Genomic DNA, 144,179 nt, shown 5'->3' with positions numbered 1-144,179 from the left:
ATTCATACCAGACCCAAAGGGCCTGGTAATGGACCTGGGGGGGGGGGGATCCCATGCTCTCTTTTTTCAATTATCTGTATCTATATTGCCGAGACCCGAAAATTCATTATAGCCGCGATCAGTTTTAAGTGACAATTTTTCCTTTAGAAATGTAATTTTGCTGTGGTACTATTCTAAACATGGTAAAAATGCACCACTTCACAGGCATATTATAGACACCCCCCAGGTATCATATATAAAGGAATATTTCATTTTTATTGTTTCACTTTAAGCATTACAAAAATCATTGCTCCCAAAAAAAAAAGGCGTTCCCCGGGGGCAGGACCCAGGTCCCCAAACCATTTTTATGACAATACCTTGCATATAAGCCTTCAAAATGAGCACTTTTGATTATTCATGTCGGTGTCCCATAGACGGTGTTCATGTGTTCTGCCGAATTTTATTGCCTGTGCGCATATTCTGCTGCGAACTGAACAGGAGGGTGTTCGGCTCATCCCTAGTCTACGGTACTACTTCACATCTATGTGGAGTAAAGCTCTTCTTAGGGTATATACATGTGGAGGTGGATACATATCTTTACTCATTCGTATCACCAATCTCGGAATCATTCGAATCTGCTATTCTGACTATTTAATAACACTCTATCTCTTCCTTGGGGTCATCTTCATCAGTTATAACTGCCATTTTAGTAATCTTTGTATTTCACATTTAGCACACCTGAAAAAAACAAATAAACAAGCAATCCTATAACGATGATTCCTATGAGGACAAAAAAATATCTGTTGAATACATGAAAATTTACCATTTCTAAACAAAGTGTAATCTGGGTTTGTCATATTTCCTATCATAATGTCACATTGTATACCTCTTTTCCTTACTAAACATTAAAAGCTGTAATTAAAGCAAAAGTTGGTTCAACAAAATACTGACACAAGGGGGTGATACTTTTTCCAACTCAGTGATTGTGTTTTTGATTATTTTCTGAGTAAATACAGCTGGTTAAAACAAAAACTGTGTTTGTCTTCATTTCAGGCTGCAAAGCAACAGAGGGAATGATTCCACAAACTGTACATATGCTAATGATTTATCTTTAAATACCCTGGTGTGACACATGACTCAATGGACAGATTACTTTCAAATTATCCACTGAATGGTCAGAGATCGCTCTTTCTTCTTGGAGCCTAGTCTTCTATATATTTTAGGCTCTGATCAGTGCATAAGTATAACTACACTTGAGGCATCAGACGCAATGCTATATGTTATATTTCAATCAAATGCTCTAATTAAATATAACAGATCAAGGTTATGCTATGCACTTATAGTCATACACTGTAATCTGCATTTAAATCTGAAATTATTACAAGACACTACTTCAGTTTAGCATTAATTACGTTAAATGACATGCATTGTTTTAGAGGAGGTGCAATGCCCAAGAAAATTGTGCTGTAAATTGTGAAAAGCATTTCATGTTCTGAGTTGTCCTGGCAACCTTTGTGATTCTTCTTGAATGTACTGTGAGGTCAGGTTATTCAGTTTTTAACAGGGACAATAGATGGAGCAGGCAAGTGTGTACAAATGTATTCACCTATAAACTTCTATTTTAGGCACACTTTCTCCAGACAATGAACAGTCTCTTGCTTGTTTTTTTTTGTTAGGGGATTAAACTTGGATGGGGAAAAGGGACATGTGATGCCCAGATGATGAATACTTCTCAATAAAATCAATGTTGGTTGAGTCTAAATTTGACAGTCTCTTCCTCTGCACATCTCCTCCAGAACACTACTTGAGATCATTGCTTCACTTCACTGTTCAAATATATGTTCCTGTCACCGTTAGCACATGACTAGGCCTCACTCTGAATAAGTCCTAATGTTTTCCTAGTAGTCCTTTACAAGCAGGGATCTGCAGTCCCCTTTGTGGTAGCAACAGTTTTAGTTGAGAAGAATAGATGTGCTAACTGACACTTGGTGAACTACTGAGCCCAGGACATCCAATGCAAATCCTGCCAGCCCCCGTGGCTGCAATTCTTGACTGCATAACAACACCACAGGCTCTCCCTCCCGCTCCACATCCAATCCTGGCATGTCTCTCCAAGAGCTTCACACTGTGCTTCTCACTCACCGACCCTGGCATGGATCCCTCCTGAATGGCTTCCCTGTCCGTGTTCCCTGCTGTCTTCCTCCTGCTCCTGTTCCAGGATACCTCTCAATGACTGTGTAAAGAGAGGCTCCCTCTCAGCTCCTGAGCTCCAGGCCTGAGGTACACCCCCCCAGAAAGTGGGTCTCTCTAGAGACACCACAGCCTAACACGCCATCATCTCAGTTCTTCCACCCGGCGACTCCTCCCACAACAGGCTGTCCATGGGTATATATAGGAGGCCTGCCCCCTGCCAATCCTACTTGGGGATTGGTCAGGGCTCCCATATACACCCCATGTCACTCCAGCTCTCTGCCCTGCCTCTTTTTCAGAACCTTCTGAAAACCGGAGGAGGCACCCAAGAACTGAAGCAAATGTCAGTCATCTGCTGCTACACTAAACTACTCCCTTGCCCCTAGATCAAAACAAACAGGCCTAGCTCACAGCATAGGCCTGCCTAGATTTACCTGCGCTAAGGGTACAAAACATACCCACTACTCTAGCACCTATCTACCTAAGGTAGAGGGTGCTACAAATATGTGCAAAGTGCATGCCAGCATTTGTGTTCAGCCTCTGAGTCAATACTTTGTAGAACAACCTTTCACTGCAATTACAGCTGCAAGTCTTTTTGGGTAGGTCTCTACCAGATTTGCATATCTAGAGAGTGAATTTTTAGCCCAGATTTCCCTGTATTTGGCTCCATTTATCTTCCCATTAACTCTGACCAGCTTCCCTGTCCCTGTTGAAAAAAAGCATCCCCACAACATGATGCTGCCACCACCATGTTTCACAGTGAGGATCGTGTGTTCAGGGGCAACTGTCAGTGTATGTAAAGTTGGTGCCATTTACTTACTAAGTTTTACTTAATTTACTTAACTTACTAAGTTTTAAAAATGTATTACATTTTCTGTGATGCAAAGAATCGCGGCTGTGGCAAGTATACAGCTCCCTCCAGCTGTATTGTGGACTTTACATGGGTGATTGGGTGGTTTTCAAACTGTCTGTGTCTCCCATACGGAGATTAACTTTCAATCTCTTTTCTGGTGGACGTTGACAACTGCCCAGAAAGTGAAGGGAAATAGAGGAGAAAGCTCACTATGGGAACACTTGCTATGATGACAACTTTCCACTTTCTTTGGGGGAGATTTCCTCTCACTTTATGTTGCCTGTCTATCACAGTGAGTGATAGATTTCCCAAGGGGGAACACATATTTAGACAAAAGTCTAGACAGGTTCTACTTCTTCCTAACTCTTTCCAAAACTAGTGTAGCCTTCTTTTGGGAGAGGATTAAGAAAATGTACCCTCCCCGGCTAGAACTTTCGCTAAGTGAAAAAGTGGGTTTAAAAAAAAGTTGTCAGTGTCTCCACCCAGGACAGTGAACAGAGGGGATTCCTTTCCTGGGAAATTAACAAGTATTTGAATTAAAGTATATGGGAGCAGAGGCACTACTGCAACTAGAATAGAATATTAACCATAAGTATATAAATTCACAAATGTATGGAAATAATACAAGCTTTAAATAATTGCACACACAAGCATCTCAGTAGATTTGTGCTTATATACCTGTGTGTTTAAAGTTATCAGGCTGGTGCAAGAATTTTTGACACCCAATGCAAAACCTCATTTTGCCACGCCCTCATTGGCTCCACCCATGACTCCAACCCCTTTGCAATATGTGACCCACCTGACCATTACACATACACTGACCCACCTACCTGACAATTACACATACACTGACCCACCTACCTGACAATTACACATACACTGACCCACCTACCTGACACATACACTGACCCACCTACCTGACAATTGCACATACACTGATCCACCTACCTGACACACACACTGACCCACCTACCTGACACATACACTGACCCACCTGACCATTACACATACAATGACCCGCCTACCTGACACAATACACCAACCCACCTACCTGACACAATAAACTAACCTACCTACCTGACACATACACTGACCCACCTACCTGACACAATACACTGACCCACCTACCTGACACACACACTGACCCAGCTACCTGACACATACACTGACCCACCTGACCATTACACATACACTGACCCGCCTACCTGACACAATACACTAACCCACCTACCTGACACAATACACTAACCTACCTACCTGACACATACACTGACTCACCTACCTGACACAATACACTGACCCACCTACCTTACACAATACACTGACCCACCTACCTGACACAATACACTGACCCACCTACCTAACAATACACACACACTGACCCACCTAACTATTACACATACACTGACCCTGTGTACGTGTATGTATTGTTTATTGCAAAAATAATGAAAAATATACACTCACATATTAAACATTGCAAACAGCGTTAAAAACCCGTAACTGGAAGTGGCTACCGACTTGCATTTCACTGGCAGAAATTGCATCACCACCCGCGGTCAGCTGACATGTTTCGTCCCACCCATGAGGCTTTACCAAAGGATATCCTCAGGTAGTGTGTTATCTCAATATATAAGGTCTAACTCCTGCCGTCCACACCTGATCTGAATAGCCAATGACTGTGAATGATGTCATATCCTCTTCCTGTGTCTGGATTGTGGATGTGTAGCCAACTTCACCTCCACTGAATCCTCCATATTGGTACACCTAGAAAATAGAAAAGAGATCCCCATATGCTGATCCAGATACCGGAATGCCTGAGGAGAAACCCCTGTGCTGTTTATACTCATTCAGGAACCTCTCCCTGCGATAACTCTCCCTGACAAACAGGGTCTCTGTCCGTCATCTATCCACTCGCTCTAGGTGCATCTGAATGGCGCAGGCACCCTAATATATAGAGTCCCACACCAAGATGGCTGCCAGAGGCCACCAGAAGTTGGAGCATCCAATCAGACAGCTACAACCTCTGTGACAACTACAAAGTCTCTCAAGGAAATTTTCCTTTAGAGATTCCTCTCAATCAGTACAGCGGCACAGCTCCACCTACTGGATGGAGGGTAAACTGCAACTGCCTACACCCTTGTTGATTTCTAGTAAAAACAGTAGCCTCTGAACATAAATATCTGCACAAAGTAACAACACAGTGAAGCTAGGAACTATTAACAGCATAGAGCTTCCTGGAAAACAAAGCAAGCATACACAGGGTGCCGTGAAGAGGCCTTGCAGCTTATGCATGCGTTTGCAAATGTGTGCTAACTAAACCCCTGTTTTTAATGCAGACTGTTGGACAGGTTAATTCGGTCAGTTAGCAGACTGGTTGGTAAATTGAGCTATGGTATGTTCTGTCTTTGTTTTTCATGTGTCTGCCCTTCCATGTGCTCCTTGCTGTGAAGGCCAGTTATAGGTGGGGGCAGGGACCTTTTAGTTGTTAATAAAGCTGCCTGGGCCTGTCAAAGTCTATGGCAGCCTGAAATATGTGGCTGGATAGGGCTGACCATTGTTGTTAGGGAGCCAACAGCAAGAGAGGGTCTCTAGGACCCAGCATCTCTACCAGAACTTATGGCAGGAGAAGGAATTTAGGACCCAGCATCTCTGGCAAGAGAAGGACTTTAGGATCCAGCATCTCTACCAGCAGGTCACATGGGCCTATATAAGAAGTCTGCTAGTGTCTGCATTTTCTGGTTGATCTTTGGCTCCTCCAGTGTGTTATCTCCATGATATTCATTTTCCTGTGTCTCTTTTTGCCGATCCGGCTTGACCTTGACCTGTCTCCTGTTTGCTTCCTGTGTTCGACCTGGGCTATTCACCTGACCATGTCTGCTCTGATACCAACCGGGCTCACGACCTAGGCTTCCTTCTGACCATGCTCCAGTCGTAGCATTATCCGAATCCTGCAACACCTCACGGGCACCACCTGTCTTCTAATTGTACGCCAGTACACCAGCTATACTCTGGACCCTCCTGCATACAGTGCTTCTTTGGGTCTAACCTCTCCTGTTTTCACCCTTAGGGGGGTCTGGAACTTAGCTGCAAGGGAAGCCCTCTCTCTCCATTGGCCTCCAGCACTAGGTACGTGATAGTTGTACTAAGTGGTACTCAGATTTAGGGTCCTATATAATCAGGGATATATGCCCAAAACACAGGTATTCTGTATTCTGTGTTCTGTGCAAGTAGACTAATATATCCTTCTTAAAATAGGCCAGGTGCTTTATAGAGCAATAGTTATAATAAACATAAATTGCAAGAAGCTTGTTGCCTTGATAGTTGTACATGTGTATCTATAGTCTTTGCTAACAATCGCACCATTTCTCATAGAAAAGACGTCTGCAGGAAAAAAAAGATAGAAAAACATGTTTCTTTGCACAATAACACAGCCTCTAAACCAAGAAGACCTTTCCTTGAACCTGCTTGACAACACTTTGATGTCACCATTTCTTCATCATTACTGCAGAAATATGCTAGATGTCACCATAGGGATACATTGGTGCATTATTACTTTTTAAGCAGCAGAAATTCAAGGATTTATGTTTTTTTGCCATGACAACAGAGAAACAATCAGCTAGTCCTGCAAACAATATATGTAGCTTGTGTGATATTTATTATCTGCTGGGTATTTAATAGGAGCATCGATCACCGTTACTACAAGCAGAAAATGCAATATACAAAAGTCTACATTAATACGTTAAGTGCTAGCTGCACAGGACTTCTGATCTGTAATTACATGTTTACTGCTGCTCAGAATGAAGGTCAGTAAAGGTCTACAGTACTATTTGTTTGTTTAATTATCCCGTAAACAAACTTACAAAGCACAATTTTTAAGTCGTATTTTCAAAGAGTTGTAAAGTGCGGCACTAGCCCACAACTATGGAAATCATAGTTACCCACCATTTAGAGTGGTTTGGCATAGAAAGGCCTAATTTAGGATGGTGCTGTCCAAGGCTTATGAGAAGCTATGTAACCCAGGTGACCCAGGTTACAAAATTGATTTTACATGCAGACCCAATACTTTTCGATCTGAAGACTGATAATTGTACAATGTACAGTGCCTTGAAAAAGTATTCATACCAATTGAAATTTTCCACATTTTGTCATGTTGCAACCAAAAAACGTAAATGTATTTTATTGGGATTTTATGTGATAGACCAACACAAAGTGCCACATAATTCTGAAGTGGAAGGAAAACGATAAATGGTTTTCACATTTTTTTACAAATAAATATGTGAAAAGTGTGCCCTGCATTTGTATTCAGCCCCCCTGAGTCAATACTTTGTAGAATCAACTTTCACTGCAATTACAGCTGCAAGTCTTTTTGGGGATGTCTCTACCAGGTTTGCACATCTAGAAAGTGACATTTTTGCCCATTCTTCGTTGCAAAATAGCTCAAGATCTGTCAGATTGGATGGAGTGTCTGTGAGCAGCAATTTTCAAGTCTTGCCATAAATTCTCAATTTAATTTAGGTCTGGACTTTGAGTGGGCCATGCTAACACATGAATATGCTTTGATCTGAACCATTGCATTGTACCTCTGGCTGTATGTTTAGGGTATAAAAAGATGTAGCAGCGCCCCAAAGCTTAAACACACATGCGTGTGTGTGCGCATGTGTGTATATATACTGATGGTGTCAGTAGAGCAGTGGATGGTGTCATAAGGGCAGAGATTGGTGTCAGTAGGGCTGTGGACTGTGTCAGTAGATTTTTATTTTTATTTTATTTTATATACATTTTTACAATTGTATTTTTTTCAAAATATTTTACAATTATTTAGGAAGAAAAAGGAGAATTTTTTTTTATTTGGTGAAATATTAGGGTTCCAAACAGGGGGAATATGCACCACACAGGGTGATTAGGGTGTGCCCAGGCACACCTGGCACACCCTTTGCGCACACCTATGGCTCCATCTATCTTCCCATCAACTCTGACCAGATTACCTGTCCCTGCTGAAGAAAAGCATCCCCACAACATGATGCTGCCACCACCATGTTTCACGCTGCGAATGGTGTGTTCAGGGTAATGTGCAGTGTTATCTGATGGGGGCACAGACAGCAATAAAACTGAGAAGTTTCTAATCCCTCTCCACTCTATCCAAAAATAAAATAAATAAATATAAATGCCTTTAGCTATACTTTACTCTGGCAGGTTGGTCCGGCTGTGCAAAATCACATTAGTATACGTTCCCCTGGCTGGGAGGTGTCACCCAGTACAACAATCAGATTTTTTTTGATCGCTGTACTGGTATCATTAGTGACAAAAATCAATGTTAGGGTAAACAGTCTTAGGCCCAAATAGGTCTAGGGACCTCCCTACCCCCCCCCCCAATAAAGGTTTAACCCCTTGATTACCCCCGTCACCTGTGATCACAGTAAGTGTCATGGGCGATGCAGTTTAGCTAGTTTATTTTTTATAGCATCAGTGCACACGCCGTATTTTACCAAATAAAGGTTTAACCGCCTGATCACCAGGCGGTTGAACAATAGATCATTTAGTGACAACTTTGTGCAAAAAAAAAAAAAATGTAATTTTCCCGCAACTTGTGGCAAAATATAAAATATTCCATGGACTCAACATGCCTCTCATCAAATAGCTTGGGGTGTTTACTTTCCAAAATGGGGTAATTTGGGGGGTTTGTGCTATCTTGCCATTTTATGGCCTTCAAAACTATGATTGGTAGTGAGGGGTAAAATCAAAAATTTACACCCTTAGAAATCCTGAAGGCGGTGATTGGATTTTGGGGTCCTGTACGCGGCTAGGCTCCCAAAAAGTCTCACGCATGAGATACCCCCATATTGTATTTTGGGGTGTAATTTCACATATAACCATGCCAGGTGTGAGCAATATATCATTTAGTGACAACTTTGTGTAATTTTTTTTGTCATTTTTCAATCACTTGTGAGAAAAAAAAAAATATTCAATGGGCTCAACATCCTCTTAGCAATTTCCTTGGGGTGTCTACTTTCCAAAATGAGGTCATTTGGGGGGGGGGGGTTGCACTGCCCTGCCATTTTAGCACCTCAAGAAATGAGATAGGTAAAAGCTGCGTAAATTCCAGAAAATGTACCCTAGTTTGTAGACGCTATAACTTTCGTGCAAACCAATAAATAAACGCTTATTGACTTTTTTTTACCAAAAGCATGTGGCTAAATATATTTTGGCCTAAATGTATGACTAAAATTGAGTTTATTATTTTTTTATTTTTTTTTAAGAAGTAGAAAATATCATTTTTTTAAAAAATGTTGGTCTTTTTCCGTTTAGATCGCAAAAAATAAAAGTCGCAGAGGCGTTTAAAATACCATCAAAAGAAAGCTCTATTTGGGGGGAAAAAAGGACGCAAATTTCGTTTGGGTACAACATTGCATGACAGCGCAATTAACGGTTAAAGCAGCGCAGTGCCAAATTGTAAAAAGGCCTCCAGTGATTGAGCTGCCATATCCTCCAGGGCTGAAGTGGTTAAAGCTGAAGTTTAGGTATAAATATTATTGCATAGTTACAGTTGTGTTCATAAGTTTACATACCCTGGCAGAACTTATGCTTTCTTGGCCATTTTTCAGAGAATATGACACAAAAAACATTTCTTTCATTCATGGTTAGTGTTTGGCTGAAGCCATTTATTATCAAACAACTATGTTTACTTTTTTAAAATCATAATCACAACAGAAACTACCCAAATGACCCTGATCAAAAGTCTACATACCCTGGTGATTTTGGCCTTATAACATGCACACACGTTGACACAAAGGGGTTTCAATGGCTATTAAAGGTATCCATCCTCACCTGTGATCTGTTTTCTTGTAATTGGTATGTGTGTATAAAAGGTCAATGAGTTTCTGGACTCCTGACAGACCCTTGCATCTTCCATCCAGTGCTGCACCGATATTTCAGGATTCTCAGTCATGGGTAAAACAAAAGAATTGTCAAAGGATCTGCGGGAAAAGGTAGTTGAACTGTATAAAACAGGAAAGGGATATAAAAAGATATAGAAAGAATTGAGAATGCCAATCAACAGTGTTCAAATTCTAATCAAGAAGTAGAAAATGTGGGGTTCTGTTGAAACCAAACAACGGTCAGGTAGACCAACTAAAATGTCAGCCACAACTGCCAGGAAAATTTTTCGGGATGCAAAGAAAACCCCACAAATAACTTCAAGTGAAATACAGGAATCTCTGAAAATGTAGTGTAGCTGTTTCAAAGATGCAATAAGGAGGCACTTGAAGAATAATGGGCTGCATGGTCGAGTCGCCAGAAGAAAGCCATTAAGACAAAAATGCCACAAAGTATCCTGCTTACAATACACCAAGCACAGAGACAAGCCTCAAAGCTTCTGGCACATTTAGAGTGATTAGACCAAAATTTAGCTTTTTGTCTACAACCATAAAACGCTACATTTTGAGAGGAGTCTACAAGTCCTGTAATGAAAGGTACACCATTCCTACTGTGAAACACGGAGGTGGATCACTGATGTTTTGGGGATGTGCGAGCTACAAAGGCACAGGAAATGTGTTCAAAATTGATGGCAACATGAATTCAGTATGTTATCAGAAAAGAATGGAGGAACATTTGCATTCATTGGCCAGGAAGCTGTGCATGGGACGTACTTGGACATTCCAATATGACAATGATCCAAAACAAAAGGCCAAGTCGACCTGGGATTGGCTACAGCAGAATAAAGTGAAGGTTCTGGAGTGGTCATCTCAGTCTCCTGACCTCAATATCATTGAGCCACTCTGGGGAGATCTCAAATGTGCAGTTCATGCAAGACAGCCCAAGAATTTACAGGAACTGGAGGATTTTTGCAGAGAGGAATGGACAGCTTTACCATCTGAGAAAAAAAAGAGCCTTATCCACAAATACCACAAAAGACTTCAAGCTGCCATTGACGTTAAAAGGGGCAATACACGGTATTAAGAACTGCGGCATGTCAACTTTTGATCAGGGTGATTTGGGTAGTTCTGTTGTAATTGTAATTTAAAAAGCGTAGACACACTTGACTGATAATAAATGGCTTCAGACAAACACTAACCATGAGTGAAAGAGAGGTTTTTGTGTTATCATTCATGTTCTCTGAAAAATGGCCAAGAAATCATAAATTCTACCAGGGTGTGTAAACTTATGAGCACAACTGTACATTGGTCCAGCTTGGACCATTATAAGTATGCATATCTCACACCTAACCAATCCTTGCCAAGCTGCAAATCACTGTATAAGCTGCAAATCAGTGTTGTAGTTGCCACAGCTACAGTGATTGCAGCAGTCTTACCAATCCAGTGCTGGACGGCTGTAATTCTGTGCAAATAACTACTATATTTGTAATTGTGGAAGAAATTACCAGAAGAGTTTCACACAACTGTGTCTTCTGTTGCTGCAAAGGTAAGAAGGATTTTACCTTTACCAGGCTGTCCTACCCATCACCCGCCAAAAAAAAACAAAATATTGAGTGGAGTAAAGTTATTTAAAATCATACTGTATTATGGAAAACTTGGGGCACCCTTGGGCACTTTATGAATGGTTAATAAAACCTTCTTCTCTCTGTATACACAACACATGGACCTTCAGTACTGCCACAAGCAAGAGCCCCACAGACATAACCCTAACTTCAGTGCCTAGAAAAGATAAAACATGCGACGTGCCATGGCAAATGGTGGGTGTGACTAAGTTGTGCTGATTCCTGGGTGAGGCCTAAAGGTACATTAGGTTAAATATAGGCTAAGCCTACTCACAATTCACACATATGCCACAGACTTGGTACCCACAAAAATCTTTTAACTACTCTACTGCAAGTGAAAGTCTTAAAGATGCACATAAACCTAGAGGATCAGCTGTAAATAAGAAAACTGAATATGGACAAAGAGAAAACTCTTTGTGTGAGGGAAGACTTTCATAAAGTAGCCTGAAATTACTTTGCAACCAGAAACTGTTGAGGCAAGAAAGTCTGTGGTCAGCAATTTGTAATGTACAGTGGTAAGCACTTTGTTATGTACAACACAATGTATAAAGTACAGCAATCAGTAATACGTATCATAGTGTCCCTTATATTGGTGGTCAGCAGCAAGCAAAGAAGGCCATTGTCTACGAGCAAAGGAAAAAAATGACCAGCGTTAGTGGTCAGTGGGAGAAAAAAAATGGCTAGTATTGATAGTCAGGTGGAGCTAAATTGTCTATCAACAGGAAGAGGAAAAAATGCCCTGTGTTGGTGGTCAAGGGGAGACAAAATATAAATTTCAGTGTTCAGCTGGAGGGGAAAAAAAGCTAGTGACAGTCAGCCAAAGGAAAAAATGCTTGGCACTGGTGGTTAACAGATGGAAATAATTCCCTAAATTGGTGGTCAGTGATTGTGCCCCCCTTACATTAAAAGGCGGTGTCTGTGCTTTCTTACATGGGTGGTCCATGTATTGCTCCCTTACATTGGTAGTTAGTTTAGCACCCTCATACATTTGTGGTCAGTGTCGGTGCCCTCTCTATATTGACGGTAAGTGTTTGTGCCCCCATACATTGGGGATCAGTGTCTTTGCCCCTAAAATTGGCGGTCAGTGTCTGTGCTCTCTTACATTATTGGTCAGTATCCAGTGTCTGTGCTCCCCTACATTGTTGGTCAGTGTATGTGCCACTCTACATTGGTGGTCAGTGTCTGTGTCACTGTCCTTCACAGTGATCACAAGGTACAGAGCCACTCTGATTGATATTCTGGTAATACAATACAACCAGACGCTCGACCTTCCCTGCAGCAGCACAGAACACACACACCCTAATCCTCCAGTTGGACAATAAGGAAGCAGCACACTGATCAGGTTATCCCTCCACTTTCTCTTCCTGACAGCATCAGCACATATGCATGCAGCAGAGCCTGACTGGCTCATAGTCCTGAGCCACCCTTTTCCAATCTTTATGCTGCTGTGCAGGGGATAAAGCTGATATCAAGGCAAATATATGCCTGGAGTACTACATTAGGTTATCAATGTGGTATCCTTACATAGTTAGTGATGTTCAATAAAGACACTGGTCCGTCCAGTTTAACCTGAAAGAGATATGTTTTCCATATCCCTTTTTTTTTTAAGCGAACACACACACATCTAAACGCTTTGGAACTTATCCCCACTCTCTACTGACACCACCAGCTGTGGAAGGCAGTTCCTCAACCTTACTGCCCTAACAGTAAATAACCCCCTACACAGTTTAAGACTGAATTGCTTCTCTTTGAACTGCATTGTGTGGCCATGTGTCTTTTTTAGAGACCTATGATTAAAAAGTTTCTTCTCAATGCTAGAGTATCTAGTATATCACTATCGCATCCCTTCTTAAACGTCTCTTCTCCAGTGAGAATAAGTTTAATATTTGTAGCTGTTCCTCATAACTGAAGTCCTCCAGCCCCATGATTAGCTTTGTTGCCCTTCTCTGGACTCTGTCCAGTTCAAGGGCATCCTTCCTGAGAATTGATGGCCAGAACTGGACCACATGCTCAAGAGTTTTGTAAAGTGGTAGAATTATAGTTTTATCTTTTGAATAAATATCCATTTTGATGTATGCTTATGCTCCGTACACACGATAGGACTTTCTGCCAACAAAACCGTGGATATTTGTTCAAAGGATGTTGGCTCAAACTTGTCTTGTCTTGTCATACACATGGTCACACAAATGTTGGCCAACAATTACGAACGTGGGAACATGGTGACGTACAAGACGTTCGACGAGCCGAGAAAAAGGAAGTTGAAGGAAGTTCAATAGCCAGTGCAGGTCCTTCTGCGTGATTCCAAGCATGCGTGAAATTTGAGTACCTGCTAGCCAACATTTGTTGGTGGAGTGTCCGAAAACAAATATTCGATGGAGCATACACAAGGTCGGACTTTCAGTCAACAAGCTCCCATCCAACATTTGTTGTCAGAAAATCTGATCGTGTGTACGGGGCATAATAGTCCGATGGCCTTGCTTTCTGTAGATTTGGTATTGCATGCTATTTCTAAATCTGTGATCTACTAGGACCCCCAGATCCTTCTTTTACTTCCTCAATTCCCCCAGAAGTTAACCCCCCCCCAACTCGCATGCATACATTTTCCTACACTGAACCTCACCTGCCATATACAATAATAATCCTGTACGATTACATTAAGAGCTTTAAAATATTTAGTTTATTTTACTCACCTCACACACAGTAGATTACTGTGTATGCTATGTTTGTTCAGCACAGCATAATTACAGTTTATTTATCCATCTCTAATCTCCTTGGCACCTTCACAGAGTGATTCATCCATCTCCTGCTCCTTGACTCATTTCACTTAATAAAGTCTTCTCTCAGCCCTCACAAACACACTGTAAGGAACATGATAGTAGAAAACAACTAGTTCTAAATAAATGGTGGTAAATGGTAGCTCTCTTTTTCTCTTTATACTGGCTGTATGACATTTTCCTCTTTGTCATCTCTTTATGCTAAGTTGACAACTTTTCTTTATCTGAGTGGACATAGGAACCCTCTTTTTTTTAACACACTCTTCTGCTGCGACCAGACATTCCGGCAGACTAGGTCCGATGAGATCAGTCCGTCGGACAATCCGATCGTGTGTGGGCTAGTACGCCCGTTTTTTTTTTTTTTTTAAATCAGACGGACCTAAAAATAGAACATGTTTCAAATCTATCCGACGGACTAAAAATCGGGAAAAAACGTTGTCTGTATGCTAGTCCGACGGACCAAATACGACGCAAGGGCAGCTATTGGCTACTGGCTACTGAACTTCCTTGTTTAGTCCCGTTTGCGTCATCACGTTCAAAACGAACGGACTTTCGAACTGACTTAATCCGTTCGTATGTGGCCAAGTCCATTCAATCAGAAAGTCCGTCGGACCTCCACTGAAAGTCTGTCGGACCTCACACCGAAAGTCCGTCGAAGTCCGTCAAAGTCCGGTCGTGTGTACGCGGCATTAGTCTAGGTCAGTGATGGCGAACCTTGGTACCCCAGATGTATTGGAACTACATTTTCCATGATGCTCATGCACTCTGCAGTGTGGTTGAGCATCATGGGAAATGTAGTTCCAAAACATCTGGGGTGCCAAGGTTCGCCATCACTGGTCTAGGTTCACATCTATGCAGCTGCGCTTGATGCATTTTTCAGGCACATTTTGAGGTGCATTTTTTAAACCCTAGTCTTTTCTGCGTTTTTTTTCATGCATTTTAAGTTTTTTCTTTATTTAACCACTTCACGCAAATTACCGTACCTGTACGTCGGTACTTTGATGTTAAATATCTGGGTTATGGCAGCAGCTAGCTGCGATAACCCCAGTATTTTCAGGAATGGCGTGCGGTTCTCTTTAAGATAAATGTGGTCTCTGTGGGAGAATCGCCACAAGGTCACTTTTATCGGGGGGCGGGGTAGGAACCCCCTCTCCCACTATGCTTTGGTAGTCTCCGCTGCTTACCGGACCCGCTGGTAGCAGCGGAAGCTATCGCATCTGCTCCCCTCACTGCCTGGATGCTGTGTATGGGGAAGATGACCCCCACTCGGCTCCATAGTATTGGAGGGCAGAAGCAACGCCAAATATCACTTTTGCCCAATGCTCTTAAAAGGAGATTTTTTTTTTTAAATGACAGTTACATTTTTTTTTCTATTGCATTTTAGTGTAAATACGAGATCTGAGGTCTTTTTGACCCCAGATTTCACATTTAAGAGGTTCTGTCATGCTTTTATTTCAATTACAAGGGATGTTTACATTCCTTGTAATAGGTATAAAAGTGACCCACATTTATTTTTATTTTTAAAGGACAGTGTAAAAATAAAAGGTAAAATAAATAATAAAAATTTTTTTTAAAGCGTCCCGTCTTGCCAAGTGTGCATGCAGAGGCGAACACATATGTAAGTTGCGCCTGCATATGAAAACGGTGTTCAAACCCCACATGTGAGGTATCGCCACGATCGTTAGAGTGAGAGCAATAATTCTAGTACTAGACTAGAGGCTCAGTCCTTAAGTGGTTAAACACACTGTCAACACACTGTTTATATCTGGTTGCTAAGCAGGGGGCTGGGAATCCTTAACAACTGATGAGTCTTCAGCTGTCAGATTCCCCCCTGGCAGCTGAATGTAAAAAATAAAATAAATAGCTGGCAAGAAAAATAGTTAAAAAAATTGCCCCCCCCAGGTCCATACCAGACCCTTCGAGTCTAGTATCCAAGCATGCAGCCAGGCAGGTCAGGAAAGGGAGTGGATGAGCAAAAGCCCCTTCATAAACCACACCAGGCTGCATGTCCTCAACATGGGGTGGATGGGTGCTTTGGGGGCGGCTCTGCCCCCCCAAAGAACCTTTCCCCCATGTTGATGGGAACAAGGGTCTTATCCCGACAGCCCTGGCTGGTGGTTGTCGGGGTCTGTGGGCTTACTGGAATCTGCTGGAAGCCCCCCTTTAAGCCCTCCTTGTGATTGGATATCGGTACATCATACCCCTACCCATTCCCCGCAAAAAGCAGTGAAATGTGAAAAAAACAAGAGACAGTTTTTGACAAGTTTATTAATAAAAAAATAGCTCAGAGCTGTCACAAGGGGTGGGCTCTCCGGGTGATGTCATCGGATGGCCACGCCCCATAGCTATATAAGAGATACCAGACAGCGGGCGACAACACAACAGAAGAAAGACAACCACAGAAGACGAGCAGCTATTCTTTTTTTCTTAGTGGGTAACCTGTGGGGAGGAAGAAGAAAGCAGCGGGAGAAGATAGCACAAGAAAACAGCTCGGTGAGAAGACAACACCGGGAAGAGACAGCAGCAGGAGAAGGCAGCTCAGGGAGAAGATGGCGGCAGGAGAGGCGGCAGTTGGAGAAGATTGCTCAGAGAGAAGGTGGCTCGAGGAGAAGACGGCACCAGGAGAGATGGCCGCTGGAGAAGATGGCTCGGGGAGAAGACGGTTAGGGGAGAAGATGGCTCGGGGTGAAGACGGCACCAGGAGAGACACCGGCTGGAGAAGACGGCTCAGAGAGAAGACGGCACCAGGAGAGACGGCTCAGGGAGGACTTGTCAAAAACTGTCTTTTTTTCTTTTTTTTTTACATTTCACTGCTTTTTGGGATGAATGGGTAGGGATACCATGTACCGATACTCATTCACATGGGGGGCAGGATCTGGGGGCCCCCTTTTTAAAGGTGGGCTTCCAGATTCAAATAAGCCCCTCATCCGCAGACGCCGACAACCATGGCTAGGGTTGTTGGGAAGAGGTCCTTGTCCCCATCAACATGGGGCAAGGTGCTTTGGGGGGCAGAGCTCCCCCCCAAAGTACCCATTCCCCCATTTTGTGGGCATGCGGCCTGGTATAGTTCGGGGGGGCGCTCGCTCGTCCCCTCCCTTTCTTGACCTGCTGGGCTGCATTTTCGGATAAGAGTTTGGTATGGATTTTGGGGGGGCACGCAACTTTTTTTTTTTCAAATTTTGGAGTAGGGGGGTCCCCTCTGAATCCATACTGGACCCGAAGGGCCTGGTATAGACCTGGGGGGGAACCCCACACCGTTTTTGTTTTTGTGATTTACACAGCAGCCAGCTTCCCGGCCCCCTGCTTAGCAACCAGATATATACAGTTAAAATAAAAACCGCAAAACAAATTAAAAAATCACATCACAAACACACCACATGCATTTCTGGTACAATTCCATTGAAGTCTATTACACACAAAACACAGAAAAAAGTCCCCGACCCTTTCCAAAAACACACCGGCCGCAAAACGCATAGATGTGAACTTTTACAATAGGAAACCATGTTAAATGGACTGTAGTGGGTTTCTGCAAACTGCAAAACGCACAAAAAAATGCATAGGTGTGAACCTAGGGTTAACCCTGCTCCATAATTCTGATCTAGCTGTCCACTGTATTTTTATTACTCTAAATCTTCTTAGCTCTATATTCAAGCTCCTGAAGAAGCGCATCAACACACGTAACATGTTGAGCGACACTCCATCACGCCTCAACCACCTAAACATATGAAATAATCCTGGATATATATTAATATTTCACTCTCCAACAATTGTACATTTATATACTCGATCAATTTTCTGTATCATAGGTGGTATGAGAGTTTATGTGGTCAATCATTTATACGTTTTTTAATATGTGCTTATATACATTGCTTTTAACTTGATCCGATTAAAAATATATAACTTTTTTACATAAATCTATGCATGTGCCTAGAAAGTCCAAATCTTTATTCAACCAATTTCTACTTGTCCACTTTGTCAGCATTGTTAGATATGAATTGCAGATAATCAGTTCTCATCTGCAACATGTTCATGGTATTTATATTTAAAGGGGACATTTACTGCCCAGATAAACTTTAGCTCCCCCCCCCTACACACACTCAATATAAAATGCCATTTATGTTTGTCAAGCCCCCCCCCCCCCCCACTGTCATTCTTGCCTAGGCGAGAATGATGCATCCTTGCTCCCACAGCCTCCTGGAATATCCCTGTCACATGTCCCAGGAGGCTGCAGATGCAGCGACAAGTCATTCTCACCTAGACAAGAATGGCAGTGGGAATAGGGCCTGATGGAATTTTTTTTTATTTTATATTGGGGGGGGGGGGGGCAGTACAGGGAGAAAAAGTCAATCTGAGCAGTGAAGGCCCACTTTAAATCAAATGCCATAAATGTAGGAGCAGGGCTTCACAGTGGTCAGTATGTGTCATCAGGGTCAGCCTGAAGACTCCTGATGAAGTCAAAGAAAAAGTTGGCAGCGTGGAAGAGTGGATTGGCGGATCACAGCAGGACAATGCTGAAATGGCTGGGTAGGTGAGCATGTTTTCTGGTAAAAATGCAGCATAACAGGTAGTAGGGTATAGGAAAGAAAAAAAAGTTGAAGTTCTTTTTTAAAATAGAAGTTCACGTTTCCCCCCAAAAAATGCATATTTTTTTGCAGGTAAAAATATACATTTATAATTTTTTTATTAGGACCCTTGAAAGCATTGCACCAGAGATCAGCAGATCATGAGTGTAATGCCATGGTCCTGCAGACTGTCTGTGTAGCTGTATGCCACTACCTCTGAAATGGGCAGGCGGTTGCACTGTGACCAGAAAACTCAATCAACTACCTAGAGAGATCAACAAAGCCCTGATAGTTCATTGAGAACTACAAGACAACAGCTGCAAAGTCTTCTTTTCTTCCCAGTCATACATTTTTTTTCTTTAGATTGTGACAGGGAGCAGGGAGATAAGATCCCTTGCTTGCCCTCACAACTCGGGATCAGTGTGATGCGGGGACAGGTACATCTGTACCATGTTACACCCTGAATATGGGTGTAAAATGTTACAAAAGGTGAAAAGTCATTGTTAAAAAAGCAGCACAAGGAAGGTACTTACCTTCAATGTGATGTGTTCCTTGTGCTACTGGCTGCTATTAGTTGACATACAAAGTCCTCTGCCCCCCCCCCCCCCCCCCCACCCCACCCATACCACTATAGCTGTAATCTTCAGATGCTATGGCTGCGGAGGACAATAATATCGTCTGTACTTGTCGCCTGTGAGGCAGTCCTCAAGAGTGCCGACTATGCATGCCCTTACTCCATTCACAGAAGCTGTACTACCCTGTTTCCCCGAAAATAAGACCTAGCGTGATTGTCGGTGATGGCTGCAATATAAGCCCTACCCCCCAAATAAGCCCTAGTTAAAGTCCTTGCAGGTCTTATTTTCAGGGTAGGGCTTATATTGCAACAATCACTCTAGGTCTTATTTTCAGGGAAACAGGGTATATGGCCTACGCTTGTATATGAGCAGTGTGAACAGCAAGCTTTGACAAAACATTTGCAGAGCTTTCAGCAAGCTTAGTTGAAGCTTTTAAAGTACCATTCCGCTCCAGTATGTAAATATTGAACAAAGATCCTAATAGGAGTGCTAATTGCCACTTTAATCAAGCTGCTAGCAGGCTTTCAACAAGCTTCAAGAAGTGCTGAAGCCTGCTAGCAACTTGTTTAAAGAGTCAATCGGCACTCCAATTAGGATCTGTGTTCAAAGTGGAACTGAATGATACTTCAAAAGCTTCAACAAAGCTTGCTGAAAGCTCTGCAATAGCTTTGTTGATGTTTGCTGTTTACACTGCTTTTATACAAGCTGAAGACCATATGAAACAGGCCTATGATTGTTCCATGAAAAGAGATCTATAAAAAGCGGCGGCAGACCTTTTATTCATCTGCCCATGCACCATTCATAGAATGTTTGTTTATCCCCATGTTTCTTTTTGTAAATTTTATACAGCATTTCCTACATTTTTATTTTTTGAAAATTCTTAGAAACATAAAAGTTACAAACATAAAAAACATATTAAACATTCAGCACCACCATTCAACAGCACCAGTGAACATTGTAGCTCCCAGATAAATGAAAGCAGCAATCTTCTCAGAGCAAATGATGAAAAAAAGAATACTAATAATAATAATAATAAAAAAAAATGATATATATATATATATATATAATGTAAATACAACATAAGTACAGCAGCCAACACACGAAGCCTTACATTTAATTCCATTACACAATTCCTAAATACTGCTATTAAAGCATTAAAATGTGTATCTTTTTGCTCAAAGTGTATTTCTGCACATTCATAGTATGTGTTTAATTTCATGATTACAAAAAATAATTTTGCTGAATGGGAGGGGGACTAGAGAAAGTGGTGTTAAAAAGAAAAAAAAAATTGCCCCAGTTTTCAAATATTCTAGGCGCACCACTGTAATTACACGGCATTACACTGAATGATCCATTTTTCTTAATGGTCATTACTTGTAATAAAATCAAAAGGAAAAGCTAGTAACATATATTTCATATTATAGTTATTATTGTTATTGGTGATATTTATTACCATTAATAGTATGCTTTAACTTTTGTACTTTGATATTATACATGCTAAATGGGTCCACATAGATATCAAAACAATAATGCATAAGACTGGGTTCACACTAGAGCTGCACGATTAATCGTTAAAAAATCACAATCTCAATTCCCCCCCCCCCCCATCTCTCCTGCTGAGAGTAGGCGATTCTTTCATATAAACAAGTGGAGAGATTATCTGCTCACTCAACTGTCAAAAGAAAACATCTGGGGCAATCTGCCAAGTTTAGCACTTGAAACATTGTAACTAACCCTTACTTCTTAGATCAAAGGGATAGAACTTCTTGTGTAAGCAAATAATCTGGGCAGTCTGCCAAGCTTTCAACCAGTGTAAATGCAGGAAGTTTAACCACTTAAAGTCTAAATCTTTTTCTGACACTTCTTTCTTCAGTTAAAATCAATATTTTTTGCTAGAAAATTACTTGGAACCCCCAAACATTATATATATATATATATATATATATATATATATATATATATATATATATATATATATATATATATATATATAATGTATATATAATATATATATATAATTTTAGCAGAGACCCTAGGGAATAAAATGGCAATTGCTGCAATATTGCAATATTTCATGTCACACTGTATTTGCCCAGCGGTCTTTCAAATGCAATTTTTTGGGAAAAAATACACTTCAATAAATAAATTAAAAAAACGAAATAGTAAAGTTAGCACAATTTTTTTTGTTTTAATGTGAAAGATGATGTTACGCCGCGAGAATCGTGAGAGAATCGTGATCTATCTTCTAAGCAAAAAAATCCTGATTCTCATTTTAGCCAGAATCGTGCAGCTCTAGTTCACACTACAGCAGGCAGCAGCTCACAGCAGGGGTCTGGTGCGTCTCCATTCACCCTTTCAGGTCCGATTTCAGCCTGAATTTTGGGCTGAATTTGGACCTGAAACGAACCAAAAGACGCACAGGACTCCAGAGCCGCTGCGGAGATATGGGAACCAGCTCCATAGAGAGTCGGACACTATCTCCTGCTAGGCGAATTGGATGTGAGGAAATCTGCATCCAATTTGCATTACTGTGAACCCGGCCTAACTGATTTTGGTCGAAACAAATAATTGAAGCCAAGTTTTTCTTTCCTGGGCAAAATGACTATAATCAACTTTTGAGATAGTAGGAGTGCCATATAATGTTGCAAATTATATTGTAAATTATTTTATAAATTTGTGAGAAAGTGTTAATTTTATGACTTAATGGGTTATACAAGCTACTAGCATAATTTAGTGTCCATTTATAAAACCCAGCTGTACTGGTGATATAAATAAATGCTCATATACAGATTACACAGCAAATGTATGGAGAGTGTGTTTGGTAACAGTGACATCTCCTGGTTACAATGCATTATGACAACACAAACTTTCCAGAACAGGTCACCTTTTCTTGCTCAAGGAGAAAGTACTGAGATAAAAATAGCAGCCTGAAGAAACCATCACTTTTTATAGAAATGTATCCAACAGACAGACATTTGAGTTCACCCTGTGAATGTTTTTCTTTTGACTCATGATTAACAAGCAAGAACTTGTTTTTTTCCAGTAAAATGATCGGGTAGGAACTATAATACAGAAATCAGTATAACCTATGCTTAACCAGTTTAGTGTTTAACCCCCTGGCACCAACCGCCTCCCATCCCTTTAAGAGTTCTAAAAGCCGGGAGGCAGAGAGAGTGGGCATTTGGGTCATGTGACCGCTGTGATTGGCTGTCACATGACCGGAAAGCTCCTTATCACAAGTATGCATTGGAAGATTACCAATCCCCGCCGGCTACTGTGCTGGGAGCATGCAGGGAGTGCACTCTCAGCATGGTAAGTAGTGTAGCGCCCTCCTCCTGATGGGCAAGCGCTATTATTTTTTTCAAATTTAGTTGTCTGAAGCTGCAGTTTGGGCTCAGACTAATTCTCTCTAAAAGTTCTGGTTTCTGTACCAGTCCAGCCGAGTTGCACTGGTTCCCACTTGACCATAGGTGTCGCTGTCACCGCCAGTGGGTGTGGAAATGCAGCAGGCTGGATGCATTGAATACCACCTCTTGTTTGGAAATAGGTCAGTGGGAGTGGTTTCCCTGCTGTGCATTCTGGCAGAGGGTATTTAAGGTACCAACACCATTTTTCAGGGTTCTTTTCCAGGGTCCGCTATCCAGACCTCATGGCTCTCCTGGCCTGGGGTCTGTTTTCCATGATCCTGCACCTTGGGGCCGGCTGGCCCGAGGCTCTGCTACTGAGAGTGTAGGCCCAGACATGTTTTGGGGCCTACTGATACAGGGGTGGTCCTGTGCTGTCTCGCCTGCGGGGAGAAGCCAAGAAAACTGGAGGATCCAGGGGAGGACTTTTCCGGTGGAGGACTGAGCGTAAGGCTGGTGTCTCTGGAGGAGCGTGGAAACTCAGTTGGAGGACGCAACCTGGATCAATACCCATACAGTATCGCCGGGCCGGCTGAAAGAATATGATACTGTATGGTAGTTCTTCTAAAGCTCTCAAGATTTCTAAGTTCAATTGACAAGTCTGTGGCAGAGACTTTGTTGAGCATCTCATTGGCTGCTAGGTCAAGGGAGAGGGGCCTATTTGGTGATTGCTGGATCCAGTTTGTGGAGCTGTTTGTCCTCTGGATCTGACTAATACCTCTAACCTGCAATTACTAGGTGCCTTTATCCTATAACCCGCTATTGAAGGACTTTTTGTGTTATTCTTGAATAAATCTTAAAAAAAAGGGCTAAGTGTCGGATTCATCATCATTTGGGCTACTTTCCAACGGGACCCCTAAGACAGAGGCGAGCAGGTGAGGTAATGGTAAGCCCAAACAAAACCAGCAGCTCCTTCGGGGGTTAGTGCTACAGTAGTTTACACAGGACCGCATATGTGCAGCCATTCAGCATTAAGGCCCACCTGCCGAAAGGCAGCATATATGCGTGCTGTCGGTGCCAAGAGGTTAAAGAGATGCTGTTGCATTGCCCTTGCAGGGCATTGTGGTAATATACCTAAAAGGCATAGCTCACAACTGTCCCTGATTTTGAGGGACTGTCCCTGACTTGGAGCAATGTCCCTCTTTCCTCCTCATTTGTCCCTCATTTTGGTCTGATCTATATAGTTGTATATAAAATTAACTTTTTATCTTTCAAAAAGTGTTTCCCAGTGCTAACCCTTTCATCCAAATTCGAAATTGCTGCATTTTTCAATTTTAAAAGCCAATATAAAGGAATAGTAGTGGTATATAAAAAAAAAGCACTTGTGGATTGAATTAACCTTTTTTTTTGTTATTTCCCCTTTAAGGGTGTGTGACAGGGGGCGTGTCCTATGCCTACATACGTTTGCTAGTAGGTGTCCCTCATTCCCATCTCAAAATGTTGGAGAGGTATGACAAAGGGCATCTGCTGACCCCCATATATTTATATTGACTTGTACTCCAACACAGCTCCTTGTTCCCTCACAGCCAGCAAGAGTGCCTGTCACTTGTGAGTATAAGGGAGCATCTGAGTAGCTCCTCTGTGACAGTGCCAGGATCTAGCAGCCAATCTCATGGCCCAAGCACGCAAGTCACGTGACTTTGTAAGCGATGTCTTCACTTTACTGGGTCTCTAACACAAACAATTTCAGTATCATATGCGGCGGTGGGACAAGAAGCTAAGAGGGAGCGCAGGTAAGTTGAATGTATGGGGGTCAGCAGATGCCCTTTGCAAAGAAACTGTCACTTTTGCTTGTATGGGGAAGGTGAAGTGTCTCTTCAAAAGGAAACCCCTACTAATACAGGTGAGGAGACTACCACTTCCTTTCTGAAAAAGATTGCTGCCTGGCTGTCTCTGGCTTCAGTCACTGATCCAAATGAAGCATGCAACTATTAAAGTCAAAGTGAATCAGAATTTCTTACCTGGATATTTGTTTCAAGTCAGTGACCCAGAAAGCAATAAAATCAAAATAAATCAGCAAACATTTTTGGAAGAAAAGATTAGCAATAGCAGCTTTCAGATTTCTATCCTCACAGATTCACTTTATAAGAAGTTTCTGGATTATATTTACAGGCAGTGGAAGAGGGTCCCACACCCCTCCTGCTGACGTCTCTCCTGCGCGATTGGGGAGCCCAGTAAGGATGCAACAGCGACATTCGCTTCCTGGGACACAGCGAGAAGAATTGATGTTGTTCCTTCCACTGTATGATGTCAGAGACCGAAAGCAAAGAGGATTTTGTCACTTCTGGTCTTGTCTCATGTAAACAAGCCATTACTGGCTTGAACAAGCATCTGATCAAACCGATCTTGGTTGGAGGGCAGAGGAGGGATCTGGGGTCTAATTGAGGGCCTGTCACGGTTATCACAAGGGATGCTGTTTATCCCTTCTGACAGCAATAAACAAGATACAGTGTAGTTCTCTTTTTAATAAGATAATAATAAAAAAAAATTAAAGTGAACCCCCACCTCGTGCTCGTGTGCAAAACGAACACACATATAGGTTGTGTACGCGTATGTAAACAGTGTTTGCACCACACATTTGAGTTATCACTGAAAACATTATAATTATTATTATAGCAATAATTCTAGCACTAGACCTCCTTTGTAACTCTAAACTGGTAACATGTAAAAGCTTATAAAGCATTTGCCTATGAAGATTTTTAAGTACCATAGTGTGGTACCATTCCACAAGCATGCGTCAGGAATCAGCGTAATCAGAAGCTAAAGATCAGGATCAGGAACCAGAAGAAATGTCAGCCAGGCAAAGACAAACATGAACACAGCAGAAACACGCTGGATATGTTGACCAAGGCAAAGGCTAAACATTCTGATTACGCTTATTCCTGGCTCCCTGATTCTGGCTCATCTGATTACCCGTTTTGGCTTCCTAACCCTGGCTTCTGTTTTTGACTACATTTCTGGACCCTGATACATTGGATCTGTCCATAACTAACAGACACAGATAATCAGTGGATGTCCTTTTGAAGTGGAAATACAAAGATATATCTTGGATGCTTGATTATACCAGATTTATGGTGAGTTTGACCCCAAAGGGGAAAGTTTGCTACTCACGTAGTGACAAGCCTGGTGTTTGGTGCAGGATATGATGAACTCTTATCATCTTAAGAATATTTTTGTTTTACTCACCTGATACCACTTCAATGGACTGATTAAGTTATCTATGTGTAAAAATAACAAAATAATCTAGAATGGGTGACTGGGGACAAAGAGAAGGCTAATTTATTAAATACTTTCTTCAGTTCTGTGTACACAAAGGAGCATGGGGGAGCGCATGTCCATAATGGGGGTGGTAGTGACACACAATGGCTCAAAAGTGATATGGTCCAGAAATATTTGGACAGAATAAAGGTGAATAAAGCACCTGGCCCTGATGGCATCCACCCACAGATCCTAAAAGAATTGAGCTCTGTAATTTCAGAGCCATTGTATCTAATTTTTAGGGACTCATTAATGACGGGAATAGTCCCACTGGATTGGCGCAGGGCGAACGTGGTGCCTAGATTTAAAAAGGGATCAAAGTCTTTACCAAGTAACTATAGACCTGTTAGCTTAACTTCTATAGCTGGGAAGATACTGGAGCGTTTAATAAAAGACCACATGGACGAGTTCTTGCTGAACAAAAACACTTTAAGCAACAGACAACATGGATTCATGAAAGACAGAAGTTGTCAGACAAATCTGATTTCTTTTTATGAGGAGGTAAGTAAAACCTTGGACAGAGGGGTGGTGGTGGACGTGGTATACTTGGATTTTGCGAAAGCGTTTGATACAGTTCCGCACGCATGGCTCATGTGTAAGGTAAAGTCTACAGGTTTGGAAATATCTGTTTGTAAATGGATAGAGCATTGGCTAAAAGGCAGAATTCAGAGAGTAGTAGTTAATGATTCTTAATCTGAATGGTCTAAGGTTATCAGTGGTGTACCCCAAGGTTCAGTGTTGGGACCCTTACTTTTTAACATCTTTATAAATGATATTGGGTCTGGAATCAAAAGTAACATTTCTGTCTTTGCAGATGACACCAAGCTATGCAGTGGAATAAAGTCCTTACAGGATTTAATTTACAAGCCGACCTCAATGCTCTGTCTAATTGGGCGACTATGTGGCAGATGAGGTTTAATGTTGATAAGTGTAAAGTTATGCACGTGGTGACTAAGAATATGCATGCATCATACATGCTAGGGGGAGTACAACTGGGGGAATCCATAGTGGAGAAGGATCTAGGGGTTTTGGTAGATCATAAGCTCAATAACAATATGCAATGCCAAGCTGCTGTTTCCAAAGCGAGCAAAGCCCTTTCTTGTATTAAGAGAGGTATGGACTCCAGAGAGAGAGATATAATTTTGCCCCCTGTTCAAATCATTAGTAAGACCTCACCTGGAATATGCAGTTCAGTTTTGGGCTCCAGTTCTCAAAAAGGATATCAGGGAACTGGAGAAAGTGCAGAGAAGGGCAACCAAACTGATAAGAGGCATGGAGGAGCTCAGCTATGAGGAAAGATTAGAGGAACTAAATTTATTCACTCTTGAGAAGAGGAGAATAAGGGGGGATATGATCAACATGTTCAAATATATTAGGGGTCCATATAGTGAACTTGGTGTTGAGTTATTCTCTGTACGGTCAACCCAGAGGACACGGGGGCACTCTTTACGTCTAGAGGATAAGAGATTTCATCTTCAAGTATGGAAAGGTTTCTTCACAGTTAGAGCTGTGAAAATGTGGAATAGACTCCCGCCAGAGGTAGTTCTGGCCAGCTCAGTAGATTGCTTTAAGAAAGGCCTTGATACTTTCCTAAATGTACATAATATAACTGGGTACTAACATAGGTAAAGTTGATCCAGGGAAAATCCGATTGCCTCTTGGGGGATCAGGAAGGATTTTTTTCCCCTGCTGTAGCAAATTGGATCATGCTCTGCTGGGGTTTTTATTTTTATTTTTTTTGCCTTCTTCTGGATCAATTAGGGGCATAAAATTGGGTATTTGGATTGTACGATTATTTTTTATTTTATTTATTTGTTTTTAAGGTTGAACTGGATGGACTTGTGTCTTTTTTCAACCTGACTAGTGATGGCCGAACGGTTCGCCCGGCGGTCGTTTCGCGGCGAATTTCCGACTTTCGCCGTCCGCGGGTTCGAACGCCTTTTTCCGTCGTTCGCCCCGGCGGACTTACGTGTTTAATGTATACAAGAACTTTAACCTTTCGTGACACGTTTATCATGTGTTACAGGACAACCAATTGAGACATGACAGCTCATGGACACTTGGACATTCCCCCTAACCTATAAATACACCCGATCCGGTGGCCATTTTACATTCTTTCTTCTGTCACTGTAGGGAAAGGATCCTGTGTGGAGTAGGGACAGAGAAAACGCTAGCTATTTGGTACACAAAAGTTCTTTTCAGGACTGGTATAGGTGTTAGGTCAGCAGCCTGAGTTTCTTTTGTCAGTTTAGATAAAGGGACAGAGCGCTGTATGCTGCTATTTTAGGGACAGCTCAGCCAGATTAGTCTTTCTTCATCATCATCATCATCATCATCATTAGCTGTTACTATCAGGTCCACAAAAGAGCTGTTCCAGCTAATCGTTCCAGCCTACTCTTTTTTGCCAATTTGTATAGGGACAGGCAGGAAGCAGTGTTGTCAGGCAGTGAGGATAATTTTAAAGACTTGCTGTTACTATTAGTTCCACAAAGGTTCTTTTCAGGACTGGTATCAGTGGTACGGTAATAGGCTTGTACACGTATAATATTCTTTCTTCCAAATATAGAAAGAATATTATACTTGACTGCTGCCCTTCTGCTGCAGTCTGCTAATCATTCACAACTCACTTGTTCCACAAAGCTCTTTATCAGGACTGGTAACTTGGTCTGTCTAGGGTGCTACGGTACATAGGCTTGGGTGCGGTACAGTCTGCTGTTCTGTAAGGACCGCTATCGGTCCACAATACATAGGGTTGCCGTGCACTACTGCTGACCGCTGCCCTATACTGCAGCAGTCCTTCATTGGTATAGGGACTGACGTACAGTCTGCTAATCACTAACACACAACCTGCTTGGTCCACAAAAGTTCTTATAAGGACTGGTAACTTGGTATAGGGTGCTACGGTACATAGGCCTGAGTGCAGTACAGTCTGCTGTTCTGTAAGGACCGCTATCGGTCCACAATACATAGGGTTGCCGTGCACTACTGCTGACCGCTGCCCTATACTGCAGCAGTCCTTCAGCGGTATAGGGACTGACGCACAGTCTGCTAAACACTAACACACAACCTGCTTGGTCCACAAAAGTTCTTATAAGGACTGGTAACTTGGTATAGGGTGCTACGGTACATAGGCCTGAGTGCAGTACAGTCTGCTGTTCTGTAAGGACCGCTATCGGTCCACAATACATAGGGTTGACGTGCACTACTGCTGACCGCTGCCCTATACTGCAGCAGTCCTTCAGCGGTATAGGGACTGACGCACAGTCTGCTAAACACTAACACACAACCTGCTTGGTCCACAAAAGTTCTTATAAGGACTGGTAACTTGGTATAGGGTGCTACGGTACATAGGCCTGAGTGCAGTACAGTCTGCTGTTCTGTAAGGACCGCTATCGGTCCACAATACATAGGGTTGCCGTGCACTACTGCTGACCGCTGCCCTATACTGCAGCAGTCCTTCATTGGTATAGGGACTGACGTACAGTCTGCTAATCACTAACACACAACCTGCTTGGTCCACAAAAGTTCTTATAAGGACTGGTAACTTGGTATAGGGTGCTACGGTACATAGGCCTGAGTGCGTTACAGTCTGCTGTTCTGTAAGGACCGCTATCGGTCCACAATACATAGGGTTGCCGTGCACTACTGCTGACCGCTGCCCTATACTGCAGCAGTCCTTCATTGGTATAGGGACTGACGTACAGTCTGCTAATCACTAACACACAACCTGCTTGGTCCACAAAAGTTCTTATAAGGACTGGTAACTTGGTATAGGGTGCTACGGTACATAGGCCTGAGTGCGTTACAGTCTGCTGTTCTGTAAGGACCGCTATCGGTCCACAATACATAGGGTTGCCGTGCACTACTGCTGACCGCTGCCCTATACTGCAGCAGTCCTTCATTGGTATAGGGACTGACGTACAGTCTGCTAATCACTAACACACAACCTGCTTGGTCCACAAAAGTTCTTATAAGGACTGGTAACTTGGTATAGGGTGCTACGGTACATAGGCCTGAGTGCAGTACAGTCTGCTGTTCTGTAAGGACCGCTATCGGTCCACAATACATAGGGTTGCCGTGCACTACTGCTGACCGCTGCCCTATACTGCAGCAGTCCTTCAGCGGTATAGGGACTGACGCACAGTCTGCTAAACACTAACACACAACCTGCTTGGTCCACAAAAGTTCTTATAAGGACTGGTAACTTGGTATAGGGTGCTACGGTACATAGGCCTGAGTGCAGTACAGTCTGCTGTTCTGTAAGGACCGCTATCGGTCCACAATACATAGGGTTGACGTGCACTACTGCTGACCGCTGCCCTATACTGCAGCAGTCCTTCAGCGGTATAGGGACTGACGCACAGTCTGCTAAACACTAACACACAACCTGCTTGGTCCACAAAAGTTCTTATAAGGACTGGTAACTTGGTATAGGGTGCTACGGTACATAGGCCTGAGTGCAGTACAGTCTGCTGTTCTGTAAGGACCGCTATCGGTCCACAATACATAGGGTTGCCGTGCACTACTGCTGACCGCTGCCCTATACTGCAGCAGTCCTTCATTGGTATAGGGACTGACGTACAGTCTGCTAATCACTAACACACAACCTGCTTGGTCCACAAAAGTTCTTATAAGGACTGGTAACTTGGTATAGGGTGCTACGGTACATAGGCCTGAGTGCGTTACAGTCTGCTGTTCTGTAAGGACCGCTATCGGTCCACAATACATAGGGTTGCCGTGCACTACTGCTGACCGCTGCCCTATACTGCAGCAGTCCTTCATTGGTATAGGGACTGACGTACAGTCTGCTAATCACTAACACACAACCTGCTTGGTCCACAAAAGTTCTTATAAGGACTGGTAACTTGGTATAGGGTGCTACGGTACATAGGCCTGAGTGCGTTACAGTCTGCTGTTCTGTAAGGACCGCTATCGGTCCACAATACATAGGGTTGCCGTGCACTACTGCTGACCGCTGCCCTATACTGCAGCAGTCCTTCATTGGTATAGGGACTGACGTACAGTCTGCTAATCACTAACACACAACCTGCTTGGTCCACAAAAGTTCTTATAAGGACTGGTAACTTGGTATAGGGTGCTACGGTACATAGGCCTGAGTGCAGTACAGTCTGCTGTTCTGTAAGGACCGCTATCGGTCCACAATACATAGGGTTGCCGTGCACTACTGCTGACCGCTGCCCTATACTGCAGCAGTCCTTCAGCGGTATAGGGACTGACGCACAGTCTGCTAAACACTAACACACAACCTGCTTGGTCCACAAAAGTTCTTATAAGGACTGGTAACTTGGTATAGGGTGCTACGGTACATAGGCCTGAGTGCAGTACAGTCTGCTGTTCTGTAAGGACCGCTATCGGTCCACAATACATAGGGTTGCCGTGCACTACTGCTGACCGCTGCCCTATACTGCAGCAGTCCTTCAGCGGTATAGGGACTGACGCACAGTCTGCTAAACACTAACACACAACCTGCTTGGTCCACAAAAGTTCTTATAAGGACTGGTAACTTGGTATAGGGTGCTACGGTACATAGGCCTGAGTGCAGTACAGTCTGCTGTTCTGTAAGGACCGCTATCGGTCCACAATACATAGGGTTGCCGTGCACTACTGCTGACCGCTGCCCTATACTGCAGCAGTCCTTCATTGGTATAGGGACTGACGTACAGTCTGCTAATCACTAACACACAACCTGCTTGGTCCACAAAAGTTCTTATAAGGACTGGTAACTTGGTATAGGGTGCTACGGTACATAGGCCTGAGTGCAGTACAGTCTGCTGTTCTGTAAGGACCGCTATCGGTCCACAATACATAGGGTTGCCGTGCACTACTGCTGACCGCTGCCCTATACTGCAGCAGTCCTTCAGCGGTATAGGGACTGACGCACAGTCTGCTAAACACTAACACACAACCTGCTTGGTCCACAAAAGTTCTTATAAGGACTGGTAACTTGGTATAGGGTGCTACGGTACATAGGCCTGAGTGCAGTACAGTCTGCTGTTCTGTAAGGACCGCTATCGGTCCACAATACATAGGGTTGCCGTGCACTACTGCTGACCGCTGCCCTATACTGCAGCAGTCCTTCATTGGTATAGGGACTGACGTACAGTCTGCTAATCACTAACACACAACCTGCTTGGTCCACAAAAGTTCTTATAAGGACTGGTAACTTGGTATAGGGTGCTACGGTACATAGGCCTGAGTGCGTTACAGTCTGCTGTTCTGTAAGGACCGCTATCGGTCCACAATACATAGGGTTGCCGTGCACTACTGCTGACCGCTGCCCTATACTGCAGCAGTCCTTCATTGGTATAGGGACTGACGTACAGTCTGCTAATCACTAACACACAACCTGCTTGGTCCACAAAAGTTTTTATAAGGACTGGTAACTTGGTATAGGGTGCTACGGTACATAGGCCTGAGTGCAGTACAGTCTGCTGTTCTGTAAGGACCGCTATCGGTCCACAATACATAGGGTTGCCGTGCACTACTGCTGACCGCTGCCCTATACTGCAGCAGTCCTTCATTGGTATAGGGACTGACGTACAGTCTGCTAATCACTAACACACAACCTGCTTGGTCCACAAAAGTTTTTATAAGGACTGGTAACTTGGTATAGGGTGCTACGGTACATAGGCCTGAGTGCAGTACAGTCTGCTGTTCTGTAAGGACCGCTATCGGTCCACAATACATAGGGTTGCCGTGCACTACTGCTGACCGCTGCCCTATACTGCAGCAGTCCTTCATTGGTATAGGGACTGACGTACAGTCTGCTAATCACTAACACACAACCTGCTTGGTCCACAAAAGTTTTTATAAGGACTGGTAACTTGGTATAGGGTGCTACGGTACATAGGCCTGAGTGCAGTACAGTCTGCTGTTCTGTAAGGACCGCTATCGGTCCACAATACATAGGGTTGCCGTGCACTACTGCTGACCGCTGCCCTATACTGCAGCAGTCCTTCATTGGTATAGGGACTGACGTACAGTCTGCTAATCACTAACACACAACCTGCTTGGTCCACAAAAGTTTTTATAAGGACTGGTAACTTGGTATAGGGTGCTACGGTACATAGGCCTGAGTGCAGTACAGTCTGCTGTTCTGTAAGGACCGCTATCGGTCCACAATACATAGGGTTGACGTGCACTACTGCTGACCGCTGCCCTATACTGCAGCAGTCCTTCAGCGGTATAGGGACTAAGAGTTTTGTCACAGGGTGATTTAAAAAATGACAGGCAGAGGAAGAGGCAGGCCCTTCCGCAGGGGTGGTAGGGGTAGGGCAGGAGCAACAGCCTTGAGCCAAAGTGGGAAGTTGCAGAAGGTGCGTTCAATTACTTTAAAGGACGCACCAGACTTGGTTGAGTGGCTCACTCAGCCTTATTCTTCTGCACCCTCCTCATCCTCTCGATCTGCACCCTCTTCTTCACTCTCTGCTATGTGCACCCCCAAAGACACTACCACCAACAACACGACCACCACCACCACCACCACATACCTTCCGCTTGAGTCACTGGAATTATTTTCCGATCCATATCAAGAGGACATTTCTGATGCGCAGCCACTCTTGGTATTGGATCAGGAAGAGGAGGTAGCAACAAGCGCTACTCAGCAGTCTGACGCCAGTACCCAGATCAGCCCAAGGAGGAGGTTGGTCCCCGGTGTTGCTGCCTACTCTACTTATAGCGGTGGGGAAGGTGACGTTGATGATGACGTGTCTAGTGATGTCACGTGGGTGCCCACAAGAGAGGAAGAGGAGGGGAGTTCAGAGGGAGATATGGACCAGCAGATAGGGAGGAGAAGCAGCAATGACTTACATTGCACAGCAGGGACAAAGCAGACTGCAAATGTATCAGGAGCGAGTCATCGACCATGTACGGTCACATCTGGCGCTCCCAGGACACCGGCACATGGCTCCGCAGTGTGGGCTTTTTTTAACGTGTCCGCTGCTGACAATAGCGTTGCCATCTGCAATCTTTGCAGTCAACGCGTTAGTCGCGGTAAGCCCAATACTCACCTAGGGACGACCGCCTTAAGAAGGCACATGAGCAGCCATCACCGAGCCCAGTGGGAGCAACGGAACACACAAAGCCACACTGCAGGCTCTCACCGTCCAGCCTCGTCTTCTACTTCTCCTTCTCCTCTCTCCTCACAATTGTCCTCCACTCCACCTTCCATCACGCCAAGCTCACATTTTTCTGCAAAAAGGCAGGCTTCCGTGGGCCTAATGTTTGAGCGTAAAAAAATGATGACGCCGGATAACCCTCTTGCCCAACGGTTGGCGGCTGGCTTGTCAGAACTCATAGCCCGCCAACTACTGCCATATAAACTGGTGGACTCGGAGGCCTTTCGCAAATTTGTGGCCATTGGAACACCACAATGGAAGGTCCCAGGAAGGAAGTATTTCTCAGAGAAGGGCATCCCAGAGCTATATGGCCATGTTCAGCGGCAAGTGAATGTATCTCTGGCACACAGTGTCGGTGCCAAGATACATCTGACCACAGACACGTGGTCTAGCAAACACGGGCAGGGAAGGTATATCAGTTTTACTGCCCACTGGGTGAACCTTCTGACGGCCGTCAAGCATGTAACCCGTGGCACCCGTGTAGATTTGGTTTTACCGCCACGGATTGCATGCAGGCCTGACTCTTCTTCTCCTCCTCCTACTCCATCCTCCTCCCTCTCCTCCTCAGCTGCCTCCTCCTTTTCCGCTGCTAGCGTCTCTTCCACTGCACCGCCCAAGCTCCCCAGAACCTATTCCACATGCCAGGTGAGACGTTGCCATGCCGTGCTGCGTCTGTTGTGCCTGGAAGCAAAGAGCCACACTGGCCCGGCACTCCTTTCAGCTTTGCGTTCACAGGCAGATGAGTGGCTAACACCGCTCAATTTGACAGTTGGTAAAGTGGTGTGTGACAACGGTGCCAATCTGCTTAGCGCATTGAAACAGGGCAAAATCACGCACGTGCCGTGCATGGCACACGTCTTAAACTTGGTCGTGCAGCGATTCCTTGTCAAATACCCTGGGGTCCAGGACATCTTGCGGCAGGCAAGGAAAATCTCGGCCCATTTCAGAAGATCTTACACGGCCATGGCTCGCCTTGCTGACATTCAGCGGCGACACCATCTGCCGGTCAGACGTCTTATTTGCGATTGCCCGACGCGATGGAACTCAACCTTCTATATGCTTGATAGGCTGCTCCAGCAGAAACGTGCAGTTAACGTCTACCTGTATGAACTCTGCGAAAGAAACGGTTCTGGGGAGCTGGGTTTTTTTTCACCGCGCCAGTGGCTGCTCATGCGCGACACATGCAGACTTCTGCGGCCATTTGAGGAGATCACCAAACTGGTCAGTCGCAGCCATGGCGCCATCAGTGACATGGTACCTTATGCCTTCTTTCTGGAGCGTGCATTGCGTCGTGTCATTGATCAGGCTGTGGAGGAGCAGGAGCGGGAAGATGAGGAAGTCGCAATGCTGGATGAATTCCCAGGGGGGGCTACTCTATCTGAGACAAGTCAACAACAGGAGTCTGATGAGGAGTCAGAGGAGGATGGTGCCGGGGCGGATGAGCAGGAGCAAGAAGAGCATGCTTTAAACCTTTCTGGGATCCCTGTTGTGCGAGGATGGGGAGAGGAGAATGAAGAGGACGACATTATCCTGGATGATGAGCAGGAGCCAGGCCACCACACCGCTTCCACTTTAGTGCAAATGGGGGCCTTCATGCTCCAGTGTTTTAATAGGGACCCCCGTATAAAAAGCATGAGGGTCAAGGACCAGTACTGGGTGGCAACGTACTTAGACCCCCGGTACAAACACAAAATGGCGGAAATGTTACCGCCGTCGCAGAGGGCTGTCAGAATGCAGCACTTCCAGGCCTTGCTTCGAGAAATGCTGCATTCTGCTTTTGCGTGCGCTGGCAGAGGAGCAATTCCCACTCCCAGAGAAGGATTTGCGGGTACCAATCCAACAGCGCCTGCAAGAAGAGGCCGGTTTGAAGATGTGTTGGTGACTTCGGATATGAGGTCATTCTTTCAGCCGACCCATCGACAGGTGTCATCCGGATCCAGCATCAGGGAACGCCTAGACCGTCAGGTGTCCGACTACATTGGGTTAACGGCCGATGTGGACGCTCTGAGGAGTGATGAACCCCTAGACTACTGGGTGGGCAGGCTTGACCTCTGGCCAGAGCTTGCCCAATTTGCAATCGAACTGTTGGCTTGCCCCTCATCCAGTGTCCTGTCCGAAAGGACGTTCAGCGCAGCAGGGGGGATTGTGACCGATAAGCGTACTCGCCTAGCTCACCACAGTGTTAACTACCTCACATTTCTAAAAATGAATGAGGCATGGATCTCGGAGGAATTCAACACATGTGATCAGTAGACCATGTATATGTCTATAAACAATTTTTGGAATCAAGCACACAGACCTTCTTAATTCATTTGGCTCACTTCCCTGACCCAAAAAAGCACACCGTACTATATGCCCCTACCCTCCTCTTTGAAGAGGTTGAGCGGTGTCATATTTCTACTGGGGCTGCTTATTATGAGGGGTTCCCACCATCCCTGTGCTGTGCTGACTTCCTCCTGGGTGTTCTTATTATGAGGGGCTCCCACCATCCCTGTGCTGTGCTGACTTCCTCCTGGGGGTTCTTATTATGAGGGGATCACACCATCCCTGTGCTGTGCTGACTTCCTCCTGGGGGTTCTTATTATGAGGGGATCACACCATCCCTGTGCTGTGCTGACTTCCTCCTGGGGGTTCTTATTATGAGGGGATCACACCATCCCTGTGCTGTGCTGACTTCCTCCTGGGGCTGCTTACGGTGCTGCTGTCAGCGCTGTATGTCACGGAGCTGCTGTCAGCGCTGTATGTCACGGAGCTGCTGTCAGCGCTGTATGTCACGGAGCTGCTGTCAGCGCTGTATGTCACGGTGCTGCTGTCAGCGCTGTATGTCACGGAGCTGCTGTCAGCGCTGTATGTCACGGTGCTGCTGTCAGCGCTGTATGTCACGGAGCTGCTGTCAGCGCTGTATGTCACGGAGCTGCTGTCAGTGCTGTATGTCACGGAGCTGCTGTCAGCGCTGTATGTCACGGAGCTGCTGTCAGCGCTGTATGTCACGGAGCTGCTGTCAGCGCTGTATGTCACGGTGCTGCTGTCAGCGCTGTATGTCACGGAGCTGCTGTCAGCGCTGTATGTCACGGAGCTGCTGTCAGTGCTGTATGTCACGGAGCTGCTGTCAGCGCTGTATGTCACGGAGCTGCTGTCAGCGCTGTATGTCACGGAGCTGCTGTCAGCGCTGTATGTCACGGTGCTGCTGTCAGCGCTGTATGTCACGGAGCTGCTGTCAGCGCTGTATGTCACGGAGCTGCTGTCAGCGCTGTATGTCACGGAGCTGCTGTCAGCGCTGTATGTCACGGAGCTGCTGTCAGCGCTGTATGTCACGGAGCTGCTGTCAGCGCTGTATGTCACGGTGCTGATGTCAGTGCTCTGTATTACGGTGCTGCTGTCAGTGCTCTGTATCTCCTGCACCCTCTTGTTTGCCTACCCTGGTCCCTGACCTTCCCTCTCCTCCATTGCCTTCATTAGCTCCATAGTCCTGAATTGTCAGAACAATTTCCCAAATAAAAAAAAAATGCTTGTAGTTATCGATCCCAAATTCACCTCATACATGTATTATGCTATTGTCCAGGTGGTGGGACTACGTGCTACCCCCTAATAATTACCCCGTGGCCGCAAATTCGACCTAAAGGTTTGCGAAATTCGCCTCCCATTGAAGTCAATGGAGCCCGCGGCGAACGGTCGTTTTCGCGAACGTTTGTGCCCGTTCGCGTTTCGCGTTCGCGAAACGTCCCGTCGGAAGTTCGTCCATCACTAAACCTGACTAAATATGTAACTATATATATATATATATATATATATATATATATATATATATATATAGAGACATGTCATATACATCCAGATTCACATGAGCGCTGCTATGATGGTCTAAAGTTGTTCAATTATTTTATTTCATCATCTGTCTATACATGTGTGTTTTTTTTATTTTAGTAGCTGCTATTTAGGTTTTAGGATCACAAGCAGTGACATAGACATTTATTACCTTGAAAGAGAATATTTGAACGGTGTGTTTGGGTCTTTTTGTGCACTTTTTGTGTTGGATTATATCTTTTCATGTGACAACACTGAATAAATTACACTTTGCTACAAGGTAAAGTAATGCATGTACAACTTATATAACAGTGTAAATTAGCTGTCCCCTCAAAATAACTCAACACACAGGCATTAATGTCTAAATCGCTGGAAACAAAAGTGAGTACACCCCTAAACGAAACTGTCCAAATTGCGCCCAATTAACTATTTTCCCTCCCCGGTGTCATGGGACTTGTTAGTGTTACAAGGTCTCAGGTGTGAATGGGGAGCAGTTGTGTTAAATTTGGTGTTATCACTCTTTCATACTGGTCACTGGAAGTTCAACATGGCACCTCATAGCAAAGAACTCTCTGAGTATCTGAAAAAAATGATTGTTGCGCTACATAAAAGCCCAGGCTATAAAAAGATTTCCAAGACCCTGAAACTGAGCTGCCGCACAGTGGCCAAGACCATACAGTAGTTTAACAGGACAGGTTCCACTCAGAACAGGCCTCGCCATGGTCGACCAAAGAGGCTGAGTGCACGTGCTCAGAATTCAGCTGCTTAGCTTCACACTTCCCACAGTGCACACAGGAGGAGAGTGGTGGGAGGAGAATTAGCAGATCTGCTCTCTCGTCTTCCATCCGTGTGAGGGAGGAGGGAATGAGAACTGTCAGTTCAAGCTCTGGGCTGTATAGGAGAGATGATCTCAGCTCAGAGCCCCTCAGCCAGCAACCCCGCTGGGGCCCTCCGACAGCGGTGGAATGCCAGGGCCCCGTCACAAGTGTGACCTTTGTGACCCTGGCGGTTCTGCCACTGAACAGGCTTTATCTTGAAAAAACATTAGTGTGTTGATTTATTTGAGACACAATAGCCACAAATATTGTTCAGTGGCTGAATTGTCTGTAAGCAGCTTGGTAGGCCACAATATAAGAGGGAGAGACAAGATCGTTTTTTTTTTTATAAACATTACAGTGTATAATTTGAAACACAATAACCACAAATATTTTACACTGGCGGGATAGTATGTAAGTAGCTTGGTAAGTCTGCAATATAATGGGGGGAATGAGGCAGGATTTATCTTGCAAAAATTGTATATTGATAAACCCACAACAGTCTGTATATATAGTAAAACATGCTTGTTATACCCTCTGTGGGACCTAAGGGGTTAATCCTTTGCATTGTGTAAAAATGCTGTTTGTTCCTGTCTTCTCTGATCTTCCCCTCCTTCCACTGTCCCCTGATAATTTTCTGATAACACAGAGTCTATGGGGTCAGGCTGAATATGCTCAGTTTGATGTGTATTGCTAGAGAGTTTTTTTTTTTTGTTTCTTGGGATCAGCACAGGGCCAATCAGCACTGTCCAGACAGAGGTTTAGGTGTCTTGCAGTCTCATAGGTTAATCAGAAAAATCCCCCTACAAGCTTTAACCAGTGCTTTGCTGGACACTGATAGAAGTCACAAGACTGCTCTAATTGCTGATAAGAAAAGGTATTTAGCAGTTTATATTTACTAAAATAATTGCATTTCCATGTTCTGTGTACTGTGGGAGACCAGATTTAGTGAATGCAGGGTCCTGGGTTTAGTAACACTTTAAGAGACAATGGCCACAATTGTTTAATGGCCAGACAGTATGTAAGCAGATTAGTTAGGCCAAAATATGTGAGGAAAAGATGAGGCATGTTTTATCTTGAAATAAACATTAGAGTGTCTTATCTGAAGGTAGATTTCCACAAGTGCTGAGGAACTGCAGCAGGCTGCAAAATTTGAGGCATAACACAGGACTTACCATGCTGTCGAGCATTAGAATAGGCCACAAACTTCAAGGCACAATGCAGGATTTACCATGCAGCTAACATCAGAAATTTGGTAGCTGAGGTCCAGCTGCGGATACCTTTCATGGCACCTTTACAGTGCCAGAGCATGTGAATTGGTCAAAAAAGGTGGCAGGAGCTAGTAAGGGTGACAAGTATCACTTTTTTTTTTAAAGGGGCAGAGTGGAAGATGGAGTGAATGACAATTAAAAGTTAAGCCTGTAGCACCAGCAGCAGGGTTTTGAAGTCATTGGTAATCCAAGACTGGATTACTGTCAGGTCTGGGCTCAGCCCTTCCTTCTCTGAGCTGGCCACTCAGCTGTCAGCTAATTGCCAGCTTCTATCTCTCCACAGCTACTCACCTGTTGATTATATTCTGCTCATCAGATCTGCCTACTTAAGCCTTCCAGCCCAGAGGATCTCTGCCAAATGCAGGCCATACACGGTCGAATTTCGAACTAATTTTCTTTTCAAAATCAGAAAATTCGTTTTTTTTGTGATCCGATGATGCCAACATTGATTTTCGAAATTCAGCCGACCTAGCCTTCAATTTCACCTCATGTTGCTACAGAAAAGAATTTTCTTGGCTGGGAATCTTCTTTTCTCTCCGTAAATTTTCTTTTATCTCCGTACATTTTCTTTTATCTCCGTACATTTTCTTTTCTTATTACGTTTCTCGCACGATTCTCCCATCATTGATTAGAAAATCGTTTGTTTTTCTAAAAATTTCCAACATGTCCGATCTCTCAAATTTTATTTCTGAACGAAAATCGGCTGTTGCTGCAGCCCACTAATGGTGCGAAATTCATACGAAAATTCTTAGATACGATTTTCGAAAGAAAATTCTTTCGAAATTCGAACCGTGTATGGCCGGCATTAGTCTCTGTGATGTTGACCAAGACGATCTCCTGCATTCCTGTTTAACCACTTGCTTAGTGGGCACTTAAACCCCCCTCAGTCCCAGACCAATTTTCAGCTTTCAGCGCTGATGCACTTTGAATGACAATTGCGCGGGCATACAACACTGTACCCAAATTAAATTTTTATCATTTTTTTCCCACAAATAGAGCTTTCTTTTGGTGGTATTTAGTTACAGCTCGGAGTTTTATTTTTTGCTAAACAAACAAAAAAAGATGCAAAAAAAAAAAAAATCATGTTTAATAGTTTGTTATAAAATTTTGCAAACGGGTAATTTTTCTCCTTCATTGAAGTGCGCTGATTAGGCGGCACTGATAGGCTGCACTGGTGGGCCCTGATGGGCTGCATTGGTGGGCACTGATGGGCTGCACTGGTGGGCACTGATAGGCTGCACTTGTGGGCACTGATAGGCATAGTTAAGGCGGCACTAATAGGCACAGATAAGGCGGCACCGATGGGCACAGATAAGGCGGCACTGATGGGCAAAGATGGGCACGGATGGGTGGCACGGATGGGCACTGATAGGTACCACTGATAGATGGGACTGATGGGCACTGATAGGTGGCACTGCTGGGCACTGGTAGATGACACTGATGGGCACGGATGTGGCACTGGGGTGCAGCACCTTTGAGGCAGATTGTGGGCACTGCTGGGTGGCACTGTGGGTGGCACTGCTGGGTGGCACCGTGGGCACTGCTGGGTGGCACCATGGGCACTGCTGGGTGGCACTGACGGGGGGCACTTACTTTTAATACATTTGGCACTGCATGGGGCAGGTGGGCACTGGCAGGGGGCAGGTGGGCACTAGCAGGGCTGGCCGTGATCGGGACTGATGTCCCGATCACGGCCGCCGGTGATCGGCTTTTTTTTTTCTCCTCGCGCTGATAGCGCGAGGAGGAATAATAGCCGATTACCGGCTCCGTTATATCACATGATCAGCTGTCATTGGCTGACAGCTGATCACGTGATAAGGGGGTCGGGATCGACCCCTTGCACGGATCGGTGATCAGGCGAGTCTCATGGACTCGCAGATCACAGAGCGCGCTGCGCGCGCCGCTCGTGCACGGGACTACGTCAATAGACGTAGTCCCGGAAAAGGAGATCCGCGCTGTAGCCGTCATTTGGCCATATACGCGGATCTCAAGTGGTTAAAGACTTGCTTGGCTGACCTTCTGGCTCCAGATCCTGCTTGATGTTTCACTACACTGATCCCTGACTTTCTGGCTTGGCTGACTATCCATTCTGGTTACCGAACTTTGGCTATGTTTTGACTACGTTTGTTCTATCTACTTTTATTATTAGAAAAAAGGGGAAAAAAAACTGCGCTAAGGTGAAACACAAGAAACAATCACATATATTGATCCTAAGCGGATCAGATTTGGCTGCGGCTTAACTGTGTCACATAACCTCAGAAAAACAAAAGATAAAAAATAATAAGCCGCGCTAAATCACACAAACATCAGATTGTGTATAAGTAAATAAAAGTGAATTATGGACTGTTACCAGCCTCTAAGCATAAATTGAGATGAACTCACACCATAAATAGTAAATGCATATAAAAGTTATAAACCCAGGCCATGCGAACCGCTCATTCCTTGCAGTATAAGACCAAGTCGCATGCCCCTATATATAATAATACAAACTTTAAATACATACAAATCTATATAAGTAAATCAACAAAAAGTTCTTTCAAGAGTGTGAATGAAGTCCTCCACAAATGAACCATAAACGATCCACTGCTGTGTGCAATTAAGTAGTGCTTGTTCCGCCACCAAAGAAAATAAAATTTGCCGCTTACCAGAAAAACATGACCCCCCCACTACAGAGGGTCACAAAAGGCATATGGATATATACTCATCTTCCAATCCAGAGGGGTCCTCGCTATTCTCCTTGCGCCAACACTCCAGTATAAGGATTGTAGAGAAGCGCTCCCAAAGGTCTTTCTCATAAATTCAGAGGGACTCAGGATAGGTATACCAAGACCATGAAAGAGAGATAGAGCTCCAGATAGTGTAAAACCCTTTATTACTAAAAATTAAAAAGTAAAATTGCACTTACAGTGTATAAAAAAAATCATCAGCCTTGAGTCCGTTGCGCCGGCCGGACGCATGCGGACAGACCTGTTCTCCTGGAACTGTTCCAAACACGAGGTGACGTTAGCGTATCGCTCATCCATACGCGTTTCGCAACAAAATTGTGTCATCCAGGGGCACGCATGGCCTGGGTTTATAACTTTTATATGCATTTACTATTTATGGTGTGATTTCATTTCAATTTATGCTTAGAGGCTGGTAACAGTCCATAATTCACTTTTATTTACTTATACACAATCTGATGTTTGTGTGATTTAGCGCGGCTTATTATTTTTTAACTTTTATTATTAAACAAGTGTGATTTAACTGTACTTCTGTCTCGGTCTGATTTCATTGTTTCTGACAACTACAAAATTTAACATTTAACAAAAGTAAGCCTATCCACACCATCAATCAATAGCCAAAAGATCCAGTGCATTCTGTGCAAGCTCCAGCCAGTGCTGTCCACTTCAGTCCCAGACCCGATGTAGTAAGTAATCATGTAGTAAGTAACCAGGCCTGGCCACTGTCTAAAACTGTGGTCTGAAAAGTGATGCCAAGGCAGCCACTGCCACCACTGCTCCTCCTTTCAGGGATCAGAGGAATGGAGGCATGGTGGTCATCAGAGTTGACCATCAGGAAATGCAGCAAATAGGTTCTTAGCTAGCACCTCCTCAGAGTGCTGTATGTTGTGCTCCTTCTGAGAAGGAGGCAGTAGATCTGCCATTTTATCCTTGTACTGGATAGTGTTCCCTTTCTTTGATCACCCAAATCCTGGGGTTTTTGTGTGGGCATTTGATCATAAAAGACCCCATTCATCACAAAATGCCTGCGTCTGAGTCCTCACTGACACTGAGGACAACACTGTCCTCTACAATACTCATGGGGTTTCGGAGGCAAGAAATGTCCCCCTTGATGCCTGTCCAATCTCCATCTCTTTGTCATTTCTTCTATCTTCTCTCCTCTTCTTCCTAAATGAACTCACACGGATGAAGGAAGCATTGCCAGACATTTGGTGCCATTGTCATACACAGCCTTGCTTGCATGGAGATGGCCAACAGTGTGGCTCCTATCCCACAGGCAGATGAGCTGCAACAGAACATGGTAGCATTTATCCTGGGACACTACATGTACTTTGGGGGGCTGCTGGTTCAGAAAAGTCAGAGGCTGAGATAAGTGAGGAGGAGGGTGTTCAGGTGACAGCACTGTCACCATTGGAAAATACACCACCAGCTGCAACCTATCCAAAAATCTTCCAGTTAGCAATCCCCACGTCCTGCCTTATTGCTAGGACCATTGGTTTTTTGCTCCTGAAATGCCTGGAGTGAGCATCCAATTGTTTTCATGTCCTATCAACAAGGCAGGTTGTGGGGATTGGTAACTTTTGGTTTTTCGGCCAGGCTCCTGGAAGACCCAAATGGCCTACGGGTATGATAATAAAATAAAACATTTTGCAAAGCTGCACAGTTTAATATCTATTGGGACCCCTTAAAATAGAACTAAAGTCTCAGATTTGAAGACTGCATGCAGCCAGGTTCTTTGTTGGAGGAGAGACATAGACTAGTGTACCAGGATGACTGAACGTTATTGGTCATTATGTACACTACATTGAGAAAACCACTGTGTTCTGTAAACTTTACTGAACATTGCAACCCCTGACCAATGTGTTCATTGTCTCAGCAGTTGCTGATTGCCATGTAAATTTACATCTGTCTAAATAAAATTATTCTTTAACTACTCTATGCCTACTCTATACCCCTTCTAGCACAAATCCTCTCTTCCCTTCTATCACAAATTCCCCTAAGCGCATATTCTCCCAGTGACGATACTAGGGGGGGAAGAGGGGGCCATGGCCCCCCAACATTATACTGTGCCCCCAACTAAAAAAACAGACAGACACTGGGAATGTAGGGGACATGTATGGACTGGGCGGCTGAGTTTCTGGCTCCAGCTCCACCTCCTGAGTCTACTCCCGGTGTCTTGTCATATAACGTCCTCCATCCGATAGTGTCCGCTGCATACTGCGCATGCGCAGCAACACAGATTCCGAAAGTTGTCGAGGATGAACGGCGCCTGCGCCGTGAGTCCAGGTTCTATCTCCACTATCCAAGTGGACATAGAGTAGGAATAAAAAAGAGCCGGTCGCAGCGAGGCCGAGCCCGAAGCGTGGCGAGCGAAGCTCGCCCGCGAGGGGCCCTCTAATATTCACAACCCTATGTCCGCTTGGATGGTGTGGCAACCCCCTCCACTCACGGAGCAGGCGCCGTGAAGCTGTCGTCTGCTCCGTACTGCGCATGCGCAGTACGGCCCGGACACTATTTGATGGCCGGACATTATACGGCAGAACACCGACCACTGGTTGCTATAACTGCCTTGCGTCTAGCAACCAGTGACGTCAGAGCCAGCATTAATGTCTCTCTCACTGAATGATACACAGCCGATCCGCTCCTTCTCCCCCTCCCCTCTCCTGTGTGTGTACCTTAGCTTCACACTTGACTTCCCTGGAGCACACACAGGAGAGGGGAGGGGCAGATCAGCTGTGTATCATTCAGTGCGAGAGAGGAAGCGGAGGAGAGAGAGACATCAATGCTGACTCCCGGGCTCTGAGCTGTTCCATGAGAGAGACGCTCTCAGCTCAGAGACATGCTGGAAGGCAGACTGCATTTATGAGGCACTAATGGGGTCTGCTGCTACCAGTGACAGTCCCACCTCTACGTGTCCAGAGATGGCAAACAGAATCCCAGGGGCAGGGCTAGAGGATCTCATTCATGTGCCCCTTGCAACATAAGGAGGGAGGGAGGGATCCTGGAAGCACCTGCTCAGTTTTATCCAATCATGCTGTGCTTCTTCTACTACAACCCCTCCCACTTCCCCTGCCACCTTGTTTTGATTTCAGGCAGCTCCAGCGGAAGAAGAAGCCAGACCACTCAGCTTTATAACTCCCATGTGAGTCTCTTTTTATGTATACTTTAAGGAGGTGAGAAGAAGTTTGTGTAGCTGGCAGCTTGTAGGGTGATAGGTGTGTGGTTTAGTGCAGGCAGTGTTCTCCATAGGGGGACAGGACAAGGGGAAAACATGCTCTTATAAGTTATGTATGTTGTAATTACCAGGCTGTTAGATGTTCAGCATCAGAAGACAAAACACACACCTCATACATTGATTTATATCAGCAAAAATGTTTATTACAGAGACTTCTGTGATAGGGAGAAAAGAATGCATTAAATCTGTGTGTTCTGTCCCTTTACTGTCTCTGCCAGCTCCATCTTTAACCCTTTTGGCTCCTCCACACTAGTTTTGCCCTCTGAAGAGCAATCAACATTTAAATTGCTCTTTAGGAAACATTAGGCAGGTGGTGAAAAGGGGTTGTATCACCTCCTCCCTGCCTACTTTATCTCCTTGAACCCCACGCTAGTACACCACAACTGTGCATTGCAGAGCAGCCCTATTCACTTGAATGGGTTGGTAGCGCCTGCCAAAGCCAAAGGTTCCTACCATGACATAAAACATCAAGAGTACAGCATGTGTACACCTCCAGCTGCTGCCTATGCAGCTAAACGGGTATCAGTTGGGGGTGGTAGAAATGTGGCTCAATTGAAGTATTTTACAGCCCCCTAACCACTAGTGTGAATGAGCCATAATATTGCTGGTGTGGTGTCACAATCAATCTCAATATAAGTGTAGCACTAACCCCCCGAAGGAGCTGCTGGTTATTTTTGGGCTTACCGTTACCTTTCGTTCTCCTTGTGACACAACTAGGGGATGTCCAGTGATAGATAGCCCAGTAACTTGAGACTAACAATAGATTCAGGTGAATGGATTTTATTTGCAAACGTCAACCATTGAACAGTCTTTTAACTTGGGACAGGAGGGTTGGAAAGGAAAGTTCAGGTACACTCAATGTCAAAGTCTATAAACGTTAAGGATCTTGCTTACTTTGACTGCATCCAGAGAATAGCCATTCGCAGCTGGATGAGCACCCAGGTTGGACAGTCCCTCTCCCACAAGGCCTAGCAGCCAACAAGGTGCTTGTTCAGGATTCAGGAACAAAGTCTTTATCACCGACATTGTTGCAGAACACAAATGGTAAACTAAGCGGTAGAACACTTGTACGATACCTGGATCTTTCAGCCCACTTGCCGATATCCCCGAGACCGGATTCTCTTGGTTACTTCAGCCCTTCCAGGCTCTTGTTAAGAAAACCAACCTCTCACGTGGTGTTCTTCTAAAGAGTCCTATCCTGGAATGCTCGAAGTACACCGGACTTGGACTGGAGACAGCACCCATCCACCTTGGAATCCTTCCTTATTTCCCTTGCCTTGGGCTAGCCAGCCCCGAGGTATTAAAGTGGGGTGGAACCGCACCCCAGGCCATAGCCTTCCCGGGTGCTGGTCAGGAGGACCAGGACCATATACTCAGCACAGCATACTGGACCGGAACCTAGAACCACGTGACATAAATACCCTCTCCCAGAGGGCACAGCAGGAGGGCCACTCCCACTGACCTGACTCCAAGAGGGAATAATTCAACCTAACCAGACCATAGTTCCACGTCTGCCACCAGAGACAGTGCCCCCTGTGGCCAGGCTGAACATCTCACAGTCCAGTCAGACTGACACAGAAGCCAAACTTAGTCAAATAGGCCCAAACCAAACTGTAGTTTGGGTAAAGCTTTAACTTTGAAAAACATAGCACGTGCTCTTCAGGAGCCCGCCGCTACACAAGTAAAGTGCACATTCCCTCTCCCTCCTCATTTTACCATAAATGTTTATTTTACTAATCTGATAAATGTATATGCCACCAATGTAAGGGCTCATTTACATTTGCAGTAAGGGGGCAAAAAAGTAGGAATTCGAGCCATGGTTTTATTGTCCCCTGAACCACTGGTCATGATCCCGGCAGAGCCTGGACTAGCTCTGTGACATCAGCTGACAGCGGGTTTTTGCGGAGGGGCAGAGCTGAAACAGTGATATCCAGAGTGGTGTGCACTTTGTGGATTGACTGTGGTTGTAAGCTTATTACTGGTTGGAAGCCTCTGGAGGCTCTCAACATTTAGAGTTAGGACCACAGAAAATGGGGTGCCTTGATGGGGCCCCGTAGCTTATGCATGTATTTGCAAATATATGCTGATTAACCCCTGTTTTTTTAACGCACACTGTTGGACAGAATAATTGAATTGGTTAGCAGGCTGGTCAATAAGTTTATCTGGGAATGTCTTTGGTATTGATTTGCATGTGTTGCCCTTCCATGTGCTCCTTGCTGCAAAGGCCAGTTATAGGTAAGGGCAGCGGCCATTTGTTTGTACTGAAATTTGAAAGTACAATACTTGAACTTTCAAATAATTTTTTTATTTTATTCTTGAAATATATAGGTATGGGTATGGAATTGCATTTTATAGTTGCCCCCCCCAACTTTTGTCCCTGTCGCCCCATGTGCCCCCCTAAATATGAAAGCTGGAGACCCCATTGTATCCTCATCCCCAACCCCACCCCCCAGCAAAAATCCTTCTCCCCTAATGTCCCTTCCAAGAAAAAAGTCCCCCACCCTCCCATCCACTTCTCCCAGCACAAACCCTCTTCCTCATCCCAGCATAACATCTCTCCCAATGCAGAGGGACCCTCTCCCATCTTCTCCTCCTGTTGTGCATGATACACGTCAGAGCCAAGGAGGAGCCTAAGGGAAGCTTCTCTCAGCTCTGACATTTTTGTGATAGACAGCCAACAGGGAGAGAGGTTCTAGCTGCCACAAAGTGGGCGATCGTGGTGTCAGGGATACAGAAGATGCAAGACGGGTCCCTGGGTGCCCAGTGCAAGAGCACCCCTGCAAACTGGATTAGAGCCCAGATCCATGAGGTGCCAGGATTTTATTGAAATACCAGGACCGTCCCACAGAACACAGAACTGTTTGAAAGCATGCCATAGGAAAAGCCTATCACAAGCCTGGGCACCTGAAACCAGGCATATATGGAAAAAATGTATTAACAGCGTAACCTTCAATGAAAACTGTATGTCTGAATTATCGGTAGGATTAGGAATTAGGAGCAGTCAAGCACCTCATCAAGTTGACTGTTACAGAAAAAGTCAGATTTGCATATAATCTATCTGTGTGGTGTATGACACAGGTAAGTTAAAGTGGATGTAAACTTGATTCATGAAATTTGAGCTAGGCACATATATCTGCAGTTTTCTTATCTCTCTTCAAAGAACTATGTCCTGTAGCTGTCTCTTTCTCCTTTGCTCTATCAGCCTGATAACTTCTCACACATTCTCCTAGAAGGGAGATAGGAGTGTGTGTCAGTGGAGGTTGCTTTTACCCCTTCACGCTGACCGTATGCAAATTTGCGTTCATGGCCTGAAGGGGTTAAACCAGGGTGATACCTGTAGCTGCTGCTCTTCCCGGGCTATCCCATCCCACCGGGAGACCCGAACCACAGCTGGCGCATTAGCTGGCAACGCTGAGACCCGAAAAAATCCAGTTTCGGCTTTGATCGGGTCTCCGGTGTAAAAACCCAGAAGCAAGATCACAACGTCACTTTCGGTTTACTCAGCTGTCAATGGCGCCGATTTTAAAAAATTGACAGTATTCAGAATCGCTAATTTTGCCGATCTGAATACTTTTAAGTGCAAAGGACGGATTGGGGGTCTCCATAAAGAGCATCTGTCAATGCCTATTACTGTCACAAGGGATGTTTACCTTCCTTGTGACAGCAATAAAAGTGATCAGAATTTTTTTTACAGGAACAATGTAAAAGAATAAAAATAAAATAAAATAAATAAGAAAATAAAAATATTTAAAGCGCCCCCGTCCCAGTGTGCAACAAAGAAAACACATACATAAGTCACACCCGCAAATGTAAACAGTGTTCAAATCACACATGTGAGATATTGCTGCGATTGTCAGAATGAGAGCAATATTTCTGGTAAAAGACTTTCTCTGTAAAGCCCCATACACACTATCAGATTTTCTGTTGATTTTTGTCTTTACCAAAACCATGTAGTACAAGGGCCTGTCTGGTCGCATACAAATTTAAACTTCTAAGGTTTGACCTCATATAATATGGTTTTGGTAAATCTGAAGGAAATAATCAGCAGAAAATCTGATAGTGTGTATGGGGCTTTATTCTAACCTGGTTACATTAATTTTTCTTAAATGTTGCCTATGGAGATTTTTTAGGCACCGTCGTTTGTCACCATTCCACGAGTTTGTGCAATTTCAAAGCATGGCATGTTAGGTATCTATTTATTCAGCATAATATCATCTTTCACATTATACAAAAAAAATGTTTCGTTTTTTTTTTTTAATTGATGAAAGTGCCTTTTCAAAATGCGTTTGAAAGACTGCTGTGCAAATACAGTGTGACATAAAATATTGCAATGATTACCATTTTATGCTCTAGGGCAGTGATGGTGAACCTTGGCACCCCAGATGTTTTGGAACTACATTTCCCATGATGCTCAACTACACTGCAGAGTGCAGGAGCATCATGGGAAATGTAGTTCCAAAACATCTGGAGTGCCAAGGTTCGCCATCACTGCTCTAGGGTAAAAAAACAATTATATAAGGCTTGGGGGTTCTAAGTAATTTTCTAAGCAAAAAATACAGATTTTAACTTGTAAGGAACAAATGTCACAAAGGCTTAGGCATGAAAGGGATAAATAGATTAGCAGTCAGCTTGCCGCCTAAGAACAGAACTATGCACATTCCTTTCTTTCCTTTGTCTGTGAGGAGAGGGGGTGTGTGCCTTTCCTTCAATCAGCTAACTTGGCTGTATTCCAATGATCCACTCCCAGTGCTAACCAGGAAGAGAAAAACTTTAACACGAAGAGCACTTTCTAAAGGATATATACACACACATCTCAAGTCTCCCGGAAGGTGCGGGAGACTCCCGCATTTCTGCGGTGGCTCCCACACACCCGCAAGCGCCTCCTGATCTGCGGGGAATGATCGGTGCAGCGCCTGTCCCTCCTGCTGCGCACCGATCAACCCCAGCTTCTCTGTGTACTCCTCCCGCCATCCCCCTCCATGTCCTTCTCCGCCACCCCTTGTCCCCTGTAACTGGCTCCCGTCCTCTCCTGCCAGCTGTGGGGGGGGGGGGGGGGGGAACTACTAATAGGACACAGTGAGTGAGATCGCTCCTGTGTCCTGTGATTACTGAGCAGCGTAAACTGTGTTCACTCTGCTCAGTTTATGAATGGACAGAAGCCTCTGTCTCCTGTTCATTCATCTTTAGTGCTAAGAAAGGGACTGGAGAATCTGTGTCCTCAGTCCCTTTGTCTGTCTCAAAGGGGATACATCTCACCAAAGCCAACCCCCCCCCCCAAATAAAAAATTAAATATTGTAAAAAAAAAAAAAAAAAATGAAAAAAGTGTAAAAAATAATAATAAATGCTTTGTGAAAAAAAATTGAAAACAAATTAAAATGTAAAAAAATCTATTATTTAAAGTAAAAAAAACTACTGACACCGTCCACTGCCACCCACCCCCACCCCCTTCCCCAGAAGCACTGCGAAAAAACAATATTGAAAGTGATTTAAATAATATTTTGCCACGGGGTGGTGGCGTTTGCGTGCGCAAAGCATCAGCTCCCTGAAATTAGTTTGCCATCTCCCTGAAACTAGTTTTTGCAGGTTGGGATGTCTGTATACAGATGAAGACAGCAGATATACATGTATAACATATATAGGGAGATTGGTTTTATCTCTGTGTATCATCTGAGGCTATTCACTTCACTGGGTATATGTGAGGGTTTACTTCCACTTTAATGTTTTATTCTGCAGTCTGGAAAAAAAACGCTGAACCACATTTTGCACAGCTGTGATAAGTCATGCAAATATAATGGTTTGTGCTGCAGTGCTCACAGTTTAACACACTGCTAACAAAGAAATACTAAATTGGGTCATACAGCATTCACATGAGCTCTTATTTCAAAAGCTATCTCTCACTTTAACCTCAAATGGAAATGTATAGACAGAAAGTGGGTGAGATGAGTCATTTATCTGTGTGTATAGATTACACCTTGAGCTATTGAACTCTGTACAGAGCACAGCACATGAAGTTAAAAAAAGTTAAGAAGTTAAGAAAACTAGAAAGCACAAGCCTAAACAATACGGACCACTTATAAAAAAAAAAAAAGTTGCATTAAACTAACAAAAATGTATATTTTTATATTAAAGAATGAAAAATTGGGACTACCACTTTACATTTTCTCTCCTTAACACTGCCTCTTCAGCCACCAGAATAAAAAAAACTACCCTTGAAGTGGGGCCTCCCCATACTGCAGTGGTAAATGCTAATTAAATCTACAGGAATAAGCTGTAATTCATATGTTTTGCTATGGCAGGCTTCCTCCACACTGTATGACTGTCTGCCGAGGCCTCTTCATTTTTCCAGCAAGATAGAAGAAGTGAGCACAGGAAGCCTGCTGGAGCATGGAATAAGCTAGATATTGCATCTTATTCTACCCCTAAATTTAAGGAACATTGCAGAGGGGGAAGGGGTGGGGGCAACTGCAAGGGTATTTTTTTTCTGCCAATCAGATTTAAACCAAGGGAGAATCGGATATTTTAGGGCTTTTGATTTTAAATCGAACTCAATAAGTGTACTCCAATTTTCAATCATGTTTTGCATGTATTTTTTCAGTCTATTTCGCTCATGTGTATACTGCTAAATTATTCCTCATGTGGGTACCAAGAGCATTGATCATCATGTTTTAAGGAGCTGCTGGTATACGGCTTTATAATTCTATCATAAATTCTAAACTTTGGTGACCTGCTTTGACCAATAAATGACTTATAGTAATCCCATAAATCATCTTGGTTAATTTAAATAATCATTTAACAGGCTGAACTGTGTTTGTTGTTATGAGTATCAAAGAGGTCATTTTATACCGCCTATTTATTCGGGTCATGGTTACAACAATGTGAAAACCCAGCTCTGTGAGGTTTAGAATGATGCTTTGCTGTGAAGTTAATCTTCTATATACACTGCTGCCTTTATACTGTAGGTGTCAGAGAATTTATTACAAAAGTCTATAGAGATGTAGGTTTTGTTTTTGGAAATTTCCGTGCTTTGTCAGCTCACTCGTTTTAAAAGGATGTGTAGCGCTGACATCCTTGCCTATTGATGTGATTATGTATGCTTAAAGTGGTTGTAAACCCTTACAACACACTTTGACCTACAGGTAAGCCTAGATTAAGGCTTACCTGTAGGTCCAAGAAATATCTCCTAAACCTATACGGTTTAGGAGATATTTGCCCGAAGACAGGCACCGGCGGCGCGCAGGCGCACTGAGCGCGGCATCGTCAACGACGAAGATGCCGCGCGTGTCGGCTCCCGTGCGAATGCGCGGGAGTGACGGCTTCGCTGAATGAGAACGGCGGAGCTGCGAAACCCCACCGAGAAGATGGATGCGCAGGACTACAGGGGACAGCGGTGACATCGCTGGCTCCTGTGTCAGGTAAGTGACACATAATGGACTACTATGCGATGCATAGTAGTCCATTATGCTTTGCCTTTGCAGGGAATGAAAGAGGAAGTAAACCCATCAGGGTTTACTTCTTCTTTAATGTAAGGTTTATGGACAATACTGTGGTTTTGTACCAGAGCCATCTAGTGACCAAATATGGGTAACACATCTGTTTATTATCACTTCAGAACAACCTAAAGACTTGTACAGGAAGTGACTGTTTGTTTGGATTCTGAAGGTTGACCTTGTTACCCAGGAGTCCGTGTGACCTACCCATGAACACTCTTTTATGCAGTGCATGCTGGGTAGGGGATAAAAGGGACCCGAGTGGCCATTTTAGGTCTCTTGGGATCACCCTGCCTGTGCGGATCTGTGTAGAGGTTTCTCGGAGACAGCGGCCTACAGCCACCGCAGAGCGTCAGCCTGTTTGTTTTGTGAGGTGACCTGAGGGAGCCAGAAAGATGGTAGTAGGATTGAGAAGGTCCAGAGACACTCAGCGGAGAATTGGAGAACCGAATTTATTCAGCGGAGCGATACAGAGCTTTTGGCCCAGCTGACAGAAAGGTAGGCTACAGTCGCTGGACCAAAGTGATCACGCGGAACTCTGATCCAGTTGGTTAGTGGGTTGCGGCCCATTTGTTAACTTTTTCACGCAGTTAGACTCGCATATTCCATGGAGCCACAGCAGAGCAACTGACACTGAGCAGGCTTGGGGCCTATCTACCTTGGCGCCTCAAGCATTTGTAAATAAGTTACTGGAGTTACACCAGGAGCATTTCAGCTTAATCCTCCATGAACTTTGGATTACAAATACAAAGGAGTGACTTTAGTTAGCGAAGACCCCGGATAAAAGTACTTTAAGTGAGGCCTCACATAAAGCATTTAAAGCAGAGGGAGCTCCCAGGTTATACATATAGATACATTTTGTATTGTGTTATATTGAAATATATTGTGCTGTCGTCCTACGTTGGGATGACAGCACAATTCCTGTAATCGCCTGTGTAAATATTTTGCGGTAAAGATATTTCTGGTTAAGTATCCAGTTGTGTGGAGTACTGTTTCTTATCACCAGGTGAAGCCAGTGGATCCTGAGGGTACAATACAGGTACTTTGCATTGTTTTATATTGTACTGTATTACACTGCCCCACTGCTGTGCCAAGGGGACTGAGTCAAGTTAGTGGGGCTTCTAAGAAGAGTGCAGGCCCAATCTAATCAGCAGCTCCTTTGGGGGTTAGTGCTACAGATGCTTATTGCAATGCACCTTAATGTATGAACAAAAATGCAATGTACCAGCATACCAAGGTATGAATGGGCCCTAAAATTAGACAAGCCGTTGATGAAACAGAGACTACAAACTTTCTTTTTTTGACTACTCTTGTTGATTTTCTCTTGTCCCAGTTTAGTAGCCAGCATAGGTACTGCCAATGTTAACCTAAAATATTGTATAATGCCAGTTTTTTTTGTGCAAGGAATGATTTATAGATTGGACTTGATGGTCTTTTTTTTCAACCTCACCTACTATGTAACTATGACAAAAGTTTAATTTAAATAAGTATTATATTCACAGATCAGAAAAATGCAGAATTTAGAGATGAGATCCTTAAAAATGTATATTTAATTTGTGTGTGGAATCTATCAGGTTGAATCATACACTGGTATCTTGCATCGCCTAAGCATGTCAATGGATGATTTTTGTGGAATTCCTGGCTCTCTTTTTCTTCCCCTTTCTCCACAAAGTCCCTCTTCTGCTGATGCATTCTCTGTACCCCAAAATGCAATGCCCACATGTCGAAATCCTAACACTCCTTAATGTTTGTCAAACTTTTTTCAGTCACAATAAATGAAACAGGTACAGAGCTGATACTCTGAGAAAATTGTGAAATTGCAGTAATAAAAGAAAAGGAGCAATTCCAAGAATTGTCAATAGGTGGCAGTGATGGAATGTAAATACATTCATTAAAGGACAAATGTATGGTCCTTAAAGCAGTATTAAACCCAAGAGCAAATTGCAAATGACCAATTCTTAAATGTGGTTGCTGCAACCATTTTCATTTGTAGGCTTTCTTTCCTTTATTTTCATCTGGCGTTCCAGCCAGAAAGTCTGCACCTTTTCAAAAGAGCAGGCTCTCTTGCAGATTGGATCAGTTAGGGATGAGACAAACCATTTTTTTCAACAGGGGTGATTACAATGATCAGCTTTTATTTATGTAAAACCTTTATCCCAAAAGAAGAAAAACGGTTTGCTGTAACCGCTTATAAAGTGTTAGTTGGAGCTTGGCCTCAAATTGTTAGTGTGTCTAAATCTTCTAGTACATCTAACACTCCCTTCTCCCTATACCAGTGTTTCTCAATTCCAGTCCTCAAGATGCACCTTCAGGTCATCTTTTCAGGATTTCCCTCAGATGAAACCGCAGTGGTAATTACTAAGGCAGTGAAACTGATCAAATCACCTGTGCAAAATAATTGCACCTGAAAACATGACCTGTTGGTGCGCCTTGAGGACTGGAATTGAGAAACACTGCCTTATACTGACAGTGACACTGTCCAAATGTGCGTCCTCTTCCAGAGTGGGGGCATTCAGGATAGATCAGCAAGTGGAAAACAGAGCCTAAAAAAAAAAAAATCTGATGCAGCCACTACATCTAATGCCACGTACACACGATCAGACTATCTGGCGGACTTTCCAAATGAACGGATTTGCCCACACAGGGAGTAAAGTACATTCATTTTGAACGTGACTTCAGGTACGATGGGACTAGCGAAGGAAGTCAATATTGCCGCCTCCACCGGCGAGATTTACACCTGGCTAGCCCCGTCGCCTGGTATGGTTTTTAAGGGGGACCCCTACGCTGAAAAAAATGGCGTGGGGTCTCCCCAAAGGCCACACCAGGCCGCGTGCTCTCACCATGGGGGGGTGGGTGCTTTGTTGAAGGGGGGAGCCCTGTGGCCCCCCCCACACTAAAGCACCTTGTCCCCATGTTGATGAGGACAAGGGCCTCTTCTCGACAACCCTGGCCATTGGTTGTCGAGGTCTGCGGGCGGGGGGCTTATCATAATCTGGGAGCCCCTTTAATAAGGGGGCCCCCAGATACCGGCCCCCACCCTATGTGAATGAGTATGGGGTATGATGTACCCCTACCCATTCACCTGGGGGGAAAAAGTGTAAATAAAAAACACACAACACAGGTTTTTAAAGCAGTTTATTAGGCAGCACCGGGGGTCTTCTTCCGACTTCGAGGGTCTTCTCGTCGGGCTCCTCCACTATCTTCTGTTCTTTTTCCGCTCTTTTGCTAGTGGAGATGCCTGGCTTTCTCCTTCGTCATCATCGCCGTCCAGGGGTCTTCTTCCGACTTCGGGGGTCTTTCCGGCCTCTTCTCCTGCTCTTCGGTTCTTCTTCTGGGCTTCTCCGCTATCTTCTTCCAGCTCTTTTACTAGCGTTGGTCCGGTCTTCTCGTTCGCCGCCGTCGCCTTCTTCTTCTCTTCTTCCGATGTTGACGCGACGCTCTCTGGCTGTAATGCCAGGGACGCGTTGTGTGGCGACTTATATAGGCATAAGGGGCGGGGTCACCGGGTGATATCAAATGGTGACCCCACCCCTTATGATGTCCAGGGGGATGCTGGCAAAAGAGCAGAAGATAGCGGAGGAGCCGGGCAAAAAGACCCCCGAAGTCGGAAGAAGACCCCCGGAGCTGCCTAATAAACTACTTTAAAAATCTGTGTTTGTGTGTTTTTTTTATTACCACTTTTTCCCCCCTGGAGAATGGGTAGGGGTACAATGTACAGCGGCAGGAGAAGATGGCATCGAGAGAGACAGTTGTGGGAGAAGACGGCTCGGGGAGGAGAAAGCTCAGAGCTATTTTTTAATAAAGAACTTGTCAAAAACCAGCTCGTTTATTTTTTATTTTTTTTTACATTTCACTGCTTTTTGGGGTGAATGGGTAGGGATACCATGTACCCGATACCCATTCACATGGGGGCAGGATCTGGGGCCCCCCTTATTAAAGGGGGATCCTGGATTCCGATAAGCCCCCCGCCCACAGACCCCGACAACCAACGGCCAGGGTTGTCAGGAAGAGGCCCTTGTCCTCATCAACATGGGGACAAGGTGCTTTGGGGTGGGGGGCCACAGGGCCTCCCCTTCCCCAAAGCACCCACCCCTCCATGTTGAGGGCACGTGGCCTGGTGCGGTTCAGGAGGGGGGGTGCTCACTCGTCCCCACCCCCTTTCCTGACCGGCTGGGCTGTGTGCTCGGATAAGGGGCTGGTATTGACTTTGGGGGGACCCCCACGCCGTTTTTTTGGCGTAGGGGTTCCCCTTAAAATCCATACCAGGCGACGGGGCTAGCAAGAATGAAGGCGGTGACATTGACTTCCTTCTCTAGTCCCGTCGTACCTGAAGTCACGTTTAAAATGAACTGCGTGTGAGCAAGTCCGTTCATTTGGAAAGTCCGGGGGACTAGCACAGAGACGAGCAGATTGTACGCCGGACAGCCGAGTTCTTGGGAAGAAAAAGTCCGCCGGAGCCCACACATGGTCAAATTGTCCGGCGGACCACTAAGTCCATCAGATAGTCATAATATGTCATGCAGCATAATGATTGGTAAGCTGCAATATATTGCATTTTTGGTTGTGGGTTTAATACCGCTTTAAATTAAGAGGAACAATGCTGGCAATATAGTTTTTCTTTAGGGCTAGGTTCACACTATTGCAAATTCAGGCTGAAATCAGACCTATTTATTTATTTTTATTTTTATTTTTATTTATTTTTATATTTATTATATTTTCTATCTATATCTCATTTTCTGTCATTTATTTTGGCATTTCTTTTTATTATGTAACTTATTTGTATTAAATTGTTGTCTCCATGCATGGATCAGTATTGCTTGCTGATGGCGTCGGCGGCATTGTGGTTTTATTTATTATTTTTTATTTATATATATTTTTTTAGTGGTGCAATGATGGTTTGAGATACATTTATGTGTCCCCGCATTTGTGCTATAACACTGCTCTTTTAAAGGTAACTAGAAATTTTTCTTGTTGTTATCTAATAAGCCCCATTTGAGGGCACCAGGTTGGTGCGTATGTAAGTTGCCATTGATGTGGCTCAATTCATATGCACTCCTCTGTGTTATTAGTTTCAATAGTTTTTATAACTCTTCCTCTCTCTCTGGTTATTATCTAAGTGTTAATTTGGCTTCCGGAGTCACGCTCGATGTGTGTTATCTCTGTGAAATTGCCTTGCGCACTACTTTCCTTTTCATTGGCTCAGTATCAGTATGCCAGCTTAAAAGCGGCCGTTCGACGTCACGCCGTCGCCGCTGATGAAGTCCCGCCTACTTTCGGGGACGCAACGCGTACGGACCACGTGACCTAAGCCGTGACGTCACCCGCGGGCTGCTATACTGATCCATGCATGGACGTTGTGACACATTTGTTTTCATGCCCAGCACTCAGCACTGGAGATCAGTGCACCAGAATGTGAGTGTATCTCTTTTACTTCTGTTTTAAATAAATTTGTGGAAACAGAGAGCACTAGATTTTGTTTTCTTATGTTTTTTATGGAATCATATTAAATTGAGGATACTGAAAAGGATTCAACCTTTGAGCACTACCGCTATATCTACTGAATGCTGTGAGTTACCCATGATGGGAACATGCGTTTTCTGACCTGTCTGTTAAATCAGGGGTCCATATTTTGAGGTGAGAGTCCATCTTGATTATTGGTGAAGGAATCACATCATCACTTATTTTTGTCGATTGAAGGCACATTGCACCAGCGGATCTCTTTTCTGACATCTCCATTTATTGTTCTTTAAATTTATGGACTTTTGTATTTTGATGCACTAATAGAGTGTCACTTTTTCATTTCACTTAGATTATTTATTTATGCGCTGTACTGTTGCTTTTACTTTGTAATGTGGGATTTGGTATTTTGACCTATAGTATTCGAGCTGCATTTTTTAATTAACTGTTTAATTTTTCACTTATGTGTTGTGTTCAGCGCTGATTGATTCGTTTTATAGTATATGAAATCAGACCTGAACCGGTGAATGGGGACGCACCGGACTGGTTTATCAAATGTGCGGCGCTTAAAGGGTTGTTCCAGCGGGGACATTTTTTTTTTTTTTAAAGTCAGCAGCTAAAAAAAAAAAAGTGCTGACTTTTAATAAGGACACTTATCTTTCCAGGGCGCCCACGATGTCGGCCGCCAAAGGCCAACCCATCCTTCGGCACCGCCATCCTCACTAAGGGAAACAGGCAGTGGAGCCTTGCAGCTTCACTGCCTGTTTCCTACTGCGCATGTGCGAGGCGTGCAGCGCTTTGTGAATGGGATGCGCTGTGTTAGGAAACACACAGTTCCCAGAACACAGCACGCCCCATTACCCAGAAGACAATGTGAGGAGGAGAGAAGACCAAAGATCAGGTAGGAAGAGGCAGATTAGGAAGACTGCCTAGCAACAGGGGTTTCTGGTACATTTACATTTTTTTTTGAATATTAATGCTGTTTTTTTTTTTGTTTTTTTTAAATAGCTACACAAATACCATAAATAACCAGAAAATATATCCTGTAATACAAAGGTAATTAATAAATGTCCAAAAACAATAATAATATAATAAAGTGATTGTGCCACGTGTATTGCACAAAGACCGTTAATAATGTAGTATCCTGTGATACAAGGGTAAAGTGTACAAAAATATATATAAATAAATTGTACGTGCCCCGTGTATTGCACAAAAATCCTTAATAATAATATTTCAAAAATCCATCAGTATGAAAACATAAAATGTGATGATGGTAATGATATCTTCATGCAGTGTGCACACACCCTCCACCAGATGTACCCTCACCTTGAGGGTCCTTTTACACGGGGTGGATCAGTGCTGATCCGCCCCGTGGATATCCGCTTGCTCAGCGAGGATCGCCGGAGCGATCTCCACTGAGCAGGAAAATTACAGATCTGTCTCTGCACACTGCGCAGGGACGGACCTGTCACAGTGCCCCTCTCCCCTATGGGAGATAGGGTGACGACGGGCCGCAGTGTCCGTCACCCGATCCAATCCGATGACGGATGGAAAAATAGCTTTTTCCTCCGTCACACTTTTTCGGATGTGGGGTCGGATGTCAGCGGACATGTCCGCTGACATCCGACGCTTCATAGACCTCTATGGAGCATCCGTTCAGGTCCACCTGAAAAACTGACAGTCGGACCTGAACGGATCGTCCCTGTGAAAGGGGCCTTAGGACTTTATATAAAAGCCTGTGATAAATATTATTACAGACTTCCCAACCTGCAAAAACTAATTTCAGGGAGGTGGCAAGCTCATTTCAGGGAGGTCACGCTCCGTGCTGACATCCGTGCCTCACTGAGCCATCAATGCAGCCTCACTGTCCCATCTGCAGCCTCATCAGTGCCAACAATGCAGCCTCACTGTGCTCATTTGCAACCTCATCATTGCCAACACTACGCAGCCTCACTGTATCCATCTGCAGTCTCACTGTGCCAACAATGCAGCCTTGTCAGTGCCCATCAATTCAGCCTCACTGAGCCATCAATGCAGCCTCACTGTGCCCATTTGCAGCCTCATTAGTGTCAACAATGCAGCCTCACTGTGCCCATCTGTATCCTCATCAGTGCCCATCTGTATCCTCATCAGTGCCCATTTGTAGCCTCACTGTGCCCATCTGCAGCCTCACTGTGCCCATCTGCAGCCTCATTAGTGTCAACAATGCAGCCTCACTGTGCCCATCTGTATCCTCATCAGTACCCATCTGCAGCCTCACTGTGCCCATCTATATCCTCATACTGGGCCAAAATTGCAACCTCACTGTGCCCATATGTATCCTCATCAGTGCCCATCTGCAGCCTCGCCAGTACCTTGATTACACACAGTGGGTGTCTCCTGCTGTGTCATGCAGCTGCAGTCTTAACTGTTCGGTGGCCGTCCACTCTAACAAAGCCTTGCCTCCTCATCCCCTATCCCCACCGCTCTGCCTTGCAACCTTGTGCAGTACAGCAAACCAGGGTTTAAAGCAGGCTGTGTTGTGTTGCTTTCTCACCACCTGCTTTAACCCCCGTAGAAGCATGCAGTTGTGGGGCATTTGCAGACTGGCCCTATTTACTTGAATGGGTTGTGATTGATAGGCATGCTGATGAATGTGCACACCTTTGGCTGCTGCCTCAAAAGCTAAAGGAGGTAGGGATTGCGGGTGGTAAATATGTGAATCAAGAATCATCAGAAAAATATATATAAATTAATCAAAAATATTTACATTGTAGCAAAGTGTAATTTCTTCAGTGTGAAAAGATATAATAAAATATTTACAAAAATGTGAGGGGTGTACTGTCTTTTGTAAGATACTGGGGGTTATTTACTAAAGGAAAATCCATTTTGCACTGCAAGTACACTTGGAAGTGCAGTCGCTGTAGATCGGAGGGGGACATGCAAGGAAAATAAAAAAACAGCATTTTAGATTGCAAATAATTGGATGATAAAATCAGCAGAGCTTCCCCTCATCACTTGCAGTGCAAAGTGGATTTACCTTTCGTAAATAACCCCCACTGTATGTATAATAGTGGCGGCCCATCCATAGGGGGCGCCTGGGCACCGTCCCCCCTGCTGTAGTAGGGTGACCACATTTCCAGACTTCCATTCAGGGACAACCCCCCCAACCCCCCAAAAAAAAGATAATTTTTGATACTTTTTTTTTTTTTGGCCAATTTTTGAGGCTGGGGCAGTGGCATATTATTAAATTAGTGGGCCTGTGTGCAAGATTATAAGTGGGTGCTAGGATCACTTTTCATAGGGACTACCACAGGGAGTACAGCAGGTCTATCCCTCCCTTACATCCTCCTCCAGGGTGCCCCCTTAGTACTACTGTACTAAGTGGCACTCCCAGGGTTGTAAGGGGACTCTCTGGAGGATGTAAGGGGGCACATTAGTGTGCCCCGCTTCTTACATTAGTGTGCCCCGCTTCTTACATAAGAGCGCCCCCTCCTTACATTAGTGTGCCCCTTTCTTACATAAAAGCACCCCCTCCTTACATTAGTGTGCCCCGTCCTTACATTAATGTGCCCTGTCCTTACATAAGAGCGCCCCCTACTTACATTAGTGTGCCCCCTCCTTACATTAGTGTGCCCCCTTCTTACATTAAAGCACCCCCTCCTTGTATTAGAGTGCCCTGTCCTTACATAAGAGCGCCCCCTCCTTACATTAGTGTGCCCTGCTTCTTACATTAGTTTTCCCCCCTCTTTCCCCTTTACATTAGTGTGCCCTCTACCTTAAGCAGCATGGCTGTAGCTCACAGTGGGAGATTGGATGAGGAGCAAGTGTGTAACATGGGAAGTTCTGTCCTCCTCTGGGAGCTGGGGGTTAGGACCCCACAGTGGATTTAGTATCCAATAACTGGAGGGAGAAGGGGGAGCACAGAGGTGTTCAGAATTTCAGAGCCCTATCTTAGGCAGTGCAGTAGTGATTACAGAGAACAGATCTTTCAGCTGTTCTTGTCTCTGTCGGCTGCTGCTAAAAGATTGGTTCTCTGTAATCACTATTCACTGCTCAGGACTCCAGGAGAGCTCAGCTAGGGTGGCATTCCTCCGTGTGCAGTGTAGAAGCACACAGTGGGCATGGCATGGGCTACAGGAGACAGATTTATAACTGCACAGATAAGAGACTGAGAGATGAGGCAGAGTGAGGATCGTTACAGTGCCGAGAATGAGGGAGAACAACAGTCACTCCTGGCAATGAGGCAGGAGAACCATGGAAGCTCCCAATGCACCCCCTCACTGCATATTGGAAAACCACCCAGGGCAGGTGCCCCTTCCACCCCCCCTGTACTGCCCCTGCCTGTGTGGCTTACTGCAGCTTCTTGTCGGTGCCACCTGCTCTCAGTCTTTGCGGTGAAGTGCAGGGAGGAGGAGTTCCGGAACGGAGTCTGGATACATTGTGCTCCTCTGGGGTTAGCCTGGCAGCCTCTGCCACTCCTGCTTCCTGGCACTGTCATCACTGGTAACCAGACCCACCGCCTACCACCCCATCAGTAGCAGCAGTGGGGAGGCTGACACACAGCAGGTGGGCTGGTCAGGGACCCGGGAGACACTGTTCTGACTCCCTGCTGCATGCCGCCGGGTGCCGGAGAAGGAAGAGGTGCTGACTGCCGAGGTGGGTGAAAAGAGCAGGGCAGCATTAGGCGCAGGCGTCGCTCCCGACCTCACTGTGCTGACATCACTGGTTACTAAACGCCAGGCGGGGCCAGCCCTAGCAACCAGTTCCACAAATTAAGTTAATAGGGTGGCTGCACTGGCTGTGTTCACTACTTCATTCCGGGACACTGTATTGTCCCGAAATGAAGGTGCCCGGGAGCAGGGACAGAGATGTCCATTGCAGGACAATCCTGGGCAATCTGGGACACGTGGGCACCCTATGCTGTAGTCACAAAAAAAAATGTTTGTTTGAAATGGCCCCTTTAAGAAAAGAAGGGAAAAAAAATAAATGGCCTTTAACTAAGTGCACTGTGTCCGGGCGCCGGACACAATGCACTATGGGAAGTGCCACTTCACTGCAATCACGAGATTGCAGACGTGGCGCGTCATTGGCGGGGTTTGGGGATGCTTTGTGGCGCAATTGATCGCGCCAACCAGCATCTGCCTGGCCGAGTGCTTTGTTCTCCGTGTGAGAACAAAGTTACTTTTGGCGGGCTACAAAAACATGGCCGCCGTGAGGACTAATCCTGGTGTGTTCAATGGAGAGGGGAGGCCCCTCCCCTCCCCTCTCCACTCTCCAATTAGCACATGAAAACAAGGAAGTAATGGACTGGCCACCGCTGCATTGGTAAGATTATTCCTATCACCTTGTTGCAAGAATTAATTCCAAACTGCTGACAAAGTGGAGTGTATAGGATTTCTGTTAAGAGCAGTCAAGGGGCTTTACTCAGCAGAGCCTAGTAATAGTTGTTTTATCAGATAACAGCTACGATCTCATCAGCACTGAAAATCTGAAATGAACTGGTGTCCTGCTTCACCTCTGTCCCCAGATATTCACTGCAATCTGCTGGATCAGTGTGACAGAGTGAGACATGTGCCTGGCAGGAGAGGAGAGGGGGGACTGCTGATCAGAGCAATGCTTCTTTATTCACCACTAAAGCCCTCTCTCACCTGTCCTATCTATCTATCTATCTATCTATCTATCTATCTATCTATCTATCTATCCATCCATCATCAATCCATCTATCTATCTATCTATCCCACCATCCATCCATCCACTTATCTATCTATCTATCTATCTATCTATCTATCTATCTATCTATCTATCTATCTATCTATCCATCCATCTATCCCACCATCCAATCATCCATCTATCTATCCCATCTATCTATCTATCTATCCATCTATCTATCCCACCATCCATCATCAATCCATCCACTTATCTATCTATCTATCTATCTATCTATCTCTCCCACCCAATATCTGTCTGTCTGTCTAACCCACCCAATATCTATCTATCTCACCATCCATCTATCTATCCCACTATCTATCCCACTATCTATCTATCCCACATCCATCTATCTATCTATCTATCCTTCCATCTATCTATCTATCGATCTCTCCCACCCAATATCTGTCTGTCTGTCTGTCTATCCCACCCAATATCTGTCTGTCTGTCTGTCTGTCTATCCCACCCAATATCTATCTATCTATCTATCGATCTCTCCCACCCAATATCTGTCTGTCTGTCTATCCCAACCAATATCCATCTATCTATCCTATCTATATCTATCTATCGATCTATCGATCGATCTCTCCCACCCAATATCTATCTATCTATCTATCTATCTATCTATCTATCTATCCCACTATCTATCTATCTATCCCACTATCTATCTATCTATCTATCTATCTTTTACAAAAGTTTTATTATTAACAAGTTTACATTCCAATACAATAGGCTTGCATTCAGATTACAGTACAGGTGTTTCACAGTATAGTGTAAATTAAAGCAGGCTGTTGCCTAAGTAATGCCAACATTTCCTGTGTCCGGGCAATCCCGGGTTTTCACGTGACTGCAACAGAAGCGTGTCGTACAATACATAGACAGCCCATAGTAATCATCTACAGTAAATTGGTAAGACGAAAAAAGAAGAGGGAGAGAAGAAGATGTTCTATGTGTCAAGAGCTGATTAAAAGAGATTGTAGAATGAAAAGCAGGGGAGGAGTAGTGAGGGTCAAAAAAAAGAGAAGGAAGAGGAGTCGAGGAAGAGAGGGGGGAAAGAGGGAAGAGAATGGGTTCACAGGGTTTGCCCAACCAGTCCCTACATTGACAATATAGCAACATCGAATCTAGGAGAATAATGGTATGTGATCCAGGGTTGCGAGACCCGTAGGAACTTGGCATGAGTGTCAGAAAGAACAGAAGACAATTTTTCATTGACCATAACATCATTCAATCGGTTCTTGACTGCCTCAAAACTCAGGGCTGGGGTTCTCCATGCTCTGGCTATTGTCAACTTAGTCGCAGTAAAGAGATGTTGCGCCAACTGTCGTTCTGGGCGTAATAGTTCAGTGATTGGTTTGCCAAGGAGTGCCTCAAACGGATCTCTTTTAAGATTTACTCGAAGTAGGCTATGGAGCAATGCATACACCCTGACCCATAGTCTGCACACCCGCGGGCACGTCCACCAAATATGGGCCATAGTGCCCTCTAGGGCACATTCCCTAAAACAAAGAGGGGAACAGGTTGGGACAAAGCGAGCCAGGCGCATCGGGGTATAATACCACCGGTACAATACCTTATATGCATTTTCCAAAATTACTACGTTGCGCAAGCATTTGGATATGGCAAGGGTCATTGCCTGCCAATCCTCCGGATCAAGCTTCTTCCCCAACTCTCTCCCCCACTGCAAATGATAAGACCGCACTGAAGGTCTCCTCTTAGAGATCAGAGCTGAGTATATCATAGATATCAGACCAGGAGAGTGGGGCCTGGATCTACAGATGCTCTCAAACGGTGTCAACCTGTATGGGGCGTCTTGAGATTTAATGAGACTCCGGAGGAAATGACGGATCTATAGATACCTGAAATACTCTCGTAAAGGTATGTCATGTGACAAGCGTAGAACTTCAAATGATAAGATCCTAGTGGGAGTAAGCAAGGAGTGTACGTCCCCGAATCCATTCATGGTCCACCACTTGAATTGTGCTGGGCTATAAAGGCCCGGGGGGAAAAGTGGGCAACGAAGAAGTCGCAGCAACGGAAGATGGGGAGAAGCCAGCCCTGCCGAGTACTTCACCGAGTCCCAAACTCTTAGCGTTTGATTCATACAAGGCCCTGTAATCTTAGGGCGGTGCATAGGTGTGAGCCATGGTAATGAAGAGATTGGGACGGGGTCAGTCTCAAGCAGATCAATAGTAGCCCATAGTGGGAGTTGATATGTCTCGTGGAGGTGAGAGAGCGGAGCAATGGTAGCAGCTATGTAGTAGTCTCTTATATTTGGGACCGAGAGGCCCCCATTACTTCTGTTGGCGAACATGATTTGTTTATTAATACGGGGGCGAGACGATCCCCAGATAAATTGCAGGATCCTACGCTGATGGGTATTGAGGACATGCGAAGGAATTGGGATAGGAAGAACCCTAAAATAGTATAGTAGCTTTGGGAGATACGCCACTCTGATGGCTGTTATTCTCCCAAACCATGAAAGAGGTAAGGAGGACCACGCTGACAACATATCCGTTCATTTTTTGAACAATGGTGGATAATTTGCCTGATATAAAGCCTGATATGTCGATGTGAGACGGATTCCCAAATAAGGCAAGGAGGAGACCCACTGGTAAGGAAAGGCCGACTGCAAGTCCCCCAGCAACTCCATAGAGAGGTTAGTCGACAATGCCTTCAACTTTGATGAGTTAATCTGGAGTCCTGAGAGAGATGCAAAGGTCTGTAACAGTGTGTGTAAGTTTGGCAGGGAAGTTCTAGGAGAGGTGACAGAAAGAAGAATGTCATCAGTGAATAAGGAAATCTTATGGGGGCAACCTGCTTTTTCAATGCCCCTGATATCCGGATGAGCTCTTATTGCATCCGCCAGAGGTTCCAGTGCCAACACAAAAAGAAGGGGTGACAGCGGACACCCCTGGCGGGTTCCCCTGCGGATATCAAAAATGGGGGATTCAAATCCGTAATATTAAATTTTTGCTCGGGGGGAATCATATAGGGCTGACATCCAAGTCATGAAAGAAGTCCCGGATCCATAGTGCGTAGGACAGACATGAGATAGGGCCAAGATAAGGAGTCAAAGGCCTTATTTATATCGAGGGATAGAAGCATGGATTCCAGAGAGCGAGCGTGGGCTATATGTTTGAGTTGTACTATACGTCGAATTGCATCGCCCGCCTGTCTCTGTGGCACGAAGGCAACCTGGTCTTTTGTTATCAAACGAGGGAGAAAAGAGTTTAGACGAGTCGCCAAAATTTTTGGCAGGAGTTTCATATCTACATTGATGAGCGAGATAGGCCCGAAATTGGCCCAAGATGAGTGGTCACGGTCCGGCTTAGGAATCATCACCACATTTGCTGTCAGAAGATCTGGGGTGAGAGGATAGCCGTTTTTCACCGAATTGTACATTGCTACCAGGTGGGGAGCTACAACCGATGCCAACTTCCTATAATAAAGCGCGGTGTACCCGTCAGGCCCAGGACGTTTTCCCACCTTTAAGTTCTTTTATTGCTTGTAGAACTTCGGAGAGCTGAATATCCCTATCCATGAGGGTAACGTGAGCCCCCGTTAAGGATGGGAGCGAAAGGCTTTCAAGGAAATCCGCCGTACTCTGAGCAGCATTTCCCTCTGGCGCCGCGTACAGCTTCGCAAGGCGAAACCCAAATTCCTCCAGGACATGTTTCGGGTTCCCTGATAGAACATTGTTTCAATCTCGTAGGGTGGTTGGGTTTAATTTAGGGGCAAAGGTTCGGAGTCTGTTGGCTAACATACGATTTGGCTTATTTGCTCTCACATACCATCTCTGGCGGGACCAGCGTAGAACACGCTCAGCACCCTCAGTGAGGCACAGATCAAGCTCCGATCTGGCTAGTTCCAGCAACTTACGGTTGCCCGGGGTGGGAGGTTGCTTAAACTTCTCAGATAGTGACACCAATCGGGACTCAAGCTCTTTCTGTTTTGTCTCTCTAGCTCTCTTACGGGCCGAAGCCAGACCAATTATCCGACCCCGTAACACCGCTTTATAAGCCTCCCAAAGGACCACCGGAGACTGCACCGGGCCCAAATTTTCACGAAAGTAGTCCTCCGAAGCTGCTGTCACCCCTGCATGTGAAAGAAGGGAATCATTCATCACCCAGGGAGAAAATCTAGGTCTACCTAGGATAGAGTGACAGACGACTAGCACTGGATCGTGATCCGACCAAGGAACAGCCAAGATTGAGGCCGAAACCACTAACGGAAGGTGACGTCTGAGCATAAACATATGGTCTATCCTTGAGTGGACCTGATGGGGGTGAGAGTAATGGGTGTAGTCCCTGCCCTGAGGATGACACTCCCTCCACAGGTCAACTAGTTCATGTGTTTGCAAAGAGGACGTGAATTTGCCGACTGACCGTTTCTCTCGGGCAGGTGCTTATCTAGTTTGGGGTTTAATATGAGATTAGAGTCACCCGCAAGAAGGAGGGTGCCCTTGCAGTGGGACATAAGCAGAGCGCAGACATGGGTCAAGAAGGGCCCTGGATTCACATTTGGGGCATAGTACGTCAGTACGGTAACCTCTGTGTCATGAATGGTGCCTTGGAGCAGTAGGTACCGTCCATCAGGGTCTGCGATCTGCTTAGTGCAACTAAATGGAACAGATTTGCAAAAAGCCACGAGAACCCCCCTTTGCTTAGTTGAAGCATTTGCCAAAAATACCTGAGGGAACTGAGCATCTAAGTACCTAGGATGGGAGGTCTCAGAAAAATGCATCTCCTGTAAACAAGCAATGTCAACTTGTTGCAGATATTTAAAAACCTTCACCTTCTTATGGGGAGAGTTCATGCCCTGGACATTCAGGGACAACCAGTTAATTGTCATTGGGATATCACTGGGTGGCCGTTAACCTGGAACCAGAGTGCACACCCTGCGAACCCAGAGGAGAAAGAAAGGGGTAGAAGCAGTGAAGAGGGAGAAGGAAAAGAGAAATAAAGTGTCATCTCAGAAAAGGTAGTAGAATCATGCAATGCTGTGAACATATAACTTTGTAACATTAAGATTTATATGGGTCGTGGGTTTAACATCCCACTACTTGGTCGGGTGTTGACTCGAACGTTAGTCCGGGTCAAGTACCACATCATGAGGGTGCAGTTGTCCAGTGGAAACCACTCGGCTTAACATAAACAATAACCATGAATATTAAAGAACATGTCAACAATGGCATATAGGTGTAAACCCCAAAAACGAGTGAAAAAAGAAAAAAAAGAAAAAAACAAAACAAAAAAAAAATTCTCTTTTTTCTTCTTCTTTCTCTCCCTCCCCTCCCCCCCTCCTTTAAAAAAAAAGATTAGTGTATATGGTGACCCTCTGCTCAGGAATAAACAACATGAACCCAGCGTCATCTGAGTGGAACTCAAAAACGGGTATGCCTATTAACCGCGGGGCGGGCGCAAGGCCTCACCCCATCAGGCTAATAGCAAGCAGGGGCCAAGTCCATAATGTATGTACACACTCTAAACTTACACTTTGAAAAAACACAAGGGGGAAAAAAAGGGGGAAGGGGGGGGTGGTCTGCCCAACACCCCAGTATGCGGAGATCTGGGCAATGGGGGGCGAGGAAAAAAATTCAAAAGCGAGGAAATTGAAAATTAAAATAATGATTAGAACTCCATATATAAAAAATAGACTATATTGGGAGAACCGGAAAGGAAAAAAAAAATTGAACACAACAAAAAAAAGCAAAAAGGAAGTGGGGAATTGAAAAAGCTTATGTTATTGAGGGGGGGGGGGGGGGGGGGGGGGAAGAAGACAGTCATTACCTGAGTGCAACAATTGTCCAAGAAAAGATCAAGACAGTTCCCCTGCCCATCATCACCAGCCGGCAAGGTGGGTCGCTACAGTCCAGGGTTGAGGATCAGCACAGTCTGTCTGTAATCAAATAAAGACTAGCTTACTACTCCTCACAGTTGTGGTTTGGAGGTGTCTCACTCCAGCCTCCTGGTGGCATTAATTGCAACTGGCTCAAGAGCCAGATGCCTGCCTGCTGTGCGAAGGCAGGGAAAAAACAAAAAAAAACTAAGCACAAACAAACAAACAAAAGGCGGAAGCAGCATTCTTCTAATGATGCCCGTCTGTAGAAACCTCATGAAACCTCTGAGCCTTGAGAGAACGGAGGGCTTGGGATCCATGCTGTGAGGATTGTGAGGATCTCGTTGGGGCCCGGGAGGGACCCGGCGGGCCACTGAAGCTTCGGGTTGAGAAGGAGGGAGGTCAAACTGCAGCTCCTGGAATTGCCGCCTCAGATCTGGCAAAGATGAGGCATTAAACTGACGTCCCAGGTGATAAAAGGAGAGTTTAAAGGGGAACCCCCCACCTATAGCGGATGTTTCTGGCTTGCAGGATTTGCAGATAGGGCTTCATATGCCACCTTTTAGCAATAGTGACCGGGGAAAGATCTGCAAACAATTGGAGGGAGTTTCCCTGAAATGCAATGTCTGGTAATTCTCTGGCCGCTTGGAGAAGCCGTTCCTTGGTTCTGTAGAAGTGAAATTTTATGATCACATCTCTGGGGGGAGCCCTATCTATCTATCTATCTATCTATCTATCTATCTATCTATCTATCTATACCTCTATCTATCCCACCATCCATCCATCTATATCTATTCCACCATCCTTCCCACTATCTATCTATCTATCTATCTATCTATCTATCTATCTATCTATCCCACCATCAATCTATCTATCTATACCTCTATCTATCCCACCATCCATCCATCCATCCATCTATCCCACCATCCATCCATCCATCTATCTATCCCACCATCCATCCCTCTATCTATCTATCCCACCATCCATCCATCTATCTATCTATCTATCTATTTATCCCACCATCCATCCATCCATCTATCTATCCCACTATCTATCTATCTATCCATCCATCTATCCCACCATCCATCTATCTATCTATCCCACCATCCATCTATCTATCTATCCCACCATCTATCTATCTATCTATCTATCTATCTATCTATCTATCTATCTATCTATCTATCTATCTATCTATCTATCTATCTATCCCACCATCCATCCATCAATCTATCTATCTATACCTCTATCTATCCCACCATCCATCCATCTATATCTATCCCACCATCCTTCCCACTATCCATCTATCCATCCATCTATCCATCTTTCTATCTATCCCACCATCCATCCATCTATCTATCCTATCTATCCAACCATTAATCCATTTATCTATCCCACCATCCATCCCACTATCTATCTATCTATCTATCTATCTATCTATCTATCTATCTATCTATCTATCTATCTATCTATCTATCTATCTATCTATCTATCTATCTATCTATCTATCTGTCCATCTATCCATCTATCCCACCATCCATCTATCTGTCCATCTATCCATCTATCCCACCATCCATCTATCTATCTATCCCACCATCCATCAATTTATCTATCCCTCTATCTATCTATCCATCTATCCCACCATCCATCTATATATCCCACCATCCATCTATCTATCTATCCCACCATCCATCAATTTATCTATCCCTCTATCTATCTATCCATCTATCCCACCATCCATCTATCTATCTATCCCACCATCCATCCATCCATTTATCTATCTATCTATCTATCTATCTATCTATCTATCTATCTATCTATCTATCCCACCATCCATCCATCTATCTATCTATCTATCCCACCATCCATCCATCTATCTATCTATCCCACCATCCATCCATCTATCTATCTATCCCACCATCCATCCATCTATCTATCTATCTATCCCACCATCCATCTCTATCTATCTATCCATCCATCTATCCTACCATCCATCCATTCTATCTATCCATCTATCCCACCATCCATCGATCTATCTATCCCACCATCCATCGATCTATCTATCCCACCATCCATCGATCTATCTATCCCACCATCCATCGATCTATCTATCCCACCATCCATCGATCTATCTATCCCACCATCCATCCATTTATCTATCTATCAATATCTATCTCTCCCACCCAATATCTGTCTGTTTGTCTATCCCACCCAATATCTATCTATCTCTCTATCTCACCATCCATCCATCTATCTATCCCACCATCCATCCATTTATCTATCCCACCATCTATCTATCTATCCCACCATCCATCCATTTATCTATCCCACCATCTATCTATCTATCTATCTATCTATCTATCTATCTATCTATCTATCTATCTATCTATCTATCTATCCCACCATCCATCTATCTATCTATACCTCTATCTATCCCACCATCCATCTATCTATCTATACCTCTATCTATCCCACCATCCATCTATCTATCCCACCATCCATCAATTTATCTATCCCACCATCCATCTATCTATCTATCCCACCATCCATCTATCTATCTATCCCACCATCCATCAATTTATCTATCCCACCATCCATCTATCTAACCATCCCACCATCCATCAATTTATCTATCTATCTATCTATCTATCTATCTCTCGATACCTATCTCTCCCACCCAATATATGTCTGTCTATCCCACCCAATATCTATATATCTCACCATCTATCGATCCATCCATCTATGCATCTATCTATCTATCCCACCATCCATTCCACTATCTATCCATCCATCTATCTATCCAACCATCAATCCATTTATCTATCCCACCATCCATCCATTTATCTATCCTATCTATCTATCCATCTATTCCGCCATCCATCTATCCCGCCATCCATCTATCCCACCCAATATCTATCTATCTATCTATCTATCTATCTATCTATCTATCTATCTATCTAACCATCCATCTATCCATCTTTCTATCTATCTATCTAACCATCCATCTATCCATCTTTCTATCTATCCCACCATCCATCCATCCATCTATCTATCCCACCATCCATTCCACTATCTATCCATCCATCTATCTATCCAACCATCAATCCATTTATCTATCCCACCATCCATCCATTTATCTATCCCACCATCCATCCCACTATCTATCTATCTATCTATCTATCTATCTATCTATCTATCTATCTATCTATCTATCTATCTATCTATCTATCTATCTATCTATCTATCTATCCCACCCAATATCTGTCTGTCTGTCTGTCTATCCCACCCAATATCTATCTATCTTTCTATCTATCCCACCATCCATCCATCCATCTATCTATCTATACCACCATCCATTCCACTATCTATTCATCCATCTATCTATCCCACCATCCATCCATTTATCTATCCCACCATTTATCCCACTATCTATTTATCTATCTATCCCACCATCCATCCATCCATCCATCTATCCCACCATCCATCTCTATCTATCTATCTATCTATTCCACCATCTATCTATCTATCTATCTATCTATCTATCTATCTATCTATCTATCTATCTATCTATCCCACCATCCATCCATCTATCTACCCCACCATCCATCCATCTATCTATCCCAACATCCATCTCTATCTATCTATCTATCTATCTATCCATCTATCTATCTATACCTCTATCTATCCCACCATCCATCTATCTATCTATCTATACCTCTATCTATCCCACCATCCATCTATCTATCTATCTATCTATCCCACCATCCATCTATCTATCTATCCCACCATCCATCTATCTATCTATCCCACCATCCATCTATCTATCTATCCCACCATCCATCAATTTATCTATCCCACCATCCATCAATTTATCTATCCCTCTATCTATCTATCTATCTATCGATATCTATCTCTCCCACCCAATATATGTCTGTCTATCCCACCCAATATCTATATATCTCACCATCTATCGATCCATCCATCTATGCATCTATCTATCTATCCCACCATCCATTCCACTATCTATCCATCCATCTATCTATCCAACCATCAATCCATTTATCTATCCCACCATCCATCCATCTATCTATCCTATCTATCTATCCATCTAGCCCGCCATCCATCTATCCCGCCATCCATCTATCCCACCCAATATCTATCTATCTATCTATCTATCTATCTATCTATCTATCTATCTATCTATCTATCTATCTATCTATCTTTCTATCTATCCCACCATCCATCCATCCATCTATCTATCTATCCCACCATCCATTCCATTTATCTATCCCACCATTTATCCCACTATCTATTTATCTATCTATCCCACCATCCATCCATCCATCCATCTATCCCACCATCCATCTCTATCTATCTATCTATCTATCTATTCCACCATCTATCTATCTATCTACCCCACCATCCATCCATCTATCTATCCCAACATCCATCTCTATCTATATAGACCTGAATCCAATCGAGAATCTGAGGAAAGAGCTGAAAACTGCTGTTCACAAACGCTCTCCATCCAACCTTACTGAGCTTGAGCTGTTTTGCAAGGAAGAATGGGCAAGAATTTCAGTCTCTCGATGTGCAAAACTGATAGAGACATACCCCAAGCGACTTGCAGCTGTAATCGCAGCAAAAGGTGGCTCTACAAAGTATTAATGCAAGGGGGCCGAATAATTTAGCACGCCCCACTTTTCATTTTTTTATTAGTTAAAAAAGTTTCAAAAATCCAATAGATTTAGTTCCACTTCAAAATTGTGTCCCACTTGTTGGTGATTCTTCACAAAAAATAAAATTTTTATATCTTTATGTTTGAAGCCTGAAATGTGGCAAAAGGTTGAAAAGTTCAAGGGGGCCGAATACTTTCACAAGGCACTGTATCTATCTATCTATCTATCTATCTATCTATCTATCTATCTATCTATCTATCTATCCCACCATCCATCCATCTATCTACCCCACCATCCATCCATCAATCTATCTATTCCTCCATCCATCTATCTATCTATCCCACCCAATATCTATCTATCCCCCACCATCCATCCCACCATCTATCTATCCCACCCAATGTCTCTCTCTCTCTCTCCCTCCCACCCAATGTCTATCTATCTATCCCACCATCCATCCATGTATCCCACTATTTAGCTATCTATCTGTAGGCCCTATTGCGGGCGAGCGACGGGGGGGGTATGGGGTTGGTGGGGGTTTTAGTTGCGCCCCCCCTCCCCAAAAATAGAGCACCAGCCGCCACTGGTGTGTGTGTGTGTGTGTGTGTGTATGTATATATATATATATATATATATATATATATATATATATATATATATAAATTATTATTACAGTAGTATAACCAGTCCTCCTTGCATCAGATAAATACTAAAACAGCGCTAAAAATGAAATAAAAATAGAAATAAAAAATTTATGGTAATGAAACCATAGGGCAATGGCAAACACCACGGCCAACAGTCTTTATGTAGATGGATATGTGGACAGTTCAGATAATTCAGTCACTTTTCTCTTAGCGTGCACCTTCCACCAGAGTAAGAATGCAATTATCCACCTCGTGAAGCAAACACCCCTCTGGGGTACAAACTCACCAGACGCCGCTAGAAAGAGAGACTTGTATCAGTGTACAAACACTGCTCTGTGCTAACACCCCACCTATCCAAAAGGCCCACTGGTATAGGTACTCTGATTGTATCATAAAACACAAGGATAGATGTACATAGCGTAATCCTGTTTATTATAATGCAACATACCCATACAGCAGAAACCCCCTTAATACTAGCTGCTTACATTTAAAATGTAATCAAGCATAAAGAAATACAATAGAGGGCACTATCACCATCTCCAGCCGTCCGCTGGAAGTGTGCTGTTCCTTGCAGACACTGTATTACACTTCTGGGTAGAAAGCAGAGTGCGGTGGAGTGCACAACATCACTTCCGGTTTCCGTGCTGGTCAGGCCCTGACCGGTTTCGTCGTTCGACTTCAACAGAGGGCATGACAGCACGGCGTGATGGCTTATAATCTCCACCCACTCCTTTTTAGCCAATGAGAATTGCCCAGTCACAGGTGACATATAACTCGCCTTATCAGCCAATTAGACAACATCAGCATGTAGGAATCCATGGGGGGAAATAATTAAGGCACAATGGATACAACTTAAAATTGACAGATCCCTGTCAGGTACAAACACTTGCATCATTAAGGTGGAGCCGGTGTCCTATCATATATGGTCCCCCATCGGATAGTGTCCGCTGTGTACTGTGCATGTGCAGTACACAGCACACACAGATTCTTAAAATACCAGAGGATTAACGGCGCCTGCGCCGTGAGTCCAGGTTCTATCCCCACCATCCAAGTGGACATAGAGTAGGAATAAAAAAGAGCCGAGCGCAGCGAGGCCGAGCCCGAAGTGTGGCGAGCGAAGCTTGCCCGCGAGGGGCCCTCTAATTTTCCCAACCCTATGTCCGCAGGTGCCGTTCATCTTCGGAGATTTTCCGAAGCTTCTTCTGCCCCGTACTGCGCATGCGCAGTACAGGGCGGACACTATATGATGGCAGGACACTATCTGCCAGAACACCGGCACTTATGGGACCATATATGAGAGACGGATGGGTAATCAATAAGTATAAACATTGTTACTGGTAAAAAATTCTTTATTATTTATCATGGATCTGCTACATCACAGATTAAAAGCGCTGGGTTATTCATTCTCCCACAAGAGCCCATTGTAATCATTTGTATCAAATATACATAGAAATGTCAATAACATTATTTATTCTCACAGGCATAGTTTCAAATATATATAGCTAGACCAATGACCCAGGTGGCAGGCATGTATCACCCCGCATGTATTAAACATATCCTTATATATGTAAAACCATATGCATGTAGAGGCACGTGTAAGGAGGACTTTTAACTAGTAAAGTAGTAAGGTAAACGCCCAATGTTCAAAAGTATTGGGCCAGTGCAACACGCTGAACAAGGCCAGACTGACCACCTAAATATAAAAGGGCGCCTTAATGGTTACTACTGTAGTACCGAGAAAATCCAGTACTCAAACGTTCAAAAGTTTTGGGACAGTGTCATGTGGTTGAAAACAGCACGGAAAAAAATAACTGAATTTGAATTATATTATATACATAGCACATAAGTTAATAGTCACTAATGAAGCAGTTAATAACCAAATCAACATTTAACCCTTTAGGCACCGTGTCCACTAGTTAAATCCATTGTGTTTCATGCTTGGAGAGTTCTCTGATTAAATTGGCACCTCTCCAACAGGGTTTTAAATGGTCCACCCCCCAGAATTTTAATCCGGAGGGATCTTGGTTATGGAAAATTTTAAAGTGCAGTGACACATTATGGTCTTTGAAACCTATTTTGATATTGGTGATATGTTCTGCAATTCTTATTCGTAGCAGCCTTTTTGTGTGGCCTATGTAGATCAGTCCACAAGGGCATTGTAATGCGTATACAACGAATGCCGTATTACAGGTGATGAATTCTTTGATTTCAAATTCTTTCATATTAGATGTAGACATAAATCGATCAAACGCTCTCAGGGGTGTTTTGACATCTTTGCATGCTCGGCATTTTCTACATGCGTAAAAGCCATTTTTATCCCACAATGAAGGGGGTCTTCTTGGAGGATCAGTCACCTTTTTTACAATTTTATCTGCATGGCTGCGTGCTTTGCTATATATGAATCCAGGTTTGGAAGGCAAAACTGGATTCAATACTTTATCCATATGTAAAATATGCCAATGAGTGGCAAAAATTGCTTCTACTTCTTTATATTGGGAGTGGAACCCCGAAAGGAAACTCCATTCCTGATTGTTGTTCTTTTGAGGATGGTCTCTGTCTTTTAGTAAGTCTGCTCTTGGTACCTCTGCAACTTGGTCAATCACTTGTTCCAGGTCCTTGTCCAAATATCCTTTTTCCAAAAATTTATTTTTAATAACCTGGGCCTGTGATTTAAAATCTTCTACCTCAGTACAATTTCGTCAAATTCTTGTCAATTGTCCCTTAGGGATATTTCTGTGCCACATCAGATGGTGGCCGCTCTGGATTGGTAAGTAGCTATTGGCATCAGTTGGTTTGAAATAGACAGACGTGCCCAATTTAGTGCCATGTCTAAAAATCTTCAAATCCAAGAAGTTTATATTTGTGTCACTGAATTCACTGGTTAAATTTATATTATTAGTGTTGTTATTCAGTTCAGCCAAAAACAATTGTAAAGATGCTGATGTTCCAGACCATATAAAAAACAAGTCATCAATATACCTTCTATAAAGTATTAGCTGGTCTCTTTTCATGGAAAAGATGGTCTTGTCTTCCCATTCCCCCATGAATAAGTTTGCAATGCTTGGGGCAAACTTCGCACCCATTGCCACACCACGTTTCTGAGAATAAAAGTTGCCGTCGTACCAAAAGTAATTGTGGCTTAAGCAAAAATCCAGGGAATTTCGTAAAAATGTTTGTCAGATCATCTCTTGTGACTGGGCAATTCTCATTGGCTAAAAAGGAGTGGGTGGATATATATATCAGCCATCACGCCGTGCTGTCATGCCCTCTGTTGAAGTCGAGCGACGAAATCGGTCAGGGCCTGACCAGCACAGAAACCGGAAGTGATGTTGTGCGCTCCACCGCGCTCTGCCTTCTACCCAGAAGTGTAATACAGTGTCTGCAAGGAACAGCACACTTCCAGCGGACGGCTGGAGATGGTGATAGTGCCCTCTATTGTATTTCTTTATGCTTATTGATTGCATTTTAAATGTAAGCAGCTAGTATTAAGGGGGGTTTCTGCTGTATGGGTATGTTGCATTATAATAAACAGGATTACGCTATGTACATCTATCCTTGTGTTTTATGATACAATCAGAGTACCTATACCAGTGGGCCTTTTGGATAGGTGGGGTGTCAGCACAGAGCAGTGTTTGTACACTGATACAAGTCTCTCTTTCTAGCGGCGTCTGGTGAGTTTGTACCCCAGAGGGGTGTGTGCTTCACGAGGTGGATAATTGCATTCTTACTCTGGTGGAAGGTGCACGCTAAGAGAAAAGTGGCTGAATTATCTGAACTGTCCACATATCCATCTGCTACATAAAGACTGTTGGCCGTGGTGTTTGCCATTGCCCTATGGTTTCATTACCATACATTTTTTTATTTCTATTTTTATTTTATTTTTAGCGCTGTTTTAGTATTTATCTGATGCAAGGAGGACTTTGGCTCTTGTGGTAATACTATATTTATATTTATTTAAACAGCTGCTTAGTCGTATTTTATGTTTTGATTTCATCTCTATATGATATTGGTAATTTTATGTTTATCTATAATTTTTTTTGTTTTTATTAAATTTTATTTGATTTTAATGTCTGAGAGTGGCTGACCCATAGTTATACATCATTTATCTATATATATATATATATATATATATATATATATATATATATATATATATATATATATATATATATCTATATATATATATATATATATATATATATATATATATCTCATTTTTGTTAATGAGTCTTTATAAGGTTGCTTTACTAAAACTGGAGTTCACATAATCTTGTGCAGCTGTGCATGGTAGCCAATCAGCTGCTTACTTCAGCTTGTTCAATTAAGGAGGAGTTCCAGGTCGGGATTAATAGTCTGATTAGAAACTACAAATGAACATAACCTGGGAAATGTCCCAAATTAAATTCATCCCACTGTCCTGCCCTCTCAACACACTGACCCCCTTTTCCCCTGCATGCACTGCAGCTACTGTAAAAAAAAAAGAAAAAAAAAATGACAAGCTTGGCAAGGATTAAAGGCTAAGTTTTCCCCTGATGATGCACTTTGAGTGACGAAACGTTAGGCGGAGCCTGGCTTAACATGGGACTTGGACAGACTGCATTACATCGACTATTACTGAAGCGCTGGACGCTTCAGTTGTTTGCCCGTTTTAATCAACTTAAATGTGAGTGGAATTGTTTTCCTTAATAAATTGGGCACTGCTTTTTAAGATATTTGCGCAATGAGCGATGTAATTTCTCTTTATCTACATGACTGCTGAACTGCATGGGGATCTAAATACCTGTTCATGATTGGAGACATTTCTGGTTCCAGTGTACTGCTTGTGAGGATTTGTGGAGCAGAGTGGTGTTTCTACTTGTGCATTATCATTGTACTGATGGTAAGGGTCTGTCGTGTTGGGTGATGAGACCCTTACTATCCTTGAACGAGGTAGTGGGAGATTGGTTGTTGATTCATTGAACTTTCTTTACCTCTTTGGACTTTCATACATGATTATGTCTCTATAAATTTGTTTATATTTTTTTGCTTTGTGCGCCGCATTTTTTTCTGCTTATAAGTTCACCTTTTGTTCACTTTTTTTTTTCTTTTCTAAATTCCAGCTCTGCTATGTACAAATACAGCATTGTTGTACTTTTTTTGCAAAAATAAAACCGCTTTCCATTTATTCTACACATGCTTACCTCGCTGACTTTATGGCTGTTTCAAAACACTTATCCCTTACTTCCTGGACAGACTTTAGGTTATGACACAGGAAGGAGGGTAGATTATGCAGGGTGTGGCGAATGGGATCAACTGGTCAACTCCTTCCTGTGCCATGACCTAAAGTCTGTCCAGGATGTAAGGCAGAGGTAATGGAGCAGCGAGGTAAGCCTGTGTAGAATAAATGGAAATCTCTTTTATATTTGAAAAATAAGTACATTAATGCTATATTGGTACATATAAGGTGAACTTATCCTTTAAAGCATACGTCGTTGTAGATTACAGCCTATAATGGGCTCCCATCATCATAGAAACCTTAGCGGTGCTGGCTGAGAGTGAGCAGGATGGCAGCCTGGAAGCAACCATTTTTTTGCTTGGAGTGTAAAAAAAAAACTCCACTTCCTAGCACAAATATCTACCAGCACACATCCCCTGTCTACTTCAAGCACAAACCCTCTCCCCCTCCCAGCACACATTTTCTTCCCCTTCCAGCACCCCCCCCCCCCCAAACTGCCCTTCTAGTACAAATCATCTTTTCCCTTCCCCAATCTTCACTCCCAGCACAACCCCCCCCCCCCCCCACCTTGTACAAAACCTCCCTTCTTTCTTACCTAATCATCCCTCTCACCACAAATCCTCCCCCAACCCCTCCATCTTCTAGAATCCCATCCCACACAAATCCTCTTATGCCACAACCCCCCCCCCCCCCCCCAATCATTCCTGTCAGCTACACCCTTCATTGTGCCCGCTCCCCCCATAACATTTTCAGACCCTATTTACAGTGTGGCTCAATGCCAATTCTGCCATGCCAGGCTCCTCCTCCTGTTGTGTCATGAGACAGGTCAGAGCTGAGGAGGAGCACTGGGGAAGCTGTCCATGGCTCTGGCCTTGTGAATTTGTAATAGGCAGCTGGCCGTTAGAGATGCTGGCTGTCATAGAGAAGATTGATCATGGTGTTGAAAACTTGGGGCACCCCACAGAAGATGTGAGGCAAATGCCCTTAGTGCCTGGTACTAGCGCACGCCTACACGGTACATTAATAAGGCCAAGTACTGGAACTTGCTCTAGAACTCCAATCCATGGGATGCTGGCATTTTGTTGAAATCCTAGGACAGCCTGTGGAATCTGGGATGGTTGGGAAGTATGCCCTTGTGTACTGAAACAAAATGTTACTGTGCAGGGCATGCTAGTCAAAGGAATTCTTAAAGCTCCTGCTTATATTGTTAACTAACTTTCCTGAAGACTTTAATTTCTCCAATGGGGACATGTCTAAAGCTATGATTTATCCCATCTTATAGTTCCTGTCTGGGAATGTTATGTGCAGGTATTAAGGAAGTAGTAATACAGAATATGCTTATAGTTTTGTTCTGTTTAATGCTTTAGCTTGCAGAAATAAAATGATTAACCAGGGTAACAAAGGTTACATGTAATTGTGCAGATAAGCAGAGTGCCTAACGAGAGAAAATATACCGTATATTGTCTGTGACAAGTACGTTTGCTTTACAGAGATACATAATTGTCTCTTGTCTGGATATCGTTTACATTTGAAACTCAGTTGCACTGCAAGGTGGTGGTTCTGAATTCCACAACAGTAAGTACTATTTAAGCTACTTGACTATGGTGCAAAACTATGCTTATTTGATGTCTGTTAAAGATAGTGGCTAAATGCCTGTTAAGTGTCACTCGCTTTAGTCGACTGTTTTAGGGCTGTTACTGATTAAAATTTTCGTGTTCGATTAATCGTTTTTTTAGTTGATTAATCGACTAATTTGGATTAATTATAACGTACATACAGATCCAACTACTTTTAGCTGATCTCCTTGCATTGCAACTCTGCATTAGTCAGTGGTAAATATGGTATACACTATATGTAATCATCCGACACTAGTTAGGTTCCACAATCCATGACTTAACTTCACAGTTCACACAAATACGTTTTAAATTCAAACTGTAGCACTGACGTAAGTATTTTTTTTTTCCCACAGTAGCATGACAATACCTCCACCTCCGGTCTAACTAATCACTCTCACCTTATAGCATGGACCCCTGTGCAAACAGGTGGTCATGCAAGCGGTTATCAAAAGGGTTAACACGGACCATAAACTTCTCTCACATCTCCTTAGATCTCAGCAAGGACGCCAGGTCATGGGTAGAAAGAAAAGATCTAAGTGCTCACCGCTTAAGTATAAGATTACATTTTTTGTGTTCAAACACAAACTACTCACATAAAGATGATAAAAACACAGCATGTAAAGCCGACAACCGTGTTAGTTCCGTAGGGCAGCAGCAAGTGACATAATGCGTAGCTCCTTCCTCCGTACGCGTTACGTTCAATCAGAACTTCAACGGACTCCTCCTTGGGGAAAAGGGGGGAGGAGCCCAGTGATGTCAATGTGTGTGACATCACCAGATCTCCAACAGAACTCCCTGAAGACCTGGAAGTACAGATCAAAAAAATGAACAATTAATCGAGGAATTAATCTTTAATTTCCACAGCCCTAGAATGTTTATATGCCAAGATAACAAAATGCCTTTGCGTATTTTGTATAAAGTGGCACTTGTGTGTAGTTAGTATATATATTAAAACCGCTAAGCTTGCCTTTTTATTTTAGAAGAATTTATTTTGTATTTAAACAGTGGGCAGTGGGATAGGAACTTCCTGCCCCACACCCGGAACAAACTTGAGTCGGGATAAGTGCTGCTCAGCCATTCACAGGGAGCTTTGTATTTTCTCAACGAATACAAAGCTTCATATGATTGGCTGAGGTGAAGACATGTCATCCACCTGGCTCTCCACTTCAGCCAATTAGAGGACGTTTTGTATTTAATTAAAATATAAAGCTCCCTGTTAATGGATGAGCAGTGCTTAGCTCAATTTAATTTTGTTCCGGGCGTGGGGTGGGAAGTTCCCATTTCACTGCCGGAACACAACCCTGTATACGGTAAATAGCTGTGGCTACAGTTCATACAGTGCTGAGAGCCACTGCATCTCTTAGTGAAGTAACTATTTTATTTGGACCAGCTTGGCCAAGACGATCTGTTTAAACTTCACAATAAGCTGGAATACAGCTTTACGTTTTGGACAAAGTTGGGAAGGATTATAACCTCTGTTAACTTTTTACCACTGCATCCCTATTTACAAGATTTCCACTGACACCTTGTCCACTGAATAGTCATCAGCAAAAATGTGGAAAAAACATCTTCCTTCCCAAACAAGCATGAGAGAGGTTTTAAATCTCTGTCAGGATTTTTTGGTTTTCTGTGCACCCATGAAGGAGATTTCACCATATTTCCTGTCAAGTTGACATAAAGAGAAAAATCTCCTCTATGAGGACACCATGTTTAAAAAGCCAACAGAGGTTCCATTTCTTTCATGCTCTATTCAATGCAAAGAAAAGAATGGCTGGAGTTTGGTTTTTGGTTTTTATATGGTTCCGTAGGTAGATTTTCCTTTTGGCACAGAATTGGAACTGTCGAGTTCAAAGACACATTATCAGATGTTATTTATGAGCGCTGCATACTTATCTATGCAGTGTATTGTGTGAAAATATGTACATTTTTACAAGTGGTGTTACATGAAGTGAGCATAGGTGGCTATGATTTGGAAGTCTATGGGTAAAACCTCAACAAGAACCATTTTAATATTTTTTAGATATACTTCAGTAAATCTCAGTAACTGGTGCTGAGGTCAAGTTAACAGATCAGTGTGCCTTTTCAAAATGTATTTTATGATGATGGTTATACATTGCAAAAACATGGTGCAAACCATAGATTCCAATGACCTTCCTGGATCACTGGCACATTAACAGGCTGTTAGGTGACTCTTTGCTTGAACAGCAATTTATGCAACTATGGTTAATATTTGTTAATCTCTTGTGAATGAATATTCAGTATATGTTGACTCAGGCTCTTGCACAGCAAACAGAGAGAATTATTTTTCTTCTTGGAATACTTTCAAGTGCTCTATTTTAACATTTGAATTACTTGCTAATATATATTTTTTTCTTTTGAAAGAAAATGCCTAAAAAGTTGTTGCTAGTGGATGTGGACTGTGGGTTGGACGATGCCCAAGCCTTGATGATGGCTCTGGCAGCTCCTGAGGTTGAGATTCTTGGGATAACCTGTTGTTTTGGGAACACCACGGCTGAAAATGTCTGCAGGAATGTACTACGTGTTCTCCAAGTGTGTAAAAGGATGGAGGTAACCCCTACATTAATTTTATTTATAGCAAGAGATATGTAACATTTACCTTATTGGGGGGACCACTTCTAAAAGAAGCTACCAGGATCTTCCAGCTTGGTTGCCTAAGTGTCACATTTGCTGCTATGGAGAGAGAGGGGGAGTAGATGAACTGTAGAGGGCTGCTTAACTTTAAATGGGATAAATAACCTGCCCAATTAACAGCACAGTCAGACAGTGGCTCACTGGTGGGGGCCTCCACTAGACATTGGATCATTGCCCAATCTATTAAAAATAAAACTGGATATCTTAATGATTTTTTTTTAAATGAATAATTTTAATATAAATTACTTTGTCAACGTGATACCATTAAACAAAAAAAAGGATATTCTCTGTGGACAATCTTGCATGCTGAGATCAGTCAGTATGAGAGACTGCTGACTGCATTATTAGACATACAGGTTACTCCTGAAGCAATCATGTTAATTAATTGACCACCTTGTCTACACCTTTCAGTTTTCTTCTTTTGCCTTGGTAATTTAAATACATGTATTTTCTCAACAACTTCTGTTGAACAACAGCCAGAGCTTTTGAAAATGATTGATAGACAAAAATAAGTTCTGGAAAATACCATTGTGTCCACCAGATATTACTTCTAGAGTCTTTCTAATATGCAAGTTCCATGATTGAAGGTACTGTTTTTGATTTGCATTTAACAGTGTTTCTAAGGTGACTAGACACAATAAATGTGTCTAGTCAGTATAATGGATATAAAAAGTTTCTGGTAATCCCTTTCTGTCAAAGAAGCATATATACAAAGATAAATGTTAAAAGTACTATGGTATTAGTTTGCATGATTTAGACGCTTACTTTCTGATTAAAGAGACAAACGCAAGGTGCTTATCTGTTATCAAAGTATTGCAGGCCATTAATGTTGCCAAAAGCACACTGGGATCAATTTACCAAAGGTAAATAGTATGTTCAATTTGCAAGGAATATTTCCCTAGAGCAGCCTTTCTCAACCTTTTCAACACAGAGGAACCCTTGAAATAGTTCTCCAGTCTCGGGGGAACCCCTGCTGAAAGTTATAAAACTACAACTCCTGATACATTAGTATGTTGGTCAGTGGGAAGAATGGTCCTTACACTTGTGGTGACTGGGAAGAATTACCTCCTTACAGATAGCTAAAAAGATCAATGGTGTCAGCCGGAACTTATCCGAGAGGCAGAAATGGCCCAATGTTGGAGGAACCCCTAGCAAGCTCTGGAGGAACCCTGGTTGAGAATCACTGCCCTAGAGCTTGGTGAGTGTGGTGGAATTTCACTTTGCAAAAAATTGCCCAATCGTATGCAAGAGAAATGAAAAAAAAACTGTATTTTTCTTGCACATGATTGGATGATGGTCATCAGCAGAGCTTCACCTCATTCAATAATCCCTGCGAGAATACTACCTTGCACAGCAAACGGTCTCTTTGCCTTTAGTAAATTGGTCCCATTGATAGCATCACTGCTATCCTGTGGGTTCTACCAAATGAGTATTGGTACAGAATTTACGAAGGATGTATAAAGTTGTGTGAAAAAGTAAGCTTACCCCATAAAATGTGTTTTTTTTTTTTCAACATATATGAATAGGCAAAAATATAATCTCTGTGCAAGCTGTGCCCCAACAGATACGTAAGTGATATACTTGAATAAAAAAAAAAAAAAATGAACCTTTTGACTTTTTTACCATATGTTCAGCAAAAATATCAGTAGATGTAAATGTGGACTGCAGAAACAGAAAGTGTACCCTTGGTCTCAGAAACTTTTATCACTCTCTTTAACAGGAATTACTTTTTTTGTAGGGGTTTTGGATAACGGTCCACAAGTTATTCCTTGGTAGATTTTCTAGAATGCTTTGGATTATTATCAAGTTAAAAATGTATTTTCAGTTCACCTTTAGCTTTTGAACAGAGGGCCTCACACTTTGATACAATGCAGAATTCATAGTTGATTGACTGCCAGCTGCCCAGGCCTTAAAGCAGAAAAGCAACCCCCCCAACCATACATTTCCACCACCATGCTTCACAGCTGGTATAGGTTCTTCTCTTGCAGTGTCGTCACTGAGGAGGTCAGAGGGGGACATGGCCTCACCAACATTATACTGTGTCCTCCCCATAGATAAAACTTCTATTTTTGTATTTTTATCAGGTCCCCAAGGCCCCACATCTTACTTGGGCAGCCCCCAGAATAACACAGGCTCTCCTGAGAGGGAGAGCATCCCTGTCAGCTGCCGCGGGGGATTTCTCCCACCTCCTCCTCCTCGCTGACACTCTACATAATGCGAGCACTGCTCACGCAGCCATGTCCTCCCGATCTGCTCCCTCACTATGCATCCTCATTGGCAGGGAGGAGAGTGACTTTCAGGAAGGACTCCACCAGCAGCACAGGATTCTGGGACATGTAGTCAGGGCCGGCGCCAGCATAAGGCCCTCAGTGTGCACCTTTATTGGCCTTGGAAACACATCAAGAAGAAGATGACGAGGAATGATAATGTCACAGGTGTGCTGTATGGGGATTGGGGGGGGGGGGTGATTGGAGACATAGGTGGGTGTGCTGGATGGGGGGGAGTGATTGGAGGTATAGGTGGGTGTGCTGGATGGGGGGGCGAGATTGGAGGCATAGGTGGGTGTGCTGGATGATTAGAGGCATAGGTGGGTGGTCTGGATGGGGGGGGGTAGTTGGCAACATAGGTGGGTGTGCTGGATGGGGATGGGGGGTGCTGGGAGGCATAGGTGGGTGCGCTGGATAGGGGGGTGATTGGAGGCGTGGGTGGGTGTTCAGGATGGGGGGTGATTGGAGGCATAGGTGGGTGTGCAGGATGGGGGGGTGATTGGAGGCATAGGTGGGTATGCTGGATGGGGATGATTGGCAGCATAGGTCAGTGTGCTGATTGGAGGCATAGGTGGGTGTGCTGGATAGGGAGGGTGATTGGAGGCATAGGTGGGTGTGCTGGCTGGGGGGGGTGATTGGAAGCATAGGTTTGGTGTGCTGGGGAGGTGATTGGAGGCACCATAAGTGAGTCTGCTGGATGGGGGGTAGGGAGGGTTGGAGGTATTTGGTGGGTGTGCTAATTAGGGGAGGGGTGATTGAAGCCATAGGTATGGGAAGGGGGGGTGATTAGAAGCATAGGTGTGCTGGATAGTAAAGGGGGAATGATTGAATACATTGTGCTGGATGGAGGCCGAAAGTGGAAGAGGTTTGCTGGGGGAGGGTGCATCCGTGAGTGGGGGAGAGCTTCACAATAGACCCAATGGCTATTAACCCCCACAGCATCAGTTCAGAGACTAGTAGAAGATGGATCATCCCTGTACAGATTTTTTCAGGATCCAGCTGCTTGGAATAACCTTCACTACTGGTAAGTAAGCTTGCTAAATCTAGAGATTTTTTTTTTTAGCTAAACTTCATCTTTAAAGTTGTAGTAAAGTCCAAGGGCCCCCTGCAGTTACCGTATATACCATAATGGGCTAATATGCACAGCATATTAGCTCATTATGGCAGACGTACCTGTCAAAGAAGCCCTCCAGCACTGTAGTGTGATCGATTCAGCTGGTCCCTGGTCCCATTGCAGAATTATGCATTTACCGCTTGCCTTCACTGGCTATGGGCAGCTACGGCAAACTAAAACTTGCATGCTGCACTCGGCCATATGGGGGTGGCATTGGGGAGGGGCACCAAAATGCACCTTCGCCTGTGTCGATAAAAATACTTACACCGGCCCTGTATATAATATATGTACTGACTTCACAGCACTGACAGAATTTTACAGCTGGACATAGCAAACTCACTGACATGTACAGTATGTACTGACTCCATTGACAGAATTTTACTTTTTACAGGACATACAATTTAGTTTTTGCTTTTGATGCCCATTATCAGGATATATAAAGTAGTTGTATTTGATGCCCATTGTCAGGAATATTTAATGTTTATGCGTTTGATGCCCATTGTCAGGGGTATATATATATATATATATATATATATATATATATATATATATATATATATATATATTTGATAAAAAACAAAAGGAAAAAGTTACTTGCACACTATCTAGGTATGCAGTGAAATAACGTCCAAACAGAATGTCTCCAATTTACCAGCCAACCTATGTGGCAAATGAGGTGTAATGTTGAATGTAAAGTTATGCACTTGGGGCTAAGAATATGCATGCATCATACATACTAGGGGGGGTACAACTGGGGGAATGTATAGTGGAGAAGGATCTGGGGGTTTTGTAAGATCATCAGCTTAATAATAGCATGCAATGCCAAGCTGTGGTTTCCAAAGCGAGCAAAGTCCTTTCTTGTATTAGGAGAGGTATGGACTCCAGAGAGAGAGATATCATTATGCCCCTGTAGAAATCATTGGTTAGACCTCATCTGGAATATGCATATCAGTTTGGGCACCAGTTCTCAAAAAGGATATGAGGGAACTGGAGAAAGTGCAGAGAACGGCAACCAAACCGATAAGAGGCATGGAGGAGCTCAGCTATGAGGAAAGATTAGAGGAACTGAATATATTCACTCTTGAGAAGTGGAGATTAAGGGGGATATGATCAATGTGTACAAATACATAAGTGGTCCATATAGTGAATTTGGTGTTGAGTTATTCACTTTAAGGTCATCACAGAGGACATGGGGCCACTCTACGTCTGGAGGAAGAGAGATTTCATCTCCAAATACGGAAAGGTTTCTTCACAATAAGTGCTGTGTGAAAATGTGGAATAGACTCCCTCCAGAGGTGGTTCTGGCCAGCTCAGTATATTACTTTAAAAAAGGCCTGTATTCTTTCCTTAACCCCTTCCCCTCCACACTATAGCCAACTGATGGCTACAACATGGACCTACATTGCCGGGAGGCCGTCAATAGACATCCTCCCCTTTGCACGCTCCCCGCGTGCCCCATAGCTGGGATTGCAATGAGACTCGGGGATCACAGATTGGAGTAAAGGGCCAATCCCACCCCCTTAACACGTGATCAGCTGTCAGCCAATGACAGCTGATCAAGTGATGTAAACAGAAGATCGGTAATCGTTTTTTTTATCCTCACGCTGTCAAATAAGCCGATCACCGGCTTCTGTGAAAGGGACATCCGTCCTGAAGAGGCACCTCAACTGTGCCCACCAGTGCCGCCTGCCAGTGTGCACTAGTGCATATCAGTGCCACCTATCAATGCCCACCATTGGTGCCAATCAGTGCCACCTAGCAGTGCTGCCTATCAATGTAACCTACCAGTGCCTATCACTGCCACCCATCAGTGCCACCTATCAATGGCACCCATCAGTGCCCACCAGCGCCGCCTCATCAGTGCCACTTATTAATGCCATTCAGCGCAGCCTCATCAGCGTACATCAATAAAGGAGAAAAATTACCCATTTGCAAAAGTTAAAATAACAAAATATAAAACTTTTTTTTCCCAAAATTTTTTGACTTTTTTCAATTTTTTTAACAAAAAATAAATAAATGCAGTGGTGATCAAATACCACCAAAAGAAAGCTCTATTTGTGGGAAAAAAATATGATAATGTCATATATGACTCCAGTGTTGCATGCAATTGTCATTCAAAGAGTGACAGCGCTAAAAGCTGAAAATTGGGCTGGGCAGGAAGGGGGTTTAAGTGCCTAGTAAGCAAGTGGTTAACGTACATAATATAACTGGGTACTAACATTTATAGGTAAAGTTGATCCAGGGAAAATCTGATTGCCTCTCGGGGGATCAGCGCTCCTGTCCATTGGTTAAAATGTGACCGGCATTCACATGTGAATCATATGAGAAGAAAATATTATAATAGTGGGTGATAAAATAGTTCTTAATAGTGGGTGAAGATTCAGGTTGATAGTCTATGAGCGTGCACCCAACACCAGAGTCATACTCCCCTAGGGCAGCCATGAAATTTTCCACTCGTATTTTGCTAGTGGAAAATGAGGGCTCGAGGGTGTGGGCTGCCTGGGGAGGGGGGCAAGCACCGCGGCAGGGAGCCGTTCTCCCATCGATCACCCCGGGGAAGAAAGCGTGAAGGAAGAGGAGAGCCATCGGATCACAGAGCGCGGATAAAGCCCACTCTAACAGCTTACATTTGAATTGTCATCTGCGCGTGGTTACACACAGCCCCACCTCCTGACCTGGGCCTGTGACAGACAGAACGCCGGTCCAATACTGGGTTGTGTTCTATCACAGGCACAGGTCAGGAGGTGGGGCTGTGTGTAACCACGAGCAGATGACAATTGTAATGTAAGCTTTTACAGCGGGCTATAGCTGCACTCTGTGATCCAGCGCTCTCCTCTTCCTCCGCACTTTCCCTGTGATGATCCGGCCGACATCTCTCTTCCTCGGCACAGGTGAGGCTGCAATGATGGGCACAGGTCACACTGCAATGGTGAACACAGGTCAGGCTGCAATGATGGTCATAGGTGAGGTTACATTGGTGGGCACAGGTCACGCTGCATTTATGGGCAAAGGTGAGCCCACATGTATGTGCACTGCTGAGGCTGCATTGATGGGCAAAGGTGAGCCTGCGCTGATGGGCACTGGTGAGGCTGCATTGATAGTTGTTGTAAATAATAATTTTTGTAACTTAATTCTGCATAAAACATTAAGTGTCATTTCATGAGCTAATTTACGAGGGCATGTTTAGCGGCGGTGCAGGGTAGGGATTGGGTGGAGCAACTGGTGGTGAGTAACCTTTAAGGCATGGCTAGTAGCTCAGGACTTGAAATTTTGAGCCCTGCCCTAAGGGTTTAAACTCACCTAAAATTAGTAAATCAAACACCTTGAATAAGATAGATGTCATCCAATTGGCAAGGTTTAGCTTGTACTGCACATCACTCCATGGGTGGTAGATCATGCTTAAAAAAAAAAGACTCCACATAGCGTGATCCTGTTTAAAGCGTTTATTAAAAGACGACCCCCTTTAAAATCACACTTACAGAGTATAAACAAGCATTTGAGCTAAAATTGCATTGTCACAGGACAGTGGAAGCCAGCCTCCGCACTAGCGGCGTTGATAGTTGTAACACGCATGCGTCACATCTGGTCACACCCTGAGAAGTTTTGTCATCATGACATCATCTGAGGGCGTGACCATATGGTGCAGCTTGGGATAAAGATCTGTTTGCTTGTTCAAGTAGGTTGAAAAAGTCAACGATTTCCATGGAGTGTTCTTACTTTTTCACATGACTGTATCTGTATAAAGAACAGCACAAAGAATAATAATAATAAACTGACTCGGTGCTTTGCTACTGTTTACATTTTAAAACTTTTTTTTTTTTTTAGATTCCAGTTTTTTGTGGAGCATCTCAATCATTATTAGGAAATATTAATCAAGAATATGAACATTTTGGAGGTGATGGGTTAGGAGATGCGGGAGACCCAAGTAGTCCAGGACTGGACCACATACAAGAAGAGGATGCTGTCCATGCTTTAATAAGGATAATTAGTCAGTATGAGGGCCAAGTAAGATGTTTTAATTACTGTTCTCTTGAAGAAGCTCAGCTGATATTAGACATATCCCCTGTATGAAGGGTATATCTGTCCAATAATGTAATCTGTTAGGCCCAAAGTACGAGAAAGTTAGAAGATGGGGACGGACACTTAGTACTCCTTCCTACTGCTGGATTAGCACTCCCTGATACCAGAGACCTAAAGAGTATAGAAATCCCAATCGTTCAGTACAAACTTCAGTCCTGATGTTGTCTAGTGCTTCTCTTCAATTCAGGAGTTTGAGCAGGAAATATGAACAAACCATATCCAACCATCATTTTGTAATTTACTTTTACATTTACATGAGTGGATACATAGTTTACTTCAAATTCAACCGTGTCCTTTTAATGGATTTTATACACGCACAATAAAAAAAAAAAAAAGTGTTTAATTTACTTTTATTTTCCTACGTGGTAAGGGCATTGAAAACCACATTCCTATGTTAGGCACACTGTGGCTTAGCTGTTCAGATGCTGGGGTGCTAAGGGGTCTCAATCTATGGGATTGTTCACGCAGCAGTGCTTTGCTGCTTACCTACTAAGGAAACAGGGCAGCACATCAAAACTTGAAGAATGTTGTTTTTATGTACAAATAAAACTGTACGCATTGGCCTAGCAACAAATGCACCCCACAGACCACTGGAGGGAGGCACGTCCCTTTCTCTCTGACTTTTTCTCTCCCTAGCTCCTCTCTGCAGTTTAGTGTCTGTAGTTCATCTGCTACCATACCGACTTGTTTTGCAGTGTCCCATGTTTGTTTCTTGTTATATCTATTTATTTCAGATACTTGTGTAGTGCTGACAATTTACACATACTGTATATTGTGTGTAGCACCCTCTAGTGTGTGTGCTAGAAGTTAGTATAGGTAAAATATAGTTTGGCTCAGGGCTAAACCTGAACCATGTAATTTGGGTCAGGGTTCATTAAAGTTTAGGGCTGGATGACTTATCCTGGCGGTTTTTCTGGTGCCTCTCCTTGGTCTAGGAGGTTGGAGAATCTTCTAGAATTAGAGGTCGGGGGTTAGGGGGAGCTGCAATGAATATTTATCAGGCCTTAGCCAATCCCCAGTAATGGGCTGGCTGGGGGCAGAGAATACCTCAAATAGGCATGGGCCATGCCAACGGGGCAGTTGGGTGAAAGATGGAAATACAGTGCTGAGGTGGCTGACAGTGGCCCACAGGAGTCTGGGTGTTCTGCCTTGGGCTGGGGCTCGGGAGGGATCCTGCGAGAAACACATGGGGGGGGGGGTCTTCCTGGAGGCACAGGAGAGGGCAGAGTGAATGGTGTGGTGGGGGGGACTGCCATGTGGCCAGTCTCCCTTGAGGGCAGTGGTGTACTTAAGTCTTCAGACCCTTCCCTGAGAGATCTCCTGGGAGTTGGCTGCGTGGACTGGTGTAGAGGGGCAGCCAGGGGGGCTGGTGAAAGGGGCAGCTGCAGCCAGGTGAGCTGGCAGTGCCTGAAGAGGTCGTGCTGGCATCAGTGGCCACAGAGGAGACATTACATGCTCTTTCACTATATCTGAACTACACTTAAAGGGGCTGAGAGTTCTTGTCTGTAATGGGCTGTTGCTAAATCTGAATGGGAGACTGTCAGATCATCTCAAGAGTGATTCAGCTGAAACAAGCAAGTGTTTGTTTATGAGCAGAAGAGACTGTATATAGGAAGTTGTCCCTGAAGTTAAGTGGGCATCACATGGCCTTCCATCCCTATCCTAGTTGTTAGACCTCTAATGGATAACAAAAACAAAGCCACAGACTGTTCTGACTCTGGGTGTTTGTGGGGATTCAGTGTGTCTGGCTGTGCAGGTGTGGGGGATCCCTTTCATCTGTAACTCCTACTGGGGTAGTGCTGCATGTAAATTTACATCAGTCCCTAGCCCTTAAAATCAAGGGTCCCTAATGCATAATTATGCATACACATATTAGGGCCAGTTTTACATATGAGCCAGTTAACCTACCAGCATGTCTTTTAGGGTGTGGGAGGAACATGCAAACTCCACACGGGTAGTACCATGACTGGGATTTAAACCAACTACTCTAGTGCTGCTAAATGGAAGTTCTAAACACTGTATGATTATTATTGTATTTATTACTTAAATAAAATATGTGATGGAGAAAAGTGAGATGGAGCAGGTAACTATTCTGTATTTAAGAAAGGAAGGGATTCCGGCGCTCCAGTTTTTGTAACGTCTTATTAGAATGGTGCAATACAAGCTTAAATGGCTCATTAAAATCAGTCACTATTTATTTGCAGGTGAGAAGGCAGCCATCCTCAGAGGGTGTCCATAACCTCAGTATACAAGCAAAAAAGACAGGAAGGGGTTTTTTTTGCAGGCGCCAACTCCAGTAGCTCCATTACATAAATATATATTGTTTTTTTTAACTTACTGGTTTGCAGGTTCATAAAGTGGTGATGTCCATCAAAGGTTAAAAAATCCTGGAGTGCGTTGGTGATAGGGTGCAGGCTCTGCTGGCAGTCCTTTTGCTGTAAGGATGTTAGTCCTGGTTGTTTTAGCAGCTAGTCCCTGTTGTACATAGTGTGGGAAGCTCCACGCTAACCACCCTTGAACGCGGGGGAGGAATGATGTCAGCAGTGCTCAGCAAGCATCCAGACAGTATAGAATGTACAGGCTACGCGCTCAGGGCTCAGGGCTCACAGCTCCTTCTACTGGCCGGTTTGCTCTCAGGAGGAGAGCAACTTAAATACAAGTGCAGGAACTCCAGCTGGGAATGTGGGCGGGAAGTCTGCGGCTGTGGAACCATAACAGCCAGCAGACCCGCATTTTTGAAAAAAGTGAAAGAAAAAGGGGAATGAGGATTAAAAATCTTTTATTTAATACAAAAAATTAAATTAATGTAAATTCATACTAGAATAAAAAAAAATTAAAAAATTTTTTTTTTGAAAACCAGATAAAATGTTTGGGTTTGGGTAATATAACTGGGTACTAACATTTATAGGTAAAGTTGATCCAGGGAAAATCTGATTGCCTCTCGGGGGATCAGCGCTCCTGTCCATTGGTTAAAATGTGACCGGCATTCACATGTGAATCATATGAGAAGAAAATATTATAATAGTGGGTGATAAAATAGTTCTTAATAGTGGGTGAAGATTCAGGTTGATAGTCTATGAGCGTGCACCCAACACCAGAGTCATACTCCCCTAGGGCAGCCATGAAATTTTCCACTCGTATTTTGCTAGTGGAAAATGAGGGCTCGAGGGTGTGGGCTGCCTGGGGAGGGGGGCAAGCACCGCGGCAGGGAGCCGTTCTCCCATCGATCACCCCGGGGAAGAAAGCGTGAAGGAAGAGGAGAGCCATCGGATCACAGAGCGCGGATAAAGCCCACTCTAACAGCTTACATTTGAATTGTCATCTGCGCGTGGTTACACACAGCCCCACCTCCTGACCTGGGCCTGTGACAGACAGAACGCCGGTCCAATACTGGGTTGTGTTCTATCACAGGCACAGGTCAGGAGGTGGGGCTGTGTGTAACCACGAGCAGATGACAATTGTAATGTAAGCTTTTACAGCGGGCTATAGCTGCACTCTGTGATCCAGCGCTCTCCTCTTCCTCCGCACTTTCCCTGTGATGATCCGGCCGACATCTCTCTTCCTCGGCACAGGTGAGGCTGCAATGATGGGCACAGGTCACACTGCAATGGTGAACACAGGTCAGGCTGCAATGATGGTCATAGGTGAGGTTACATTGGTGGGCACAGGTCACGCTGCATTTATGGGCAAAGGTGAGCCCACATGTATGTGCACTGCTGAGGCTGCATTGATGGGCAAAGGTGAGCCTGCGCTGATGGGCACTGGTGAGGCTGCATTGATAGTTGTTGTAAATAATAATTTTTGTAACTTAATTCTGCATAAAACATTAAGTGTCATTTCATGAGCTAATTTACGAGGGCATGTTTAGCGGCGGTGCAGGGTAGGGATTGGGTGGAGCAACTGGTGGTGAGTAACCTTTAAGGCATGGCTAGTAGCTCAGGACTTGAAATTTTGAGCCCTGCCCTAAGGGTTTAAACTCACCTAAAATTAGTAAATCAAACACCTTGAATAAGATAGATGTCATCCAATTGGCAAGGTTTAGCTTGTACTGCACATCACTCCATGGGTGGTAGATCATGCTTAAAAAAAAAAGACTCCACATAGCGTGATCCTGTTTAAAGCGTTTATTAAAAGACGACCCCCTTTAAAATCACACTTACAGAGTATAAACAAGCATTTGAGCTAAAATTGCATTGTCACAGGACAGTGGAAGCCAGCCTCCGCACTAGCGGCGTTGATAGTTGTAACACGCATGCGTCACATCTGGTCACACCCTGAGAAGTTTTGTCATCATGACATCATCTGAGGGCGTGACCATATGGTGCAGCTTGGGATAAAGATCTGTTTGCTTGTTCAAGTAGGTTGAAAAAGTCAACGATTTCCATGGAGTGTTCTTACTTTTTCACATGACTGTATCTGTATAAAGAACAGCACAAAGAATAATAATAATAAACTGACTCGGTGCTTTGCTACTGTTTACATTTTAAAACTTTTTTTTTTTTTTAGATTCCAGTTTTTTGTGGAGCATCTCAATCATTATTAGGAAATATTAATCAAGAATATGAACATTTTGGAGGTGATGGGTTAGGAGATGCGGGAGACCCAAGTAGTCCAGGACTGGACCACATACAAGAAGAGGATGCTGTCCATGCTTTAATAAGGATAATTAGTCAGTATGAGGGCCAAGTAAGATGTTTTAATTACTGTTCTCTTGAAGAAGCTCAGCTGATATTAGACATATCCCCTGTATGAAGGGTATATCTGTCCAATAATGTAATCTGTTAGGCCCAAAGTACGAGAAAGTTAGAAGATGGGGACGGACACTTAGTACTCCTTCCTACTGCTGGATTAGCACTCCCTGATACCAGAGACCTAAAGAGTATAGAAATCCCAATCGTTCAGTACAAACTTCAGTCCTGATGTTGTCTAGTGCTTCTCTTCAATTCAGGAGTTTGAGCAGGAAATATGAACAAACCATATCCAACCATCATTTTGTAATTTACTTTTACATTTACATGAGTGGATACATAGTTTACTTCAAATTCAACCGTGTCCTTTTAATGGATTTTATACACGCACAATAAAAAAAAAAAAAAGTGTTTAATTTACTTTTATTTTCCTACGTGGTAAGGGCATTGAAAACCACATTCCTATGTTAGGCACACTGTGGCTTAGCTGTTCAGATGCTGGGGTGCTAAGGGGTCTCAATCTATGGGATTGTTCACGCAGCAGTGCTTTGCTGCTTACCTACTAAGGAAACAGGGCAGCACATCAAAACTTGAAGAATGTTGTTTTTATGTACAAATAAAACTGTACGCATTGGCCTAGCAACAAATGCACCCCACAGACCACTGGAGGGAGGCACGTCCCTTTCTCTCTGACTTTTTCTCTCCCTAGCTCCTCTCTGCAGTTTAGTGTCTGTAGTTCATCTGCTACCATACCGACTTGTTTTGCAGTGTCCCATGTTTGTTTCTTGTTATATCTATTTATTTCAGATACTTGTGTAGTGCTGACAATTTACACATACTGTATATTGTGTGTAGCACCCTCTAGTGTGTGTGCTAGAAGTTAGTATAGGTAAAATATAGTTTGGCTCAGGGCTAAACCTGAACCATGTAATTTGGGTCAGGGTTCATTAAAGTTTAGGGCTGGATGACTTATCCTGGCGGTTTTTCTGGTGCCTCTCCTTGGTCTAGGAGGTTGGAGAATCTTCTAGAATTAGAGGTCGGGGGTTAGGGGGAGCTGCAATGAATATTTATCAGGCCTTAGCCAATCCCCAGTAATGGGCTGGCTGGGGGCAGAGAATACCTCAAATAGGCATGGGCCATGCCAACGGGGCAGTTGGGTGAAAGATGGAAATACAGTGCTGAGGTGGCTGACAGTGGCCCACAGGAGTCTGGGTGTTCTGCCTTGGGCTGGGGCTCGGGAGGGATCCTGCGAGAAACACATGGGGGGGGGGGTCTTCCTGGAGGCACAGGAGAGGGCAGAGTGAATGGTGTGGTGGGGGGGACTGCCATGTGGCCAGTCTCCCTTGAGGGCAGTGGTGTACTTAAGTCTTCAGACCCTTCCCTGAGAGATCTCCTGGGAGTTGGCTGCGTGGACTGGTGTAGAGGGGCAGCCAGGGGGGCTGGTGAAAGGGGCAGCTGCAGCCAGGTGAGCTGGCAGTGCCTGAAGAGGTCGTGCTGGCATCAGTGGCCACAGAGGAGACATTACATGCTCTTTCACTATATCTGAACTACACTTAAAGGGGCTGAGAGTTCTTGTCTGTAATGGGCTGTTGCTAAATCTGAATGGGAGACTGTCAGATCATCTCAAGAGTGATTCAGCTGAAACAAGCAAGTGTTTGTTTATGAGCAGAAGAGACTGTATATAGGAAGTTGTCCCTGAAGTTAAGTGGGCATCACATGGCCTTCCATCCCTATCCTAGTTGTTAGACCTCTAATGGATAACAAAAACAAAGCCACAGACTGTTCTGACTCTGGGTGTTTGTGGGGATTCAGTGTGTCTGGCTGTGCAGGTGTGGGGGATCCCTTTCATCTGTAACTCCTACTGGGGTAGTGCTGCATGTAAATTTACATCAGTCCCTAGCCCTTAAAATCAAGGGTCCCTAATGCATAATTATGCATACACATATTAGGGCCAGTTTTACATATGAGCCAGTTAACCTACCAGCATGTCTTTTAGGGTGTGGGAGGAACATGCAAACTCCACACGGGTAGTACCATGACTGGGATTTAAACCAACTACTCTAGTGCTGCTAAATGGAAGTTCTAAACACTGTATGATTATTATTGTATTTATTACTTAAATAAAATATGTGATGGAGAAAAGTGAGATGGAGCAGGTAACTATTCTGTATTTAAGAAAGGAAGGGATTCCGGCGCTCCAGTTTTTGTAACGTCTTATTAGAATGGTGCAATACAAGCTTAAATGGCTCATTAAAATCAGTCACTATTTATTTGCAGGTGAGAAGGCAGCCATCCTCAGAGGGTGTCCATAACCTCAGTATACAAGCAAAAAAGACAGGAAGGGGTTTTTTTTGCAGGCGCCAACTCCAGTAGCTCCATTACATAAATATATATTGTTTTTTTTAACTTACTGGTTTGCAGGTTCATAAAGTGGTGATGTCCATCAAAGGTTAAAAAATCCTGGAGTGCGTTGGTGATAGGGTGCAGGCTCTGCTGGCAGTCCTTTTGCTGTAAGGATGTTAGTCCTGGTTGTTTTAGCAGCTAGTCCCTGTTGTACATAGTGTGGGAAGCTCCACGCTAACCACCCTTGAACGCGGGGGAGGAATGATGTCAGCAGTGCTCAGCAAGCATCCAGACAGTATAGAATGTACAGGCTACGCGCTCAGGGCTCAGGGCTCACAGCTCCTTCTACTGGCCGGTTTGCTCTCAGGAGGAGAGCAACTTAAATACAAGTGCAGGAACTCCAGCTGGGAATGTGGGCGGGAAGTCTGCGGCTGTGGAACCATAACAGCCAGCAGACCCGCATTTTTGAAAAAAGTGAAAGAAAAAGGGGAATGAGGATTAAAAATCTTTTATTTAATACAAAAAATTAAATTAATGTAAATTCATACTAGAATAAAAAAAAATTAAAAAATTTTTTTTTTGAAAACCAGATAAAATGTTTGGGTTTAATAAAAAAAAAAAAAAAAAAAAAACGATTCTGTATTTATCTGTGATCATTTGTTTTCTTTTCTGTGTGTTTTGTGTAAAAAGATCAGCGTAGTAGCAGTGGGGCCCTTGACCAATCTGGCTTTGGCAGCAAAAATGGATCCTACTCTTCCAAAGAAGATTAACAAATTGTATATCATGGGAGGGAATATGGAAGGTAATAATCCTTATGAATCTCATTATTATTGCAAAGCTTCATGTGTAAGACCAGCCATAGACAAGCAAATATCTGAAAATTGTAGGTAGGGGGACAGCTACCTCATATAATAGCTGGTACCTGACCCAAACCTTATCTGACCTATGGTGCATAAATTAGGAGCATCGTGTATTAGTACCTTAGTGAGGAGAAGCACTGGTCAGCTGCTTTATTAAAATTTTATACAGGGAAAATCGGTGCTTATAACTCTGCTTAACGCCGCACCGATTCACCCCTGACTGCCCAGGTATCGGGTGACGTATACTCCTGAAAATGTTCAGTATCGGTGCAACCCTTCTTGAATGTTTTACAGTATCTAGCATAGTGGGTGTGTAGGGATTCTCCAACCATTTTGACCAAATCCTGTCATATTTCCTTAGACACTATGTACAGTGGGGAAAATAACTATTTGATACCCTGAAAATTTTGTCAGTTTGCCCACTTACAAAGAAATTAAGGGTCAACCTGATCTGCATAGGTGTATTTTAAATGATAGACAAAATATCAACCAAAAATCCAGAAAAAACACAAAAAACAAATGCTATCAATTAAGTTGCAATTCAGTGAGTGAAATAAGTATTTGATTCCCAAGCAAAACATGACTTAGAACTTGGAGGAGAAACCCTTGATGATGGCAAGACGTTTGCTGTAGTTGGTGACCAGGTTTGCACACATCTCAAGAGGGATTTTGGTCCGCTCTTCTTTACAGATATTCTCTAAATTCTTAAGGTTTCTTGGCAGCTCAAATTTTCTATAGGATTTAGGTCTGTAGACTGACTAGGCCCCTCCATGACCTTAATGTGTTTTTTGATGAGCCACTTCTTTGTTGCCTTGGCAGTAGGTTTTGAGTAATTTTTATGCTGGAAGACCCATCTTCAGTGTTCTGGCTGAGGGAGGAAGGTTCTCATCCCAGATCTTACAATACATGGCCCTTCAATGCGGCAAAGTCGGCCTGTACCTTTAGCAGAGAAACAGCCCCAAAGCATCTTGTTTCCACCTCCATGCTTGACTGTAGAGATGATGTTGTTAGGGTCATAGTGAGCATTTTTCTTCCTCCAAACACAGCGAGTCCAGGTAATGCCAAAAAGCTCAATTTTGGTCTCATCTGACCACAGCACTTTCTCCCAATCCTTCTTTGAATCATTTAGATATGCATTGGCATGACTGTAAATGCAGCTTCTTTAGGAGGGGGACTCGCCGTGTTGGAAGGAAAATGCCGACTATGACCCTAAGAACACCATCCCTACAGTCAAGCACGGGGGTGGAAACATTATGCTTTGGGGCTGTTTCTATGCTAAAGGTACAGACTGACTGACGCATTGAGGAGCCAATGGATGGGGCCATTTATTGTAAAATCCTGGATGAGAACATTCTTCCCCCAGCCAGAACACTGAAGATGGGTCATGGATGGGTCTTTCAGCATGACAATGACCCAAAACATACCAACAAGTCAATAAAGGGGTGGCTCAAGAAGATGCACATTAAGGTAATGGAGTGGCCTAGCCAGTCTCAAGGCCTTTATCCTATAGAAAATTATGGAGAGAGCCGAAACTTCGAGTTGCCAAGTGAGTTAAGAAAACTTAAGGATTTAGAGTAGAACTGTAACAAAGTGGACCAAAATCCCTGAGATATGTGCAAACCTGGTAACCAACTATATGAAACGTCTTACCTCGGTGCTTGCCAACAAGGGTTTCTCCACCAAGTACTAAGTCATGTTTTGCTAAGGGATCAAATACTTATTTTACTCACTGAACTGCAACTCTATTTATAAAATTTGTTTTTTTATCTGGATTTTTGGTTGATATTCTGCCTGCATCTTTTAAAATTCACCTATGATAAAATTTTTAGACCTTGCATTTCTTTGTAAGGGGGCAAACTTTAAAAATCTGCAGAGGATCAAAAAGTTATTTTTCACCACTGTATATGTGTCTTTCTATTGGGGGGGTAAATATTAACTAGTTGTTGCAAAGTAGGCATTTGCAACAATATTAATCACAGTTATAACCACTTCTCAAAAGCTGGTAATCACAGGGCGTGTCCAAAAAACATGGGAGAAATCGCCTGGGGAGTGATCACAACTCCAACATTCCTGTGGAACTGAGATCAATTTATGACGCCTATATGGGGTATAATAGGCCTGATGGACAATTTTAAATTGGATGAGTCTATCTCTCAATGAGACTAGATTGAGAAAAGGGAAGATCCCACACATTCTCCCAATCGTCCAGATCTGGGATGTCCCTCAGCTACCTCTGGCTGAGATTAGAAAGGTCAGGGAGAGGTCAAAAGGAGATGGTTATATAGTATGGAGGTGAGTTTTTCTGAACACACCGTCCGAAGTACATGTTCCAAATCAGATTGCATCATCATCTGCAATGACCGTCATGGGAACTGGCAATCAAAAGCATAGGACAACTGTAAGTATTTAAATAAGAGGCAGGGACATGTGAGGAAACTGAGGCAAATTGAGTTACTATCAACCACATGCAAAATTAGTTTTTTTTAACTTGGCCCATGCCTGCGGTTCAGGGAATGAATACACGTGTGGCCAGTACCAAAGCAGTATGTGGATAACCTTCTTGAGCTATGCCTGTTTTCCAAGCCTTGAGGGTAGTAAGTATGGGGGGGGGGGGTCAATTAACGAGGGAACTTGGGTACTCTGAATAAGAGGGCCTCTAAAGAATGTAAGATCACAGCTTCCAAGGCAGTAGTAACTGGGTTGGATATATCAGGACATAGCCACCACTGGGCAGTCACCAATTGGGAAGCTATGTACATTTTTTTTATGGCAATCAGGAAGGTCCAGGCCACCCCCAGAGGTGGGTTGCATCAAGGTGGTCAGTTTATATTTAGGGCGTGGGGGCCCAACAGAAAGGAGAAAAATAGTTGATTTAACTGTTTAAAGATTACAGAATCCATTGTGAAGATTGTTGAAAAAGGTTGGTAACCCCCAGGAGAATCTTCATCTTTAGTAAGTTGATGCGGTCTAAAAGGGACAAACGCAAGTTCTCCCATGCTTTTAATTGTGCCTTGAAAACTTGATACATGGGAGATTGAGGTCTACATAGTTACATTCCGAGAAACGGTCACCTCCAAGTATTTAAACATTTCAAACCATTGTGATTGGAGATTAGATAAGGCAGATTAATTGCCATCTTTATTGCATGTGTTAAAACCCATGATCAATTGTTGTTTGAGATTCTAGCCTTTAAAACATCATTCCTGTTAAGAATTCATGATAAGCAGTCAACTCCAAATGAGAGTATGCTTTTGTCTTTGCTTTAGGTAGAGGAAACAGGACCGTATGCGCGGAATTTAACTTCTACCTGGATCCAGAAGCTGCTTATATAGTAACAAACGAATTTACATGTCCCATCTTTATTGCTGCCTTAGAGTTTACTTGGGAAAATAGCCTAACAATGGTAAGACATTTTCTTTTTGCATTCTCTGTAGTCATAACTACAACCCATGTAATTTTCTCATGATTGTTTTTAATTATGTATCCTTTGCTGGATAATTGGGCAGCCATGATAATAGAGCAAAAATGGAAGTTTCTCAATGGATGAGCAGTACAAATATGTTTGCAAATGATGCAGTTACTATAATGTGGCTGTGATTGCTGGTAACGAAACATATACATTGCATACTTGTTTGTCTGGATAAGACTGGAAACTGCACTCCACAACCCACAAAAATGTTTTAGCAACTTGAGTAAATAAAAGTTGACAACTGGTTATTAGTCCTTAACACCTATTAACCTAACACAAACTTTTCTCCTCCTTTCAGGAGTATTTCAGAAACTGGGTGGAGCAAGACACTGACAAAGCCAGATTTATGAAGAAGATCACAGCTAAGTGGCAACAGAAACATGGTTTTGTTTCCTATGACTCTTACGCCATGGCTGCAGCAATTGATGAAAGCATTGTAACAGAGTACCTAGAGTGTGCAGTGAGTGTGGAGCTTCATGGCAGATATGCCAGGGGGATGTTGGTGCTGGACACTGAGGATAAGTGGAAGAAACAACAGAAAGTCGTTTTGATGAAAAAATGCAACCTAGAAAAATTTAAAGAACGATTATGGGCTGCTCTTCAATAAAATAAATAGATCTGCATTTGAATGATGAGCTTTTTTTTTTTAGCCTGAACTACAATTTGACATTAAAGTAAATAACAAAAGCTTTCATCCAGACCAAGTATTTCTGATAGTAATACTTTCTCCTCTTGAATTACCCATAAACGGGTTTGCCAAGTATACAATTAAAGTAATAAATCAATCATCTCTTAATTTTACTGATATACCTGTATCTTTGGTTACCATAATTAACACTTTGTTGAGCATGACAGAACATTTTAGAACCAGTGTAACAAGCTACTAGATGCACATGCACTCTATAGACCAGTGTTTCTCAACTCCAGTCCTCAAGGCGCCCCAACAGATGAAACGGCTGTGGTAATTACTAAGGCAGTGAAACTGATCAAATCACAGGTATAAAATAATAGAATGCCTGAAAACATGACCTGTTTGTGTGCCTTGAGGACTGGTGATGAGAAACACTGCTGTAGACTACATGGTTTCAATGTATAGACTACAAATGCATGCCCATTAAGCAATATTTTTTAAACAAATTTATCCGTGTAGAACATCAGATACTGTGTCAATTTAAGGATGTGCAACCAGTAATTTATTTCATGCAAGGTCTGTTTTAAACAGACCCAAATTTCCTAGGTAAAATGGTTTCTGCAGTCTTCCTAGGAAGTTGTTTCATGGTTTGTCTGCTGAGAAGGAACTTATCTACTGAACCTTTGGGGTTCTATTTATATAGTTTATCATGTTGAAAAAAGACACAAGTCCATCTAGTTCAACCAATAACAAACTCTATACTTAGTTGATCCAGAGAGGCAAAATAAAGGAAAATATATAAAGCTTTGATTTGCTTCAGCAGGGGAAAAATCCTTTCTGATCACCCAAGTCAATCAGATATTCCCCGGATCAACAATCTCAGATTTTTTTTACCCATTTAGGAATGCATCCAGCTTTTTTAATCAAATGAGTTGGCCAGATCTAGTTCCTGAATCTATTCCACATTTCACAGGTCTTATCTGTATGTGGAGGTTAAGCCTCTTTTCCTCCAGACATAAAGAGTGCCCCCTTGTCCATTGTACTGACCTTAAAGTGAGTAACACTGCACCAGGTTCACCAATTAAACCACTTATATATTAATACATGGTGATTATATCCCCCCCTTTAATAACCGCTTCTAACCGAAAGAATAATAGTAATAACCAATATACTTTTTGTGAACTGGTGCCCAAAACTGAACTGCATAATTATTATTATTCGGGATTTAAATAGCGCCAACAGTTTGCGCAGCACTTTACAAGGGGGCAGACAGTACACTTACAATACAAATTAATACAGAGGGCCCTGCTCGTTAGAACTTACAATCTAGAAGGAAGGGTCAAGTGGTACACAAAAGGTAATAACTGTGGGGGATGAGCTGATGGAGAAAATGAAAATACAGTTGTTAAGTGTGGGTAGGGTAGACTTCTCTGAAGAGAAGGGTTTTCAGGGATCATCTAAAAGCTAATAGAGTAGGAGATAATCGGACAGATTGGGGTAAGGCATTCCATAGGTTTGGAGAGGCTCTGGAAAAGTCCTGGAAGCGAGCATGAAGAAGGTGACGACGGAGCTAGAGAGGAGGTCTTACTAATGAGTCATACCAGGCAAAATGTTGTCTCTTTCTTTGTCTGGACTCTATACCTTCTTTTTATACAAGAATGTATTTTTCTTGCTTTAGAATTGTCAGTTAGGCATTGCATGCTATTAAGTCTAAGATTTACCAGAAAACCTAGAACATTAAATCTCCCAGTTGTATTGCCCCTAGAATATTATCATGTTTTTAGTCCCCATAGCTTTACATTTAACATCACTACACCTCATTTGCCACTTAGTTGTGGCCAACAGGGCAATAAGGTCTGCTTATAATTTGAAGACGTTCTATAAGCAGTGACGTACTATGGGGACAGCGGCGAGTAAGGGGGTAGGGTGCAGTCCAGAGAGTCCCCGCCTACTGCTTCTGCAACAGTTCAGAGTGAGGGGAAGTCCCCTTCCCTGCTCTGGTCATATGACAGAGCTGAGGGGAGGACTGCCACTGCATCTGTTCTGCTTTGGTGAGTTTTTTTTGGGGGGGGGGGATCTTTACTGAGGGGTCTGTATTGGTGGTAGGTTGGTGTCTACTAGAGCCCAGGCATGTTTGAATACTAGTTTGAACCCGCATTATTTATCCCACCAGGAAGCTGTCACTGCGGATCGGCAGTCAAGGCTTTCCCTGTCTGGCAGCTGCACGTTTATCAAGGGGCATGTATATGAAGTGGCGGGGCAGAAAATGCTTCAGCCACTTATGATTGGTGGTCTGCAGTGATAGTATACTGGTGAGATAGCGCAGGCGGTTTTGGACAAGTAAAAGTGGAATGGCGCCAAACTTCGCTCCTTAAAAATCCCCATAGGCGACGTTTACATTTTTTTTTACTGGTTACAGGTTTTGAGTTACAGAGGAGGTCTAGGGCCAAAATTATTCTTGCTCTGACGTTCACAGCGATATCGCACATGTGTGGTTTGAACACCATTTTCATATGTGGGTGGGACTTACGTATGCGTTCGCTTCTGCATGCGCGCACACAGGGACAGGGGCCCTTTAAAAAAAACATTTTATTGTTCATTTTACTTTATTTTAGTTTGACACTTTTTTCCCAAAAATATTTTTTTTGATCACCTTTATTCCTATTACAAGGAATGTAAACATTCCTTGTAATAGGAATATGGCATGACAGGTCCTCTTTGCAGTAAGATATGGGGTCAATAAGACCCCACATTTCACCTCTAGTCTGGAAAGCCTGAAATAAAAAGAAAACAAAAAAAACAAAAAACAATCCTGGCTTCGATTGTAGATTTTTAAAGTGTTGCCTATGGATATTAAGTATCATAGTTTTTTGCCATTCCACAAGCGTGCGCAATTTTAAATCTTGTTGAGTTTATATATTTACTTAGCGTAACATCAGCTTTAAAATTTTACGAACAAATTGGGGTATATATTGTTTTTAGTTTACTTCATTAAGTCCTGGTTTACCTTGATGTGATTTGGCATGCAATTTGACATGTCAAATCGGGGGCTATTGCCGTAATGGAACTGTCCGAATCGGGGGCGATGCCGCACCGATTCCCAAAAGTAGTCTCTGTACTACTTTTGGCGACTTCAATAGACATCTGTGCAGGAAGCCACACAGATGTCTCTGAAATCATTGGACTGACATGAGGGAATAAAATTGTGCGAGTTCTGCTGAACTCGCATGATTTTAATCCTGCATCAATGTAAACTATGGCTAAAAGTGTTTTTGTTTTTTTTCAAACTGCATTGAAAAAAAAAACTGCAATACCATGTTACATACAATATTGCAACAATCTCCATTTCATTCTCTATGGTCTCTGTAAAAAAAAAAAAAAAAAAAGAAAGAAAAATATACACACAGTATCTCAGAAAAGTAAGTACAACCCTCACAAGTACACTTAGGGGTGTACTCACTTTTGTTGACAGTGGTATAGACATTAATGGCTGTGTGTTGAGTTATTTTGAGGAGACAGCAAATTTACACTGTTGTACAAGCTGCACTACAAGTAGCACAGTGTCATTTCTTAAGTGTTGTCACATGAAGAGATGTAATAAAATAGTTACAAAAATGTGAGGGGTGTACTCACTTTGTGAGATACAGTATATAATAATTATATATACATTTTTTTATATTACGCACACATATATTTGGGGGTTCTATGTAATTTTCTAGCAATAAAATACTGATTTAAACTTGCAAACCATCTCAATATTTATATCATCCAATTTTCCCATAACAATAGAAAGATAGTTCCATATGGTTTACACCAAACACTTTCTAGGTTTTTGTAAAAATAGCTTGAATGTTTTGAAATATTTTCTTATTCAGGGGCAGAAGGTACATTCTATAGGTAAAAAAAACAAAACACATACAGTAAAAGCCACCAGCTTGTGACATCAGTACAGTGTATTACATTGAGGGGGTAAGCACACACTAGCTGGGCAGAGATGACCCAGGCACTTAAATTGGGGCAGGCTGTGCCAACAGAATTGGGGGTGGTTTCCAGGATGTCATTCATTCAGGGAGGAGGTTGTATATGAAAGCAAGGGCAAAAATGACACCGCCCCCAGCATGGGTGTGCCACGTCACCAATTTACAAAATGGAGTAGCATAAAAAGGGTCAGGGGAAGCACACACAAGCCCCCCTTTTTTTTGTGGGGGCCAGACTCGGTTTCCAGGTGGGTATCTATTCATGTTAAGGTAAATTTAACATTTGACCAGTTATGCAATGTTCCTGTATATTTTTTTTCCTGGAAACTGCTATAATTACATATTTAGAATATCATCAATAGTAGCTTGTGTGTCAGGTTGCATAATCCAGTATATCTGTTTTTTGTAAATGTATTTTTTAAAAATAACAAAGATGTCATACTTACCTACTCTGTCCAATGGTTTTGCACAGAAAAGCCCCCATCCTCCCTTTCTGGGGTCCCATGCTGGCAGGGATCCTGGCTCTTACCCCCCTGCCAAGTGCCTCCATAACAAGCCACTTGCTGTGGGGGCACCTGTGCATGCTCAGTCCTGCCAGGCTGTGTGCATCCACAGACACACAATGTGGCTCTGCCTGGAGCTGCACGATTAATCGTAATAAGATCGCGATCTCGATTCACACCCCCCCCCCCCGGCGATCTCCAGGCTGGATGACCCACGATTTTGATATTCCCGCCAGTGGAAGTCATGATGCGTGGGCGGTACACTGTGGCTGGGAAACAAACACAGCACAGCAGTGAGTGCGCACTGTGCGTGCGCGCCGTGGATCTGATTTCCAATTCCAACAGGTGAGTGAGCTTCCTTCCTTCACTAACTGAAACTTAGAAGTATGTCAACATATATATTACATACATATATTATGAACACCTATTATGAACACCACACGGCGTGACCACAGTGAGTCAGCTTCCCCAGGCACAGCTTACAGCAGATGATAGTCATGGCTATTAAAGTGGGGCATGTGAGCCTGTGAGTGATTGAGCTGAGCGAGGAGTGGACCACTGTCCCATATTATGAATATATTACCACAGCACAGTCACAGTGACATTCTGAGTCAGCTACCCTACCCCATATTATGAATATCACCACAGTCACAGTGACAGAGTGAGTCAGCTACCCCATATTATGAATATTAGCACAGTCAGCTAGTGCGACCCAGAGTCTGAGGTAGCTGACTGTGTTAAGATTTATAATATGGGTAGCTGACTCAGACTGTCCCTGTGGTAATATTCATAATATGGGTACTAGCTGACTCATAATGTGGTAATATTCATAATATATTAAGGGACAGTGGTTGTTGCCAGTATTTTAAGTCCACTCCTCACATGCCCCTCTTTAATTCTTTAATAGCCTAGCCTGTCATCTGCAAGTGGTTTGGGGCCCAGCTATGACAACACCAGGTTGTGTGACTTAAAAAAAAACACTGTTTTGTTGCCTTTTAAATGTCAGTGCAATAGTGCATGCATGTGCATAGCTGCAGCTTGAGACAGTGTGCGCTCTAGCTACATACAACATTGTCAACAGATCTGTCTGCTTCAGTCCACCACACCCAGCTGAATATAATGGAAATCGAGAGAGCTGCAGCAGCGCCTTAGCAATTGGAGAATATAAACAGGCCTTTTCATCCCAGATGGGGTCTTCTCTATCAGCACAATCACTGGTGCCTGCCTGCAGTGCCTGGTCGTAGAATAATGAGTGAGGCAGAGGCCGGTGCAGACAGTGCAGAGGCTGCCGCAGGCACAGACTCAGAGGCAGAGCAATGCGCAAGTGAGTCTGATAAAATTAAAAACCCAGATGTTTTTGCTCCAAAAAGAGGAGCTTATTCCCAAGTGTGGGCTTATTTCGGATTCAAACCAGATGATGACACTCAGCAAACAATCTACTGCAAGCAATCTTTAGCTGTTTGTGCACCAAAGGGTAGCACCACCAATCTGTTTAATCACCTGAAATGTAATCACATACAAGAATATGAGACGGTAGGGAAAAAGAAAACTGCTGAATCAAAAAGTACCTGCAAGCATACGAAACAAACGTCAATTAAAGGAACATTATTTAATGCAACACCATACCCAACAAACTCTCTCAGGCGCAAAGAAATAACAGAAGCAATCACATTTCACCTGGCTAAAGACATGGCTCCCGTGACCACTGTTGAAAAAGAGGGGTTAAAAAACTCATTCAAACCCTTGATGAGCGCTTTCAAGTGCCCTCTCGTACTTATTTTTCACATGTTGCAATCCCTGGTCTGTAGTCAAATGCCTCAATTGCGAGATGTACTTAATTTTGCAGCAACTTCAGATTTATGGTTCAGCAGAGCAATGGAACCATACATGGGTTTAACCATCCATTTCATTAATGATGATTTTGAGATGACAAGTCAGTGCCTACAAACTGGGTTTTTCCCTGAGGACCACACTGGCAAAGCTTTTTTTTTTTGTTTAAAGGTGTTTATTTTAGTTTTCAACATTACAACTTAAATGTTAAGTAGTATACATAATAGATAACAATTATACCTAACACATATAGACAACGTTATATACCCTTAATGCTTATATATTAAGTACTGTATAAGTTGGTACAAGTAACCGTTGGTATGAGTAACCACCCAGCCTAAGCGTTGTCATACAGCTCCCCGCTACCATATTCATGACAGCTAGGGCAAAAATGTTACTCAATTACATCAAAAGGGTACTTCAGAGAAATAGAAGCTAAGAAACAACAAAAACGAAACAAAAGACAGACAAACATACCAAGCACACATACCACATTCATACACATCACCGTCCCACTGTTCATGTCATGTCGTGTACCAAAATACTCATCAATTCAGTTTCTTATTACACCGGCTTTCCTTATAATCTACACTTCCTGTTAGTATCCTACAGCTCATACCAGCATCCACCAGGCACAATCCTACCCCCAGCAACTCCAACCAGAATATTTGCGAGGATAGGACCGTCCCCCAGAAGGAGCCAGAGACATCCAACCATGGCTGCCACACTTTATTACATTTTTTTAAACAAGCTCTATTTTTATATACAATTTTGAATTTGGGAAGTTCCCCATTAATAATACCATACAATGATTGGGTTTTGGGGGGGTCACTCTTTCCAGTTCAACAAAATCACTTTACGTGCATAAAATAAGATGGCACGGAGTAAAATCCGAGCAGATGCTTTGTGAATTAAGTCATTCAGGATGCCCAGTAGTCGCACCTCAGTCCGGGGTATCGGCAGGGCAAGTTGGTCTTCAAAGAAATTGAACAGGTCCTTCAAATAAGAGTCCAGTCCAGGACAACTCCAAAACATGATATAGACCAGCATTATCAAAAGTACATCTAGCACAGGATGCATTAACTCTCAAGCCCATACATGCCAGCCTGGCTGGGGTATAGTGCAGATGGTGGAAAAACTTAAATTGAACATATTGATCTACTGTGCTTATAATATCCTGAAAACAGACTTCGGTAGCCTCCTCCCAACCCTCCTCTGTCAATTTGGGTATCAACCTTTGCCACTTTATGTAGGAATTCTGAAATGGATCCACCCCTGCCCTGGAGAGATGACTATGAAAAGTTGTGACCAGTTTAGTAATATCTGGGTAGGACAATAAATCCTCCATTGGAGATTCCTTGAACTCTATGGTCAGGGAGCCAAACTGAGCCCGGATGGCGTGCCGGAGGAGCAGGTATTTATAAAAGAATTTGTGATCAATGGCATGACTACCCCTTAAACTTTCAAAGGATTCAAATACATTCCCCTAAATTATATGTGAAAGATGCATAATTTGCAGCCGGGTCCACCATTGGGAGTCTGGATCCCCATAGATCTCAAGAAGACTAGGATTATCCCAAAGCGGGGTTTGTGGTGACTTTCCAGGAGTTGTTTTTGAGAGCATTTTTTTCCCCCTCTCTCCATGCCAGCAAACCCACATCCACAGGGGAGAACCTAGAACACTTAGAGTTAGTTGCCCTATGCAGTACATCATTAGCTGTAGCAAACGGTACATGAAAAGATGACAAAAGAGTAGTGGAAGGGGTCTGAGGATCGGCGTGCAGCCATTCATAGACATATGTAAGTAGGGAAGCAATAAAGTAATTGTACAAATTTGGGTGGGCCAGGCCTCCTTTTTGTTTAGAGGACTGTAAGGATGCCTTGGCTATCCACGGATGGGTAGTCTGCCATATAAAGGAGGACAATATGGATTCAATTTTCAGGAATAACTTCTTAGGGAGATAAACTGGGGCAGCCCTAAAGCAATATAAAAATTTTGGGAGGAAGATCATTTTGAAAACATTTATGCTTCCTATTAAATTAAGAGGGAGCGTTGACCATGTTTGGAGTTTGTCTACCATCTGCTTAGTGATGGGAGTGATGTTTAGATCTTCATATTTTGGGAATTCGTTATGGATCTGAATACCCAGGTATGTAAAGGATTGAGTTGTCTGGAGATTGGAGGTTTTCAAATAGTCATACGGACAGGGGGGGGCCAATAGGAAAGGCTATGGACTTATCCCATCCGACCCTCAGACCAGACACTTCCCCAAACTCCTCCACCACCTGCATGAGACCCCTAAAAGAGCTTTCCTTGCCATCTAAGTAGATCAGTGCATCATCTGCATATAAATAAATCTTTTCCTCCAGCGCCCCCAAACAAGATGTCCCCTATCCCCAGGGTCTGCCGCACCGCTAGAGCCAATGGCGAGAGCGAACAGGAGTGGAGAGAGGGGGCACCCCTGCCTAGTCCCCCTCCGCAATAAGAATGGTGAAGAGACATCTCTATTGGTTCGGACCCTTGCTCTCGGGTTTGCATAGAGTAGGCAAACTCATTTTGTATACTGCAGACAAAACCCCATGTTTGGCATGGTCTCCCACAAGAATGTCCAACGAACCGTGTCAAAAGCCTTTAACACATCTAATGATAAAACCAAACTACTGCTTTTGTCTTTGCATGCCCTATGGATATGTAGATATAATCTTCGTATATTATCAAACGTGCTACGCCCAGGCATAAAACCAGCCTGATCTGGTGGTATAAGAGACAGTATAACCTTCTGCAGGCGATAAGCCAGTATTTTGGCCAAGATTTTTGCATCATTATTCAGGAGTGAAATGGGTCGGTAAGATTCACATTGCAGCTTGTTTTTCCTAGGTTTAGAGGTAGGACCACAATTAGGGCTTTGTTCATTGAATCAGGGATAATTCCCTGGTCCAAGGACGCACGATAAGTGAGCAGAAGTTTGGGAGCTATCAACTCAGTATATGTCTGATACCATGCTGAAGGGATACCATCCAGGCCCGGGTCTTTGAGGATGGTAGGGAACCTATTGCTGCTTCCACTTCCTCTATAGTAATCTCCTGCTCTAAGAGGTCCCTCTGAGCGTCATCCAATAGGGGGAAGACCATTGAAGAGAAGAAACCCCCAAAGGTGGTGTCCGGGGGGGGGGGGGGCGCTGGATCGTCATATAATTTGCTGTAATACGATGCGAATTCCTGATTAATAACTAAGGGATCTGTGGTAGTAGAGCCGTCAACCAATTGTATAGCGGAAATTGAGCTGTCTAAATATTCTGTATGGGCAAGAAAGGCAAGCATTCTCCCATTTCCTCCCCCCCATGTTCATGAATTTTTGCCGTCTGGTATAGTTTTTGCTTTTTGGTCATATCCATTAGATGTAGCTGTAATGTGTTATGGGCGTTAATTAGTTCCCCACAAGTCACAGTTGATGGATTTAGCGTGTGTCTGGATCTAGCCTTCTCTAGGGTTCGTTCAAGTGCCGAACTGCCTTAAAGGCATCCCATGCGGGGCCCGGTGATGTGTCAAGGTTGGAGGACCAGTAATTTACCATGTCCACCGGGATAGCCTCTTGTATCTCGGGCGTGGATATCCACAGGGGACGAAGTCTCCACACACGAAATGAAGGCCTGTGTCCTAAGGTGAGAGTAACCTGTATAAGTGAATGGTCCGACAAAGTTTGTGGAACATATTTAATTGCCCTGATAACCGGCAGTAGATCTTTGGTGGCAAGTGCGTAATCCAACCTAGAGAGAGAACCATATGTCTTTGATTGACAGGAGAATATTTTTTCATTAGGAAACTTCCAACGCCATATATCTACATATCCATACGCCTCACACCATTTACTAAACAGTTTGGACTCAGTTACTTGAGATTTTATTCTATCCATAGTGGGCTGCAACACGGAGTTGAAATCCCCGACAATAAACGTAGGACAAACAGGTAAAAGTGATAGTTTAACGCTCAGGTCTGAGAGCACTGTGGCCGTGACTGGCGGGGGAACATATACCGTGACCAGAATGACAGGCGTTCTCTGCACAGTAGCATGTAACACCAGAAACTGACCCTCCTTAGGGTCCGAGATCACCCGGTGGCACTCAAAGAGGAGTCCCTTACGAATCAAGATGGCCACCCCACAGGCATAGTTGGACTATGTGGAGTGAAAATTTTGAGCTACCCAGTTTTTTTTTTTTTTTTTTATAAGTGCAAGGATTTTCGAGCCCATAAGGTGGGTCTCTTGTAGGCAAAGAACATGGGGGTGTAACCTTTTAAGTTGTTCAAACACCAATGCACGTTTAAATTTAGAATTCAGCCCACGTACATTCCACGAGCAAATGGTTACCTCAGCCATGGGGGGGTTGGGTTTGTCACACAGCTGAGAGAAAGCGGATGCAGCCTGTCGAGGAGCCCCAGGACAGCCCCCCTTGAGCCAGCCAGAGCCACAGCATCACCAGTGGGACAAAGTGACACACACATTAATCCATCCACACACCTTACATACCATTACTAAACTATATACATAGAACATAAAGCTGTCAACAGGCAGCAACCCTGCCCTGCTCCCACAGAATCGGTGCGGGCTTGTACCCAGAACTAGGGCCATGGCCTGATACCCATGTGTTTAACTTCAACAATTCAATGCCACCGCTGACTGGCTTAACATAGTTCTCCTAGAGCAGCTCCCAAATACTAATCGGAAGAGGGGCAAAAGGTTTCCCGCAAGAGAGGTATTTGTGTTTGATCCCATTACAATCGGTAAAAGCGGTGTAAGATTCACCGCACAAAACATTGGTAAGGGGGCAAAAGAAGAAAGGGTCATCATCCATCGGGGTAGGCATCCTTCAGGCAGGTTCACGAGGGGGCTGTGGCAGGGATTCCCACCACGCCATGACATTCTTAGGTGACTGAAAGAAATTAACTTTCTTCTGGTGGACAACGTGTAGGGTAGCTGGGAATAACAGAGTATCGAACAGCATGTTCCCGCAATTTTTGCTTAAAAGACTGGAATTGCGCTCTTTGATTGCGGGCGGCCACCGAATAATCTGGGTATAGTGACACTAGTGGCGCTGTTAGTCTTCAAACTTCCTTTCATTCTGGCGGCACGCAAGATAAAGTCTCTGTAATAATGTAAAGTTACTTCTTATTTCTGCCACTGTCCCCATTAAAGCAGCATGATTTACCTTAATGGTCTGCAGCACCTCCGCCAGCGTAGGCCCCTTCTCGCCCTCCACCGCTTCCTCTCCTGCTGAGATTTGTGACAGGGTCGGGCAGTCGGAGGATGGCGGAGAGGTGCCCGAGGCATACCCAAAGAGATCTGGCGTGGAGGCAGGAGATACACATGGTGCTCTGCTGGCGGTGCGGTGGCCATCTTGGCCCGAACGTGTGTTGACATTTATTCGTGCCGGCGGCTGTCTTCTCCGCTTGCCTATCTGCCAATTCCACCATTCGGTGATGCAGGGCCCTCCTCCGGTTCCAGCGATACCTGTTGTGCGGCGTTATGGGCGAGATCAACCCAGGATTGAGCAGGGTTAATGCAGGAGATGTTGGAACTGCACGGAAAGATGTCCGCACACATGTCCTCCTAGGCCACGCCCCTAGCCACTGGAGAAGCTTTGGCGCAGGGATTAAAGGATGCTCTCATCAACCGGAAATTGGAGAAGAATCTTGTGTGCATCACTACAGACAACAGAAGCAACATTGTAAAGGCCATATCCATAAATCACTGGACACGATTGCAGTGTTTTGGCCATAGGCTTAATTTCGCAATAGCGAATGTAATGAAGGACTCACGAATAGAGCATGCTATGGGTTTGTGCAAAAAGCTTGTCGGGTGTTTTAGCTATAGTTGGAGGAGGAAGAGGGAGCTTTCTGAGGAACAAAAAACTGTTTACCAGACCACAAGCTCAAGACAGAGTGCCCAACAAGGTGGGGATCTAGGCAGGCTTTGGTGAGGAGGATACTTGAGCAGCAAGCTGCCATCACCCATGTCTTCTCTTCTGACCGCAAGGCTAGGCACCTCTTGCCAACATGGCAAGACCTAGAGATCCTGGAGGCTGTGGACAAGACACTCACCCCACTGGCAGACTTCACAGATGCTCTTTCAGGAGAGCAGTATGTCAGTGTCTCGTCTGTGAAACCTGCTCTACACCTATTTCAGTCTTCTGTTTTGGCTATTAAGGAAGATGACTCTGATCTTATTTGCACAATGAAATCAAAGATCATGGGGTATCTGGAGGAAAAATATCAGGACCAAAAAACACAAGACCTTCTCGACATAGCCACAACCCTCGATCCCAGGTTCTAAGATGACTTGCGTCAATGTCATGCAAAGAAGGCTCGAAAGAGCTTGGGTAGCTTTTTCAAATCAGCAAGTGAAGGGGCACCAGATCCAGCCTCAGGCTCACAGCAACAATCCGAAAACTACACTCTTATCTGTTCTTAGACAACACTGAAAGTGAAGATGATCCGTTAGTCTGGTGGAAGACTCACAAGGAGCAGTATCCGAGATTGTCTGCACTGTCCAGAAAATACCTTTGCATTCCTGAAACCAGTTCCCCTTCTGAAGGGGTTTTTAGCACAGGGGGCAACATTGTCACTTGTCGCCGTTCTCCACTGAAGCCACAAAATGTGGATAGGCTCGTGTTTCTAGCTAAAAATCTTTAAATTTGTTATCTTTATCTGACATTACAATTACATTAAAAAAACATTCAGGTAGTAGTATGATACTACCTGAATGTTTTTTGAATGTAACTAATTTCTTTCTTTCACATTGTTTTTCATTACATTCATTGTCATTTCTTTAAAATGTGTTTGATTGAAGCCAGAGTACTATGGCTTATTTTAGAACAAAGGACTGTTCCCCAATCCCCCTTGGATGGGGCTTTTAAGGCCACAAACACTGAAGTGCGTTTGGAAATTGATTTATTTTTTATATAAAAAGATAGATCACACAACAATGATCAATGGTTAAAGGCATAAACCACTAGATGTGGTATAATACATGTGACAAACAAAGCAAAACAAATTATGCCTTTTAATCTTTGATCATTATGTGATCTATCTTTAGGTAAAATAAATCAAATTTCTAATGCACTTCAGTGTTTGTGGTCTTAAAAGTCCCATCCAAGGGGGAACAGTCCATTGTATGTTCTATACAATCCAGGGATGTGGCCACTACATGCACAATCACATTCATGTGTTATTCAGTGTTATAGTGATGATCTCCATTTTCTGTGTGGCTTATTTTATTGCCATTTGGTTTGATAATCTAATGTTCTCAGAAATTGAAATTTTTTCAAATAAAACAGTTTTTTGAGAATCGTGATCTTCATTCTAAGCAAAAGAATTGTGCTTCTCATTTTTCCCAGAATCGCGCAGCTCTAGCTCTGCCCAACCCCTTTCTCAGAAAAGGAATATATAGAAGAGCGCCAAATCAGTCAAAAGTGCATTTATTTTATACAATTAATAAAAGTCTCACTTACATCCATAATTATTATTGTCCTCCATTTGATAGTCAAATCACTGTTCCCTTTCGCTGGTGCTGTTACTGGATGAATCCTCTTTCACAGCGCACTAGGGGAAGCTCTGCTGTGTTCTGTGATGCACAGAGAATCAGACTGGCTTGCAGACAGCGTGTGACGTCAGCTGGGGGGGTACCCAAAAGCACAACGCGTTTCTGAGCTTGCGCAAGCCTCGTTCGGGCATGCGCGCTCCTTTCTCAAGTGCAGGTATAGACAATGCTGCAGTGGACTGCTCTTAAATAGGAGAGTGAGTAGATAATGACAGACAAGATAGCAATTAACCCTATAATTGATGCAAGCTGGTTGAGAGGGTTATACTAATGATAATACTATGGCAAGTGAGAAAAATATATGGTAACGAAGGTGAACTTGAAAAAAGTGAAAAGTTTTAGAGAAGCGTTATATATATATAGGGAACAAGGAATGTATGTATAAAAGAGTTGTGGAAAATGAACAGAAATAAGTAAGTAAGTTTATTTATAGGTGGTAGGTAATTTTGGATCTCAAAAGTATTGATAATAGGCCAAATTGGGGAATGCCTATAGAGACGTTGATAACAACTAAAGGCTTGAATAATGTGAGCATAGTAATCATATTGATAACAACAACAATAGTAGTAATAGCAATAATGCTACCACCATTACTCTTACTACTAATCAATCTTGACTGATTGAAGGTATTATAAATGAAGAAACAACTTCATGTTAATAGCATATGATCATGAGCCCAGTTACAGATAAATGCGACTTAGTCGCATTTTTAAACGCATGACAATTATGTTGATGGTGGAGATACAAGATCAATATATCACAATTGTATGTGAAAACTCACGTCAAGATTGATAGAGGTGATGCGATTAAATTATGTTTAAAAGATATGTGTATAAAAAGGTATATGTATAAAGGAGGAAGGAAGGGAAATTGTTTACGAGCCTTCACAGTTAAAATATATATCCAAGTTCTGTGTGTACAGAAACGGAGAGATCAAACATAATTATATAAAAATCATATACATAAAATGGAGAAATCACATACATAAAAGTTCTGTGTGTTTCTTCATTTATAATACCTTCAATCAGTCAAGATTGATTAGTAGTAAGAGTAATGGTGGTAGCATTATTGCTATTACTACTATTGTTGTTGTTATCAATATGATTACTATGCTCACATTATTCAAGCCTTTAGTTGTTATCAACGTCTCTATAGGCATTCCCCAATTTGGCCTATTATCAATACTTTTGAGATCCAAAATTACCTACCACCTATAAATAAACTTACTTACTTATTTCTGTTCATTTTCCACAACTCTTTTATACATACATTCCTTGTTCCCTATATATATATAACGCTTCTCTAAAACTTTTCACTTTTTTCAAGTTCACCTTCGTTACCATATATTTTTCTCACTTGCCATAGTATTATCATTAGTATAACCCTCTCAACCAGCTTGCATCAATTATAGGGTTAATTGCTATCTTGTCTGTCATTATCTACTCACTCTCCTATTTAAGAGCAGTCCACTGCAGCATTGTCTATACCTGCACTTGAGAAAGGAGCGCGCATGCCCGAACGAGGCTTGCGCAAGCTCAGAAACGCGTTGTGCTTTTGGGTACCCCCCCAGCTGACGTCACACGCTGTCTGCAAGCCAGTCTGATTCTCTGTGCATCACAGAACACAGCAGAGCTTCCCCTAGTGCGCTGTGGAAGAGGATTCATCCAGTAACAGCACCAGCGAAAGGGAACAGTGATTTGACTATCAAATGGAGGACAATAATAATTATGGATGTAAGTGAGACTTTTATTAATTGTATAAAATAAATGCACTTTTGACTGATTTGGCGCTCTTCTATATATTCCTTTATTGGTATCCTATTTATGAGATGACTTCACTCTAAAGAAGCAGCTGCCGCAGGTGATTGTGCACATACATCCCTTATCCTCTAAGGACAGCAAGCAACCTTTCTGGATCTTCAGCAAATTCCAAGTACTGTTTTCTCAGATAACTTTTTTAAAAACATCTTGCTTTTATAAAAACTGTTTTGAATCTATTTTAATGAACAATACAGACTGAACTGAAAAGGACACACCAGTATCTTTTAAAGCGCTAGTATTTTGTGTTGTTTTTTTTATCAACCCCTTTCTCAGAGGCTGTGGACAGCAGCAGGAACCAACAGCTCCCACTGCTACCTCTGTCCTGTGAGGAGAGAGATGCTGCTCTTGGGCACAGTGCTGGATCAAGATTGAGCTCAGGTAAGCATTTGGGGAAGGGAGGGTTTGGGAGGGATCTTGTGCACATGTTTTATAACCTTTGCGCAGAGAATGCATTACGATAAAAAGAAATAATTAAACCACATTCCTAGATTAAAGTTCCAAGTGCAAAAAAGTCACTGAAAGACCAAATGGCAAATACAAATAATGATATGGTGAATAGAGTTCATGTAGTGATAAAACTCTGAATAATTGAATAGTGCGTAAAGTTCATATAGTGGTGTGTTAATGTCACAATATACTAGAACAGTCCACTCAGGGAGGAGGGATCCAAGTAAGTGGTTCAGTGCAGAGGGGAGGGTGCTGGAAGAAACCTGAAAAGCCACAATTGGATCACCTGGGACAGTGCGTCCTCAGCCCAATTAGGGGGGTAAATACTCTTACCGGATGATGTGGACACACATGCCAAACGGCAGTGGGTCAGTCAGGCAGAAAATACCAAATAGGTAGACTCCAAAGATGGACACTGGGCCGCTTGCACTGGGAGTTACAATTGGAGCTCTGATGGAAATCATCCAAAATGTGGATGGTATAAATCGTCCACCGTATGGATTAGCAATTACCTCCCACAAGCAGCATGAGGATCATGGAAAGAAAAAAGCCTTGTAACGGCATATGCTAAATGGTTAGGTCTTCCCCTATAATCTCTTCATGCTCCTTCTGGTTTTGTGACTAGTATATTGTGACATTAACACACCACTATATGAACTTTACTCACTATTCAATTATTTGGAGTTTTATCGCTATATGAACTCTATTCACCATATCATTATTTTTATTTGGTCGTTCAGCGACTTTTTTGCACTTTTGAACTTGCCACTTTAATCTAGGAATGTGGTTTATTATTGCATTGTATGATTTATTTTGCACATGATTTATATGCCAATATTTTGTTTTAGTGCTACACCATGTGTTACCATCTGTTTTAATGTCGAAATTTGTGTTAGCTGCTTTGATTTGTTATTTCCGGTTAGCGCAGTAATCTCACCCTATTTACACATTAAGATAAAAAAATTAAATAAAAAATAAAAATAAAAAAAATCTTCATTTACAACCACTTTACTATAGTTTTATTGTGTGAAGCACAACACAAATTTGAAGACATGGTAGCATACTTTATATGATCCTTTTAGTGTGATCCAGCTACGAACATGCTTTTCTGGGGTCCCTGTAGGGTATCCAGATTTCTCCTGACTGCTGCACAGGCCAGACCAATGGGAATGTGATTTTAATGCACTTTTATCTAAGTATTACATGCCATGCACCCTGTGTTTTTTTTTTTTTTTTGCAAATAAGCAAATGTGCACGATATGTAAAAACATAGATATGGGTGGCTTTACTGCATGTGTTTTTTGCCTACAGAACTTACTTTCAGCTCCTAAAGAAAAGATTTTGAAATGCATCGGGCAAGTCTCCTACAGTGCCTTGAAAAATATGATTTTTGTACCATAAAATCCTTTTCTCTGAAGTTCATTGACGGACACAGCACCTTTAATCTTGACCTTAGGGTTATATCGCCACCTTCAGGAGAGGACTAGGCAGAACATGTAAAAACAGCATAACTGCACAGTCCCGCCCAGGAGGCGGTCCTACTGGCTATAACCCCCTCACTCGGCTTCTAGCAGCTCAGTTCATCAAAAAGCAGTACAGACAAATAGGAGGGGTGGGTGCTGCATCCGTCAATGAACTTCAGAGAAAAGGATTTTACGAGTACAAAAATCCTATTTTCTCTTTCGTTCATTGACGGACATAGCACCTTTAATCTTGACCTTAGGGAAGTCCCCAAGCAGTGTCAAAAAATGAGGGGTGGGAACAGCAAAAAAATAAACTCCACCCATAACAAAAAGAACTCAACAGATGAGTTGTAACCTTAAACGGCCGACTGCAAAACCTTGCAGCCGAAGCAAGCATCAGAAAATGCGCTCACATCACCCTTATAACATTTAGTAAAAGTGTGAACGGACGACTAGGTCGCCGCCTTACACACCTGGAAAACTGACGCTTGATGTCGGAAAGCCCAGGAGGCACCAATTGCCCTGGTGGAATATGCTGAGACAGAAAAGGGGGGCGCCCGCCGTCTTATGGCATAAGTCTGAACCACGATCTGTTTGATACACCTAGAAATGGTGGCCGACGAGAACGCCAGGCCCTTCTTCGGACCAGCCACGATACAGAGTCCGACCCCGGAAAAGGAGCTGTAGCAGACAAAATATACCCACAGAGCCCGGACCACATCCAAAGATTGCAAAGCAACCTCTTTGGGACTTGACGGCCAAAGACATAAGGATTCAAGCACAATGTCCTCATTTAGATGAAAGGCCGAAACAACCTTTGGAAGAAACGAAGTCTGCAGATGCAGCACCGCCTTATCCTTGTAGAGGATCAAGTAGGGAGGCTTGCATGACAAGGCCGCCAACTCAGAAAACCTCCTGGCAGATGTAATAGCCACTAGAAAGACAACTTTCTGAGAGAGTGAAAACATTAGGGAGATTCCCTTATTGAAAAACGGCGGTTTCTGAAGCGCTGAGAGCACCAGATTCAAATGCCACAGAGGCAATGGTAGTCGAGCCGGAGGGGCCACATTTCGAACCCCCTGAACAAACATACTTACCAATGAGTCGCCAAGGGTTGCTCAAAAAGACAGCCAAAGCCGAAACCTGCTACTTGGTGCTTAATGCATGTTTCTGATCCACTCCTCGCTGCAAAAACAGCAGGATCCTGGAAACTGAATATGTACGTGGACGCCACCTCATCGCCTCACACATGAAGATGTAGGCCTTCCATGTACAATGATAAATAGTCAGAGAAGAGGACTTCAATGCCCTCAGCATAGTGGAGATTACCCTCAGTCACTTAGCACCTGGCTTTCAACAGCCATGCCATTAAAACCAGCGAACGGTAAAGCAGGATGAAGTATTGGACCTTGCGACAGAAGGTCCTCTTGCATTGGCAGCCGCCAAGGAACATCTGCCACCATTATGTCGGCGTACCAAGGACGTCAAGGCCAATCTGGGGAAATCATAATCACTGGAATCCCCTCGGCCTCCACTCTGCGTAGCAGACGTGGTAGGAGTCGGAGTAGGGGAAAGGCATAAATCAGGCGATAATGCCCCCACGGAGCCACCAACGCGCCTGACGCATCCGCCCAGGGGCCTCTTGACCTGGCCACAAACCTCTGTACCTTCTGATTGAGCCAAGAGATCCACATCTGGCATGCCCCACCTTAGGCAAATGAGAGGAAATATTTCTGGATGCAGCAGCCATTCCCACTGTCCAGCAGCTGACTGAGGTAGTCCGCCTGCTACGCCCGGAATGTATATGGCCAACAGAGCCGGCATACACCACTCTGGCCACTGCAGGACGTGAGCGTCCTCCAGCATATGTCACTGCCATGGCATTGTCCGACTGAATCCTGACCGGACGCCTCTGTAACCTGTGACCATATGGAGAGGCACAACCTGATAGCCCAAAGTTCCAGCACATTGATTGGCAGGCAGGATTCTTCCTGTGTCCAGCGACCCTGGGCCGACTGTACGCCCCAAACCCCCCTCCCCAGCCAGGCAGGCTGGCGTCTGTTGTGATCACCATCCAATGAAGAGGAAGGAACGACTTCCCAGACTGAAGGGCCGGAAACCTCAGCAACCAGAGAAGGGAATCCCTGATTAACTGGGTCACCTGAACTTGACAATCCAGGGATGTTGGAGACTTGTCCCATTTGGACAGGATCTCTTTCTGCAAGACTCGAGTGTGGAATTGAGCATACGATACCGATTCGAAAGTGGCTACCATGAGAACGAGAATTTGCATGCAAAATGCGGCGACCACCTGTGGGACATCAATAACTTCACCACAGATTGAAGAGTCTGCAGCTTGTCTGAAGGGAGAAAGACTCTCCCCTCTGAGGAGTCCAGAATCAAGCCCAGGTATTCCTGGCGTTGAGTCAGCAAAAACACAGACTTCTGGAGGTTCAACACCCAAACTCCCGGAGAGTCTATATGGTGATCGCCACATCCTCCCCTAATTCTAAGGCAGAAGCTGCTCTCAGGAGGAGGTCGTCCAGTTAACCCACGATTGCGATCCCCTGTTGTCTTAGCAATGCCCGAATTGTGGATAGCACCTTGGTGAAGACCCTCGGAGCCAACGCTAGGCCAAAGGGGAGAGCTACAAATTGGTAGTGCTTTGTCCCCGACCACAAATTGTAGAAACCTCTGATGCCTGATGCATATGGGGACATGCAAGTATGCGTCCTTGATGTCCAAGGACGCCAAGAAATCCCCCTGAGAGTGCAGCAACCACAGAACAAACAGATTCCATCCTGAACCTTTGCACTTTCACAAAGCTGTTGAGGGCCTTGAGATCCAGGACCGGACTAACCCTTTCCCTTTTTTGAGACTACAAACAGATTGGAGTAGAATCCCTGAAGCCTTTCTGAGGTCGGTACAGGTTCTATCACTCCGCGCAGCAGCAGGTCCTGTACTGCCCCAAACAGGGCCTCCCGACGAGCCGGAAGATGATGAAGGTTGGAGGGAACAAAAATCTGTTTGGGTGAATAAGAAACTATCTTGTAGCCTGACAAAACCAGTTCGCAGACCCACTGGTCAGAAAGGAGGGAGGTCCATTGTACTGCAAACTCCTGAAGGCGACCCCCCCAACCGAGAGTTGGGCGGGGGCAAACCTTCATGCAGCAACAGATTTGCTCGCAGGCTTGCGAAACCAGGTACGCTTTTGTCCCTCAACGGGCACCTTGTCCAACTGGCAGCACTTACCTGCTGACCCGGGCGGACGAAAAATCTGCTTCTGAGTGGAAAAGGAGGGCCCCTGCCTACGGTGTGGAGCCTTACCCTTTCTGGACTGTGGGAGCAAAGTACTCTTTCCCCTAGTAACATTCTTAATAATGCCATCCAGTGAGGCTCCAAACAGCCTCTCACCTGGGAAAGGCAAATCCACCAGCGCTTTCTTAGAAGCCTGGTCCGCAGACCAGCATTTAAGCCAAATCAGGCGACACAGCACCACTGCTGATTCTGAGGCTCTGTAGGGGGCCTTATCCAGGGCCGCATCACAGACATAATTCAGGCCATGCACCAACTGGTCTGCCAGTTCCACGCAGACCAAGGAAACCTGTGCCGTCTCCAACTCACAGTGCAAAAACTTAGCCCATTCAGTAAGCTTTTGTGACACCAGGGCAATGGCTAACACTGGCCGCAATGCTGACCCCACCACCGTAAACATGGACCGGGCAACCACCTCGGTCCTTCTATCCGCAGGGTCCTTGAAAGAGGGGGACCCTTTCACCGGAATTGTGACTACCTTATTTAACCCGGATACCGGAGATGTCTATTTTTTCAGGAAACTCTCCTCAAAGGGGTAACGCACCGCCATCCGTCTCAGGACTGAAAAAGGCCCTCTGCGGGCTTCCCCACTCCTTGTAAATAAACTTACCAAAATAATAAATACGGAAATACCACAGCAGTGCGGGCCGGCTTGTGGGACCCAAAAGGCACCGACACCTCTGCAGATGCCCCCGCCATATCCCCTATCTTTAACTCGTTGCAGACCACTGGCCGTCAAATGATACCAGGTGGTGCGGCTCTTGTGGTGGGAGGGCGTCATATGACGACCTCCCATTTAAAAAGGGAATGCCTGCGATCGTGCACGCGCATCCCTGTTCCTTCAGTGGCGGCATGTCACGGAGACACCGCTCGCCACCGAGGTGGGGTGAACAGCCATTGGGTATGGCCATTTACCACGTGATCACAGATAGATCCACCCACCTTCTGCATGGCCCATGTGTGCGAGCGCGCTGCATGTGCACTTCGGTGGGGGCGTGTTCCCGGGAACACTGTTTGTCACCGACGGTGGTAAACAGCCATTGGGTGGCTGTTTACCCACGTGATCGGCTGTGATGCTTTCACAGCCGATCACTAAATGTAAACAAACTGCGGTAATGAGATGTTACCGGGTTCTCCTCCTCACGCATCGATCGTGCGTGAGAAGAAGATTGCGGTAACATCTCGTTACCGCTTAGTGTACACAACAATCACACTGATTGCCCCCCCTAATCATAGTACCCGTCACTCACAGTCCATCAGAGTACCCGTCACTCACAGTCCATCAGAGTATCCGAGTACCCGTCACTCACAGTCCATCAGAGTATCCGAGTACCCGTCACTCACAGTCCATCAGAGTATCCGAGTACCCGTCACTCACAGTCCATCAGAGTATCCGAGTACCCGTCACTCACAGTCCATCAGAGTATCCGAGTACCCGTCACTCACAGTCCATCAGAGTATCCGAGTACCCGTCACTCACAGTCCATCAGAGTATCCGAGTACCCGTCACTCACAGTCCATCAGAGTATCCGAGTACCCGTCACTCACAGTCCATCAGAGTATCCGAGTACCCGTCACTCACAGTCCATCAGAGTATCCGAGTACCCGTCACTCACAGTCCATCAGAGTATCCGAGTACCCGTCACTCACAGTCCATCAGAGTATCCGAGTACCCGTCACTCACAGTCCATCAGAGTACCCGTCACTCACAGTCCATCCGAGTACCCGTCACTCACAGTCCATCCGAGTACCCGTCACTCACAGTCCATCCGAGTACCCGTCACTCACAGTCCATCCGAGTACCCGTCACTCACAGTCCATCCGAGTACCCGTCACTCACAGTCCATCCGAGTACCCGTCACTCACAGTCCATCCGAGTACCCGTCACTCACAGTCCATCCGAGTACCCGTCACTCACAGTCCATCCGAGTACCCGTCACTCACAGTCCATCCGAGTACCCGTCACTCACAGTCCATCCGAGTACCCGTCACTCACAGTCCATCCGAGTACCCGTCACTCACAGTCCATCCGAGTACCCGTCACTCACAGTCCATCCGAGTACCCGTCACTCACAGTCCATCCGAGTACCCGTCACTCACAGTCCATCCGAGTACCCGTCACTCACAGTCCATCCGAGTACCCGTCACTCACAGTCCATCCGAGTACCCGTCACTCACAGTCCATCCGAGTACCCGTCACCAGCCCATCAGAGTACCCGTCACCAGCCCATCAGAGTACCCGTCACCAGCCCATCAGAGTACCCGTCACCAGCCCATCAGAGAACCCGTCACCAGCCCATCAGAGTACCCGTCACCAGCCCATCAGAGTACCCGTCACCAGCCCATCAGAGTACCCGTCACCAGCCCATCAGAGTACCCGTCACCACCCCATCAGAGTACCCGTCACCACCCCATCAGAGTACCCGTCACCACCCCATCAGAGTACCCGTCACCACCCCATCAGAGTACCCGTCACCACCCCATCAGAGTACCCGTCACCACCCCATCAGAGTACCCGTCACCACCCCATCAGAGTACCCGTCACCACCCCATCAGAGTACCCGTCACCACCCCATCAGAGTACCCGTCACCAGCCAATCAGAGTACCCGTCACCAGCCCATCAGAGTACCCGTCACCAGCCCATCAGAGTACCCGTCACCAGCCCATCAGAGTACCCGTCACCAGCCCATCAGAGTACCCGAGTACCTGTCACCAGCCCATCAGAGTACCCGAGTACCTATCTGCAGCCCATCAGAGTACCCAAGTACCTATCTGCAGCCCATCAGAGTACCCAAGTACCTATCTGCAGCCCATCAGAGTACCCAAGTACCTATCTGCAGCCCATCAGAGTACCCAAGTACCTATCTGCAGCCCATCAGAGTACCCAAGTACCTATCTGCAGCCGTTGGGGTGTTTGCTTTCCAAAATGGGGTCATTTTGTGGGTAATTCCACTGTCCTGGTGCTCTAGGACCTTCAAAAGTGTGAAAGGTAGGAATGAAATGAGATGTGTAATTTATGCTCCTAGAACGCCTGAAGGTACTACTTCAATGTTCGGCCTCTGTAGCCAGGCTGTGTAAAAGTATCACACATGTGGTATCGCCATACTCGGGAAGAGTAGCAGAATGTGTTTTGGCGTGTAATTTTTGCTATATACATGCTATGTGTTAGAAATATCTTATAAATGGACAACTTCTGGAAAAAATTAACCGTTCAAAAGACTCATTCTGCCCCATTATTACAGATTATATGTTGGGGTGTTTGCTTTCCAAAATGGGGTAATTTTGTGGGCAATTCCATTGTCCTGGTGCTCCAGGGCCTTCAAAAGTGTAATAGGTGGTTGAGAAATAAGGTGCGCCATTTATGCTCGTAGAAAGTCTGATGGTGCTACTTCAATGTTGGTGTTCTGTATGTGGCCAGGCTGTGTAAAAGTCTCAAACATGTGGTATCGCCATACTCGGAAGAATAGCAGAAATAGGATTTTTGTACTCAACGTAAAATCCTTTTCTCTATAAATTCACCGACTGACACAGCTCCTCTCTGTAACTAAATGGGATGTCCCCAAGCAGTGCCACCGAGGGGTGGGAAAAAACAGCATTACAACTTCATCCACCATGGCAAGTGGGAACTAGTGAAACTAAACCCACAAAAAACAAAACAAAAAAAAAACTAGCAACAGTGTACGGAAAACACACCGCCACATAATCGGGTATTCTCAACAGGAGAGATCCCCAACATCGCAACTTTTTGCGGAAGTAATGCAACAGTGCATTAACAGAACAGTACTGCGTTTTTATCGAAAAACCAGGAAAAATATCTCAATTGCAACTACACGGCCGCCTGCAAAACTTTGCAGCCAAAACGGGCATCAGCCGATGTACTGACGTCTACCTTGTAGAACTTGGTAAATGTAGGACAGACGACCAGGTCGCCGCCTTACGCACCTGAGCAACCGACGTTCCGATTGCCCTTGTAGAGTGGGCCATGACCGGAAAGGGCGGCACCTGCCCCTTCAAGGTGTAGGCTTGTACTACAATCTGTCTGATCCACCTGGAAATGGTGACCAACGAGACCGCCATACCCTTCTTTGGACCAGCCACCGAAACAAAGAGCGAGTCTGACTTCCAAAAGGGAGCTGTGGCAGACAAATACACGATTAGAGCCCTAACCACATTGAGACCGTGAAGAGCCACCTCTTTGGGGTGCTTCGGCTTAGGACACAATGATGGTAATACAATGTCATTGATATGAAAAGCCAAGACCACCTTCGGTAGAAAGGACGGTTGCGGACGCAACACCACCTTATCACTGTGGATGACCCGATAAGGCGACTTGCAAGACAAGACTGCCAATTCCGAAAACCTCCTGGCCGATGTGATGACCACTTTCTGTGAATGGGACAACAGAGGAATCTCCCTGATATTCTCAAACTGCGGCTTCTGAAGCGCCAACACCAGGTTCAAATCCCATGGGGGTAATGGCAGACGCACCGGAGGGACTACATCTCGCATCCCCTGAACAAAGGTACTCCCTAATGAGTGGGACGCCATGGGTCGCTGAAAAAAAAAAAAAAAAAAAAAAAAAAAAAAGACAGCCAGGGCTGAAATTTGCCCCTTAATGGTGCTCAACGCCAATTTTTGGTCTACTCCTTGCTGAAGAAACCGCAGGATCCTGGATATAGAAAAGGAGCGCGGATGCCACCCTTTCTCCTCACAGATGGAGATGTAGGCTTTCCAGGTACGATGGTATATCTTCCGTGAAGAAGATTTTCGTGCCCTCAACATAGTTGGAATTACATAGTCCGACAGACCCCAGTTCCTCAGCACCTGGCTCTCAATAGCCATGCCGTTAAAGCCAGTGATGGTAAAGCAGGGTGAAAGATTGGACCTTGAGATAGGAGGTCCTCTCGCAGCGGCAGTCGCCAGGGAGCGTCTGCCACTAGACGCACCAGGGCTGCTGCGGCCAATCTGGGGCAACCAGGATTGCTGGAATCCCCTCGGCTTCCACTCTGCGAAGCAGACGTGGCAACAGCTTCAGTGGAGGAAAGGCGTAGATCAGCAGGTACTGATCCCACAGAGCCACCAGCATGTCTGATGCGTCTGCCCACGGATTTCTTGTCCTGGACACGAATCTTAGCACCTTCCGATTGAGGCGGGAGGCCAATAGATCCACATCTGGTGTGCCCCATTTCAGGCACAGGAGCCTGAATATCTCTGGATGCCATGCCCATTCTCCTGGGTCCAGCATCTGTCGACTCATAGTCAGCCTGCAAATTTTCCACCCCCGGGATGTAAATGGCCAACAGGGCTGGAACGTGTCGCTCTGCCCACCGAAGTATGTGAGCAACCTCCTGAGCAGCGGCTGAGCTTCTTGTTCCCCCTTGGTGATTTATGTACGCCAAAGCCGTGGCGTTGTCCAACTGTATCCTGATCGGACATCCTTGAAGACTAAACAACCATGTGTGGAGGCACAGCCTGATCGCTCTCAATTCGAGCAGATTCATCTGCAACTTGGATTCTTCCATCGACCAGAGGCCCTGAGCCGACTGAACGCCCATCACTCCACCCCAGCCGGATAGGCTGGCATCCGTTGTGATCACCGTCCATTGGAGAGGTAGGAACGACTTTCCTGACCGAATCACCGGGGATCTCAGCCACCATAGCAGGGAGTCTCTGACTGGCTCACCTGGATGGAGCGATCCAAGGACAATGGAGATTTGTCCCATTTTGACAAAATTTCCTTCTGCAAAACCCTGGTGTGAAACTGGGCATATGGCACGGCCTCGAAAGCGGCCACCATGAGTCCCAGGACTCGCATGCAAAAGAGAAGTGACGACCGCTCGCGATTCCACAGTAGTTTTATCGCGGCTCTGAGGGTCTGCACTTTGTCTGAAGGGAGAAAGACTCTCGCTTCCTTGGAGTCCAGCAGCAAACCTAGGTACTCCAGACGCTGGGTCGGTACAACCACAGACTTCTTTAGGTTCAACAGCCACCCAAATTCTTGCAAAGTCTGCATGGTGATCGCAACATCCTCCTCCAACTCTGAGGCGGAAGATGCTCTCAGGAAATCGTCTAGGTATCCCACAATCACGATCCCGCGTGGTCACAGCAACGTCAAAACTGGTGCCAATACCTACTCGGGGGCTGATGCCAGGCCAAATGGTAGCGCCACAAACTGATAGTGGGCTTCCCCAACTGCAAAACGCGGAAAACTTTTGATGCCGCAGACATATGGGTATGTGCAGGTACGCATCCTGGATGTCCAAGGACACCAGGGAGTCCCCTTGATGGAGTGCAGCGACTACTGAACGAACCGATTCCATTCTGAACCTCTGCACTTTTACAAAGTGATTGAGGGCTTTTCAAGTCCAAGATCAGACATACCCCTTCCTTCTTGGGAACCACAAACAGATTTCAGTAGAATCCCTGGAAGCGTTCCGATTCCGGAACTGGTACAATCACCCCTCGACTCAGCAAGTCCCCAAACCGCTCCCCCAACAGGGCCTCCCGGCGAAACGGGGACACGGGTATGCTGGAGGGGAAGAATCTGTTTGGCGGCCAAGAGAAAATTCTATCTTGTAGCCCGTGGAAATCAGATTGCAGACCCATTGGTCGGATAACCGGGAGGACCACCGGGCTGCAAACTCCCAAAGGCGACCCCCCACCCGAGACATGGGTGACGGAAAACCTTCATGCGGTAGCACTTTTTGTCGCAGGCTTGCTAGGCATGCAATGCCGGGGACGCTTTTAGCCATCCATGGCCATCCTGTCGGGATGGGGACGCTTCGCCAAAGCCCCGGTCGGACGAAAAAGCCATTTGTGAGCAGAGAAAGCGGACCCTTGCCTGCAGCGTGGCTCCTTAGGCTTCCTGGATTGTGGGAGTAAGGTACTCTTACCACCAGTGGCATTTTTAATAATGTCATCTAATGAGGCTCCAAAAAGCCGGTCGCCAAGGAAGGGAAGATCCGTCAGGGTTTTCTTGGTCAGCAGACCAGCATTTTAACCAAATCAGGCGCCGCAGCATCACAGCTGACATTGAAGCCCTGGATAACAAGGCGAGGGTATCCAGGGACGCGTCACAAACATACTTGAGGCCTTGCACTAGTTGGTCCGCCAATTCTAAGCAGACAGGCGAAGCCTTTTACTCTCTCAATACGCGGTGCAAAAAGTTTTGCCCATTCAGTGTCTGACAGAAGTGCAGATGCCAATACTGGTCGTATGGCGGACCCCACAACCGTAAACAAGGAGCGAGCCACTGCCTCAGCCTTCCTGTCCGTGGGATCCTTGAATGTAGGAGTCACCTCTACCGGGATTGTGGTTACTTTATTTAACTTGGATACTGGGGGGTCCATGACCGGAGGAGCCGACCATTTCTTGAGAAGGCTTTCCAAAAAGGTCCTTTGCGGCTGACCCCATTCCCTGTAGATGAATTTGTCAATATAAGTAAAATATGGGAACACCTTAGGTGAATGTGCTGGCTTGCGGGACCCAAAGGGGACCGATACAGCAGCAGAGGGATCCGCTGGCTCCTGGATCTTCAGGGTATAACGCACAGCTGTGATCAGTGCTCCAACCAGCGCCTTGTCGCACCCGGACCCGGACGGGGAATCATCCTCGCTGTCTGAATGGTCCTGGTCAGCTTCGTCTGATAGGTCAGAGCAGGGGTCACCAGCTGCAGCAGGGCCCGGGCCTGCATCAGAGCTCTCCCCAGAGGATGGGGCGCACCTTTCCTTCGATGCACCGCCTCTATTTTAGCAACAAATGAGTTAAGGACCGCCGCCAGGGTGTCCATGGGCACAGCACTATCCGCAGGTGACCCAGTTGCAATAGCCTGGATTTCGGGGGAAGAAACACCAGTTTCTGAAGCCATGCTGACCCTACCCTGTCTGCCACCTGAAGGGGACTTAGGACAGTAAAGGTCCCACCCTCCTGCTGCCGCTGGCTGGGGGGGCTCCTAGCGCCAGACTCACCACCCTGAGGCGTTCTGTGATGGTTACTAGCCATGCCTGTAGTCCCCAGGAGGTTACCCAAGTGCAGAGTGAAGAAACTGTCGGCAGCAGCAGTAGAAAAGAGCGGTGAAACGATCTGCAGAGCTTGCACCAGTGTTGAGGGAATGGCCGCCCAGCATCCTGTATACACAGGGAACACAGGAAACAGCGTGTGATAGCACATGGCATGCTGTCACAAGAGCTGCGGTGAAAAGAGCGCTCAGGCCTCAAAAATGGCCGCCAATGGTCTGAATAGGAAAATCTCACAGAAAGGCAGTCGAAGCTCACAAGGAGAACCTGCTCTGCCCTCATCCAAAATGGCCACCAGACAGCGCCATGCGGTGACAAGAGAAAGCTACATAACAGTGCTGCCTCCAACCAGCAAAAATAACTCCACAGGCACCTTTTTGGAACCCCCCCACACCGGAACCAGGACCACCGCTAGCCGCACAGACCCCATACAGGTGAGAGACCCAGCGATCCCCTGTACACACACATGCAGGGAAGGAGGGAAGATAGGGACATGGGAGAGAAGAGAAGGAGGTGAGGTGGCCCCCGAATCGACCTTCCAGGGAATGCCCAGCTGCTCAACCCCCCGAAGCAGGGAGAGCTGTACTTACCAGTCCTAAAGAGCTGGGAGACATTCCATCACAGACCTACTCCTGCGCAGTTACAGGGTGGCTGCTGGCCTCGGTATACTGTGATCCAGACATCAGTAGCCTGGTCATATGTATACCCCGGAGCATTGAAGCTCACCAACCACCTCTGGAGCTGAGGTATGTCGTGGCCGTAGCTGTGACTTGCACACGTTTGATGGCCGGACTGGGGGGGACTACAAGGATAACTCAACCAGCCTGTCACCCAGCCGGCAGTTGATAGAAGATCACAGGATCATTCATCTTGCGCAAAAGCATAAGTCCTGCATCAAAAAAATGGACCGAAGGGCCCGCAGGGTTCCTAGGTCATTCTCCTTCACTAGGCAAAATAAAACTGAAGCTGCTGAGGTAGCAGGGAGGGTTATTAGCACAGGGTCCGCCCCCCTGGGCGGTACTGACAATTCTGTATATTGTGTTACAATTTTGCCTAGTTCTCCTAGCGGCAGGCTAACAAACCCATTTAGTTACAGAGAGGAGCTGTGTCGGTCGGTGAATATAAGAGAAATGTATTTTGGGGTGTAATTTGTTGTATGCATATGCTGTGTGTGAGAAATAGCCTGATACAATGACAATTTTGTAAAAAAAGAAAAAAAAAAATCTTAATTTTGCAAAGAATTGTGGGAAAAGAATGACAACTTAAAAAAAAATCACCATGCTACTTAATACCTTGGAATGTCTACTTTCTAAAAAGGGGTCATTTGGGGGGTATTTGTACTTTCCTGACTTGTTAGTGTCTCAAGAAATGAGATACACCTGATGTACTGAAGGCCTGATCAAATGTGATCAATTTTCAGTGATTGGCACCATAGTTTTTAGACTCTAACTTACACAAAGACCAATATACACTAATGTGGGTTATTTTTACCAAAGATATGTAGCAGTATACCTTTTGGCCAAAATGTATGAAGAAAAATTACTAATTATAAAAATTTATGACAAAGAAAAAGGCATTTTTTTCACAAAAAGTATTTTTTTTATTTATTTATAGCACTAAAAATAAAAAAACCCACTAGTGATTAAATACCACTAAAAGAAAGCTCTATTTGTGTGGAAAAAAGGACACAAGTTTCATATGGGTACAGTGTTGCATTACTGAGTAATTGTCATTCTAACTGTGAGAGCGCTGAAAGATGAAAATTGGTCTGGACAGGAAGGGGGTGTAAGTGCACTGTATTGAGGTGGTTAAGGTATCCCGCACCACTGTGATAAGTGCTCCTACTAGCGCTTTTTCCTGCGCTGACTCAGACACAGAGTCATCCTCACTGTCCAAACAGTCCTGGTCCACATCCTCTGAAATGTCAGAAGAGGGGCCACCTGTCACAGCAGGACCAAAGTTAGAGCTGTCCCCAGAAGATGGGCTTTTTTTACCTCCCTTGCGCCCGCACACTGCTTCCACCCTGGCAACAAAGGACTCGATGACCACCAACAGTGCGTCCACAGGCACCGCAGGTGCAGGGGAACTGGTTGCAATAACAGGGGTGTCTGGGAAAGAAGTGACGCCATGCTGACCCATTCTCGCCTGTCACCACTAGGGACTTAGGGCAAGCCACACAAAATGCCCACTTCTCCTAGCTGCCACTGACTGAGGGGCCCCCTGCAGGACTCACCACCCTGACCCAGGTACTGCGCTGTGCCGATGCCATCCGCTCTCCCCTATGCTTGCCACGAGGTGTTCTGTGTCAGTTTTGCACTGTTCCAGGCTGAACCAGCCACCCAGTGCTAGAGTAAAACAAATCTGCGGCTACTAGAAAATGGCCGCCTCAGCACAATATGTCTGAGAGCGCCGGAAAAATGGCCGTGCGGCTACAAGAAACTGGCCACAGCTCCCCACATGGCAGACACTCCAAAATCAGCCTAAAAAGGGAGAAAGCGTGCGGATCAGCAACTGCCCAGTGCAGTCCCCTATCAGGAGCCAGAGATCCCCCCCAGGGGACCCCAGGCCAAGTACATGCTCCACACCCCCTATGCCCAATCACTCAGCGGCCCCTTAGCATGGGGAGGAGGTAAAGGGACAGGGAGCGAAGAAAGGGAGATAGAGAGACCCCCTAGACGACCTCCCAGGGAATGCCCAGCTGCTCCATCCTGCCGGGATAGGAGAAACCATACTTACCCCTCCTGCAAGGACTGCTGGACGTATTCCACAGACAGACCCATCACCCGAGCAGTACAGGGTGGCTATCGGCCACGGCACACTGACATGGACAGCAGTAGCCCAGTCATATGTGTGCCCTGGAGAATATAGCTCACCGGCCACCCCTGGATCAGACGGGGCATGTCGTGGTTGACCCAGCGCATAGCTAAGGTCTGCACGCACTTGATGGCCAGGCTGGGGAGACTACCAGGATCTATATTATCCAGCTTGTCACCCAGCCCGGCTGTTGATTGTAGATCACAGGAATCAAAAAGCAGCAAAAAGAAAAAAAATCCAAGGACCAATTGGCCCCCACAGGGAGCCAGGTATATACACTAGGCAGAAGAAAAACTGAGTGCCTGGAACCAGAGTGAGGGGTTATAGCCAGTAGGACTGGCCATGGGGCGGTACTGAGAAGTTTTGCTGTTTTTACATGTTCTGCCTAGTCTTCTCCTGAAGGTGGTGATACAACCCAAAGGTCAAGCTTAAAAGGTGCTGTGTCAGTCAATGAACGACAGAAAAGTATGCATGCCCCTTGAAATTTTTCACATTTTGTCATATTACGATCAAAAACGTAGATGTATTTTATATGATAGACCAACACAAAGTGGCACATAATTGTGAAGTGAAGGAAAATGATAAATGGTTTTCAAATTTCTTTTACAAATATCTGAAAAGTGTAGCGGGCATGATGAGCATCATCAGGAAGGTCAAGGAACACACCAGACAGGTCAGGGATGAATTTGCGTAGAAGTTTAAAGCAGGTTTAGATCACAAAAAAAATATTCTAAGCTTTGAACATCTCCTGGAGCAGTGTTCAATCCATCATCTGAAAATGGAAAGAGTATAGCACAAATGCAATCCTACCAAGATATAGCCATCCACCTAAACTGACGGGCCAGGCAAGGAGCGCATTAATAAGAGAAGCAGCCAGGAGACCCATGGTAACTATGGTGGAGCTGCAGAGATCCATAGCTCAGATGCAAGGATCCGTCCACAGTACAACTATTAGTCGTACACTCTAAAAATCAGAAGAAAGCCATAAGAAGTCCTGTTTGCTGTTTGCGAGAAGCCATGTGGGGGGACACCGCAAACATGTGGAAGAAGGTGCTCTGGTCAGATCAGACCACAATTGAACTTTTTGGCCTAAAAGAAAAACGCTGTGTGGTGGAAAACGAACACTGCACATCACCCTGGACACACCATTCCCACCGAGAAAAATGGTGGCGGCAGCATCATGTTGTGGGGATGCTTTTCTTCAGCAGGGACAGGGAAGATGGTCAGAATTGATGGGAAGATGGATGGAGCCAAAGACAGGGCAATCTTAGAAGAAAACCGGTTTGAGAATCTGCAAAATATGTGAGACTGGGGCGGAGGTTCACCTTTCAGCAGGATAATGACCCTAAACATACAGCCAGAGCTACAATTGAATGGTTTAGATCAAAGCATATTCATGTTTTAGAATGACCCAGTCAAAGCCCAGACCTAAATCCAATTGAGAATCTTTAGCAAGACTTGAAAATTGCTGTTCACAGATGCTCTCCATCCAATGTGACAGAGCTTGAGCTAGTTTGCAAAGAATAGGCAAAAATGTCACTGTCTATATGTACAAAGCTGGTAGAGACATAACCAAAAAGACTTGCAGCTGTAATTGGGTTTGTAGGTGGTTCTACAAAGTATTGACTTAGGGGGGCTGAATACAAACGCATGTCACACTTAAGATATTTGTAAAAAAGTTTTAAAACCATCATTTTATGTGCCACTTTGTGTCGGTCTATCACATAAAATACATTAACGCTTTTGGTTGAAACATGACAAAATGTGGAAAATTTCAAGGAGTGTGAAGACTTTTTTCAAGGCACAGTAGTTCTAGGTTTCTATTGTCATGGGAAAATAGGCTAATGTAAAATATTGAGATGGTAGAAACATAATATCAGCCAGGAATATTATTTCACAACATGCGGTTTTATTTTAAGGTGTTAGCAATAAATTAGATTGATTTTTAACTATAATTGTGTGTAAATTTGCTTGCCTTAAAAGTCCCATTAAAAAAAAAAAAAAAAAAAAAGAAAGTGCACTGAGCAGTTAAATTGGCCTTTCTTATGGACATTTTAGTTATATGTACATTTATGTTTTGATGACACTAATTCTTTTGTGGTAATTATGATTGTATTTTGAGTATGTTTTATCTCTACTTTACTTCTCTAGGTATATTTTTTAGATTAGTTCTTGGGTTTGCGTGGAGTTAAAAGTCCCATTACCTCATTATCATTTCTGTTTATATTTAAAGTGATGTTGGTATTGTACATCACTTCATATATAGTACATTGTACAAAATGTTCAATATTTAGAAATCTGTAGCTTTCATTAAAAATACCAATTGATCCTACCATGTAGGTCCTTGTTCAGCCACCTCCTGTTACAAGGTGAACACTGTCTCTTTCCAGCTGTTTTATGCTTACTGTACATCCTGTCACATGAGTTTCTGATGGTGACTGTAAGTGGCCTGTTCAGCACACATGATGCATGAAGTGAGTGTGCACCGTTGTGACCTTTATAAAAATTAATTGGTTGCATGAACTTAAGGTGAAAGTTGCTGCAGACGATACGCAGCGGGTATCTAAACTATATACCGTATTTATCGGCGTATAACACGCACCCCAAGTTTAGGAGGGAAGTTTAAGGGGAAAAAAAAACAACTTACATTTAAAATGCCCATCAATGCAGCCTTGTCCATCCAAATAAAAAGACAATCTACAGAATGAATAAATATATCAAACGATAAATCGATCCACCAATAGACTAAACCGCGCGTATTACTACGTTTGCAATAGATATTAATAAATATTCTCTATTTCAAATCTAACATGTATATATATATAATAGTCATGTATGAGTCATAGGTGTGCATTCAATTCATAAAAGCTATACATGCATCCAACTTGTGGTTTCACTCCAGTGTTCATCAATTCATCCTATAATCCTATAAAATTATATGTATAAAAATCTTATATATAAAAAAACATATATCTAAAAAAGCACCAATTTCAAAACAAAATCAAAACAAAGCACCAATTTTAAATTTAAATTTGATTTTGTTTTGAAATTGGTGCTTTTTTAGATATATGTTTTTTTATATATAAGATTTTTATACATTATAATTTTATAGGATTTGTGTGCATACAGCAATATAATTTTTAATACATGTGATTTTTTATACATGCGATTTTTAGGTGTTTTTAGAGAAACACAGTCCCGTTTAATATAGGTGTAGGCCTATGCGTCCCATTTAATATAGGTGTTCCGTTTAATATAGATGTAGTCCTATGCATAAAAAAGAATATATCTTTTCTAACTTTTTTCTACTAATCTTTTTTTAATAATTTTTTTAATAATTTTTGATTCTGTAATCTACAATTGTAGTTTATTTTGGATATTTTATATTGTTGTTTATAGTTTTTTTTTTGATTTTAAATAATCATGTAAAGAAGGTTTATTATGTCTAAATTACGATCGCATCGGCCGATGACGTGAGATTACGTTGTGATCTATAGCCAAGCATGATTCGTATATGGCTATATTTTAATTAGCAGTTTATATAAAGCCTTCAAACGTTAACTCAGGAATCTGTAATTAGACAATATAAACGGTCGTATCGGCCGATCAGATCTAACGTATGTGTTCATATGCATATACGATCGTTTTTTATACTCTTTTTAACGAATACCTTTGGATTGGTGGAGAACCATGGATCTTTACATATGGACTATTGCTAAACTTTGCGCATACTGTTTATAAATGCATAATTTTCCCAAACATCTCTACATTGGATGTGGGTCTGCACTAGTCACAATTGCTTCAGACATAAAATTAGCGATTGGTGCAGAATCCCGCACATCATGCGGTGATGGATGTTGATTGGTTTGTTCTGTAGATAAAAAGACACTTCCGGTATTACAAGTTACGCCCTCAGATGAAGTCGGATATGACGAAACGCGTCAGGGCGTAACTATACCGGAAGTGACGAGTGCGCCTCAATCCCTGCGTTTCAGCGAGCGGTAGTAAGGCACGAGACAGCGAAAACGTTCGTTCCTCCTCGATCATAGCTGAACCAATGGGATAAGGCACAGTACTTTTTCAATGCTTAAATACTTTGTTTATTTGGTACGCATATATATGTTGGGTTTCGTTTTGTCTAAATAAATAGTGTTAAACAATATCACACTATGTTTGGGCATCTTTGCTTTTTTATATGAGAAAACTGGATTCCAACAAGAGAGACATCTAGTGGCCATAAGAAGCATTGTTGATTGGCAGTTTAAAGGCGTTTTTGATCTTGCTGTTCGGTGAGTGCATCCCCAAAGGGGGATCGTGTGTGCCCCACAAGTGGTGAATTTTATGGTGGAAGCTACAATTTAATCACAACAGTGAACAGATAAAATAAGCACCTTCTATCCTGGACACGGATCAAAATTTCAATGAACTCACTTTATATATAAAAAATCTTTTAAGAGTGTATAAGCGCTGCTATATATGAAAAAGTGGACTTCTTTAAAAAGTTACAATTTTTTGTATATTGTTTATATGTATAATATATGGCCCTTCTACCAGGAATACACCTCCACACGCGCAATGATATATACACAAGCCACACTGGGTATGTGAAAGTGAGGGAATCCCCCTTTGGTATTGCTCTTACCAGACTTGTGGTTTCACAAGCCTTTATAGATCACTCTTGATGATGTCAATACGACGAAACGCGTCAGGATGGAACCATATGGTACGAGCATAGTGGGACTAACAGGAGGGAAGAAAGACGGATAGCCAAACTGTGAGCCATTAGTGGTAACAACTTGTAGCTGTGGGTGGTAGAATTCTTCCTTATCCTGATCGATTCAACTAGCTATGCATTCAGAGTGAACCAATGCTTTTAAAGATTGTAGCTTTTATGAATTGAATGCACACCAATGACTCATACATGACTATTATATATATACATATACATGTTAGATTTGAAATAGAGGATTGCACTTTATTACTATCTATTGCAAACGTAGTAATACGCGCTGTTTAGTCTATTGGTGGATAGATTTATCGTTTGATATATTTATTCATTCTGTAGATTGTCTTTTTATTTGTGTGGGTTTTAAGTTTAAATCCCTTTTAATACAGCTGCTATATAGAAACATACTAAAAAAAATTCCATAGTCGCCAGATAACAAGCACGCAATTCAGTGTAAGCGCCTGGAGTTGTTCAGTTAACGGGGCGGGGTTTACCTGCAACAAAAGTGGTGACAGCCTTGTCCATCATTGCAGCTTTGTCTTGCAGCCTTGTCGGTGTCATATGCAGCTTTGTCATGCAGCCTTGTCCATCATTGCAGCTTTGCCATGCAGCCTTGTCCATCGTTGTACTCTTGTCAGTGTCAATTGCAGCCTTGTCAGTTTTATTTGCAGCTTTTTTTTTTTTTTTTAAATGGCGCTGTGGAGATACAGAGCCGGATGTCCTGTGTATCTCAGCGATGCTCTGTAGTTTTCGGCCGCCTTCGGCCATTCTCATCAGCTTTCAGCCGCCAAGAAGAGCCGAAGGCGGCTGAAAGCCGCCCAGAAGAGCCGAAGGTGGTTGAAAGCTGCCCAGAGGATCAAAACTGTGGAGGATCGGCGTATAACACGCACCCATGTGTTTGATATATTTTAAATTTTAGAACGCACATGCAAATCATGTTAGGGATGTTTTTCCCTATCCAGTAACAATATGCTAATCAATTGACCGATTCATACAGTTCTTTAACGTATTGTAGACACTGAATCGTGCTAGGGTTATTTACTTCATACAGTTTCTGTAAACTGAATTGCATTTATTTTTTATTACTACAACAGGCCCACTTCCTGCACTCTTTTACAATATCCTCAAGGGGACAGTTCTTTTGAGACAATTTAGAAGTCCAACAAAACTAAAAAATTCAATGCATCTGGAACTGACAGGTGCGGTGACTGGCAACTTTTTTCAACAACTGTTTATACATATTATAGGTAAAACTGCCATCTGTTAGAGAACAGGAACAATGTACATGTAAAAGATACCCGTACAGCCAAAACAGATCCTGTGCATTCCATCAAAGGACTATATTCCCTCCTATGCAGAAGGTAGTCAGATAAATGTAAATGGTATATAACAAAAATAACCACAATAATGATATTGCCTACCCAAATGAAGATATCGGTATCACATTTTCAGTAAACCTATAACTAGGTAGGAATATAGGGCCTGAAGAAAAATAAAATCCATAAGACCTGTAGTCAGTTATATGAACATTAAATTGGAATGACAACCATGCTCAATTGAACTGTTCAGGGTCAGAAGAAACTTGTCAGAAATATTACCTTTTGAGGATAGCCTTCACCCGGAGACATCTAGTGTCCACGTCATGGTGTTATCACTATAAACACAAGCAAGACCCCCCAGTCTGCTACCACAGATGTATTTCTGAAGGCATTCAAAGTAGGATGCCTTGCGTTAGGTGAGTGTGACTCATGTATGATCAAGGTGGAACTCCAAGCAAATAATGACATAAAACTTACTGTTTTACTGGCAAAACAGTCTGTAAAGTGAACTAGCTATCCTTGAGTGTATATATCTATATCTAACAAACACAAAACTCACATACCTTGATTAAACAATAAATTAATTTGTCATTCCATGGTCTAGCATTCCTCTTCCTAAGCAAACTCCCTGTTCACAGAGGTAATAATGCCGATTCGCTGTCTAGTTAAGAGACTTGGGAATCTGGATTGCTGAGCCACCAGGATAAACTGGTCAACTGGAAGTGTGTCACCTGTGCTGTGTGGAAATCACAAGACTGGCTGTACAGAATTACAAATATGAAAAGCAAAAATGGTTAATGTGTATTTCAAACATATATTTAGCTGCTTTTCCAGACATTTTTCTTCTAAAATGGAAAAGAAAAGCCGTATTAAGGTACTAATATATATTTTCACACTGTGGACGAAGGTGCGCCAAGAGAAAACCCCAACTAGTTTGCATATTCAGTTTGCAGCCCACAGCATTTCATTGCAACCAGTTGTGGCATTTCTGGCACAGTGTTGGTATGAGCAAAGTTTGCAGTGTGGACATCCTGCAACATCAGTATCTCACTAACCCTCCTACCTTTTTCAGTCAATAAAGCTGCCAATCATAGCCTTTGAATCACAACTGGCATGGCGCTGCACATGTAATTGGTTATGACCCAAGCCAGTTGATGGTTTGACAGTTTGGTTGAGAGCACAAGCAAATTAGAAATCCTGGGTAATGAGTTTTTTTTAGGGCTGCAACTAACGATTATTTTAATAATCGATTAGTTGGCCGATTATTGTTTTGATTAATCGGTTACTAGCCTTAAAAAAAAAAAAAAAAAAAAAAAAAAAAAAAAGTGGGTCAAATTGACGTTCATTTTCAATCACAGTGATGGGACAATTTGGAAATAATGGAAAACTTCTTAGTCAAAGGAATTTTCAGACAGTGTATGTGGTTTTCGTTCAGAAATTACATTCATTTTAAAAACAGAATGTTAAAAACAAGTGAAAATTTCAAACAAAATTCTTTCATTCAGTGAATGTACAAAAGATTTTTCGTCTGAATATTCTCATCTGAAAATTGAT

At 44.0% G+C, this 144,179-nt stretch overlaps 1 protein-coding gene across 2 annotated transcripts; it reads left to right on the top strand.

Moving 5' to 3' along the window:
- Positions 1-45,676: 45,676 nt before the first annotated feature.
- Positions 45,677-104,799, top strand: LOC143983272 (inosine-uridine preferring nucleoside hydrolase-like). 2 transcript variants are annotated; one of them, XM_077482770.1, is made up of 6 exons: positions 45,681-45,982; positions 85,080-85,265; positions 92,556-92,735; positions 100,532-100,643; positions 103,968-104,104; positions 104,469-104,799. In XM_077482770.1, the coding sequence occupies exons 1-6, from the start codon at positions 45,872-45,874 to the stop codon at positions 104,775-104,777; spliced, it is 1,035 nt and encodes a 344-aa protein (XP_077338896.1). In that variant the 5' UTR covers positions 45,681-45,871; the 3' UTR covers positions 104,778-104,799. The 2 variants fall into 2 exon arrangements, with proteins under 2 accessions (XP_077338895.1, XP_077338896.1); XM_077482769.1 differs by lacking the exon at positions 92,556-92,735 and having other exon boundaries at positions 45,677-45,982.
- The last annotated feature ends 39,380 nt before the right edge of the window (positions 104,800-144,179 follow it).

The sequence above is a fragment of the Lithobates pipiens genome, unplaced genomic scaffold, assembly GCF_037356315.1.
Source record: "Lithobates pipiens isolate NorthernLeopardFrog02 unplaced genomic scaffold, aLitPip1_a1.2 Scaffold_16, whole genome shotgun sequence".
Taxonomy (NCBI): domain Eukaryota; kingdom Metazoa; phylum Chordata; class Amphibia; order Anura; family Ranidae; genus Lithobates; species Lithobates pipiens.
Note: the sequence above shows the minus strand (reverse complement) of the source record. Positions and strands in the feature narration are given on the sequence as shown.

Bases quoted from the DNA above. Each gene is read 5' to 3' on its own strand.
- LOC143983272 (XM_077482770.1), top strand. From the start codon at position 45,872: ATGCTGTGCTTCTTCTACTACAACCCCTCCCACTTCCCCTGCCACCTT. The intron at 85,266-92,555 runs GTAACCCCTACA...TTTTTTTTTTAG, and splicing joins AAGTGTGTAAAAGGATGGAG to ATTCCAGTTTTTTGTGGAGC. The intron at 92,736-100,531 runs GTAAGATGTTTT...TTGTGTAAAAAG, and splicing joins TTAGTCAGTATGAGGGCCAA to ATCAGCGTAGTAGCAGTGGG.